Raw genomic sequence first — 144,179 nt, 5'->3', positions numbered from 1 at the left:
GGCCAATAACACTGATGAACAGCAACGTTAAAATTTACTCAAAGGCCTTGGCAACCCATCTGAATCAAATAGTTGGGAAAATTGTTCATCCTAGTCAGCACGGCTTTATCCCCGGAAGGGGTAATACAGAACATATCTGAAGAGTTATAACCCTATTTTATGTAGCGGAGGTTTCAGGGGATCCTATGGCTTTAATACTTATGGACGCTGAAAAAGAATTTGATAGGGTCTTCTGGGATGTTATGAAATGGTTCAGGATCGGGAGCAACTATATCCAGGCAATTCAGGCTTTATATAAAGCACCGGTGGCTTGGATTAGAGTGAATGGGGGGTATACGGCTTCGGTGATAATTAAATGAGGCAAAAGGCAGGGGTGCCCTTGCTCGCCCCTCCTTTTTGCTTTATACATTGATCCCCTGTTAAGGAAGCTGAATGCCACCATTAGTATGAGACCTATGTGTTATCATGTGTGGGAGACCAAAATATTGGCCTACGCGTATGATGTCGCTGTGGTCACCCCTAACCCCCAAGACACAATGGTTGCAATAGAAGAAGAGGCTCAAACTTTTGGAGTGATATCTGGGTATGCACTAAATAGCCAGAAGACGCTGATAGTGAAAAATAGATGGACTAAACTGGAAGATTTTCGGGTGATGGATTCAGCTGTTTATTTGGGCATTGAAATTACTCCTGATCTGGGGAAATTAGTGGATAAAAATATGAAACCAATTATAGGGAAACCCAAAAAAGATTTTGATAGACTGAATATTCTCTATATGTCATTGGTCGGCCACAGCTATGTTGTAAAGATGGTTTTCCTCCCCAAGATACTCTATCTTTTCAGGGCCATTCCGTTACAGTTTGAGAGGCATTGGCTTATGATGCTTGAGCATGTTGTGAATAGGTTTATATGGACTCATGGAAAAACCAGGCGGGCTATAAGATTTATGTCATTGCCTAGGGAGAGAGGAGGGTGGGCAATCCCAGATTTTAAGATGTATTATTGGGCTTCGGCTGTACAATATATGTCTTGCCTATTTGGGAGGGCTGTGGGTTTCTCGTGGGATAATTTAGGCTCTCTCAATGTATATGAACTACTATTTGGTGAGGAAGCGATCAATTATTTTATGAAATTTACCGAATCAAGTTATTATTAAAAGAATTAGATTTAAGACCCTGGTGGCTGCACATAAGATCTGGGCCGCATTTAGAAAGAAAATTGGCCTTGGCAGATTTAATTTTTACACACAGCTATATTAGAAACCCAACTCTCTCGGATATTTTTTCTGATACAACTATGTTAGAATGGGAATTGAAGAGGCTACGGGTTCTGGGGGATTTAATGGGCCCTGATAGGATTTGGATGTTTAGTGATATCCAGCAGGAGCATGGTGTTAATATAAGTAATGTTTTTTAATATTTGCAGTTGCGGAGCTTTTTTAAAGGGAAAACGGGGAGCTGTGTGGCTTTCAGAGAGCTGTAATCATAGATATTATTAGAGTGGGAGAGAACTGTTCTATTAAGAAAATGTATGCTGAACTGTAACTACTTAAGCCGCATGACCAGGATAAATACGGGAAAAAGTGGGCTGACAAACTGGGCATAGATCAGGACTGCTTCTTTGAATCTTTAGAACTGAATTAAAGTATCTTATGTTCAGCAGGATTGCAGGCCCAGCATTTTAAAACGATCTATTTTCCGTACCATACGCCCACAAGGAGAGCGCAGTGGGGTGGACAGGAGGGTATCAGGTGTCCCCGGTGCGATAGCTCAGAAGCTGATCTAATTCACATGTTCTCGACCTGCCTCCTGTTGGTAAATTTAATAAAAGCAATAGAAAAATGTATGGATCAAACTTTGAATATACAAATACTTCTAGATCCAGCTCTAATACTCTCGGGGACCCAATCGAAGGGAAGGCAAAATTTTGCTGATTAGTTTCTGTTTCTTGCTATGGCTGCTGTACGCATTATTATCGCCTCTGCCTGGCTGGATCAATCAGCCCCAACCTTTCAGCAATGGCTTGCTAAATTGTTAGCTATATATAATTTGGAGAAAGGGATCTATGAAAGAAAGGGCAAGAGAGGGAAAGATCTTGGTAGGCGTGTATGGGAACCTCTTTATAGATGGAAGGAAGCCGTGAATTATAGCAGATTTTGACTTAATTTAATTTTATACTGATGTGTAAATTCTAAAAAGGATTTTTGATCCTTTTAGCATAAGGCTGATTTGTTGCTTTACTGGTTTTTAAAGTGTATAGGATCTCATTACAGTGTATTGTATGCTGATTGATAACTTTGAAAAAGGCCCTTGATTTACTGTTTATAAGGATGAACTGCTGCTCTATTGGCCTCAAAAAAAATATTGGATATTATGCATTTGTTTTGTATCTTGATGGAAAATTTGATCCCCGAGTAACATCTGTACGTTTATTATTGTACTGTACCTCCTGGAAAAGAAATAAAACAAAATGTAAAAAAAAAAAAAAAGTGAAAAGAACTCTATTTAGAGGTTACATCATATGGGCAGGGGACAGTCACTGTAAAATGATCTTGTGTATTTGTCACCAAGGTCAGATAGGGTTGAAAACTCTCAGGTAAAGCATAAGAAATGAATGTCGCCACCATCAGTTTCATCTCGTCTGAGGGGGCTCTCTTTCTTACTCTTGCATCAGTCAAAGCAGCCATCATTGCCGATTTCTCAAGTGTTAGGATACTAGCCGGGTCTTGCAACCCAGAAAAATTAAACACTGACCCAAGAGTGCTGATAATAGAGGGCTGACACAGAATATTGAGGACATAATCTAGTGTTAAGCAGTACCGTATGATTACCTTTGGGAATTCAGTCTATTTGCCTGATATACAGTGTCACAAAGAAATGGGTTTGGATGACAATATATCTTCCAAATGACTCAGCCCTACTTCCCAGTGTAAGATGGAAGACGATGCCAAAGGAGAGGTGCATAACGAACGTCTTAAAAAGGCATTTTGCTCAGATTGTAAGGGGTTACAGGGCGTGTAGCTCCACACGCCCCTGCCATAAGTTGCGACAGGTAATGCCCTTGCTTTGTAGATGGGAAGCATCTCCTTGATGGGTTTAACACCCAAGTTTACTAGAGAATCTAAACACTCTCTCACAAACTTTTTTCATCTTCAGCCGGGAATTATGGATATGATCAACCCAAGAACCCTTACCAGAAAAGAAGACACCCAGGTAGCAAAAGGATTTAACCTATCTATGGGAGTGCCCTCTAAATAAAAGGATCTTACATGCTTGGGAGTTTTCCTGCTAGTCATGATGAATGTCTTATATTTTTTTAATCATTCATTTCTAAGAATCCATAAAACATGAAAAGGAATCCATTAATCTCTGCAACCAAACCAAGGTCCTTGACAAAAAGACTGCTTTGTCTGCGCAGAGAAGCACAGGTACCGAGCATTCGGCAACAATTGGCACGTTGGCCTGCAGGGACCGAAGGGTGCTGTCTACCCCGTTTATAAATAGTGAAAATAAAAAGGGGCCAGCACACACCTTTGCCTTCCAGCCTGCCTAATCCCAATAGGAGGTGACAATTCACCATTTGGCCATATCGAACTTTGGCTGGAAGATTCTTATAGAGCCAAGCGAGAAGGCAAACAATATTTGCAGAGACCCCATAAGAGAGCAAAGGGTGCCACAGTATAGAATGGTCAACTAAATCAAATGCACTAGAAAGGTCTGCAAAGCACAGATAAAGTGATCCTAACTTTGGCTCTTGTGTATTTCCCAATCGATTTAGGAAGTGTTCCACTGTCCTTTTCTGAACCCATACTGGGTCTCCGTAAAACAACCCTACCAAGGAGTTTCGCTGATGAATCCAGGAGGGAGATAGGACAGTAGCACTTCAGGTCTGCTCTATCGCCTTTCTTGTATATAGACACAATAATGGACTTTGCCCAAGAAGAAAGTAAAAAAAACCTTTTCCACCGCGTAAAAAACTCAGGTAAGTAAGTATTGACGCACACAGCTCTCCTATACGATTAAAGGAATCAACCTTTGGGTCCGGTTGGGTACTGGAGCTTTCCTTTTTGCACACTTATGCATTGTGTCCAAGATCATCTAATGTAAATATCAAGGGCAAACTGCTCATAGGTAAGGAGCTCCTTTCTGGTTCATCTAAGGCCAGTGAGGAGTACTACGGTACAAGTTGCATTTTAAGGAAAATAATTGACTCCTGGGGGAGGCGCGGTTCCTGGAGTATGACAAATTCGAAGTTTCAAAAATCATCTTGAAGGGGTCAACCCATGCCTTTAAGGAGACAAGTGATGTTAAAACAGTATAAATGCTGTTCGTCAAAAATGTACAGTGTTCCAGAACTGGGTTATGTCATTAGTCTCAGCAGCCTGTACCAGATTTAGCCATGTCCTTGCTCTTAACTCCAATTTCCTGGCTGTTTGGGCCTCATTATTATACTGTTTCTTTAAAAGTCTTGGAACATGATGTTAGGGCAGCCCTCAAATTTTGAAGCCTGCGTGCATGCCTGATTGAACCAGGCCTGTCTTCCAGACAACCCCGTTTTAGCCGGGTGCACCAAGAAAGAATTAAGGGCCTTGGAGATAAGTTTGAAGGCTGAGACCAGGGTATCGCCATCCACAACATTGGCTAAGCATGTGTGAAACACATTTGACACTTGAGACAAAAGTCTCCGTATTATGCATATTGGGTCGATTCCTGAACCTCTAATGCGTACTCCGTTTGGTCTATTGGGCGCAATCTGTGAGATCTTGGTGCAGAGCAGCCGGCTTATAAAATCGCATGTAGCACTAACGGGTTGAGGTCGCTAACTGTGGTTTGTTTAACTCAGATATTAGAGACAGAATGATAAAGTGTTGAACTAATCGGAATACGGTCAATCGTGGAGTGAGCACCCCCACCCACAAAGGCTTGAGTCTGAAGTTTGCCCAGATGAGTAAATTCTCCCAACAATAAATCCTCTCTGTGAAGCAAAACAAACACTTTTCCATACTCGCAGTGTTGAAAAGGTAAGGAGCCCTCTCCAGCCCAATTAGTAAAACCACACACCCGCCTTGCCGAGTAGAAACATCTTTGAATATTAAAATCCCCAACCCATACCATTGGACAAGTGTGCTTACATTGCGATAGAAACACATCAAGGGCAGCTTCCAGAGCTCTTAGAACCTCATAACAAGTCGAACAAAATACATTGTTATAATGATTGATGATAATGACAGCAGTCCCCCCTTAAAAGTCAACCACACAAAAGTGATAATTCGGAGAGGACAAGACAGATCTTCTAATCATAATAGGTAATTAGATGGAGATCAGCATCTTTAAACCACCCTTCGCATGGCCAGTCGGGGACGAGGTTAGTTGTGTGAAAAGGGAGAAAAAGCCAGAGTTAATGGAACAAGGACATTATGGGGCATATCAGCAACAACCGGCAATAATTATCGCTAAGCGCACTTAGCGCTAGGATAATTATCGCCGGCTAGCATGGATTTTTATCGCTGAGATAGTGTGCTATTACCAACGCTTATCTCAAAAGCGATAAAAATCCTAGCGCTAACTGCCAAAACGTGAGATTATCGCTGGAAACCCAGCGATGATCTCACGAAGTTTGGCGTTAGCTTGATGATAGGGCCTCACATACTTAGCCATTATATCCACCTTCCATAGGATAATAGGATATCATGGCTAAGTCATTCGTGAAGCAGGTGTAAGGAAAGTAGCGATAACAGTGGTTATCGCTACTTTTCTTGCCGCTATGCTTCATAGCGTGGGGCTTGAAGATATGAGAAATGTCGCTTAGCGACATTTCTCCAGTCATGTCAGGTCAGGAACGCCCACTTTGCATCTCATTAGAGATGCAAAGCTGGGCGTTAAGAATTTGTGCGCTAATGCAAGGTTTCACGTGATAGCGTGACCTTGCTAATTAGGCGATAAAATGGTCGCAAAAGCGCCGATAATTTTATATCGCCACCTTGTAGATATGCCCCTATATTTGTACTAACCAATAAAGTAAGAAAGACATGATTGCGAAGATTCTTTAAGGATCGGAAACAAAAGAAGAATTTGATCTAATTAAAATTCTGTCTCATTTTTATGAAGTTGACAAACCTTTCAACTTTATGAAGTGTGGCAACTCCGTAAAGCATTACTTAAGGTTAAAAATTCCAGCAAAGCTTTTTTTTTTTCTTTTTAAATCAGGCGATATTTCTTGCTTGAGAATTCTCCCACAAGAAGCAGATTTTATCGTATTTTTGTGTGGGACACTGTAATTCCATCTGGATGCTTTAAAGAAAGACTTTAACCAATTTTGTGAAAATTGAGAAATTTTTGGAAGACGTTCGTCAGCTTCATGCACATCGCTAAATAAACCAGTGATTCAGATATACACATACGCCACAACGCAATTATGTCACTGAGGGCATGCCACAGAACTTCATCACTTCCTAGCTCGACCAATAGCGTCGGAGGTTAGGGTTTCCCAATACAAATATAAAAGTTTCAAAAATCACCTATAACTCGATGATTCAAATGTATTAGTCACTATTACTAAATATTACAGTACAAGAAAAAAAAAATCGTTTCTTCAGTAAAATTTTTAGATGAAACTTTTGTGTGCCAAGCTTATACATCCCAACATTTTTGAAGAGGTAAGGGGGAAATTTAAAAAAATATTCGAGAGTATGTATTTCTCCAATTGACTTACATTGAATTAGAGGCAATTTCAGGCGGGAGACATGCAAAATATAACTTTTTTTTGTTTAAAAAGTCCGGCATCTACCTCCCGAATGGCGGCTATTGGCATGTATGCAAGTTAACAGCGTCTTCATCTCATAAACCTCACCCCCAATTTCACTTTCTAAGAACAAGAAAGCAGTGATTCACTTTACAAAATATAAACACTGCTGCCTAGGGAAGCGGACTAAAATATTTTTTTATAGAAAATCACATTGTTTAACCAACACCTACATATCATTGTTTTATTTCCAACATATTTGTGTTTTCAAACTAAATACTTGCATTCCATACACTATTAATATTTTAAATATCACCCGACTCCAACACACGTTTTTGACCTCACTGGTTCTGTAGAAGTCAATATTGAGCCTTCAAATGCCATCCAGCATGCTAGCCACAGAAAATGCCCAATGGAAATCAGTGAGGGGATTAAAATACGCAAAAGGGAAACATCGAAATTTGGTTTTATGAGCAACTTCATTCATAACATTAATATTTTGGTTATATAGTGAAGACTTGCGCGTGGGATTACGCAAAATATACCACGGTGGAGCCCACTTAAAAATTTCACATTCTGCTAGCAACTCGCGGAGTAACAGGTTCTCAGCTGACACCAGTGGGGAATCGAAGATATTTTATTATTTGGAAAGTCCGTAGAAGCGAAAGCCAGCTTTGAATTTGTCATTACTCCAGGAACCGCGCCTCCCCCCGGGAGTTAATTATTTTCCTTAAAATGCAACTTGTACTGTTAGTTTAAAACATTCCAACTGTGTTCACACTCTGTAAATCGTCAGTAATCCTCGGAGTTTAAATCACTTGCAGATAAGAATAATTGGGGGGAGGAGGGTTAAATGGCCCGTGATGGTTAAAGGGGGGCAGCGGTGCATCCAGAATAAGAAAGGGGCATTGAGAGACGGGTCCCTACGGTGTGCCTTGACCTCTCACCTCTTTCACCGGGCAGGCGCTGCGATGTTGCGTAATTTTACATGTTTTGGCAGAAAATGAAACAGTCTGCGCCAGCAGTGCACTCTTATTTAAACAAAAACAAAACAAGAAAAACTCATTAAAGTGCACCCACACTTTAAGAAATTAATTGCTGAACAGTTATAGCGATAACAAATAGCAAAAAAAAAAAAATGGCAAGTGTCTCTTGTGAAATATTCCCTGTGTAGGGCAAAGGCAGCAATTGTGTTTTGTCTTTGACCTACCTACGGAATATTTCACAAAAGTGATACTGGGGTAATGTTGCGCCTTGGCTGCTACTGAGCTTTGCCAAGTCAGCAATAAAGTAGATATATTCCATTATAAAAGTCTTACTGAGATTTGAGGGGCTTTGGTAGAACATGACGGGGAAGTGTTTCCATTTTCAAAAGTCCTTCCTTCTGAGCCACACTCGTTGGAAGGCCACTCAGGTGGGACAAAGCGATGCACAGCCCAAAAACAAATGACAATTCCATTTCACTGAACCTCTGAGCTTGGGCTTCAGAATTTACTGAAGGGTAGTCAATGGACATCACTCAGAGAAAGGCTGAGGTGGAGTACCACCAGAAACTGTGCTCTTATTCAATTTAAATCACAGTCCCCTCATCCCATTTAGAATTTGGGGGCCACTGGATTTCTGCTGTTGGAGCCTCAGCAAGCTCTGCTGGTGGAAACTCTTGAACCAGTGGCATGTCCACCGCTGGATCACAGAAGGGAAGGACTACTGTCACTGAGTGTTCCTTCCAGGGACAGGTGATGTCCTTGACGCAGCGGGAGGAATCTCTCTATACACCATGGACATTTGTGTCTTTTGCTTTTTAGCAACAATCCACCACTTTGGTGGGTTTGTTGCTGAAATGCAAAAGATATTTCCAAATGAGTCAACAAAACGAGGTGGCTTGCTCGGCATGGAAGTGTGATAAAAGTATATCCGCAGCACCAGCATATTCACTTTTCATCACAGAAAGCCCTGCCTGAGGGCCAGGGTTCTCTAAGCATAGTAACAGTCATTCACCAGGGGGCAGAGGATGTCCAGCTCTAAATAAGCTAGGTCTTGTTTTTTGGGAGAAGGCAGTCCAAGAGGGCATTTCAAGCATATGAGGACACCTTTCTGCCAAACATCCAACAATTTGCACCAAAACACCTTTCTGCCCAATAACAAGATTGTTCAACTTCTGATAAGGCCTCCCTAGCCCTACCGAACTTGCAATGCAATTTTAAGGAAGCCTGCCAGTACAAATATCAATTTTAGTGGCAGATGAACATGGTGGGCATGTAAACTTGGTACACTGTAATGACACATAGTCATTCTTATGTGGTATTTAATTGCCATATATACAAATCACAGAGCTTAAGAAGTAATCGCACACTGCTTGGATAATAAGGTAAAATCAGCAAACCACTTAAACACTGTCATTTGTGCTAAGAGCCTTTTGTGTCACAACCAGCCACAATATGCAGCATCAACCCATGCTTGGTGATAATAATTTTTAACATACAGGGTAAACCCCAGAATACATATTAAAATGGGGGATGCTAAAGACAGTGAGCTAAACAGAAGACTGAAGAAAGTGAACAGTAGAAGAGTCATACCAATGTCTATGAAAAGACAAAATCGGACTTAGGGCCTACAAAGCATACAGAACAAATAGTGACACAAAATATGAGGAGTGATCTGTGGATATGGTGTAGAAAATATATGGATGGCTGCTAGAAATTGGGTTGTTGGATGATTGGTGTGTGAGCCCTGGTCAAGCAACAGTCACAATCCCTTGCAGTATGAACCACAAATAGTCTCAGAATTAACCTGTGCGTTATCCTGCGTAGCTTGGCACACAAATCAGGCAGGCATAACTTATAGGCAACGTGTAAAGTATTTATTGCAGCGCACAAACAGTAATAAAGTGAAAAGACAACACAAGAAAAATCCCAAACCAATTTAGAAAAATAGAGTACATTTTAATACATTGTTTGAAACCAAAATGACTAAAATTTGATCACTAGAACCAAAGCTAATTTTTTTTAAAGTTATTACTAAAAACGAGTGCCTAAAATTTCAAAGTGCCAAACGCGGACATCTAGTCGCGTGAGACCAGGTCAAAGTCAAAAGTTAAGGCTGACCACAATGAAGCCCTGTTCAGATACAAGAAGTGGATTGGGCCAGGTCCAAGGTAGAAGTTTAGTGGGGCAAGGCTGCAGGAGTGTCTGAGTAGGGAGCTTCATCATAGGGCGGCTTTAGGTTGAAGCCGTAGAGAAGATTTTTACCTTCGGACTTAGTTGCCGAAATGGAAGTTGAAAATCTCCAGCAAGAGGAGGCAGAGGGCTGTCGATGAAGACAGTTTCAGGAGGTCAGATATCCCTTTGGCAAAGGACCGCTGAAATGGATTTGCCACTGCGGCGAAGAACATAGTGGGAGAAGCTGAGATCAATCCAACCGGTGATGCACCTCGGGCAGATAGGCAAGTAAGTTGGTCCCAGTCCCCTGATGGTTCTCAGAGCACTTTTATCCAAATGTTGTCCATGTTTTCAGTTTTGGAAATTGATCACCTTTAGCAGCACATCCAAGGGTCAAGGAACACTTCTTAGGGGTTCAGGACTCACTTAGGCTGGGTCTAGGTGTGGATTCAAGATGCTGGGAGCCTTTTATGCCACTGTGGTTCAAAACAGGCCAGCAAACTAGCCCTTGGGGTCACTTCTGGTAGTCCTGGTTGCAGGTGAAGATGCAGGGCTAAACATCAGGGCTGACCTCTGAGAGTTCAAGCGATGCTACAGGCAGTAAAGCAGTCCTTCCAGGCACAGCAGCAGTGCACAGCTAGTCACAGCAGCAGATAGTCCTCTCAGAGTCCTTCCACAGGTCCAATAGTAAACTGAAGAGTGGGTCTGAAGGTCCTATTTTTATCCTCTGGTGCCCTTCTCCTGGAAGGTGGGGGAACCTTCTGGAAAGGTGCTTTGAAGTGCATGGAATTTCCTGACTCCCCTGCCCTGGCTCCAAGCTGTCTGCAGTGACAATACAGGGTTGTTAAGCCCTTTATATGGAGACAGGACATAGCCTATTCAGGTGCAAGTGGGACTGTGCTAAGCTCTACCCCCATCCTGCCAGTCGATGGCCCATTGAGGTCCACCTAATTCCTCTATTGTTTGACTGTCTAGAAGGAATTCACAAAGTCCAACTGTCAGCTACACCCAGTCATGTGACCCAAAATGGCTGCACGCACAAAGGGCTAACTGTAGGAAAAAAACAACTTTCTAAAAGTGTTTTTTTCAAAATTGTAATGAAAAATCCAACTTTAAAATTAGGGATGGTGTCTCATTACAATTTCACAGATACTAAACATGACATACATACCAGCTCCCATTGGTAATGACAGCTTATTAAATGTAATAAGGAATATCCAATTTTATCCTATGGGATGGGCAGGCCTCGCAGTAGTGAAAAACTAAATTGGGAAATTTTCACTACGAGACATACATAACTTTTTACAAAGTACTCTGCCCTATAGTCTACGTAGGGTCTACCCTAAGGGTGATATATGTAATAAAAGGGGAGTTTAAGGGTTGACAAGGGGGTTTAAATGCCAAGTTGAGATAGCAGTGCAACACTGCCTTCAGACTTCAATGGCAGGTCTTGGACATGTTTTGGAGGACTACGTAAGCTGTTGGCACAATAAGTGCTGCAGGCCAACGGGTAGTATTTAATTTACAGGCCCTGGTTGTTTGGTATACTACTGTACAAGTGACTTATAGGTAAATTAAATGCCAGTGAGGCGTTTGCCAATCAAACCATTTATAGAGTGAGCCCAAGCACTTTAGCACCGGTTAGCTGTGGTAAAGTGCATGGAGTCCTAAAGGCAACAAAAATTAATTCATCATAAATATGAGGAGTAGAAGCAAAAAGTTTGGGGGTGACACTGCAGAGAGGGCCAGGTCCAACAATGACGATCAGGCAAAGCATTGTTCCAGTCTTGGTAACGGTACAAGGGTTTCCTAATGCAAATTTGTCAGCAAAAGTAAAAAGAAAATTGTAAACCAAACATTTGATGAACTAAACACTTTAGCAATAATTGTTGATAAAAGCAGTATTTGTGAAATATGCAATTAATGTTGTGTAACTAAAAATATAAAATGACAGTCAACCTACAGAACATTTTTATCACCTTTCTCCCTGAAAGTGAGAACCAAGTTCAAGGATATCCACTGGGCAACAATTTTCCAACCCCCCAAATTGAATATGATATATTTTAAGGGATTTTGTCATCAGAGGCTTCAGTTTGTTAAGGTTGGCAAGTGCAGTCTTACACTATTTTGTGGCCTGTGATTCTATATACTACAGGATTAGCTATTTTTTACAGCGCACCTTTGAAAGTAGTTGTATGTCTATCTCACCTCTCAGCTGATATCCAGAATGCATCCGGAGGCCTCTAATGCGTGCGCAAAGTGTGCAGCGCCAGATGCCGACTTCTGTCACTTAGCTTGGAACTGCAGACTCATGCAGGCCTACTGGGATGGGGTCTTCCATCATCTAACACTTATGACCGGGCAGCCCCTGTCGCCCACACCTCTCCTGGTGCTACTAGGCTATGTTAAGCCTCTCAAAAATGGTATTAGGCGGTTCACTGCCATGGCACTACTGTTGGCTAGACATCAGGTCTCTCTTCATTGGGGCAGAGCTCACTTCCCAACCATTAAGGAGTGGTTGCGTGATCTACTATACAGCAATACAAGAAGCAACAGCTATGCTGTACTGCTGCCACCAACCAACAGGCCCCTGGACATATGACAACCACTCAAGGACTACTTGCTGATACACCCTTTGGTTGAGAATTCGGAATGATCAAATGGTTTCTTTGTAACGTCTGGAAGGCCGAGCTATCTGGTCCTCCTCTTTTCTGCTTTCCCTTTTCTTTATTGCCCCCCTCCCCTCGCCTGCCTGACTGATAATGCTGGACGATCTCCGCGGATCTGATGCTGTGCATGTTTTGGACTCTTGCCTCAACTACACCGTTATTTGAATGAATGCATCATATATGCACTGAGATTTACTATTGATTATGTGTATTGTATTGCTCCGCAGTTGCAGTTTAATTTTTGATATATGCAATGTTTTTGCTTTTGTGGCCAATTGGACTGTATTCGAACACCACACCGTCTAAGATCTGTATGTAATGTTGGCTGTCTTTGTAAGCAATAATGAAAATAAATTGGGGAAAACAAAGAAAGTAGTTTCATGTTGAGTGGATGTGCCGGCTTTCATTACCCAGACAGTGAATAGAAGTAATGCGGGAAATATTTTGCTTGAGCAATTGTTAGGTACCGAAACAAGGAATGACAGGGACACTAACAAAAAAGACACAGAGTATTCCTTAAACTGAAAGACTTTTTTAGCATAGGAAAATTGGTACTTCAAAAATAATCTTCAGAAATGCATCCAATAACTCTCACTCAAGGGTTTTTCACCTAATTGCATATGATTCTCCAACAACCATCTTGGTTTAGCAGATTATGGTCAAAACTAAAATTCACCACATGCATACGTACCATATCTGGTAAAGATGTTTGTTTAGAATTTTAAAGACATGTTTTTAGATTTCAAATTACACTATTCAAGTTTTATTTCCCAAAAATCAGAAATTTTCTTAGTTTCTCTGTGTAATGCACCAACTTTGATTCCTTATTTTGTAAGCAGATTTTGCTAAATGATGCCACATACAATAAATTCCCTTTTCAATTATCATAGATTCAAGTTGTCTACAAGTTAGATAAATAACAGTTGAGTGAATACCTACTTTGTATTGCATAAAAGGATCGCTTGTCAGGGTAATATTGATTACAAAGTCAATGAGACAGAGAAGTCTGCTGAGTGTCAGCCTTCCTGATCCTAATAAATGGGGTGTGATGCCCAAAGTTCAGCATGTAAAAAAATCATCAAACTTTTTTCAATTCTTTTTTTTTAGAAAAGAGAATTTACGTGAAGAAATTTAATATAGCTAATTTTCAGAAATCAATTTATTTTTCCTCCAACTCACTTTGCTATACATTCATTTTAAGGCTAGAATTAGTGCCATAAGGTCTCAACACTAGATTAAAGGTATGCAAACAGCTGTTTGATTGACTTATTGGCTATTGATTTGAATATGGTTAATCAACAGGCAGCTTTATTATAATTAGACTAATCAGGCACCGGCAATAAAAAAATTAACAGAGGTGCAACTAAAACAAGCCATCAAGATTGGGAGCGTCAGCACAAGAATATTGTAATTCAAGTACTTCATTGATAATATCCTTTTATTATGTGGTGTCTTTTTAATTATCTAATAAGTGATCAGTAATCAGTGAAAAAAGGAAACATCAATTTTGCACATCCTCTGTTGTCTACATTGCAAGACTCTCGTTTAGAATTTGTCAGAGCGGTCAAACTTGGCAGTGCAGATTAGGGAAAGCAATCAATAGCCTGATGTTCAGATAGAAAAGTCTATTGATTGTTTTTCAGAAACAAACTACACTTTGGGTGTTTGTTTCATATAATAAGAAAATGGTATTGCCAACTTGCACAGAGATGTGGGGGATAATACAATAAGTGAACCAATCAAAATACAGGTACTCCAAAGACTAGATAAGAATAAAAGAGAAAACCACACAGCACCACAATTTGAAGTAGAGGATGTTATGTTATGTTATGTTATATAGATTTATAAAACACACTGTTACCCGAGGGTGTCCTGGCGCTGCCCACTGTTTACCTGAAAAGAGAAACCCCACCCCCAGGAGCCTTGTCGGATACTAGGCTGAGAACAGCCAGGTCTTCAAATTTTTTCGAAAAGTTAAAAGTTCTGTGCAAAGAGCCTTAATTTGGGCTCGTTTTTTAATTGGGAGCCAGTGAAGGTCAATAAGACCTTTCCTGATAGATGCAGATCTAGGAGTGCCTGTAAGCAGCCTAGCTGCCGCATTCTGAACCATCTGGAGTCTGTTCAGATGTTTATTGTTAATCGTCAAATACAGACTGTTGCAATAATCCAGACGGGATAGTATTAGTGCAGAAACTACAGTTCTAAAGCTTTCATCCACAAGGAGAGGTTTGATTTTTTTCAATGTTCTTAGGATGAAAAAGCATGTTGATACCACTCTGCTGACCTGGTCCCCAAAAGAAAGGGTATAATCCACAATCACACCCAAGTTTTTTACCTTGAGTGCGGGTGCCGGCAGGAGGCCCATCTCACTGGGCCACCAGGCCGGGGTCCAGAGGTTAGGATTGTTCCCAAAAATTATCACCTCTGTCTTGCCTGAGTTCAGCTTTAGGCATAGCAGACATCCATCCTGTAATGGCCGCCATGCAGTCCTGACAACTAGTGGCCATTTCCGCTTCTTTCCCTCTCTGTAGAGATAACACAATCTGTGTATCATCCGCATAGGAGGTAAGAAGTAGGCCGAAGGAACGTATAAGGGCAGCCAGAGGTTTCACATAAATATTAAAAAGCGTGGGGCTAAGGGAAGATCCCTGTGGGACTCCACAGGGAAGAACAAATGGTTTAGATCTATCCCCATCCACATCCACCGTTTGAGTTCTGTCTGTCAGGAATGATTTCAATAGGTTCCAGTCAGAGCCTTGGACCCCGACCTTCGACAGGCGATCCAACAACAACTCGTGGTGGACGGTATCGAAGGCCGCTGACAAGTCTAGCATGATAAGAATTGCTGAGCCACCCTGGTCAACAGTTTCACGTACCTCTTCCGTAGCTTTTATCAGAGCTGACTCCGTGCTGTGCCCGGCACGGAACCCATATTGAGAGGATGGCGACACAACACTGCGGGTTCCACTGACACATTTCCTTTTAGACAGAAAGGAGGAGTTGCTCAAATAAGACCAGCATGCTGCTGGTCTCATTTTGAGTGGTGCTGCTGGCATATATGCAAAGGGCCTTATCATAAAAGTGCCCGGGGGTGCAACAGGCATGCGCGCCCACTTTGTGCACCCCTGGGGCAATTTGGAATTACAGAAACGGCTGCAGATGATTGTGCGGTCCTTTCTGTAATACACATAGCGCTAGTGCACATGTAGCACCAGTGCTCTCTCATGAAGGCGTTCCCTCATTTGTATGGGGGCATGCCCCCATGCAAATGAGGGAATCTCTTTATCCCTGTGCCCACACCGAATTATGGATACGGGCGCAAAGGCAAGGAAGTTGTCAGGAGCCCCACTAAAAGTGCACCACAAAAGGTGGTGCAATGTCAGTGGGCCCCTGATGACAGGCCTCTGGAGGGGGGCAACTAGGCCCCATGGACCCCGCATACATCCCTTGTAGGTGGGTGCAGTCCCTCACTGCACCCACCCACAAGGAGCTCTCTAATCCCTCTTAAATGTAAAAGCGGTCTGTCGCCTCCACAGTAAAATACGCAGTGGCCTTGAAGCAACCGCTCTGTTTTAATTTGAATGTACAGCCTCCAATCCAGCATGATTTAGCGGCCGCCCTGGGGGCAGCGCATTCACTGTATTAGGGCACAATTTCATGTTTGTATATGGTGCATCTATCTAAAGGTGCGCCATGGCGCAAACTGGTAAAGTGCATTGTACATGTAATATGGCCCCAGGTCTCCTGGAAAACTGGAGATCTGGGGGTCCAGGAATTCATTCCTTGAAAATGGAGGGGGGAGATCTTAGCACCACAAACATGGTCAGCACTGCAAAAAGGCTTCTAAAGTGAGCTGCTACCATAAGAGGAGGCCAGAGTGCCCAAAAAAGGCCTACAAAATACAATCCTTTGGGGAGGAAAGAGCAAAAACGCAAAATTTCATTTTACCTGGATCTTTGAAAAACCCAGTAGTGGCTGCTACTGGACGGGGGTGGTGGGCGGGGTGGGGGCAGAGGAGTAGGGGGAGGATGAAAAAAGTTTAAAAAAACCAAAACTCTTACCTGTGACAGCCGGCCGGCCGGCTGCCGCCTCGTCTCCTTTCCTGCTGCTTCCTGTCTCCGGTCTGCAGCAGAATGCAGAAAGCAGCAGGAAGAACCCTCCCAGCTTCCCAATAGCCAATCACAATGCTTCAATGCAGTGTTGTGATTGGTCTGAGCACCGTGGATTGGAGCTCAGCCAGGGAATGGGGGCCTGGTCATGTTCTCCACGTAGGCTGTAATGCAGCCTGCATGGAGAAGATGCAAAGTGGGCATGAATGTTTGGCCAGCTCGAGAGGGCTGACCAAACAGTCAATTTCACTTAGGAGTGGGTAAACCACTCCTCTCCTGCTCCTCTGTAGTCAGAGCAGCTCTTCTCCACCCCAAAACCTGCTGCAGCGAAAGGAAACATAAAATGATAATAGGGCAAGCTATTATAATTTTTTATTTTATTTACTTCACTGCTGTGAAGCAGTGGGGCGATGCTCCTCTGCCTTAGCGGAGGAGCCACCACTGGAAAGACTTTGCAGCATAGCTGCCCTGGGACCACTGATATAAATTACACTGTTCAGCATAAAATGGGTTCATACTCCCATACTACCAAAGCAGAAGTGGAGGAAGCTCCTTCTCCCACATTACAGCAAAGACCTGGAACAGCCTCCCCAAGCACCTCCGGACCATCACCTCCCTTCAAGAATTCCGAATGGCCCTCAAGACCTGGCTGTTCGAATAAGCCTCAGGGACCAGCAAGCGCCTGGATACTCTATTGGGTGATTAGCCATGCTTTATAAATCCTGATTGATTGATTGATCATTGGATAACCCTAACATCTGCTTCATACACTGATACAAAACTTCAAAATATGACAAAGAGAGGATAGAACACAACTATTGATTTCACAAAAGGAACAACAAATGCACAAATGCACAGTTCTATTAATGACTAGCAGAATTAATAAAAAAATAATAAACTAGTTTCACTTGATCAAGAGACAAAGTGTCTGTGGTTGCTCTCAGCCGGCCATTGCCTACAGGTTAACCACTGTGGACGGACTAGACTGAGCATCTAATTTGGCAGTCTGCATCCTTGAGTTGTTGTGCATCACTTGGGAGTTGATTCACAGATCATTTAAAAGTACAGAAAGTAGTACTACCGGAGTATTCTTTTACATGCTCTTAACTCCTGGTCAATGCCTTACTCCCTGCTGCATAAAGTCCAATGAGGAAAAGAACAATTGATGAACAGAAGGCACAACAATGTCATACATTTACCCCAGTACTAGGATCTGGGCCTAACTCCATCGTTTTTTTGCTCACCATGCCATTCCAGTTTGAACCCAGCCATATGCAAACCAGTCTTGACCCTGTGCCCAATGGGAACAGTCCAGCCCGAACTGCCAGGCCAGGTCCTCCCTGGACTGGAACCAAGCATCCTAGGACCGGTTTCGGGGTTTCACCCCTCACCAGCCAGAATAGCTTGACTCCAGTGGCATGGAGAGCACGGGACCCACGTCTGGGCATATCCATCCCACTCAAGACTGATTTGCATATAGCTGTGTCGGAACTGGGGGGGCGAAGTGAGCTAAAGAACGATGATGGATTCAACCCAGATCTGTGACTGGGGGTGAGTGTCTGAAAAGGTTTCAGCGTTCCGTTCATCATCTCCTTGCGTTTGCTTTGTTCACCCTAAGTTGGCAGGGTATGCCCAGACATGGGTCCCTTGCTCACTTTGCCACTGGATTCAAGTTATCCTGGCTGATGAGGGCTGTAAGGCCGAAACCATTCCCAGGATGCTTGTTTCCGGTCCAGGGAAGACATGGCATGGCAGTTCGGGCTGGACTGTTCCCATGAGGCACAGGGCTAAGACTGATTTGCATATAGCTGTGTCTGAACTGGGGTGGCGAAGTGAGCTAAAGCACGATGATGGATTCAACGCAGATCTGTGACTGGGGTTGAGTGTCTGAAAGGTTGCAGCACTCCGTCCATCATCTCCTTGGGCCCGATTCACAGAACTAACTTAAGACAAAATCCTAAACTTACTACTATTTTGGTATTCACAGAAGGCACTTACTCATTTTGGTATTCACAGAAGGCACTTACTCATTTTGGTATTCACAGAAGTTAGGAGTCCTAACTTTAGGACTCCTAAATGCCTTCTGTGAATACCGAAAGTCTTAAAATTAGGATTTTTCGCAGTTTAGTAGTAGTATAGTTAGGACTCCTAACTTTAGGACTCCTAAATGCCTTCTGTGAATACCGAAAGTCTTAAAATTAGGATTTTTCTCAATTTAGTAGTCCTAAATTTAGACTTAGGACTACTAAATTGAGAAAAATCCTAATTTTAAGACTTTCGGTATTCACAGAAGGCATTTAGGAGTCCTAAAGTTAGGAGTCCTAACTATACTACTACTAAACTGAGAAAAATCCTAATTTTAAGGCTTTCGGTAGTCACAGAAGGCATTTAGGAGTCCTAAAGTTAGGAGTCCTAAATTTAGGACTACTAAATTGAGAAAAACCTAATTTTAAGAATTTCGGTATTCACAGAAGGCATTTAGGAGTCCTAAAGTTAGGAGTCCTAACTATACTACTACTAAACTGAGAAAAATCCTAATTTTAAGACTTTCGGTATTCACAGAAGGCATTTAGGAGTCCTAAAGTTAGGACTCCTAACTTCTGTGAATACCAAAATGAGTAAGTGCCTTCTGTGAATACCAAAATGAGTAAGTGCCTTCTGTGAATACCAAAATGGTAGTAAGTTTAGGATTTTGTCTTAAGTTAGTTCTGTGAATCGGGCCCCTTGTGTTTGCTAAAGTGCAAAGAGGACATAGTCCTTTCTGGCTGTAATAATTGTTTGCAAATTTTCCCTGCATATTCCCATTTTTGGGGCCAATTCACAAAGGCATATACAAGTATGTAAAAGAGTACTACCGGAGTACTGCTGTACATACACTAAAATGCCTTTGTAAATAGACCCCAACATCTGTTTACATGCATTAGAATGCAAGGCTGTGTGTTTAGAAGACACAGGAGCTATTAAAATTATATTTACCACTACAGGTGTAACGCTCATTCTGCAGAGGGTGCAAAGTTAAAGATCATATCCAGCTAGTTATCAGGCATTCACATGGGTTTTCAGTGGAGTTGTAAGTAAAAGTCCATTCTTCATCCATTTTACATTGAGCTGCCTTGGTTGGCTATGCAACATACATCTCACGTTCACTATGTCCACTGCAATCAGATATCTTTGCACCATCACGTATCTTCTCAAGAATCTCTACTGTAAAACTCTTCACCTGATACCTTTGATACCCTCGATCTTGATGAAATCTCACCAGGATCCTCAAACTTCCAAAATCTTCAAAATCTCACCAATTTTACAAATAGTTTAACCAGGACCACCAATAACCTCGGAACATGCATGGCGTTCTCATGAAGTATTCTGTGCGCTGGTTCTGCTCAGAGTCCCGCATTCTATCCACCATCCCCTCAGCACATGGATCAAAATCCTCCTGATGCAGCATGATAGTGAATTACAAATAGAAGCAAATTACATAAGAAAAGGAATATAAAGAATAAATATAGAAATAAATGAATAAACAGAACAAAAAAAGAAAAAGAGAGACAAGACATATGAAGAAGGAAGAAAATAATAAAAGGATCAATGAGATGGGAGAAATACAGGGGAATAGGAAGAATAAGGAAGAAGATGGAGGGTAGGAAAAAAGAAGAAAAATAGTGGCCTACATTTTTTCTCAGTAAGGCACCTGTCAACAGTGTATCAACAGACTCTGATTCCCTGTTTGGTAAGGGAGGGCCACGTTCACCAAGAGCACAGCGCAGACAAGTCATGAAGTTCCTCTGCTCATGTATAAGAATAAATGTAATATTACTAGCGGCGGCTTTTTCGCTAAGGCGGAGGTGCGTCGCCTCACAGGAAAAATAAAAGGATAATACCATGTTATTATCATTTTATTTTTCAGTACTGGCTCTGTAGGTGCGGGTGGGGCTGGGCTGCCTACAGAGTAGAGGGAGGAGTGGTGGGTACTTTCTAAGTGCACATGTCTGTTTGGCCAGCCGTCTTGGGCCAGTCAAACAGACATGCGCACTTAGCATGTTCTCCACCCTGCTGTATTGAAAAGCCAGGTAGAGAACATGCACAGGCTCCCACTACCTGTCTGAGCACTGATCCAGGCCGCTCAGACCAACCACGACGCTGCTATCATTCTGGTAACAGCAGTGTCGTGATTGGCTTAGGGGATTTTGGGAGCCTGTGTGCTTCCTGCGTCGACTGAAGAGGACAAAGGAGAGGCGGTGGTCAGGAGGTAAGTGAAATTTTCTTTTTCTTTTCCTGTTATTTATTTATTTAGTAAACCCCACCCCCTTGCACCACCACTATTGCCCCGTAGCAGCCGCTACTGGATATTGCACTCCTCCAGTTGCATCTGCTGCTTTTATCTGATTGTACCAGAAAGTGAAAGAAGTCCACGACTATATGTACTATAGGATTATCCACCATAGCATAGCAAAGTAGGTACGATTTTTCTTAACAATACATAACATTAAAAGGGACAAATATAAAGAACTGGCAGCCTGGGGCTCTAAAGACGAATACGGTCACGGTTTCTGTAGACAAAATGAACAAAAATCCTGGCCATGCCCTGCACATCAGTATTGCCCGACAACCGTAAAAATTGCTTTAAAAGACAGAATTAAGGCTATTACTAAAGCTACAGAAAACGATGCACAATATCTATCCGGTAAATCGCAAATCCTTGCACTATACGTTATAACACATCCAGAAGATGGAAAGCCAGAAATATAATATAATATTAAAAAAAGAAAGTCCTGCGCGCGAGCCAGGGAACACATCTCCCCAAGAACGACGTAATGTGCACTTGGAAGTCAACTGCCAGAGAAGAAGAGGGTTGTGCATGTGTTAATGAAGTGAGTCCAATAATAAAAATGTGCTAACCTAGAACATGCACAGTCCCATAAGCAAAGCCCTGTAAACAAATCACTCTTTAAATAGTTGTCAACCTCTTAAAACCAACACTGGGGCTCAGCAGGATTTGTAAACAGGATTTATGTGCGCTCTGCTCTAAAACATAAATTAAAGGAATTTACTATGCGTGTATATCTCTCTTGTGTGCAAAATAACCTCATCTATAGAGCAGTTTCTTTGCTGGGTACCGCATTTTCTCATCACGACTGTGAAGGTGTTTTTCATTCCAAATTCCATTGAGCTAGGACATCTTTGCAAATAATTCAAAATTAATGTTTCTTTATACCAAATTATGTGATGCTGTCATGTATTTTCATTGATTCACCTGAAAAGAGCCCCATCATGTTTTTCAGCCACTTCCTGTTATGGATTTTTCTTGTCATACAGTAGGAGGCACCGAGTCTTTTCAGGAATAAACTGTTCTTCTATGTGTATCAGTTCCATACTACGGACACAACTGGAGATGTACCTGTTGTCTTGCATGTGTGTGCTACAAGTAATTTATGTGGAAAGAGATGACCAAATTATACGGCAGGGTTGACTAAATTACTAATTTATGAGGGGTAATGTGCCACATTTTGTAATAGCATCCGTTCTTTATTTTGTCATTTTTACACGTTAACACAGTCTGGCCAAAGGCTTCACCTCATTAGCAGTAATTTAACACCTAAAATTAGCAGTAAGCAACTGAAAGCTGGCCAGTCAACCCTGGTCAATAGCACAGTAACACACATCAATGCATTTTTAATAACTTTTGATCTGTTTGAGCTAGAAACAAATTTTTTTTATTTAAATCGGCAATTATGCAGCAAATGATGAATTATGTGGCAAATGCATCAAATTCATAAAGTGCAAAAAATACTGCAGCGGCAGAATCGCATAATTCCTGTGACCCTGCACAAGATGACTACTGTCAAGTAGATTGCAAGTCAGTACATATAGGGTGCATGAAGACAAGAGCGCTGGTGCTTTTTTTGTTTATCCTTATACCTCTAAATATTTTCTCACACCAATGTTTCTTTTACTCAGTTCCATGCACCATAATGGCAGTTTAGCCTGTCTTCAATATGCATTTTAAAAGTGCCATTTAGGTTCAACCATGAATATTTCTGTGTTCCACCCACCTGGGAGTCACCTTTGATGCTTGGAAATCTAGATTTAGAAGCAGGTTCACTACGATCTCCATCCTTCCCATTCAGAATGTCTTAGTTTCTTTACTGTAAGGAAATGCCTCTTTTTGCATGCCCCCCCCCCCCCCCCAATTTTAGACTGGTGCTGTTGTATTTTTGAGTCTGAAAGTACACTGAGTCCTGCCAAACAGGCTTTAGTGCCCGTGCTCTGACACTTAAAAATTGTATGTCTAATTGGTTAACCCACAAATGGCATGTTAGCTTACTTATAAGTCCCCAGGATATAGTACAAGGGATTCCTGGAGCCTGTAAATTTAATGTCCCTCATGGACTGCAATCTTTATTGTGCCACCACAAGTGTGACAAATAAAAACATGACACCCAGTCCACCTTTGCAGACTAGCAGAGCAGTTTTAAATTGCTAATGCCCAAACATCCCTTTTCAATATTTAGAAGTCACACCTAAGGCAGGTCTGCTGAGGTCTGAAGGCCGGATGCATTTTGTTAAAATGATGGACAGGGATTTTAATAACTTTAGATGTTCTGACATTAAACAACCTGAATAGTTGTTTTTATTGTGGAAAGGCTTGTAGTCCCGTTGGCGAGTATAGGGTTACATGCTGACAACTCAGCAGCGCTAGCTTCCAAATGGGACTAATAAATATGGTACTTCAAAGTATCAAAAGAATTGTTGCATTGAACCTGACTTGTTGCTCAAGTCAAATTTAATACAACGTTTGCACAAATGGGAACTTTAGAAAGTTACCATTTGTTGCCCAAATTTTCCAGTAGCCGTTTACAGTTGCACACAAGTTGTTGTCCTCAAGACAGCCTCCTGCCCTCCTGGAGAGAGGTGTGACTCTTCTCAGGAAGAGGAACTAAGGATCTGCAGAGAGTAGAGGTGTGACCTCCTCCTGGCAGGATGGCCAGTAAGGTTTGAGTCCAAAATGCGAGCTTCAAAGAGGAAGCTGCCTTTGAAGTGCAAATAGTAGTCACACATGGAAAGGGCTGCTCTTTTGCTTCAACAGACAGGCTGGAATCTCAGGCAGAGATCAAGAAGCCGTGTCAATCTGGTTTTTCCAAGGGCGTATTACACCACGTAGACACACCTCTGGGTAGGGCTAGGGAGCCCCACATACCAAGAGAAAGGTTCTGTCATGTTTGGAGTGAGCAGAATAGCGCATTCTGGGCTAGTTACATGCCACACTTTGCAGGAAATCATCATCAGGTCAGACGGGATCTAGAAGTCCATTGGTCAGTAAGTCGCCGCATCCTCCTAGGCTCCTAATGGGCATAAAAATGGCAACCCTGGCACCCAGCCCTCAGATCACACCTGAACTGGAGAGAGGGCCGAAGAATTATTGCCCTACCATTCCCTGGACTCAGCAAAGAGAGGCTGCACCAAAGGCTGGTCTGCGTCTGCTATATCTTGGGCTAGCAAAGACGTGATTGTGGCTGTCGTGTCTCGCTCGAGTCAAAATCATTTGTGAGCCCCAGACAGAGAAGGTGACTCCAAGAGTCAGTTGGCTGGCTTCCTGTTACAGCCACAGGGCCATAAAAGCTGAGAGGCCTGCTCCTTTAAGAGCCCAGTGCCAAGAAGCCTGACCTCCGTTGGACCTCGAGGTGCCGCCTGAAAGACCGAGTCCCGACTCTCAAAGGTTACTTGCGAGTCTGCTGGACCTGGAAGAGTCATCAAAGTGCAATTGGGTCACCCAGCACAGAAGTTATTGCAAGTTGAAGTGAACCCATGGTTTTGCTGTAACAAGAGACCGGTAGACCACTGGTAACTGGTTTTGTGCTGGACTTCACGAAACTTCGTGGGAAATCGGCCACAGAGGGCAAAGTCAGCCAACCATGTTTGTGGACATGGTTGACATGAGACCATGACAGTTTGTAATTAATAATGAAGAATATATGACAAATAAAAATATATTTGATAAATTGCTTTATCCATCACTGTTGGCATTTCTAAGTACTGTATAACTGTGTTTCTGATACCCCAAATATAGACCAAAGAAAGATTGAAGACTGAGTCACCCTTGCCAGGGTCCAAACTTGTGACCTGTACATGACTGCATATTACAGAGGTGAATGTTCAATTCACTCAGCCATCCTGGCAGTTGATTGGGACCAAAGGAACCTTCTGTTGCCTTTCTGTCTGGCTGGATAATATGATCATAGAACTTTGTGGTCATGGAGAAATGCAGAAAGTCCCCAGATTGAACATCAATTCCAATTACCTTGGCCAGAGCAAACTGATATACTTTGGAATCATAATATTTGAACGGCAAGAGACTAAGAGAGTGAATGTTTGGTTTTTGTATCTTGCTGGAAGTCCCTGGGAGGAGGTCTCAGAGCCAAAACCTGTGAACAGTTCCTCTCAAAAGAACGCAAGCATCCTATTTGATCAGACATTGCCATTTCAACCACAAATTTAGAAAATCTGGGGGCATATCAGCAACACCCGGCCATAATTATCGCTCAGCGCTCTTAGCGTGAGGGTAATTATTGCCGGGTAATGAGGATATTTATCGCTGAGATAGCGTGCTATTAGCAACGCTTATCTCCTCAGCGATAAAAATCCTCACGCTAACTGCCTAACGTGAGATTATCACTGGAAACCCAGCGATAATCTCACGCAATGTGGCGTTAGCTTGCTGATAGGGGCTCACAAACTTAGCCATGATATCCACCCTCCATAGTATATCATCGCTAAGTCAGTCCTGCAGCGGGTGTAAGGAAAGTAGCGATAACAGGGGTTATCGCTACTTTTCCTGACGCTATGCTTCATAGTGTGGGGCTTGATGATAGGAGAAATGTCGCTTAGCGACATTTCTCCTGTCATGTTAGGTCAGGAACACCCACTTTGCATCTCATTAGAGATGCAAAACTGGGCGCAAAGAATCCCCACGCTAAAGCAAGGTTTCACGCGTTAGCGTGGCCTTGCTATTTAGGCGATAAAATTATCGCCGCTTTTCATGCACTGTACATGCACATGATCTCACATGATCTCTGCACTCCAACACCTTTCTGCTTCTTGAAGTAGTTCGCTTTAAGGGGCATATTATTAAGCCAGGCGATAAAATCATCGCCGCTTTAGCGGCAGAAAACTGCCGCTAAAACGGCGATAATGGGCTTGATAATATGCTCTATGGAATTCCAATTAAAGCCCATGTTAGATGTGAAGGACATCTAACATGGGCTTCAATTGGCGGCAGTTTTCTGCCGCTAAAGCGGCGATGATTTTATCGCCTGGCTTGATAATATGCCCCTAAGTGTGCTAGATGCGTAAACAGAGGCTTCCGAGCTCTGGGGCCAACTCTGGAACATTTCCCTTCTGGGACATCAAAGCATCACTTATTTTATCTAGTTCTGATTTTCCTGTTTCTAGTGACAAGATACTTTACTGAATGTGCATCCAGTAACAGAAAAAAACAAATAATAGTAATTATAAAATTAAGAATAGCTACATCAATAAAAATAATAATATATGACCATGTTCTTGGCGATGAAACAGCAGGTCTTCTGGCAGGATGCTGAGATGAGGGGTTGTATAATGTTCTCCTTGTAAAGTTTAGAATCATGTCTAGTAGTCCTTAGGTGCATGCATTTTCAGCCTAATAGAAGGCTATCACACCAGTATGTCAGACTGAGATTTCTTGAAATTTAAGCATGTAGCATTTTTATGTAATGTTTACCCGTGCGATATTGGCGCCTGCACGAGAGACATTTTGTGCTAGATCAAATATGTCAGTCTCTTGCATAAGTTTTTTTCCCCTTGAATTATGCCCTTACATGAGAAAGCCATATGCGATATCAATAATCTAAACTGCAGAATACAAAAGGGTTGTCCATGGAATGTGTCCAGTAATTGCATTCATGATGCAGTGGCTGATTAGTAATAAAAGCTTACCTTTTTGTAGGGGGGTTAAAGAAAAACTTAGAGGTTTCTGACTGCAGCAGCGAATGTCAGAGTCTGGGAGACAGAGATTAGAACGGGTAAGAGGCCTAGATGCAGAAATGTAGGGAAGGTAAATGATCTCAGTTTTGAGGGAGTTCAAGATAAGCGACTGTGATGCCATTAACTGTCACATGGCCATGAGACAGTCACATTTGGGGACTAAAATGGGGTGTCAACGTTGCGAGAGAGAAAAAGATTTGGTTAGAATCAGCATAGAAAAGATACAATAACTCAAATGAGGAGATGATGTCACCAAAATAGGTGGTGTAGAGTGAGAAAGGAAGAGAGGAAGAGGGACAAAGCCTGATCCTTGTGGGGCTCTAATTGGGAATTGGGTTGGCGCAAATATTTTTGGTCCGAAGGGACAGAATTAGATCCACCCGTTGAGGGGAGAGGTGAACCATTTGTGTGACAGGCTAGTAATGCCTAGTAAGTATATAAAGAAAAGGAGAATAGAAAGTTCCGGTATATCGAAAGCAATAAATAGGATCAAAAGTCTGAGAATGGAAGACAATGATGATTTTTGCAGGTTTACTGAATGAAGAATCACAATTTTATTAAAGACAAGGAGGCTCGCATTATGCATAAGCTTTTATTCACTCCTTCTGAGCAGCAACCTTTAAATACTTCCAAAACAGAACACATTTTTAATATATCATAATGTAATTTAGAACTTTTCAGTCCCATAAATACTCCTTGTCCTCCATTTTCCTCCTCTATTGTTTGTCTTGTTCTGTTAATCTTGCTCTCCTATAATTCTTCTGCATCATGTCTTTATCCATACTTAATTATCTGCAAAATAAAGCAAAACATATATCTGTGCCATCACACTTATATTAACCAAAGTAAACCTAATCCAAACGAACTAATTTGTTAAATTATCCATATCATAAATAAGTTAAAGTCTATTATTTCCCTATGACATAACTTCCTCCCAGGGAAGAGTGGGTGCGATAATGCTAGCTTCCTTGTCTTTAATAAAATTGTGATTCTTTATTCAGTTAACCTAAAAGAATCATCATTTTATTGAAAGACAGAAGGCTAGCATTAGGCATGTTCAAAGTCCTTTAAGACAATTTGAAACATGTTCTATAGCCTTGAAATAAAATCTCCTGAATGTCTCAGCAGTAAAACAATCTCCATCTTTCATGATGTCCTCCAGATGTCCTCTCATCAGACAAACCTTACTTGCAATTGCACCTCTCACAGAATGAGTTGGACATATCCACACCTGCCTCCTTTGTGGCAGCTTTCACCCAACTAGCAATTGTTACATATGTAACAGATTTAAATGGTTTTACATACAGTATTAATAATTGATCTACCCCAGCACAACTCTTATCCAACATTCTTGACTCATATTCCTTCAAACTCACAATACACAGTTTTAGTCAATTGTCAAATCTAGGGTACAAAATAGAGCCTGACATAGTTTTTGTCCACTTACAAATTTAGAAAACCAATCCATCTGGCTGAAAAAATCTATGTGACAACTCCAATGCACGAATACCTGAATCTCTCCTGAATGAAATGAGGCATAATAACGTGGCCAACTTCCAAGTTAACTCTCCCATCTACAGATATTATTGCTTGGCCAATTCACAAACAACTGTTGTACTAAATCCACATTCCAAAATGTTTGATATTTTACATTAAGTGGTCTCTTTAACTGAATCCATTATTGCATATTAGAGGACTCCTACCCACTGACAGCCCTTGATCTAATGAATGACCAGCTGCTACAGCAGGTCTGTAGCAGTTAACAGTCCATTATGAAATCCCCTTCTTGTTTCTTTTCAAAATCTTTCTTTTGGCAGTAACACACAGCCATAAAAGCACAGTACAATCATGTAAAACATCTTTAATACAGATAAAAAGCCACAGTTAATCATTACTTAAAAAGAAATAAATACACAATAAAATACTCAGAGAAAAAACATGTGCTAAGTGCCAGGAAAACACTGTAGCAAACTATCAAAAAGCCATTTGTTTTCTCTAACTGAGAGCACATTTTGAAAAGGAACAACTATAGCAGTAGAGAGTGGGGGAATTTAGTGCTTGCAGGTACAACAAATGCACAGCTTCTAATGACACAGGCTCTCATTAATGGGACTAATAACGTTTTGGAGTAGGCCCTATAATATTTACAGAAAAAAGTGAAATAAATCAAGCTCTGGGGAAAGAATTCGTCGCAAGGACAAATTAACATATTAGTGCATTTAAAGTGACCGAGTAAAAAGCTAAGTGGCCACTCTACTGTTGCCAGCCTAAATCTACTAAACAGGACTCTGTCACATGTGGTGTCCATCCAGGACAAGCTAACATAAATGTAACAGGAAGTTATGGCTGCTTCATATACCTCTCTAAGCAGTCTATTCCTGGTTATGAATGCATTCTTGTTTCAGGATAGATCAGCTTTGGAAATACAGGAAGGGGAAGAAAAAAGCTCAGGTCTCCCCAGATCGATCATTTCCTGTTTGATATAGGTCAGGCATATAATAGCATGGCCTCTATCACAGACAAGGCACTCCTGGATGCCCTTCCTGTTCAGGCCTGCATGCTGGTTCACCCAGATGGCACACCAGAGTATCAGAGGGCTCAATTTAATAGAGTCCTCACCTAACCCAATGCTAAGCTCCTGATGAAAAATGTATGAGGCACATGATTGAGGAACACCAAGGAGACGACGCAGGCCCTGTTCTCTTCGATCTGGAGGGCAGAGATGTTACAGTAGTCCCATATGCCAGCCCCATAAGTGAAGATGAGAGGACATTTGCTCCTAAAAACGTCCAGCAAGGGGGCCATGGGCTTTCTGCCAATGCATTAAGCTAAGCTATAGATGAAACCAACAGCAACTGTAAACCTTTGTACTGTTTTGTTCTTACAGGGGCCTCAATTGCCCTTGGCATCAAGAACCACCCCCACATACAAAAACTCCAGGGTAGAGGCAACCTGGTAGTCTTGGAGATAAACACTTGTTTGTTTCATAGATTTGGACCAACCGGACATGATGAAAGTTTAAAAATGATTGGTATTTAAGCCCAGGAACCCCATGTAGCTCACAAATTTCTGGAAGAGAGTGTTTAAACTCATGTGTGTTTTATCCATTAGGACAGCATCATCCATGTAAAGTAACGCAGGGACTTTTTTACCACCCATTATCGGTACATCTGCTACACAGGTGGACAGAGTCTCCTCAAGGCCGCTGATATACAACAGGAAAATTTGGGGGGCCAGTACACACCCCTGATGGACCCTTCCCCAGCAGACAGCTGGGGGTGTGTTCACCAGCAGGGACTTACCAAACAGATGCTGATAAGTCAGGAAAGTGCACACAGGAATTGAACTAGCCAGGGCTCCACCCCGAGCTTGCTCAGCATGCCCCATAGCTTAGACCTAACCACACTGTTGAAGGCACTAGATAGGTCTATTGACCATTAGACATGGATAGGCCAGGTAAAATTAAACAATTATGTATAATGTAAAAGTGATTAGTATACAGGTTTTTCAGCATCAACCCTTGATCCACATTCGTCCAGACTTGGCGAAGCCCCTGGGACTTAACATCCCCTTCTCAAATAATCCCGCTAGAAAATTTGCTACCTCTACTCCATCTGCCCCCACAGGATTGAAGTCCCTTCCACGCACCAACGTAACCAGACCTTTCATGCTCCTCTATACCCCATTCTTGTTGCTGATACTCATGACTCATTGAGTAAGTCTAAAACTGTACTCTAAAGCCCCTTGAATCTACCGAATCACCTGATATCTTTCCAACTAGAAGGTTTAGAGAACCTGACTCCACCAAAGGATGTTCCTTGTTCTCTTTGCACACCAAATGACCTTGGCAAGACATTACCAAATACAGCTGTTCCATAGCCATTTCCATCACTGTTGGAAACCAAGCTTGAGTTTTCCAAAAAGAAGTTACCAGTATCAACTGACATCTCTGTCTCATCACCTGTACCAATACTGTTTGAATAATAGAGAACGGGGGGAAAACATATCCTCTTATTGCCCTCCAATTCTGCATAAATGCATCGACTGCCATTGATCCCAGATCAGGTCTACAACTGATATCATTTGGCAATTGATAATTCAACCTGGAAGCAAGCCGATCTACTATCAAAGGCCCAATAAAAATCAAAAACCTCTGAAAGATGTCTTCTCTTAACTTCCAATTGCTGAAATCTGCCATATTCCTTAAATTCCAATCCTCTATCACATTTTGAGCCACAGACAAATACTCCACTTTCAAATCTATTTTGTGTTCCAAACAAAATTCCCACATTTCTTTTGCTAACTCCGACAATCTCTTGGACCTGCTTGCTCCCAGTCTGTTTATATATGCTACTGCAGTCAGACTGTCCATCTTTAACAACATTGAACTTCCCTTCAAATTAGTCTTGAAACATTGGAGTACAAACAAACCTGCTTGCTTCTCTAAATAATTTATATGCTCCTCTTTCTCCACCAGAGTCCAAACGCCACCCGTCGCCTGACCTAGGCATGATGCTCCCCATCCTAGATTGCTCGCATCCATCTCAAGTAAAACATCTGGCTTTATTCTAAAAATAGCCTGACCATTCCATGCTTTCAAATTTCCCTTCCACCATATCAATGCCTCTCTCTCATCTTTGCTCAGCGACACTGTCCCCATACCATAAGCCTCTCACTAGACCATAAGTATTTAAATTCTGAAGGGCCTTGTAATGTAAAGGCCTAGAAATACTGCCTGAATCGATGATGACAACAGGCCAATTACCCAAGCTAACTCTGTCAAACGCACTTACCCCTCATCGACATTGAGTTCACCTCTTGTCTGATTTTGCTCAACTTCTTCTCTGGTAAGTGTAATTGACTCACAGCTGTGTCTACCTCAAAGCCTTGAAACCCTAGGGACCATGTTTGAGTCAACACAAATTTGTCCAAATGTATTACTAAACCCATATTCTGTAAAAACTCTTTGCCAAATCCTCTAAACTCATCTGCATTCTTATTCATTATCAATATATCATCCACGCACATGATCATTCTTAGTCCTAATTCTCTTAAGAAACCTACAAACTGCCTTAGCACCTTTGTGAAACACTAAGGAGCTAAAGACAATCCGAATGAAAGACTTTGGAACTGATACAAATGTCCTTTGCATCTGAACTGCAAGTATCCTTGACTCTCCCTTACTATTGGAACCTTGAAATATGTATCCTTGAGATGTAATTTGACCATGCAATTTAAATCCTGAGGTAAATCCCTCAATAAATGTATTCTTTACATTTCGAAATGTTGATATTGCTGGAGCAGGTAGTACAACATTTTGTATACCTCCCCCATTCAGCATGAAAATACTAATTAAATAATTCATTAACTGTAATATTCTTAAATGAGTTTGCATGTTTATTAATCAACATTATTAATATTGGAATTACATGTGGGATTTGCATACTGCATGGCTAAATAACCTTTGTTGACTAAAATCCGTATGCCTACTAACAAGTAGTATATGTAGTAATTAGAATACTGCATGATATATGTTGCTTTTGGTGTCTTAGTAATGTTGCCCAAGAAGAGGACCGAAAGGGTGAATATAATTGCTTTAAATGTTGCTATACGCTAGATAAATACAAGCACATAGAGGGATTAGTAAGGGGTTAACATTAGATTTATTATTTCTATGTATTAATTACATTTTTGTGTTTGTTTCGCTTAAGTTGGCGTTCGGGCCTAAAACAAAGATGGCTGCCGACGTGACACGACGAAATGGCCACTGTCTCACGAGGCATGGAGCGAAGTGCGCCGATGCGACAAAGTCTTCTAGACCTCGACATGAACCCTAAATGTGGTGTACCCAAGCAAGGTCACTGTGGGATGATGGCCAAGACGAAAGACAATAGACTTTCATAGCAAACTAGTACGGACTGACTTTCGTTGAACTCATGACATCACTCCTTGAACTGTACCAAATATTGCAAACTTCAGCATCGAACGATCTCAACCAACCAATCACAACCGTATTAAAATAACAAAATGTTTCTTCTTGCTTTTATTTTATTATAAAAATACGCGGTAGAATAGAGAGGCTCTCGTTCTTTCTCGCTCGCTCGCTAATGCCGATTTTAAATGCTGCCGATGACAACGACGACGGTGACGCTACGCAAACTTTACTGCTTAGGGTGACTGCTGCGTTTTCCTGAATCTTAGACGATCCAGATGCTGCCCAAATACTGATGACTGCGAACTTTCCTAAATTCTATGGGCACTGACAGATGCTTGCACATCTCTGGTCTTTGCTGATCCATTGAGACTGTAGCGTGCTGAGCAAAGAACTTTGAACTTTGACAACTGACTGCGACATGAACCAATGACTTAGAGGACTCCAAATAGCCAGATTAGGTAAATATGATGTTCTGCGATATATATGAAATTTGATATAAATTTCCAAATGCAAACATAACTCTTTCAGAAATTTAGATAAAAGATATTGATTAACAAGAAATGAGTTTGTGGTTTATTGAGGAAGGTAAGATCTAAATCTTGAATGTGTTTTAGCTGGTTCTAAATCACCATCAACCAATCCAACTAAATGATTCATCGATCATTGCAGGAGGAGTGCCATGATGATTAAGATTGAGATCTGTAGGTGGAAGGGGTATTGATGTATATTGTTGTAAAATAGCTTTCTTTCTCTATAGGTTATAAGGTGTTCCCCTCACATGTCGAGCGCTTGAACCGCTCATCCCTCCCGATTGGGTTCAGACCGTGGAATCGTTAGTGTGAGTATTGGTGTTATGGGCCCCACCAATGACTGTATGAGTGAATGAGTTAGTGTGACGTCTGGTCTGCTGAAGGGAGGATACCGCTACGGGTTTGTTTTCCCCGTTAATAGGGTTTTTGCGCTCCATCAATATCTAACAAACTGGATTAAATTCCTTAAATGTATCACAGGTGTCCATCCTTTGTTTTTTTTCCCCACTAGAAACAAAGTACTTACACACTTCCTTTCTTTCTCTCCCATTTTTAATAGTTCATTATTTTCCAATATTTGGGATACCTCCTCTTGTACAACTCGTTCCAGATCTTCCTGAAATACTAATTCGCTTGGCTCTCTCAATTGATATGGTTCTGAAAAGAACTCTATTTGGTAACCTTCTATTGTTTGCAATTCCCATGTAACTTTTGTTATTATTTTTCATTGTTGCTTGAAATACCTCAACCCCCCTCCCACACTTTTTGGGATAGAACCAGAAATAGTACTCATACTCACCTTGGCCTTGACCTTGATTTGGATTTTTTCCTCTTCCTTTGCTATTACGAGCTCTTCCTGTGCCTCTCTGTAAGTAAAATTGGGAACCAACTTGGTTTTCCCTATAATTCCTTGGTATGTTGTTTTCTGGTAATGGGCTCTGAAATTCGCTTGGCCAGAAGGGTGCCCTCTCCTACCAGTCCTGCCATAAGAACTACTGCACACAAACACCCTGTGCATAGAGTATTGTGCCTTATCCAAGCCCCCTGAAACTTTTAACAGGTTTGGTTAAAGATTTAACCACTCCACCACAAAATAATAACCCTTTTGCGTCATCACTTGACTCCTGTCTAGCCAAATCACCCAACTCTGGGTTGATGCGCATAATCACCATTATGCACCTCTCTGCCAATAGGCCTGCATTTGCATTGCCTAAAAAACAAATGTCATGCTGACACCACCCCCTCAACAACACAAGAACTAAAGCCAAGTTCTTTTAGAAAGGCTTCTTCTACAGCATCAAAAGGTTTTGCTAAGGTGCCAAGTAAATCCAGCGCCTTGTCTTGGCACTATTTCAGTGGTTTCTCTAGCTCCTTCCTTGGGTCTTTTCCCATTTTAAACATTTGCGTTATAAGCTTGAGGTCCAAGTTTGGTGTCAGTGTCACCTTCTCATCTATTATGGGGTAAGAACACTTCACCGGCAAATTATTCCTTTCTTCCTTTTCTAAGCTCTTACACAGCCTGGCCCTAATATATTCTGAGTCATGATCCAACAGCCACCAGTCTTTGCCCCTGGGATGCCAAATCTCCTTGGATTTGAAAAACGTTTCCCCCAAGGGATCCACCACCATTCATATATCTAAAGTGTTATGTTTACTGCTGAACTCACTCTCCTCGCCCAATCCATATTTATATTCTAAATCTAAAATATACTCATCTAGATCTTCAATAGATAGAGCTCCTGACGGCCCCAACTCCTCTTTGGGGCTCAGTCCGCTCACAGTGCTAAACTGACCACTCTGTGTGCCATTTTGGACAATTGCTCTCTTTGAGCCTCTTTGGACTCCCTTGTTGCTCGATGAATCATTTGTATGCCTCCTTTGTCTAAGAAACTTTCCGCCAGGACCTTTATTAAGGTACTCATCATTTGATATTGAAAAGCATTCCTTCTCATCCAAATTTCTAAATAATTTCTATTTTTTGCCAAAAACTTTTATAACAGCTGTCTGCATTTCTTCACTTACAGTCCTGCTTATAGCATCCTCCTGATTGGAGCTCTCCATAGCATTCTCAGTCATGTCAACTTTATTCGCTTCTATCAAATTATTTGATATTATTTACTCATTTTCCTTAATAATGTATTATGTAAATACTTTTCCCAATTTTTAAAATAATTTCCATCATTTCTACACCTTCCCTCAAAAAAATACTCCATTATAAAAAAAATATGCTTCACCAACTGTCCCCGGCAACGAACGCACTTCCCAGGTGCTTCGTTGTCAAGGAAACATACTTTGCATGCCTATTTCCCATAGAAATAAGAAGCGAAGTTTAATGTGCCCAAACACCTTTAGAAAAATTCGAAAGGCAGTATCTGAAAAACATTAGACGCATTGATGTGCTGATGAATTTATGGAGCTTCAGTATCGCACGAGGAGATCGCGTGAAATCGCAGCTGACTCCACTCGTGCTCAAGGAATAATCAACTGCTCTCAGCACTGGGGGACAAAATCAGTCTCTGCATCTGAGCACTAGGCAATCGACCTGCGCGCTTGTTATTTTGTAATTAGTAAGTAAATAACGCTTACTATTTAAAATATTACTAAACACTGTAAACATCCAATGTTGTCATTCTAAACATTATAACTCGAATTACATCTCTGTCGACCACCACTCTATCAATGCCCTGCTGTTGAGGCTTGCCTTGCTCCTTGAACTCAGGACTAACAGAGGGTCGGTTGGCTGACCTCGTGTTCTGAGCTGCAGGAAAATAACACGGAAAAAATAGACACTTATATTAAACATTCAAAAGAAATGTTTATCTAATTAAATCATACCCATAAATTTGGTATTAAGAAAATAATTAACAGTCATCTTAACAAATCATCATCCATAACAAAACTCACATACAAACACTCTATATGCTTATCTGCAGCAGCAAACAAAACAGGAGGAAAATGGAGGACTGGGTGTATTTATGGGACTGAAAGTGCTGAATTACATTGTGATCTTTTTTAAAGTTCTGCTTTGGAAACTTGTAAAGGTTGCTGCTCAGAAGGAGGGAATAAAAGTTATGCATAATGTTAGTCTCCTGTCTTGACATAAAATTGGTTGTGATGTGCAGTGAGGATAAAGTTTGATACATGGGAAAATTCTGTTTGCATATAGTGCATGGTAGGTGAGTCTAATGAAAGAAGGTTAACTATGTTGTTTGAGGAGAGATTGAGTTTAAGGTGATGAAGACCGATCATTTTTTTATCTTGCAGAAAAAGGGAAGTTGAGATACTTAGTGACAGTTGGAGAGAGTCAAGATATGCATTTGGTTGTCTTAGGAGAGGAAGAACATCTGTGTATTTGAAATAAAGGGTATTTGCCAGAAACTAGGAAATATTTGGCAGAGAACTCAGACAGTATCAAGCATTGCACCTCAGGGCTAGACGCTTGGTAGTTTGAGGGATAAAAGGGTCAGATGATATAGAGGATGGGTCAGTGGCTCAGATTACTGAAAATATTTCAGAAGGGTATGTGTGGCAAGGTTTGAAAATATGTATGGATAAAATTGGAGTGGGATGAGTGTGTAGGAGGGTATGGTGCAATAAGTAGTGGTGGAAAGGTAGGTAGAGTAGTCAGGATGTCGCTAAATGTTGTGATTTTCAAGAGTGTGTGGCAAAATAATTGGGTGATGTGGACGGATAATTGATTGGTGAGTTTTGAGGGAGATAGTAGGCAGATGATGGTCAGTACAACTCATTGAGACTGATGCTTGAGTGAAGGGATGTAGAACGGAGGCATTTAAATAGCATCCGAGATGATTTCATATGACAGTTAATTTTGACATCACATTGGGGATCTGGAGTGCTATATAAAGGAAATGTCAATACATTGCAACTCTTTGTTGCTTTCACCCTCATATTTATTTACTTCCCAGATATTGGTGGAGGTCAGTACATTCCACATCTAAGTAATACCAGGGACCAACAGATAAGACATAGGGCCATATTATCAAGGAACTGATCTGATGTGAACCTGGGCTTCTATGGGAATTCACAAGGGCATATTATCAAGCCCATTATCGCCGCTTTAGCGGCAGTTTCCTGCCGCTAAAGCGGCGATAATGTTATCGCCGTTCCTTGATAATATGGCCCCTAATATTCCATGGACTATCTTCATACCAGAAAGAGTTTCAAAGATGGAACCACCTTTATGTAAATTCAGAAGGAACAAACGGAGTTAAACAAGTTTAGAGGTTCCAGACCACTTAAACGGAGTGATAAGTGTTATGGGGTTAAACATTCTTAATGACAGATTTACGAAGAGCTCACACAACACAGCACAGCAACTAAAGTTGCTGTGCTACATTGCGTAAACAGGAGAGAGACACACTAGGACGTACCTACTGAGAAGTGGCGCAGTTCTGCTCTTTCCCTGCACTGGTGCTTGCAGTAGAGTACAGAGCTGTCTGCATTATGGCCAGCATAGTTTTTGTGTAGGATGAGGGTCCCTTTCCCTATAAAATGTATTTCTCAAGTCATTTCCCTCTTTGAATGTGTGTTGTAGAATGCAGCACACATGCACAGAGGAAACAATTAGGAGAAATGAAAACATTTCTCCGAGTTATGCCTGCCTCAGAGGGGCGCAGGATTTTGGCACAAATCGATGTCCACAGTTCTTCATGGGTAAGGATTTGATACACAACCCATGGGTGGTTGCATGGAAACGATCATGCACCACCCATGGATGCCCTTTTGAAGCGAAGTGACATAAGACAGTGAACTACGCTGAGCTGTGTTGCTTTCGATTACAATCCAAAGCAATTCAAGATTTGTGTTGGATTGTACATCCCAGCAGGAGACTTTGCAAACCTGAAGCAAAGTCTTTGTAACTCTGGGCCCACGAGTGTAGTCTAGAGGCTTTTCATGGAAAGAGAAATGGATCTAGCACAGACCTCATCAGGATTAGCATCCAAGTGTTGTACCTGCTCTCTGAATTACTATAAAAGTGGACACATGCGTGCGTGCACCTGTTGTAAATCGTCTTACTGTCGGTACGGGGCGCTGTCCCTTCACAGACTGACACACAGGGTGAGCCGGAGAGCCAACTGCTGCTGTCTCTCCTATTGCTTATCAGCATCGGTCTAAATACTGTATTGATTTACAATTAATCTTTTATGCTGTTTTTGCAGAGGCCTTGGGATAAGGCTGTCATCTCTGTGTGTCAAAACTCACGAGCGTCCTTGTCTTCCCGGTGAAGCAAGGAGGAATAAACACACTTTTTCCAGGATACAGAACAGATGACACTGTCATAAAAAAGAGACACGTCAGTAGATGATAGCTACCGGCTGCACACCTGTGTATCTTCACAGAGATAATGAACCTGCAAAACTCTGCATGACTCCAAAGTACTCGCCTCCGTCTCAGAAGATCAGCACAGCTTTCTAAGTTATTACTGTGTTTACATTATAACCAGTCATAGTTTTAGGAAGTTGTGTGAATTCCGACAAGAAGTCTCAGCGCCTAAGAGATGGCTGATGCCACAAGGGGCCAGATCGTGCACGGTGGGAGAGGACTGGGCAATTTTGCACTGGACCTGGGGAATTTTCCACCAATCTTGAAACAACATTTACACTAACATATATATATATATATCTATATATCTATATATATATATCTATATATATATATATAAATATATATATATATATATATATTACCTACTGGCGGTCGCCAGTAGGTAGTTATAGTTAGGACCACGTTTCCATGGGAAATCCGCAACATTCTATTTTGAATAACTTTGGCGCCGGTCGACGAATCCTCGCGCATTTTTCAAAATAGGTGGGGCGCTACGCTCCGCTCCTACCCTGAAAGTCTCGGGGGGATTCGTCAAGCGGGGGCTGAGATAAAAGGGGGGTCCCAAAACGCGTTTTTCCCATGCATTTTTCCATAGGACCTTTAGACAGGGCTACAGCCCGAACGGCTGAACAGAATTACTAGAAATTTGGCAGAGAGGTAGTCCTCAGGTCAAGGAAGTGCCTTTTGTAGGTTTGGTGTAAATCTGTTCAGTAGATTCTGAGAAAATAGCCTTTAAATCAATATATATATCTGAGCCAGCTTACGGTGCGCTTACGGTACGCTTACCGTACGCGTACGGTGGCGTGCGCGAGCGCGATTCTGATTGGCTCTTAGATCTTAGTAAACATTCGAATCGGCCGAAACCAGGAAGCTGCGGCCGCCATTTTCTCTCTCGCACTGAGAGTGATTTCTAAAATATAAAGCCCAAAAACATGTAAAGGGGCTGTTTAGACAGCTCCCACACACATAGCCATGTTGAGGGAGTCCCCAAAGATCCCCCAAGGCCAAAAACGGAATTTTTATTTTTTCGGTAATTTCGCCGATTACGCTTACCGTACGCGTACGGTAAAAAATTTAAAAAAAATAATAATTATCCACACTCTCTCCACCCCGTGTGCAATTGGTGCCCGCAGTGCACCAATTGTGCATGGCTTATTAGCGATGAGATAAACTAAAATATTTAAAAAAAAATAATAAAAAAAAAAATTATCCACACTCTCTCCACCCCGTGTGCAAATTGTGCCCGAAGGGCACCATTTGTGCATGGCTTATAAAATATACCAAAAATTAAAATATTACCTTTCAAAACGAAGTGCATCATATGTCCTCCATGTGCGCACGGTGCGCGAAGCGCATCGTGCGTACATGGCCCATCTAGCGTAACGTGGGCATGCGGTGCGCGTAGCGCACCGCGTGCCCACCGTGCGTGCACGGCACTAACTGCGTAAAGTGGGCGCGCGGTGCGCGAAGCGCACCGCGTGCTCACTGTGCGCGCACGGTGCGCGAAGCGCACCGTGCGCGCACGGAACGAACTGCGTTAAGTGGGCGCGCACGACACGAATGGCGTAAAGTAACTTAGCATTTAAAAAACCGTACAAATTCACTGAAAAAACCATAGGTTTCACACACGTTATAGTTAGGAATTAGCATTTAAAAAACCTTGCAAATTCACTGAAAAAACCATAGGTTTCACACATGTTATAGTTAGCGGAAATTTTACTGATAAAAAAACAATGAAATTCCCCCGTTATAGTTAGTGCAGGCAACTATAACTCACGCGACCGCAATCTTCTGCTGATGACATATGTGTCTTTATGAAAAAAAAATATTTGTAATATATGTATAGCTAAAAATGTATGGAAGAAGACATGGGCAAATAAGTGTCTAAATACAGTATTAGCATCAGCAGAGGATTGCGGTCGCGTGAGTTATAGTTGCCTGCACTAACTATAACGGGGGAATTTCATTGGTTTTTTATCAGTAAAATTTCCGCTAACTATAACATGTGTGAAACCTATGGTTTTTTCAGTGAATTTGCAAGGTTTTTTAAATGCTAATTCCTAACTATAACGTGTGTGAAACCTATGGTTTTTTCAGTGAATATATATATAGATACACCAATGACCATCTTAAGAAAGATTTGGCGAGTAATCCACAAATTACCTTCAAAAGAGGACGATCATTGAGAGATGTACTCAGTCATAACTACATCACAGAACGGGATATAAACATATCCAAGGGTACACCTGGTTTTAGATGCTGTCGCAAATGCAAAGCATGTAAAAATAGCAGTGATTGTAATAGACTATCAGTACCTAACTCTAAGAGGGAGTTTGTAATTAAGAAAAAATTGACATGCAATACCACGTACTGTGTCTATGTTTTGATTTGTCCCTGCAATAAGTGGTACATTGGAAGCACGAACCATGAGGCGAAAAAAAGAGTTTTGGAGCACTATCGTGCTATACGAAACAATAACAAACAATACCCCATAGCGCGTCACTTCTATGAAAAACATATGCAAGATAACACACAAGCCCGCATGGTGGTAATAGATACAGTGGATTTGGGTGTGAGGGGCGGCAACAGAGAATTGTCGCTAAGAAAATTGGAATCTCGTTACATTATTGATTTAGAGAGTCTTGCCCTTAAGGGGTTGAATTTGAGCGAAGAATTGGCAATTCATTTGCACAATTAAGTGTATATAACTTGTCTGCATTTTCTGTCTGATGATTTTAAATTAGATTTTGTTTTATTACAGGCACTTCTCTTAGATGTGGGTATATTGAAGGAACATTGGAGTATTGAAGAATGTCAAGGATTTGTGAACAGGTTTTCTTGTGTACCTATAGTAAATTCAGTATGTTTTTGCACAAGTACTAAACCCACTTGGGTTGTAGTTGTTTGATGAATTATGGAAAAGATACTGGGATGGCAGTCATTTCTGCCAGATATATTTCTTAGTCAAATTGTCTGATGTTGACATTACAATACTTGAATTCAGTTACTGCCATTCGATAGTCGCATCGAATATGGATTTCATAGTGCAATACTGTTTGTGCCAGTCCACTTGGACCAGAAAGATGATGGGGTCTTTTTGGATGACTTATATGCTATTCAGGTATCAGACCCCTATGTTATTTGTCCACTTGGACCGCAATTATGTTCAGTTATGAAATGACTTACATGCATTATTAGTCAACGTAATAAAATGACCATGTTATCTGCATTTGTATTTTACTTCAGAGTCCATACAATATAACTAGTATGGATATCTGTTCAAACGGAGTCACGTTGATTTGTGATTTCGTAGTGTAATATTGTTTATACCCAGTCATATGTGTAATTTGTCCACTTGGACTATAATGATGATAAGCATTGACATGGTCTATGAGTGTTGGGTATTGAATTCCTGTTTACGCGACATTTCAAAATGGCCACAACATTTGTACTAGTATTCTACTGTGGATGTATGAGGAGTCCGTTTTTCATTTTCATTTTTTACCTGTGTTGCATTTGAACATGGCGAATTGTTGATTTTACGAGCGTGATAAAGCCGTAATGGTGAAACGTGTCGTTCTACTTGCCTGATTAAAGGATCTACTTTCAAACGGAGTGTCTGAGTGTTTCCTTGGTACTTAGGGGACTTTTTGGAGTTTATGTGAGGAGTTCCGGTATCCTTTCTCGGACCGCCCGCGACAGCCCTTGATTCCTTACCGGAGTTGGTGGAGTGAATATATAGATATATATGTAGATATATGTATAGATAGATATAGATATAGATATATATATATATATATATATATATATCAAAGAAACTTCCCTGATGTGCAGTCTCGCACAACGAAAGGAACGGACAACTTCAGTCGCCAGTGCTCAGAAATGGTGTTTATTCAAAAAGTTACGTGCCTAGTCCATATATATATATATATATATTTTTTTTCCCCAATTTTTATTTGAGTAGGTAAAAAGCAGGACTTACAGTTCATATAGCAAAGCGACATCCATCAAAGCAAGCAAAGAGAGGAATAATAGTTTGACATATTTCCTACCAAAAACATCACTAATAGCAGCAAATATATATTCTGTGCGAACAATACAATACGATTGATTAAAAGAAAGTTCATCATAACAAGTACCAAATATAAAGTGCCATTTTTCAACCTTACATCATATCCTAATATTTTACCTTACAGCATTTATTTTTGATGACAAAATACTAATATTAATAAATAACAGCTTCTCAAATCTCCTCTCGAATAACAGCTGTACCTTCAAAAATGCAATAATAAAAATCAACAGAAAGTGCATCATGATAAAAGTGCATTTACAAAGTGCAGTTTTCCAACTATACATCCTGGAGCACTATTTTTTCATTTATTACTTTTTGATAGAAAGTACAAATAACAGACTTACTAGATTCCAATCACTTCCTAACTCATCTCTAGTAACAAGCGCATAATAGAAAATGTAAAATACTCTACTGCTAATCCCAAGAGATGTACCTAATACAAAGTGCAAAGTGTTAAGTGCAATTTTAACCAGTAAGCATATCTTATTATTTCCCACTTTCATTCTAAAACAAAATACAGATTGCTAACATCATTGCAGTAAAGCCCCTGATTTATAGAAGTTTTGCTCTGGTTTTGCTTGACTTTGAGCAAAATGTTTTGGGGGATTTATTTTCCGGCCTAAAACTTATTTTGAGGTGGAAAGTTGCCTCAAAGTAACGCAAAGTAGCTCAAAACTCTTCTTTGCATACTCTGCATCAAAAGGGCATTCTATGGGAGCTTTCCAGTGCTACCATCCATGGTTCTTGATGCAAAATCCTATCTACTAACAATCGTAAAAAAGGTTTTATTTCCCTAAATTTTCCCACTTTGCCTGTGTGCTGCACTGTAAGCTTAGAGGGTAGGAACCCCTCTCAATGAACGTTCCCAACTAATATGTCAGGATGATTTCCATGGGGAACCTGTAACAGAGTCAATAAAAAAACGTATCAAGCAAACAGTGCAGTGCCCCCGTGAATGAAATAATACACATATGAACATCTAAAAGTCCGATTGGCCGCACTCTGCTCGTCCTACCAGCGTGTTACCCCAAAGCATTGTGGTCCATGAAGTAGCGTCGGTGAGTACGCCTATGCCAAAGTTTAAAGTGAAAATGAGTGTTGCGTTAGCCATCCCTGGACACGTGTTTCGAGGTAGTTGCCTCTCGTCAGCAGGGAGTAGGTATGTGTGTGGGGTTGCTGTGTAGGCTGCCATAAAAAGTATTCTCAGGTAAAGTACCACTCAAGGTGCGGAGGTGCGTAGCCATGGGCTCGTCAGCCCCACCGGCTCAAGGGAGCCTGAATATATACAAAAGTCCGATTGGCCGCACTCTGCTCGTCCTACCAGCGTGTTACCGCAAAGCATAGTGGTCCATGAAGTAGGTGAAGTAGCGTCGGCGAGTACGCCTATGCCAAAGTATAAAGTGAAAATGAGTGTCGCGTTAGCCATCCCTGGACAGGTGTTTCGAGGTAGTTGCCTCTCGTCAGCAGGGAGTAGGTATGTGGGTGGGGTTGCTGTGTAGGCTGCCATAAAAAGTATTCTCAGGTAAAGTACCACTCAAGGTGCGCAGGTGCGTAGCCATGGGCTCGTGAGCCCCACCGGCTCATGGGAGCCTGAATATAAACAAAAGTCCGATTGGGCGCACTCTGCTCGTTCCTACCAGCGTGTTACCCCAAAGCATTGTGGTCCATGAAGTAGTGTCGGCGAGTACGCCTATGACAAAGTTTAAAGAGAAAATGAGTGTCGCGTTAGCCATACCTGGACACGTGTTTCGAGGTAGTTGCCTCTCGTCAGCAGGGAGTAGGTATGTGTGTGGGGTTGCTGTGTAGGCTGCCATAAAAAGTATTCTCAGGTAAAGTACCACTCAAGGTGCGCAGGTGCGTAGCCATGGGCTCGTCAGCCCCACCGGCTCAAGGGAGCCTGAAAATAAACAAAAGTCCGATTGGCCGCACTCTGCTCGTCCTACCAGCGTGTTACTCGAAAGCATTGTTGTCCATGAAGTAGCGTCGCGAGTACGCCTATGCCAAAGTTTAAAGTGAAAATGAGTGTCGCGTTAGCCATCCCTGGACACGTGTTTCGAGGTAGTTGCCTCTCGTCAGCAGGGAGTAGGTATGTGTGTGGTGTTGCTGTGTCGGCTGCCATAAAAAGTATTCTCAGGTAAAGTACCACTCAAGGTGCGCAGGTGCGTAGCCATGGGCTCGTCAGCCCCACCGGCTCAAGGGAGCCTGAATATAAACAAAAGTCCGATTGGCCGCACTCTGCTCGTCCTACCAGCGTGTTACCCCAAAGCATTGTGGTCCATGAAGTAGCGTCGGCGAGTACGCCTATGCCAAAGTTTAAAGTGAAAATGAGTGTCGCGTTAGCCATCCCTGGACACGTGTTTCGAGGTAGTTGCCTCTCGTCAGCAGGGAGTAGGTATGTGTGTGGGGTTGCTGTGTAGGCTGCCATAAAAAGTATTCTCATGTAAAGTACCACTCAAGGTGCGCAGGTGCGTAGCCATGGGCTCGTCAGCCCCACCGGCTCAAGGGAGCCTGACTATAAACAAAAGTCCGATTTGCCGCACTCTGCTCGTCCTACCAGCATGTTACCCCAAAGCATTGTGGTCCATGAAGTAGCGTCGGCGAGTACGCCTATGCCAAAGTTTAAAGTGAAAATGAGTGTCGCGTTAGCCATCCCTGGACACGTGTTTCGAGGTAGTTGCCTCTCGTCAGCAGGGAGTAGGTATGTGTGTGGGGTTGCTGTGTAGGCTGACATAAAAAGTATTCTCAGGTAAAGTACCACTCAAGGTGCGCAGGTGCGTAGCCATGGGCTCGTCAGCCCCACCGGCTCAAGGGAGCCTGAATATAAACAAAAGTCTGATTGGCCGCACTCTGCTCGTCCTACCAGCATGTTACCCCAAAGCATTGTGGTCCATGAAGTAGCGTCGGCGAGTACGCCTATGTCAAAGTTTAAAGTGAAAATAAGTGTCGCGTTAGCCATCCCTGGACATGTGTTTCGAGGTAGTTACCTCTCGTCAGCAGGGAGTAGGTATGTGTGTGGGGTTGCTATGTAGGCTGCCATAAAAAGTATTCTCAGGTAAAGTACCACTCAATGTGCGCAGGTGCGTAGCCATGGGCTCGTCAGCCCCACCGGCTCAATGGAGCCTGAATATAAACAAAAGTCCGATTGGCCGCACTCTGCTCGTCCTACCAGTGTGTTACCCCAAAGCATTGTGGTCCATGAAGTAGCATCGGCGAGTACGCCTATGCCAAAGTTTAAAGTGAAAATGAGTGTCGCGTTAGCCATCCCTGGACACGTGTTTCGAGGTAGTTGCCTCTCGTCAGCAGGGAGTAGGTATGTGTGTGGGGTTGCTGTGTAGGCTGCCTTAAAAAGTATTCTCAGGTAAAGTACCACTCAAGGTGCGGAGGTGCGTAGCCATGGGCTCGTCAGCCCCACCGGCTTAAGGGAGCCTGAATATAAACAAAAGTCCGATTGGCCGCACTCTGCTCGTCCTACCAGCGTGTTACCGCAAAGCATTGTGGTCCATGAAGTAGGTGAAGTAGCGTCGGTGAGTACGCCTATGCCAAAGTATAAAGTGAAAATGAGTGTCGCATTAGCCATCCCTGGACACGTGTTTCGAGGTAGTTGCCTCTCATCAGCAGGGAGTAGGTATGTGTGTGGGGTTGCTGTGTAGGCTGCCATAAAAAGTATTCTCAGGTAAAGTACCACTCAAGGTGCGCAGGTGCGTAGCCATGGGCTCGTGAGCCCCACCGGCTCATGGGAGCCTGAATATAAACAAAAGTCCGATTGGGCACACTCTGCTCGTCCTACCAGCGTGTTACCCCAAAGCATTGTGGTCCATGAAGTAGTGTCGGCGAGTACGCCTATGCCAAAGTTTAAAGAGAAAATGAGTGTCACGTTAGCCATCCCTGGACACGTGTTTCGAGGTAGTTGCCTCTCGTCAGCAGGGAGTAGGTATGTGTGTGGGGTTGCTGTGTAGGCTGCCATAAAAAGTATTCTCAGGTAAAGTACCACTCAAGGTGCGCAGGTGCGTAGCCATGGGCTCGTCAGCCCCACCGGCTCAAGTGAGCCTGAAAATAAACAAAAGTCCGTTTGGCCGCACTCTGCTCGTCCTACCAGCGTGTTACTCGAAAGCATTGTTGTCCATGAAGTAGCGTCGGCGAGTACGCCTATGCCAAAGTTTAAAGTGAAAATGAGTGTTGCGTTAGCCATCCCTGGACACGTGTTTCGAGGTAGTTGCCTCTCGTCAGCAGGGAGTAGGTATGTGTGTGGTGTTGCTGTGTCGGCTGCCATAAAAAGTATTCTCAGGTAAAGTACCACTCAAGGTGCGCAGGTGCGTAGCCATGGGCTCGTCAGCCCCACCGGCTCAAGGGAGCCTGAATATAAACAAAAGTCCGATTGGCCGCACTCTGCTCGTCCTACCAGCGTGTTACCCCAAAGCATTGTGGTCCATGAAGTAGCGTCGGCGAGTACGCCTATGCCAAAGTTTAAAGTGAAAATGAGTGTCGCGTTAGCCATCCCTGGACACGTGTTTCGAGGTAGTAGCCTCTCATCAGCAGGGAGTAGGTATGTGTGTGGGGTTGCTGTGTAGGCTGCCATAAAAAGTATTCTCAGGTAAAGTACCACTCAAGGTGCGCAGGTGCGTAGCCATGGGCTCGTCAGCCCCACCGGCTCAAGGGAGCCTGAATATAAACAAAGTCCGATTGGCCGCACTCTGCTCGTCCTACCAGCGTGTTACCCCAAAGTACTGTGGTCCATGAAGTAGCGTCGGCGAGTACGCCTATGCCAAAGTTTAAAGTGAAAATGAGTGTTGTGTTAGCCATCCCTGGACACGTGTTTCGAGGTAGTTGCCTCTCGTCAGCAGGGAGTAGGTATGTGTGTGGGGTTGCTGTGTAGGCTGCCATAAAAAGTATTCTCAGGTCAAGCACCACTCAAGGTGGGCAGGTGAGTAGCCATGGGCTCGTCAGCCCCACCGGTTCAAGGGAGCCTGAATATAAACAAAAGTCCGATTGGCCGCACTCTGCTCGTCCTACCAGCTTGTTACCCGAAAGCATTGTGGTCCATGAAGTAGCGTCGGCGAGTACGCCTATGCCAAAGTTTAAAGTGAAAATGAGTGTTGCGTTAGCCATCCCTGGACACGTGTTTCGAGGTAGTTGCCCCTCGTCAGCAGGGAGTAGGTATGTGTGTGGGGTTGCTGTGCAGGCTGCCATAAAAAGTATTCTCAGGTAAAGTACCACTCAAAGTGCGCAGGTGCGTAGCCATGGGCTCGTCAGCCCCACTGGCTCAAGGGAGCCTGAATATAAACAAAAGTCCGATTGACCGCACTCTGCTCGTCCTACCAGCGTGTTACCCCAAAGCATTGTGGTCCATGAAGTAGCGTCGGCGAGTACGCCTATGCCAAAGTTTAAAGTGAAAATGAGTGTCACGCTAGCCATCCCTGGACACGTGTTTTGAGGTAGTTGCCTCTCGTCAGCAGGGAGTAGGTATGTGTGTGGGGTTGCTGTGTAGGCTGCCATAAAAAGTATTCTCTGGTAAAGTACCACTCAAAGTGCGCAGGTGCGTAGCCATGGGCTCGTCAGCCCCTCCGGCTCAATGGAGCCTGAATATAAACAAAAGTCTGATTGGCCGCACTCTGCTAGTCCTACCAGCGTGTTACCCCAAAGCATTGAGGTCCATGAAGTAGCGTCGGCGAGTACGCCTATGCCAAAGTTTAAAGTGAAAATGAGTGTCGTGTTAGCCATCCCTGGACACGTATTTCGAGGTAGTTGCCTCTCGTCAGCAGGGAGTAGGTATGTGTGTGGGGTTGCTGTGTAGGCTGCCATAAAAAGTATTCTCAGGTAAAGTACCACTCAAGGTGCGCAGGTGCATAGCCATGGGCTCGTCAGCCCCACCGGCTCAAGGGAGCCTGAATATAAACAAAAGTCCGATTGGCCGCACTCTGCTCGTCCTACCAGCGTGTTACCCCAAAGCATTGTGGTCCATGAAGTAGCGTCGGCGAGTACGCCTATGCCAAAGTTTAAAGTGAAAATGAGTGTTGCGTTAGCCATCCCTGGACACGTGTTTCGAGGTAGTTGCCTCTCGTCAGCAGGGAGTAGGTATGTGTGTGGGGTTGCTGTGTAGGCTGCCTTAAAAAGTATTCTCAGGTAAAGTACCACTCAAGGTGCGCAGGTGCGTAGCCATGGGCTCGTCAGCCCCACCGGCTCAAGGGAGCCTGAATATAAACAAAAGTCCGATTGGCTGCACTCTGCTCGTCCTACCAGCGTGTTACCCCAAAGCATTGTGGTCCATGAAGTAGCGTCGGCGAGTACGCCTATGCCAAATTTTAAAGTGAAAATGGTTGTCGCGTTAGCCATCCCTGGCCACGTGTTTCGAGGTAGTTGCCTCTCGTAAGCAGGGAGTAGGTATGTGTTTGGGTTGCTGTGTAGGCTGCCAAAAAAAGTATTCTCAGGTAAAGTACCACTCAAGGTGCGCAGGTGCGTAGCCATGGGTTTCGTCAGCCCCACCGGCTCAAGGTAGCCTGAATATAAACAAAAGTCCGATTGGCCGCACTCTGCTCGTCCTACCAGCGTGTTACCCCAAAGCATTGTGGTCCATGAAGTAGCGTCGGCGAGTACGCCTATGCCAAAGTTTAAAGTGAAAATGAGTGTCGCGTTAGCCATCCCTGGACACGTGTTTCGAGGTAGTTGCCTCTCGTCAGCAGGGAGTAGGTATGTGTGTGGGGTTGCTGTGTAGGCTGCCATAAAAAGTATTCTCTGGTAAAGTACCACTCAAGGTGCGCAGGTGCGTAGCCATGGGCTCGTCAGCCCCACCGGCTCAAGGGAGCCTAAATATAAACAAAAGTCCGATTGACCGCACTCTGCTCGTCCTACCAGCGTGTTACCCCAAAGCATTGTGGTCCATGAAGTAGCGTCGGTGAGTACGCCTATGCCAAAGTTTAAAGTGAAAATGAGTGTTGCGTTAGCCATCCCTGGACACGTGTTTCGAGGTAGTTGCCTCTCGTCAGCAGGGAGTAGGTATGTGTGTGGGGTTGCTGTGTAGGCTGCCATAAAAAGTATTCTCAGGTAAAGTACCACTCAAGGTGCGGAGGTGCGTAGCCATGGGCTCGTCAGCCCCACCGGCTCAAGGGAGCCTGAATATAAACAAAAGTCCGATTGGCCGCACTCTGCTCGTCCTACCAGCGTGTTACCGCAAAGCATTGTGGTCCATGAAGTAGGTGAAGTAGCGTCGGCGAGTACGCCTATGCCAAAGTATAAAGTGAAAATGAGTGTCGCGTTAGCCATCCCTGGACAGGTGTTTCGAGGTAGTTGCCTCTCGTCAGCAGGGAGTAGGTATGTGGGTGGGGTTGCTGTGTAGGCTGCCATAAAAAGTATTCTCAGGTAAAGTACCACTCAAGGTGCGCAGGTGCGTAGCCATGGGCTCGTGAGCCCCACCGGCTCATGGGAGCCTGAATATAAACAAAAGTCCGATTGGGCGCACTCTGCTCGTTCCTACCAGCGTGTTACCCCAAAGCATTGTGGTCCATGAAGTAGTGTCGGCGAGTACGCCTATGACAAAGTTTAAAGAGAAAATGAGTGTCGCATTAGCCATACCTGGACACGTGTTTCGAGGTAGTTGCCTCTCGTCAGCAGGGAGTAGGTATGTGTGTGGGGTTGCTGTGTAGGCTGCCATAAAAAGTATTCTCAGGTAAAGTACCACTCAAGGTGCGCAGGTGCGTAGCCATGGGCTCGTCAGCCCCACCGGCTCAAGGGAGCCTGAAAATAAACAAAAGTCCGATTGGCCGCACTCTGCTCGTCCTACCAGCGTGTTACTCGAAAGCATTGTTGTCCATGAAGTAGCTTCGCGAATACGCCTATGCCAAAGTTTAAAGTGAAAATGAGTGTCGCGTTAGCCATCCCTGGACACGTGTTTCGAGGTAGTTGCCTCTCGTCAGCAGGGAGTAGGTATGTGTGTGGTGTTGCTGTGTCGGCTGCCATAAAAAGTATTCTCAGGTAAAGTACCACTCAAGGTGCGCAGGTGCGTAGCCATGGGCTCGTCAGCCCCACCGGCTCAAGGGAGCCTGAATATAAACAAAAGTCCGATTGGCCGCACTCTGCTCGTCCTACCAGCGTGTTACCCCAAAGCATTGTGGTCCATGAAGTAGCGTCGGCGAGTACGCCTATGCCAAAGTTTAAAGTGAAAATGAGTGTCGCGTTAGCCATCCCTGGACACGTGTTTCGAGGTAGTTGCCTCTCGTCAGCAGGGAGTAGGTATGTGTGTGGGGTTGCTGTGTAGGCTGCCATAAAAAGTATTCTCATGTAAAGTACCACTCAAGGTGCGCAGGTGCGTAGCCATGGGCTCGTCAGCCCCACCGGCTCAAGGGAGCCTGACTATAAACAAAAGTCCGATTTGCCGCACTCTGCTTGTCCTACCAGCATGTTACCCCAAAGCATTGTGGTCCATGAAGTAGCGTCGGCGAGTACGCCTATGCCAAAGTTTAAAGTGAAAATGAGTGTCGCGTTAGCCATCCCTGGACACGTGTTTCGAGGTAGTTGCCTCTCGTCAGCAGGGAGTAGGTATGTGTGTGGGGTTGCTGTGTAGGCTGACATAAAAAGTATTCTCAGGTAAAGTACCACTCAAGGTGCGCAGGTGCGTAGCCATGGGCTCGTCAGCCCCACCGGCTCAAGGGATCCTGAATATAAACAAAAGTCTGATTGGCCGCACTCTGCTCGTCCTACCAGCATGTTACCCCAAAGCATTGTGGTCCATGAAGTAGCGTCGGCGAGTACGCCTATGTCAAAGTTTAAAGTGAAAATGAGTGTCGCGTTAGCCATCCCTGGACATGTGTTTCGAGGTAGTTGCCTCTCGTCAGCAGGGAGTAGGTATGTGTGTGGGGTTGCTATGTAGGCTGCCATAAAAAGTATTCTCAGGTAAAGTACCACTCAATGTGCGCAGGTGCGTAGCCATGGGCTCGTCAGCCCCACCGGCTCAATGGAGCCTGAATATAAACAAAAGTCCGATTGGCCGCACTCTGCTCGTCCTACCAGTGTGTTACCCCAAAGCATTGTGGTCCATGAAGTAGCATCGGCGAGTACGCCTATGCCAAAGTTTAAAGTGAAAATGAGTGTCGCGTTAGCCATCCCTGGACACGTGTTTCGAGGTAGTTGCCTCTCGTCAGCAGGGAGTAGGTATGTGTGTGGGGTTGCTGTGTAGGCTGCCTTAAAAAGTATTCTCAGGTAAAGTACCACTCAAGGTGCGGAGGTGCGTAGCCATGGGCTCGTCAGCCCCACCGGCTTAAGGGAGCCTGAATATAAACAAAAGTCCGATTGGCCGCACTCTGCTCGTCCTACCAGCGTGTTACCGCAAAGCATTGTGGTCCATGAAGTAGGTGAAGTAGCGTCGGTGAGTACGCCTATGCCAAAGTATAAAGTGAAAATGAGTGTCGCATTAGCCATCCCTGGACACGTGTTTCGAGGTAGTTGCCTCTCATCAGCAGGGAGTAGGTATGTGTGTGGGGTTGCTGTGTAGGCTGCCATAAAAAGTATTCTCAGGTAAAGTACCACTCAAGGTGCGCAGGTGCGTAGCCATGGGCTCGTGAGCCCCACCGGCTCATGGGAGCCTGAATATAAACAAAAGTCCGATTGGGCACACTCTGCTCGTCCTACCAGCGTGTTACCCCAAAGCATTGTGGTCCATGAAGTAGTGTCGGCGAGTACGCCTATGCCAAAGTTTAAAGAGAAAATGAGTGTCACGTTAGCCATCCCTGGACACGTGTTTCGAGGTAGTTGCCTCTCGTCAGCAGGGAGTAGGTATGTGTGTGGGGTTGCTGTGTAGGCTGCCATAAAAAGTATTCTCAGGTAAAGTACCACTCAAGGTGCGCAGGTGCGTAGCCATGGGCTCGTCAGCCCCACCGGCTCAAGTGAGCCTGAAAATAAACAAAAGTCCGTTTGGCCACACTCTGCTCGTCCTACCAGCGTGTTACTCGAAAGCATTGTTGTCCATGAAGTAGCGTCGGCGAGTACGCCTATGCCAAAGTTTAAAGTGAAAATGAGTGTTGCGTTAGCCATCCCTGGACACGTGTTTCGAGGTAGTTGCCTCTCGTCAGCAGGGAGTAGGTATGTGTGTGGTGTTGCTGTGTCGGCTGCCATAAAAAGTATTCTCAGGTAAAGTACCACTCAAGGTGCGCAGGTGCGTAGCCATGGGCTCGTCAGCCCCACCGGCTCAAGGGAGCCTGAATATAAACAAAAGTCCGATTGGCCGCACTCTGCTCGTCCTACCAGCGTGTTACCCCAAAGCATTGTGGTCCATGAAGTAGCGTCGGCGAGTACGCCTATGCCAAAGTTTAAAGTGAAAATGAGTGTCGCGTTAGCCATCCCTGGACACGTGTTTCGAGGTAGTAGCCTCTCATCAGCAGGGAGTAGGTATGTGTGTGGGGTTGCTGTGTAGGCTGCCATAAAAAGTATTCTCAGGTAAAGTACCACTCAAGGTGCGCAGGTGCGTAGCCATGGGCTCGTCAGCCCCACCGGCTCAAGGGAGCCTGAATATAAACAAAGTCCGATTGGCCGCACTCTGCTCGTCCTACCAGCGTGTTACCCCAAAGTACTGTGGTCCATGAAGTAGCGTCGGCGAGTACGCCTATGCCAAAGTTTAAAGTGAAAATGAGTGTTGTGTTAGCCATCCCTGGACACGTGTTTCGAGGTAGTTGCCTCTCGTCAGCAGGGAGTAGGTATGTGTGTGGGGTTGCTGTGTAGGCTGCCATAAAAAGTATTCTCAGGTCAAGCACCACTCAAGGTGGGCAGGTGAGTAGCCATGGGCTCGTCAGCCCCACCGGTTCAAGGGAGCCTGAATATAAACAAAAGTCCGATTGGCCGCACTCTGCTCGTCCTACCAGCTTGTTACCCGAAAGCATTGTGGTCCATGAAGTAGCGTCGGCGAGTACGCCTATGCCAAAGTTTAAAGTGAAAATGAGTGTTGCGTTAGCCATCCCTGGACACGTGTTTCGAGGTAGTTGCCCCTCGTCAGCAGGGAGTAGGTATGTGTGTGGGGTTGCTGTGCAGGCTGCCATAAAAAGTATTCTCAGGTAAAGTACCACTCAAAGTGCGCAGGTGCGTAGCCATGGGCTCGTCAGCCCCACTGGCTCAAGGGAGCCTGAATATAAACAAAAGTCCGATTGACCGCACTCTGCTCGTCCTACCAGCGTGTTACCCCAAAGCATTGTGGTCCATGAAGTAGCGTCGGCGAGTACGCCTATGCCAAAGTTTAAAGTGAAAATGAGTGTCACGCTAGCCATCCCTGGACACGTGTTTTGAGGTAGTTGCCTCTCGTCAGCAGGGAGTAGGTATGTGTGTGGGGTTGCTGTGTAGGCTGCCATAAAAAGTATTCTCTGGTAAAGTACCACTCAAAGTGCGCAGGTGCGTAGCCATGGGCTCGTCAGCCCCTCCGGCTCAATGGAGCCTGAATATAAACAAAAGTCTGATTGGCCGCACTCTGCTAGTCCTACCAGCGTGTTACCCCAAAGCATTGAGGTCCATGAAGTAGCGTCGGCGAGTACGCCTATGCCAAAGTTTAAAGTGAAAATGAGTGTCGTGTTAGCCATCCCTGGACACGTATTTCGAGGTAGTTGCCTCTCGTCAGCAGGGAGTAGGTATGTGTGTGGGGTTGCTGTGTAGGCTGCCATAAAAAGTATTCTCAGGTAAAGTACCACTCAAGGTGCGCAGGTGCATAGCCATGGGCTCGTCAGCCCCACCGGCTCAAGGGAGCCTGAATATAAACAAAAGTCCGATTGGCCGCTGTTAGAGTCGGGGATCTCTGGTTGGCGCAAGGTTGCCCTTGTGTCAAGCAGGAACCCTCTCCTCCACGTCAGGGCGCAGGATAACCCCTCGCGAATGACCCTTGCTCACCCTCTAGGTGCGTGGCGTGAGCAGCCAAGGCGATTCCTCAGGCGTTGTTGGTTAAGCACTTACAATCATACACACAGTAAATACATCAATCCCCCCAGAAACGGACACCAGACTTGGATATATATAAAAATACGATTCTTTATGTAAAAATAAGGTATATATATCTCGGCAGACTTATCACAAGACCAATAACGTTTTCGCTATGCCACCAGGTTATACAGCAGGCAAATGTTCTTGGTTCGTCGTTTCAAATGGATAGTTCGTAGTCTCTTTACTTGTAGCTCCAGTACTCACAGAGATCGGCTCCTGCGAACGGGGAAATAAGGCGTTGCGGGCCCCGAGCCCTATACTGGACTTCTTCCGTGATTAGGAGAGTCGGCACAGGTCGGTGCGACTCTCAGCTTGGGACGTGTTCTTGGGTCCTCAATCAGCAGGTGTGGGCAAGTAGGCAGGCGCGGCCCGCGACCCTTTAGCACGGCGGTGCAGGAGGGTCTCCACAGCGGGGGCGGCGCGGCCTGAGATGTCCGGGGATAGCGAAGCGGGGTCGCAGGGCACGGTTAGTGCAGCTGGGTGACCCGGCGTAGATCACAGTCGTCGGACGGCTTCCGGCAGGAGGGGTGATAGCGCGTTCAGCGCACTCCAATGGCAGGCGGTGACAGGGATGCAGGCGGCCTGGCCCGGGGACAGAGAGCGGCTCGGGACGGAGCGGGGCTCTCACGGGTTTGAGGCAGGCGAGCTTCTGAGTGTCACGGCCCTAGGAGGGGCGGTGAGGGGCGCAGTCTCTTTTCCAGCGGGATGCCCACACGGCTCGAATTGGAGGACGAGCAAGAAGCACAGAGAACCCACTGTTCCTGGGGTTCAGTTCAGGGGGCAAGCTCAGATCAAGCCCTTGGAGAATGTTCAAGCACAAAGTAGCAAAGTCTTTTCAGTAAGTCTCTTCCTCTCCTCTCTCAGCAAGGCAAGCAGCAGGCCAGCTCCTCCGGCGTCTTCTTCTCCTTCTAGTCGGGCAGAGGTTCTTTGTGGTAAACAGGATTCTGATTTCTTAGGAGCCAGGCTCCTACTTTTATACACCAATTCTTTTGTTCTTTAGCGCCAGGGGGCCTAGGCCTGGCTCAGTCCAGTTCTGGAGCACTTTGTTATGGTGACTCTGCTCTTTCCTTTCAGCAGCAGGGCAGAGACATCAGCCGCCCCACAGGGGGTGGCGCCGGCTTTGTGGTGGCAGAGCACAGGTCTATTCAAGAGTCAAGGTGTACTCCTCCCACCCATCCAGGTGTAATCTCTCTACCCACCACCTGGCAGCCAACCTGTCTCTGGGGATTCCCCAACCCTGCTCCTTACTGTTGCTGGGCAGAACACACACACATACAGCAGAGGCGGACTGAGATGGTCAGGTCAGTAAATACTAACTTTCTAAAAGTAGTATTTACAAACCCAGGATATTAAAATAAACTTGACTACAAGAAGTATTTTATCATCCTGAGTTCAGGCATACTAAACTTGACACTTCTACCATGCTCTCTGAGTCCACTGGGGTCACAGCGTTGGCGTGATCCCGGCAGCCCATTCTGGCCTATGGAGAGCAGGTAGCCTTCAATAGTGAAAAACGACAAGGGCTGTAATTCACTACTAAGACATGCCACCCACATCAGGGCATGTCCTACCTTATGCCTACAATGCACCCTGCCCTTGGGCCTACCAGAGGGGTGGCTGATATGTAGGTAAGGGAAGGTTTAGGGACTGGCAAGTGGGGGCACTTGCGCAGTCAGCGCGACGGTCCCGGACCGCGCACAGGGTCTGCGGTGGCAGACCCTAGACACATTTTACAAGGCCGCTTCCGTGGGTGGCGCAACCAGCGCTGCAAGCCCACCAGCAGCATTGGCAGTCACAAGCCCTGGCACCCCTGGTGCACTTTACTGGGGACTGACAGTGAATCCAATAAACCAATCATGGACATCAATTACAGGTACACTTTACTTAGGGAGCACTTGCACTGCGGCACGGATTAGCCGTGGCGCAGTGCCCTGAGCGGACAACACCAGCAAAACAATCGAGGCACACCATCAAAAAGTGGAAGGGAAACTCACGCCAAGGTGCCAGGTCTAACACGTGTCCCCTCCAGCTGAAATGTGGGGAGAACTACCCTTGCCCAGGGGGTTCCTCGTCACTAAGGCGGAAATACCTGGACAGACCGTCAGCGTTGGCGTGATCTGTACCAGGACGGTGTTCCACCGTAAAGTCCATACCCTGTAGGGAGATGGACCACCTCAACAGCTTCGGGTTTTCACCCCTCATTTGCATCAACCATCTGAGGGGCCTGTGGTCCGTCTGAACCCGGAAGTGAGACCCAAACAAGTAGGGTCTTAGCTTCTTCAGCGCCCAGACCACAGCAAATGCTTCTCGCTCAATTGCACTCCACCTACTTTCCCGGGGAAGTAACCTCCTACTGATGAAGGCTACGGGTTGGTCCCAGCCCTCCTCAGTCATCTGTGAGAGAACAGCCCCTACACCATGCTCTGAAGCGTCTGTCTGGACTAGGAATTCCTTGGAGAAGTCAGGGGCCAAGAGCACGGGCGCCGTGCACATGGCAGTCTTCAGGGTGTCGAAAGCTTTCTGACAGGTGTCAGTCCAAATCACGTTCCTGGGCTGCTTCTTCGAAGTCAGCTCTGTCAAGGGGGCAACGATCGTTCCATAGCCCTTGACAAACCTCCTGTAGTACCCAGTGAGCCCCAGGAAGGCCCTCACTGCGGTCTGCGTCTTGGGGGGTTCCCAAGCCAGGATGGTTTCAATTTTGGGTTGCAAGGGTGCCACCTTGCCGCTCCCCACTTGGTGTCCCAAGTACACCACGGAACCCTGCCCGATCTGGCACTTGCTTGCCTTGATCGTGAGGCCTGCTCGGCGCAGCGCCATCAACACTTCCCAGAGGTGGCGCAGGTGTTCAGGCCAGGTGGCACTGAACACTGCGATGTCATCCAGGTAGGCGGCACTGAACGCATCCAGCCCAACCAGTACCTGGTTGACCAACCTCTGAAAGGTGGCAGGGGCATTCTTCATCCCAAATGGCATGACTCGGAACTGGAAGTGCCCATCTGGTGTAGAGAATGCTGACCTCTCTTTGGCCCCATCGGTCAAGGCGATCTGCCAGTACCCAGACGTTAAATCAAACGTGCTGAGGAACCGGGCAGCCCCCAGCCGATCAATGAGCTCATCAGCTCTGGGGATGGGGTGCGCGTCAGTCTTCGTGACTGAATTGAGTCCTCTGTAGTCCACACAGAACCGGAGTTCAGGTGTGGCTCCCGGCGCAGCAGCTTTGGGGACCAAGACCACAGGGCTGGACCAAGGACTGCTGGAGGACTCAACCACCCCTAGCGCAAGCATTTTGGAGACCTCCTCCTTAATGCAAGCTCTGACCCTGTCAGTTACCCTGTAAGCCTTGTGCTTCACAGGTAAGCTGTCTCCTGTGTCCACATCATGGACGCACCAATCTGTGACACCAGGAACCAGGGAGAATCGGTCGGAAAACTGTCCCAGCAAGTGGCGGCAATCCTCCTGTTGTTCGGGCGTCAGGGTGGGTGAGAGGTTAACTCCATCCACTGACCCATCTTTCTCAGAGGCCACTAAGAGGTCAGGAAGAGGCTCGGTCTCCTCTTCCATTCCATCATCAGTGGCCAGCAGCATGCCCACTTCGGTCCTCTCTAAGTGGGGCTTAAGGCGGTTAACATGTAGGACCCTCAAAGGGTTCCTGGGAGTCTGCATGTCCACCAAGTAGGTGATAGGACTTTTGCGCTCCACAACCTCAAATGGACCTGTCCACTTATCCTGAAGTGCACACGGCTCCACTGGGGCCAAGACCCACACCTTTTGTCCAGGTTGAAGCTCTACCAGAGTGGCATTCCGGTCGTACCACCGCTTCATCTCCTCCTGGCTGGCTTCCAGATTTGCCTCAGCAAGTTGCCTGAAACGCCGAGTCTGGTTTCGGAAGGCCAGCATGTAACTATATACATTCTGGGGAGGTTTCCTGGGAGATTGCTCCCAGCCTTCCTTTACCAAACTCAGAGGTCCTCTTACCGGGTGACCATACAGAAGCTCAAAGGGGCTGAACCCTAGAGACTTCTGTGGCACCTCTCGGTAAGCGAAGAGCAGGCATGGCAAGAGGACGTCCCACTTACGCCTCATTGGACCGTCCAGGCCCATGATCATGCCTTTGAGGGTTCGGTTGAATCTCTCAACCAACCCATTTCCTTGGGGATGGTAAGGAGTGGTGAACTTGTACGTTACCCCACACTCCTTCCACAGGGATTTCATATATGTGGATATGAAATTGGTCCCCCTGTCGCTCACCACCTCTAGAGGGAACCCCACTCGGGAGAAAATCCCCATCAGTGCCCGTCCCACCACGGGGGCCGTCACTGTCCTCAGAGGGATGGCTTCAGGGTACCGGGTGGCATGGTCCACCAAGACCAGGATGAACCTGTTGCCCAGGGCTGTCTTGGGGTCCAGAGGCCCCACAATATCAATACCCACTCGTTGGAATGGCGTACCGACCACAGGGAAAGGTTGCAGAGGAGCCTTATGCTTCCCTCCGCTCTTACCACTTGCCTGGCAAGTCTGACAGGTTCTGCAGTAGGAATCTGAATTCTTATGCATTTGGGGCCAGTAAAAGTGGGTGACAAGCCTGTCATAGGTCTTGTCCATCCCCAAATGTCCTGCTAACGGCACATCATGAGCCAGCCCCAGTAGGAAGGTTCTGAACTTCTGGGGTACCACCAGCACACGGGCTGACCCAGGTTCAGCAGCCTTAGGCTCGGAATACAGGAGGTCACTCTCCCAGTACACGTAGTGTGTTTTGGCCTTAACACCATTGGCCTGGTCTGCAGCCTGTTGCCGCATACCCACGAGAGAAGGGCATTCTTTCTGCTCCCTGCAGAATTCCTCCCTGGAGGGACCTCCTTCTTGCTGCCAATGGGTCAGCTCAGGCAGATCTCCCAGTTCGGCAATCTGTTCCCCGGTAGGCTCCAGAGTATCCCCCTCAGGGTCTACTTCCTCCTGGGCCGTGGGAACTTCGGGGGCCGGTTTCCCGCGCCTCCTGCGCCTTCTCCCTAAGGCCGGTTCCTGGACCTCTCCCTCAGGCTCCAGGACCCTCTCAACACCCCTACTGGCTGCCATGGACCGGGTGGTCACGCACGCCCAGTCGGGTAGACCCACCATCCTCAGATGCGTGGTCTTCTCCACCTTTTCCCAAGGGGAACTCTCCAGGTCGTTCCCTAGCAGACAGTCTACAGGCATGTCAGTTCTCACAGCGACTTGTAGAGTACCAGAGACCTCCCCCCACTCAAAGGGAACTTGAGCCATTGGACAACGACTCTCTACGTTGTCAGCATTGACAACCCTACAGTAGGCATTGGGTACAATTTGCTCTTGAGACACCAGGTGTTGCCTCACCGAGGTCACGCTGGCTCCTGTATCTCTAAGAGCCTCAACCTTCTTTCCATTGAGGGTCACCACCTGCCCATATTTCTTAGTGTTAGAGGGCAGGTAGGTTACAGGGACCATCTCACTGTCTCCTAGCGAGACTAGGGTCATCTGCCCGGGACCCCCACCCTCCTGGACTGCTACTTCCTCCCCAAAGTTAACACTAGCTACTTGCCGGGGGGGAGCACCAGTGGGTGCGGTCTTACCAAACAGGCGACACTTAGGATCAGATGCAATGTGACCCGGGTCACCACACTTATAACAATTGAAGGGCCCCTTTGGAACAGGTCTACCTGTCGGGGCCCCGTTCTGCTGCGGGGTTGGGGGAGGCTGAGAACCCTTCTGCTGGTTCCCTTGGGAATTACTTTGGGGGCCTTTTTGGAACCCCTTCTGTTTACCCTTGTCCCCCCCACTCTTCTGCTGGGGACCCTGCCCACCTTTGGCGGAGTCTCCCACTTGACCCTTGTGGACCCTGGTGCTGAGCCAGCGGTCCGCCTCCTCAGCAAGCTTCCTCGGGTTGGACAGCTTGCTATCAATCAGGTGCTGGCGTAGCTCAGGAAAACATTGACTGGACAAGTGCTCCCATGCAATTAAATCAAGCAGCCCTTGATAATCATTCACTTTGCTACCCTTCACCCAACCATCCAGCGCTCTGCAGAAAAAGGTCACATACTCCACATACGTACTCTCAGGGATCTTCTTCGTCTCCCTGAACCGCTGTCTATATAGCTCCGGAGTTAACCCATACCTGGTCATTAAAGCTTCCTTCATATGGGGGTATGAGGTTTGGAGATCTAAGGGTAAATCTAACAGTGTGTCACGCCCTTCAGCAAGGAACCTTCCCCACAACCCCGCTCCCCAGTCTTTCTCAGGGACCCGGTGTGAGGACATGGCCACCTCGTAGGCTCTAAACCACTGCCCTATGTCATCCTTTCTAAAATACTCCTTTACTACATCTTTGGGGATGTACACCTTGGACTCTACCTGCGCTGGTGGAGTGCTGCCACCAGAAGGAGCGGTGTCCAAACTTTTTGCCTTCAGCTCCAACTCCTTCAATCTGATATCATGATCCATTTGGCGTTGTTGTGCCTCCAGGGCCAACTTCTGCTTTTCCATTTCCATTTGTCCGGCCAACTTTGCCATCTCCATTGCATGCGCCCTGTCTGCTGCCCTGTCTGCCAGCTCCTCTGGCGACCGGACTCTGCTGGGCTCCTCAAGGTTGTCGGGTGGAACGATGTCCCCCGCATTCCGTAGGTCTCGTGACTCCTTCCAGGCTCTCAACGCCTTGGTGTACTGGGGCTTCCTCTTGCATCCAGCATGGGGGACTCTGAATTTTACACTGTAGCCTTTCAATTGCTCCATCGTGTAGCCTTCCAGTCTCTCCCAATCCACCTCATCTATTCCAGAAATCACAGAGAGTGCTCTTCCAGCGGAGTGCGAGCCAGGCATGGTTGCAGTAATGGCAGATGTCTCAACAAAGTTCAACAATTACAAACCTGTGGCTGCGTTATTTGGTCTGCTCTCACTATCTGGCGATTAATAATTCACTGTATGCCAATTACAAGTGCAAATCCGCAATCCCAACCGCTGCCAACAATGTTAGAGTCGGGGATCTCTGGTTGGCGCAAGGTTGCCCTTGTGTCAAGCAGGAACCCTCTCCTCCACGTCAGGGCGCAGGATAACCCCTCGCGAATGACCCTTGCTCACCCTCTAGGTGCGTGGCGTGAGCAGCCAAGGCGATTCCTCAGGCGTTGTTGGTTAAGCACTTACAATCATACACACAGTAAATACATCAATCCCCCCAGAAACGGACACCAGACTTGGATATATATAAAAATACGATTCTTTATGTAAAAATAAGGTATATATATCTCGGCAGACTTATCACAAGACCAATAACGTTTTCGCTATGCCACCAGGTTATACAGCAGGCAAATGTTCTTGGTTCGTCGTTTCAAATGGATAGTTCGTAGTCTCTTTACTTGTAGCTCCAGTACTCACAGAGATCGGCTCCTGCGAACGGGGAAATAAGGCGTTGCGGGCCCCGAGCCCGATACTGGACTTCTTCCGTGATTAGGAGAGTCGGCACAGGTCGGTGCGACTCTCAGCTTGGGACGTGTTCTTGGGTCCTCAATCAGCAGGTGTGGGCAAGTAGGCAGGCGCGGCCCGCGACCCTTTAGCACGGCGGTGCAGGAGGGTCTCCACAGCGGGGGCGGCGCGGCCTGAGATGTCCGGGGATAGCGAAGCGGGGTCGCAGGGCACGGTTAGTGCAGCTGGGTGACCCGGCGTAGATCACAGTCGTCGGACGGCTTCCGGCAGGAGGGGTGATAGCGCGTTCAGCGCACTCCAATGGCAGGCGGTGACAGGGATGCAGGCGGCCTGGCCCGGGGACAGAGAGCGGCTCGGGACGGAGCGGGGCTCTCACGGGTTTGAGGCAGGCGAGCTTCTGAGTGTCACGGCCCTAGGAGGGGCGGTGAGGGGCGCAGTCTCTTTTCCAGCGGGATGCCCACACGGCTCGAATTGGAGGACGAGCAAGAAGCACAGAGAACCCACTGTTCCTGGGGTTCAGTTCAGGGGGCAAGCTCAGATCAAGCCCTTGGAGAATGTTCAAGCACAAAGTAGCAAAGTCTTTTCAGTAAGTCTCTTCCTCTCCTCTCTCAGCAAGGCAAGCAGCAGGCCAGCTCCTCCGGCGTCTTCTTCTCCTTCTAGTCAGGCAGAGGTTCTTTGTGGTAAACAGGATTCTGATTTCTTAGGAGCCAGGCTCCTACTTTTATACACCAATTCTTTTGTTCTTTAGCGCCAGGGGGCCTAGGCCTGGCTCAGTCCAGTTCTGGAGCACTTTGTTATGGTGACTCTGCTCTTTCCTTTCAGCAGCAGGGCAGAGACATCAGCCGCCCCACAGGGGGTGGCGCCGGCTTTGTGGTGGCAGAGCACAGGTCTATTCAAGAGTCAAGGTGTACTCCTCCCACCCATCCAGGTGTAATCTCTCTACCCACCACCTGGCAGCCAACCTGTCTCTGGGGATTCCCCAACCCTGCTCCTTACTGTTGCTGGGCAGAACACACACACATACAGCAGAGGCGGACTGAGATGGTCAGGTCAGTAAATACTAACTTTCTAAAAGTAGTATTTACAAACCCAGGATATTAAAATAAACTTGACTACAAGAAGTATTTTATCATCCTGAGTTCAGGCATACTAAACTTGACACTTCTACCATGCTCTCTGAGTCCACTGGGGTCACAGCGTTGGCGTGATCCCGGCAGCCCATTCTGGCCTATGGAGAGCAGGTAGCCTTCAATAGTGAAAAACGACAAGGGCTGTAATTCACTACTAAGACATGCCACCCACATCAGGGCATGTCCTACCTTATGCCTACAATGCACCCTGCCCTTGGGCCTACCAGAGGGGTGGCTGATATGTAGGTAAGGGAAGGTTTAGGGACTGGCAAGTGGGGGCACTTGCGCAGTCAGCGCGACGGTCCCGGACCGCGCACAGGGTCTGCGGTGGCAGACCCTAGACACATTTTACAAGGCCGCTTCCGTGGGTGGCGCAACCAGCGCTGCAAGCCCACCAGCAGCATTGGCAGTCACAAGCCCTGGCACCCCTGGTGCACTTTACTGGGGACTGACAGTGAATCCAATAAACCAATCATGGACATCAATTACAGGTACACTTTACTTAGGGAGCACTTGCACTGCGGCACGGATTAGCCGTGGCGCAGTGCCCTGAGCGGACAACACCAGCAAAACAATCGAGGCACACCATCAAAAAGTGGAAGGGAAACTCACGCCAAGGTGCCAGGTCTAACAGCCGCACTCTGCTCGTCCTACCAGCGTGTTACCCCAAAGCATTGTGGTCCATGAAGTAGCGTCGGCGAGTACGCCTATGCCAAAGTTTAAAGTGAAAATGAGTGTTGCGTTAGCCATCCCTGGACACGTGTTTCGAGGTAGTTGCCTCTCGTCAGCAGGGAGTAGGTATGTGTGTGGGGTTGCTGTGTAGGCTGCCTTAAAAAGTATTCTCAGGTAAAGTACCACTCAAGGTGCGCAGGTGCGTAGCCATGGGCTCGTCAGCCCCACCGGCTCAAGGGAGCCTGAATATAAACAAAAGTCCGATTGGCTGCACTCTGCTCGTCCTACCAGCGTGTTACCCCAAAGCATTGTGGTCCATGAAGTAGCGTCGGCGAGTACGCCTATGCCAAATTTTAAAGTGAAAATGGTTGTCGCGTTAGCCATCCCTGGCCACGTGTTTCGAGGTAGTTGCCTCTCGTAAGCAGGGAGTAGGTATGTGTTTGGGTTGCTGTGTAGGCTGCCAAAAAAAGTATTCTCAGGTAAAGTACCACTCAAGGTGCGCAGGTGCGTAGCCATGGGTTTCGTCAGCCCCACCGGCTCAAGGTAGCCTGAATATAAACAAAAGTCCGATTGGCCGCACTCTGCTCGTCCTACCAGCGTGTTACCCCAAAGCATTGTGGTCCATGAAGTAGCGTCGGCGAGTACGCCTATGCCAAAGTTTAAAGTGAAAATGAGTGTCGCGTTAGCCATCCCTGGACACGTGTTTCGAGGTAGTTGCCTCTCGTCAGCAGGGAGTAGGTATGTGTGTGGGGTTGCTGTGTAGGCTGCCATAAAAAGTATTCTCTGGTAAAGTACCACTCAAGGTGCGCAGGTGCGTAGCCATGGGCTCGTCAGCCCCACCGGCTCAAGGGAGCCTAAATATAAACAAAAGTCCGATTGACCGCACTCTGCTCGTCCTACCAGCGTGTTACCCCAAAGCATTGTGGTCCATGAAGTAGCGTCGGCGAGTACGCCTATGCCAAATTTTAAAGTGAAAATGAGTGTCGCGCTAGCCATCCCTGGACACGTGTTTCGAGGTAGTTGCCTCTCGTCAGCAGGGAGTAGGTATGTGTGTGGGGTTGCTGTGTAGGCTGCCATAAAAAGTATTCTCTGGTAAAGTACCACTCAAAGTGCGCAGGTGCGTAGCCATGGGCTCGTCAGCCCCACCGGCTCAAGGGAGCCTGAATATAAACAAAAGTCCGATTGGCCGCACTCTGCTCGTCCTACCAGCGTGTTACCCCAAAGCATTGAGGTCCATGAAGTAGCGTCGGCGAGTACGCCTATGCCAAAGTTTAAAGTGAAAATGAGTGTCGCATTAGCCATCCCTGGCCACGTGTTTCGAGGTAGTTGCATCTCATCAGCAGGGAGTAGTTATGTGTGTGAAGTTGCTGTGTAGGCTGCCAGAAAAAGTATTCTCAGGTAAAGTACCACTCAAGGTGCGCAGGTGCGTAGCCATGGGCTCGTCAGCCCCACCGGCTCAAGGGAGCCTGAATATAAACAAAAGTCCGATTGGCCGCACTCTGCTCGTCCTACCAGCGTGTTACCCCAAAGCATTGTGGTCCATGAAGTAGCGTCGGCGAGTACGCCTATGCCAAAGTTTGAAGTGAAAATGAGTATCGCATTAGCCATCCCTGGACACTTATTTCGAGGTAGTTCCCTCTCGTCAGCAGGGAGTAGGTATGTGTGTGGGGTTGCTGTGTAGGCTGCCATAAAAAGTATTCTCAGGTAAAGTACCACTCAAGGTGCGCAGGTGCGTAGCCATGGGCTCGTCAGCCCCACCGGCTCAAGGGAGCCTGAATATAAACAAAAGTCAGATTGGCCGCACTCTGCTCGTCCTACCAGCGTGTTACCCCAAAGCATTGTGGTCCATGAAGTTATGTCGGCGAGTACACCTATGCCAAAGTTTAAAGTGAAAATGAGTGTCGCGTTAGCCATATCTGGACACGTGTTTCGAGGTAGTTGCCTCTCGTCAGCAGGGAGTAGGTATGTGTGTGGGGTTGCTGTGTAGGGTGCCATAAAAAGTATTCTCAGCTAAAGTACCACTCAAGGTGCGCAGGTGCGTAGCCATGGGCTCGTCAGCCCCACCGGCTCAAGGGAGCCTGAATATAAACAAAAGTCCAATTGGCCGCACTCTGCTTGTCGTACCAGCGTGTTACCCCAATGCATTGTGGTCCATGAAGTAGCGTCGGCGAGTACGCCTATGCCAAAGTTTAAAGTGAAAATGAGTGTCGCATTAGCCATCCCTGGACACGTGTTTCGAGGTAGTTGCCTCTCATCAGTAGGGAGTAGGTATGTGTGTGGGGTTGCTGTGTAGGCTGCCATAAAAAGTCTTCTCAGGTAAAGTACCACTCAAGGTGCGCAGGTGCGTAGCCATGGGCTCGTCAGCCCCACCGGCTCAAGGGAGCCTGAATATAAACAAAAGTCCGATTGGCCGCACTCTGCTCGTCCTACCAGCGTGTTACCCCAAAGCATTGTGGTCCATGAAGTAGCGTCGGCGAGTACGCCTATGCCAAAGTTTGAAGTGAAAATGAGTATCGCATTAGCCATCCCTGGACACTTATTTCGAGGTAGTTCCCTCTCGTCAGCAGGGAGTAGGTATGTGTGTGGGGTTGCTGTGTAGGCTGCCATAAAAAGTATTCTCAGGTAAAGTACCACTCAAGGTGTGCAGGTGCGTAGACATGGGCTCGTCAGCCCCACCGGCTCAAGGGAGCCTGAATATAAACAAAATTCCGATTGGCCGCACTCTGCTCGTCCTACCAGCGGACGAGCAGAGTGCGGCCAATCGGACTTTTGTTTGTGTTCAGGCTCCCTTGAGCCGGTGGGGCTGACGAGCCCATGGATCAGCACCTGCGCGCCATGAGTGGTACTTTACCTGAGAATACTTTTTTGGGAGTCTACGTGGCAACCTCACACATATACCTACTCCCTGCTGACGAGAGGCAACTACCTCGAAATACGTGTCCAGGGATGGCTAATGCGACACTTACTTTCACTGAAAACTTTGGCACAGGCGTATTCGCGGACGCTACTTCATAGACCACAATGCCTTGGGGTAACACTCTGGTAGGACGAGCAGAGTGCGGCCAATCGGACTTTTGTTTGTGTTCAGGCTCCCTTGAGCCGGTGGGGCTGACGAGCCCATGGATCAGCACCTGCGCGCCATGAGTGGTACTTTACCTGAGAATACTTTTTTGGCAGTCTACGCGGCAACCCCGCACATATACCTACTCTCTGCTGACGAGAGGCAACTACCTCGAAACACGTGTCCACGCGACACTTACTTTCAATGAAAACTTTGGCACAGGCGTATTCGCTACTTCATAGACCACAATGCCTTGGGGTAACACGCTGGTAGGACGAGCAGAGTGCGGCCAATCGGACTTTTGTTTGTATTCAGTCTCCCTTGAGCCAGTGGGGCTGACGAGCCCATGGATCAGCACCTGCGCGCCATGAGTGATACTTTACCTGAGAATACTTTTTTGGCAGTCTACGCGGCAACCCCACACATATGCCTACTCTCTGCTGACGAGAGGCAACTACCTCGAAACACGTGTCCAGGGATGGCTAATGCGACACTTACTTTCACTGAAAACTTTGGCACAGGCGTATTCGCTACTTCATAGACCACAATGCCTTGGGGTAACACACTGGTAGGACGAGCAGAGTGCGGCCAATCGGACTATTGTTTGTATTCAGGCTCCCTTGAGCCGGTGTGGCTGACGAGCCCATGGATCAGCACCTGCGCGCCATGAGTGGTACTTTACCTGAGAATACTTTTTTGGCAGTCTACGCGGCAACCCCACACATATACCTACTCCCTGCTGACGAGAGGCAACTACCTCGAAACACATGTCCAGGGATGGCTAACGCGACACTTACTTTCACTGAAAACTTTGGCACAGGCGTATTCGCCGACGCTACTTCATAGACCACAATGTCTTGGGTTAACACGCTGGTAGGATGAGCAGAGTGCGGCCAATTGGACTTTTGTTTGTATTCAGGCTCCCTTGAGCCGGTGGGGCTGACGAGCCCATGGATCAGCACCTGCGCGCCATGAGTGGTACTTTACCTGAGAATACTTTTTTGGCAGTCTACGCGGCAACCCCACACATATACCTACTCCCTGCTGACGAGAGGCAACTACCTCGAAACACGTGTCCACAGATGGCTAACGCAACACTTACTTTCACTGAAAACTTTGGCACAGGCGTATTCGCGGACGCTACTTCATAGACCACAATGCCTTGGGGTAACACGCTGGTAGGACGAGCAGAGTGCGGCAAATCGGACTTTCGTTTGTATTGAGGCTCCCTTGAGCCGGTGGGGCTGACGAGCCCATGGATCAGCACCTGCGCGCCATGAGTGGTACTTTACCTGAGAATACTTTTTTGGCAGTCTATGCGTCAACCCCACACATATACCTACTCCCTGCTGACGAGAGGCAACTACCTCGAAACACGTCACCAGGGATGGCTAACGCGACACTTACTTCCACTGAAAACTTTGGCAGAGGCGTATTCGCCGACGCTACTTCATAGACCACAATGCCTTGGGGTAACACGCTGGTAGGACGAGCAGAGTGCGGCCAATCGGACTTTTGTTTGTATTCAGGCTCCCTTGAGCCGGTGAGGCTGACGAGCCCATGGCTACGCACCTGCGCACCTTGAGTGGTACTTTACCTGAGAATACTTTTTATGGCAGCCTACACAGCAACCCCACACACATACCTACTCCCTGCTGACGAGAGGCAACTACCTCGAAACACGTGTCCACGGATGGCTAACGCGACACTTAATTTCACTGAAAACTTTGGCACAGGCGTATTCGCCGACGCTACTTCATAGACCACAATGCCTTGGGGTAACACGCTGGTAGGACGAGCAGAATGCGGCCAATCGGACTTTTGTTTGTATTCAGGCTCCCTTGAGCCGGTGGGGTTGACGAGCCCATGGATCAGCACTTGCGCGCCATGAGTGGTACTTTACCTGAGAATACTTTTTTGGCAGTCTACGTGGCAACCCCACACATATACCTACTCCCTGCTGATGAGAGGCAACTACCTCGAAACACGTGTCCAGGGATGGCTAACGCGACATCAGTCAGTCATCGACGCGAGGGAACGTCGCGGAGCAGTTGGTGCCCTTTCCGCCTTACCTGCAGCCTCTCAGCTGTTCGCCTGGGCTCCTTTCGCCGCCACATCACAGCGCGGCCCCACAGCGGGGAACTACCGCTCCCAGGTGCCCCAGCGGCTGGTGACGCTAAGCACGCGCCCGGAGGCGCTTAAAACTCTGTTGCTCCCTCGGTGGAGCGGGGAAGCCAGTCATCGACGCGAGGGAACGTCGCGGAGCAGTTGGTGCCCTTTCCGCCTTACCTGCAGCCTCTCAGCTGTTCGCCTGGGCTCCTTTCGCCGCCACATCACAGCGCGGCCCCACAGCGGGGAACTACCGCTCCCAGGTGCCCCAGCGGCTGGTGACGCTAAGCACGCGCCCGGAGGCGCTTAAAACTCTGTTGCTCCCTCGGTGGAGCGGGGAAGCCAGTCATCGACGCGAGGGAACGTCGCGGAGCAGTTGGTGCCCTTTCCGCCTTACCTGCAGCCTCTCAGCTGTTCGCCTGGGCTCCTTTCGCCGCCACATCACAGCGCGGCCCCACAGCGGGGAACTACCGCTCCCAGGAGCCCCAGCGGCTGGTGACGCTAAGCACGCGCCCGGAGGTGCTTAAAACTCTGTTGCTCCCTCGGTGGAGCGGGGAAGCCAGTCATCGACGCGAGGGAACGTCGCGGAGCAGTTGGTGGCCTTTCCGCCTTACCTGCAGCCTCTCAGCTGTTCGCCTGGGCTCCTTTCGCCGCCACATCACAGCGCGGCCCCACAGCGGGAAACTACCGCTCCCAGGTGCCCCAGCGGCTGGTGACGCTAAGCACGCGCCCGGAGGCGCTTAAAACTCTGTTGCTCCCTCCGCGTCGCGGGACGCGCGCGGGCGGACGCCGGGCTAAGCCCGGGCAAAGGGCGGGCCCTCTGTGGCCCTCAGAGGACCGAGAGAGGCCGGGACGGGCCCCCCCACTAAACTGTAAGACTTTATAGGATTGATTTTTAATGTTTGTTGAATAAGTCTCATTAGGCATTATTATATATGTTGGCGCAGCCACATCTGTGAAAGTTTAATCTATGTTTTAGGCCCTCCCAGGGTCATAACAAAATATGGCTAAAGCGAGTGCAGGAGGTAAATTAGCGACTATTTCAACGCTGGATAACTACCTAGTTAAAGTCGTCACTAAAATCAACAGCGATAGACGTAAATCACTGGGTCAGGGTTCAAACTCATTGATTACTGGTCCCTTGTTAAATGATACAGATATTGCACTCTCTACCGCATCCCACGCTACAAACTGTGTAAATGAAAAGAATGATTTAGCACACCTGGATGATCACTTCCCTAGCGAACAGGAACCACATGAAGTGAATAGAGATGTAGCAACTGACGTTAATGAGATTGTAGAAGACTCTCCGGACCGGCCATCCCAGAGAGCGTTAAGATCCCGTAAACGGACCCATCTTAAACAGGGTTCCACACGAAGTAATCATAAAAAGACGGGTCCTGTCCCAATAATTCAGGCCACTAAGGAACCAGTCACCACTAACCATCTTATGGCCAAGCTAGATCCCGATCAACTTGATTCCTTGTTAGGCCTCGTAGAGTCTAAAATCTTGAAAATTGTTGAACCCCTAGTTACCAAAATTGGCGAACTATCTGTTGAGATTGAAGGCCTACGTAATCTTTTGGCAAACAAGACAATTTCCTCTGAGAATCCGACTAAAGTCGCAGAGGGCCTATCAGTCCCTGTTGATATTACGAGGTCCCTAAAGGATACTCTAAACAGCATAGCCCCTTTGGTAGCTGTTCCACCAGTAAATGAGAAGAATACTTTACCTTCTGGCAGCTGCTTAAGCAATAATAATGCAATAGCAAGTACCTATTTGGGAGGTGCAAAACCAGATCTTCCCCCTGACTGCGCCCCTTTTGTTATTGTGCTAAAAAATGTTCCCCCATTGAAGGACGTTACTCAGAACTCTTCTTTTGAAACCCATGAATCTCTTAAAAATAAATCAGTCTCGTGGCTAAATAAGAATTATGGTTTTCCAGCACATCTATCTCATCTGATTTTAACCGCGAGACGAGTTTCCTGGGTTGGCCGATCACGCAAGACTGTAAAGGGGGATTGTGTAATAATAAACTTTAGTAATCCCCATATAGTGCATAACATCTTGTCAAAAGCCACCCTGCTCCCTCACACTGGCGAGGGTATTACCCTGCATTCACTGGGCTATTTCTATAAAGAACAGAAAAATTTACCCCAAAGTGCTCCATGGGAGTTTAGAGCAAGTCATCCTGAAAGCCAGTTTTCTCAAGGTTTTGCCATCTCAAATCGCTTTCAGGCCCTGAGTAATTTAGACTCTAATGATTGACTGTACCCTGATGGAGGCACTTTAAGTCTTAGCTTGGAAAATGTATCCGTTGTGGAGGGAGAGGTTATGGCATCAGGTGATTCTGTATCAGCCACATGTGGAGAGACCACACAAAACGATACGTCCGCATTGGGGAATGTCAATGATGATAGAGTGGATGCGACTGTCAGTGCTTCTCAAATGCCTCTTGGCACAAGTGTCCTTAGTTGGAATATAGCTGGACTAAATAATAAAATCCACGACCCTATCTGGAGGGACACTCTATTAGGCCATGAAATCATCGGCTTACAAGAAACTTGGGACACTGAAAATACCTTTATTCTGGACGGATTTTGTGCTTTTTGGTCACCAGCAGTGGCCTCCAATAGGGGAAGGGCTAAAGGTGGTCTTTTGACCCTTATTGCACTAACCATTGATGGCAAATACAGTATAGTGGAAACGGGTTCGCCTTACTGTTTAGCAGTTGAAATTCATTCTAATTTAAATGGGATCTGGCTTATAGTAAATTTTTATAACTCATTTATTCAGAATATGCCTAATGAACATTTACGCAGTCTATTTGATTTTTTACAAATGTATAATGAACTTTGTAAAAATCCATATTCGGTTATTGTGCTTGGTGATTTTAATGTTCATCCATGTTTTAAAAATTGTTTTATATGGGACAGTTTAGGTCCACAAGATCAAGGTAATTTACACTTTGAACACACACCACAGGGGACTTTTTTAGATGAGCTTCTAGTGGGGAATCATTTGGTTTATCCCGTAAATGACATAAATGAAACCCCGACCTTTAAAGGAAGTGGAATAGGATCCACTATTGACTACATTTTTGTTACATCCAACTTAGCTGGTAATGTAAGTCACTATAAGGTTAATTGGTCTACTCTTAGTGACCACAATCCCGTCCAGTTAATTCTTACTGATGATCTCAAAAAAGGAATAGCGGATAAACCTATTGTCAGTATACTGGACATAAGGCCAACAGACCAAATGCGACGCCTGAAATGGTGCCAGTTGGTCCCAGAGGACTTCACCAAAAATTTGTGGGAGACGGTCGGGAATGAAATACTTCTATGTTCACAGGACGGGATTTGTAGTGATGCGGTCTTGACAGCTTATGAAAAAATCTGCTGTCAGGTGAACAGTGATCTTAAAAAAGTATGCAAGGACAAACCCAAAGTTGGGGAGAAATGGTTTGATCACAGCTGCTCATCCTCCCAACGGAAGCTTATGTTAGCTCTTAAAGCGGTCCCACCTGACAGAGCGGAAATTGCCATTTGCAGGAAGGCCTACAAAATGGCTCAGAAAAAACGTAAAACCGAAATTAGGGAAAATGCATGGAATGACCTCCTGTCTACTGATGTCATTAATAATAGTGCGAAATTTTGGTCCATTGTAAATAAACCTTTTTTTAATGGTAAAAGTCACACCGAGCTTGAATGCGGCATCCAAGAGGATGTTTGGTATGCTCATTTTAAACAGGTGTATGATGGAGATGGTTTAAGGGCGGGGCCCTCATTTAACTTTGACAATTATACGTTGACCTTCACAGAATTAGAGGTGAAAAATGCTATTTTACAGATGACAAGTAATAAGGCGCCGGGACCCGATGGAGTCCCGGCTGACCTTTTCAAATCAGATATTAAACTTTGGTCTAAAATTCTTTTTAATGTTTTTATAAATGCTTGCCAAAAGGGCCTCCCATCAACATGGGCAAAATCAGTCATCGTCCCTATTTTTAAAAAAGGGGACAGAGGCGACCCGAGCTGTTATCGACCAATTTCTCTCATAGACTCCTCAGTGAAAGTCTTGGGGAGGGTTGTTCTTGCCCAACTAAACGGTTGGCTAGAGGAATCTGGAAAACTCTCTATGGTCCAGTATGGTTTTAGGAAAGGGATGGGTACCATAGACCAATGTTTAAACCTACAACTTTTAATTGGTAAATACACGGTGGCCAAAAAAGGAACCCTGTTGGTTGCCTTTATGGATTTGTCCTCGGCCTTTGACCGTGTAAATAGATCAAAACTATGGCCTATGCTCCTAGAACTTGGTGTTGATAAAGAGATTGTTCATTTTTTGGCGGACCTACATAGAGAGCTAATAGCCACAGTTCGTTATGATCAAAAGGGAAATTGTACCAAAGATATACCCATTTCTTATGGGGTCAGGCAGGGGTGCATTTTGGCACCTCTCCTTTTTACTTTATATATAAATGATTTGGACAACACCCTTGTCGCCTCATGTAAAGATATCCCCCGAGCAGGGAAATATTCGGTCCCTGCCCTTTTATATGCTGACGATGCTGCCTTAATTGCCAGAACGGGAGTGGGCCTTCAGCGACTGTTAAATTCCTTCGCTGATTTTATGAAGGATTTGGACCTATCTGTTAATTTTGTTAAATCTCACGTCATGGTCATTGGCCCGAAATCTGCCAAATCTAAAACCTTTTTATGTGGGGGTCATCAATTATCGAGGGTCTCTTCTTTTCCTTATTTGGGTGTCCTCTTTGATGATCGAGATTCTGGGGTAACCCAAATACAGGCAAAAAAGATTGTGTTTTCAAGAGCTACAGTAGGAGTCCTGGGTTTTGCGAGAAAACTGGGAGCCAGACCATTGAAGGCTCTTATTCAAGTGTACAAGGCTAAGTGTCTCTCTATAGCCTTGTACGGAGCTGAGGTCTGGGGCATTAACAACGCTAAGAGCATTGAGACTGTTGAGGACAGATTTCTAAAAAATCTCCTCTCAGTACCGATTTGTACTGCTAATTATATTGTCCATCAGGAGCTAGGCATTGGTTATCTTGAAGACAGCATTGCCCTGGCCCCGATGCTGAAATGGATTAGCATCTGGCTTAACCCGGATTTACACTTGAACCACATCATTTTGAGAGATTGTCTCTCGCTCGATCATGGTTTGTATATACCATGGTTGAAATACATTTGGACCCTGGCTAAAAAACTCGGGAGACCAGAGCTGTATTTTTCTCCCGAGACCTTGGTAAAAGGCGACATCATCTGGTGCAAAGAAAGTTATAGTTGCATATCCACTTTGGCAAGGGAAGAGAAGGAGTTGGTCAAGGGTTCCGTTAGGAGCCACCAGCTCTGTAAAACAACACCACTTATGGAACCTTATCTTGAATATGTAACAAACCCAAATCATCGTTTTCTTTTAACCAAATTTAGATTGAACCAACTATACTCACTGATCGGAGCTAAGAAAGACTGGAAAAGGGCATTGGACCCTGGCCCTTGCTCCTGTGATAACTTTTCCCCCCAGGACATTATACACCTTTTTTTCTTCTGTGAGCACTTTATTGACACCAGGAAACGTTTTTTAATCCCAATTTTAAAAGATAAAGGCTTTGTTCAAGTGAGACCTGCTTTTTTGTATTTACAGCTTTTAAATAATGTCTGGGAAACTTTTAACATTGCAAGCTTTTTAACTGTGGTAATTCGTACCTTGAGGAAATGAACTGTACCCTTTTTAATGTTGGTAATTTATTAATAATGAAATCTCTGTTTTTAACATGTATTTATTGTAGTATGCTTTTATGGTTTGCACTAAAACCGAATAAAGACTTTATGACTGACTGACTGGCTAACGCGACAGTTACTTTCACTGAAAACTTTGGCACAGGCGTATTCGCCAACGCTACTTCATAGACCACAATGCCTTGGGGTAACACGCTGGTAGGACGAGCAGAGTGCGGCCAATCGGACTTTTGTTTTCACATAAGAACATCCATATAAGTGTCTCCCAACCTGGCCCAGAAAAATAAACAAGTGCAGATTGTGCACTATTGTGGGACGTATAGAATCACTAGGTGCACCACAGGGCCATAATATAAATGTATGTTGTTGGTTTCAGATGGGGGTGTGCCGCCCACACATGAATCGCTGTTCTGGGTCAGGTTGGGGGACACTTATATGGATGTTCATATGTGTGTTATTTCATTCACATGGGCACTGCACTGTTTGCTTGATACGTGTTTTTATTGACTTTGTTACGGGTTCCCCACGGAAATCATTCCTACCCTCTACCCTTGAATCAAGGAGGTAGGGTTAGTACCCATGGGATCTTTTATATGCGAGTCCTGATGAAAGCTGGGGTATTATTTCATGCTGGATGAAACATGTCGACATTCTTTTGCAGACCAGAGGGGTAGGTGACTCATAATAGCCTCCCATACCACCATCCACTGGTCTTCCAATTGACCTTTTTACTCTGGACAGTGAATCCATGACTAAAGTAGAATTGAGGAATTCCCGTGTCTAATTTTAACCACTATTTCTGCACCTTTATTCACTAATTATCCCATTTTTGCTTTATTTTTCATGTTGTATTGTCTTCTCCCTCCCTATTGCTCCACCTCCAGCGTTGGCTTGCGCGCAGGTGTTTTAGCAGCCCTATGATGAAGCATGACACAGTTCACTGTGTGTGAGGGCAGTTTTATAACACTTGAGTGTTTCCCTCCCCTTTCCTTATCGGAGTGATTTTGAATACTTAGTCCCTCTTCTTTTTGTGTGCTAAACGTTGTTAGTGGAGTTCGAAGTGGGACTTTATCTCCTCTTACCCCTTATTCTTTGAGTGTGGTGAGTGTCATTGACAGCACTGGGAGGGACACTGTGTGGCGCAAGCTGCAGTGACCTTCTCGCAAGGGCTCTGTCACTTATTTTTTATTCGCAAATTAATGACTGCCAACAGCTTTGGTTGCTGTGCTGAGTTGTGTGACATCTTTGTAAATCTGTGCCAAAATATCATTTTTGATATGATAAATCAGAATGGCCTTTATCTAGTGATTGCCCAGATTGGTGTTCTATTACCATAAACGACTGTAAAATTGCAATGCACTTGTGCAGTTTATGTGATCTGATTTGAGAGATAACCTGTATGTCACAAGTTTAAATCCGGCCAGTGAAATGCCTCAATTAAGAGCACCATGGGCAGTTACAATATGTGCTGTAATGCCTGCTAACATGTTTCGAAATTAAGAATTTTCAAACAAACACAGTTACCCTGAAGTTTTCACCCCGTAAGATTCTGTGTGTCAAATTTGCTGATATTTGGTGGGGAAAAAAGGCACGATATATACTGGACCAAAGCACAATAATTAGTGGGCCAAAGCAATTTTGGTGCAATGGTAATTATAAAGTCTGCCTCAGTGTTGGATTATATTGGTTGCGATATTTATCATAGACGACACTTGGCCAATCAGAATCTGGGCTGAAGTCAGAATTTTGTGCCTTTGAGTTCGTACAGTTACTTTCAATTATATGCTCGACTCTTACAAATATTGTTTAGAAAAGGCAACCAATGTGAGATTAAGTGACAAATAAGAACATTGAAGGTATTGCCAGTGGAAGATGGTCATTTTCAATGCTGTCCTATTTTACTGCTGTCCCAATTGTTTACTGACTGGTCTTATTTTGCATTGGCTACTCCTGAATGGACCACATAAGGGGCAAATGGATATGACATTCACTCCAGAGCCGGGATCACGAGATTTGTGGGTTGGAATTCCCTTGTGGAATTCTACACAGTACAAATGTACTTGGGCTGATGTTCACATAACAACCCTCCACAGATGCAAATACACTGGCCCAGATTTCAGAGCTTTGGAAAGGAGCTGCTGTGCTGGTTCTTGCATTGTGGCTGCCCAAATTGTTTAGCTCAGGCATGATGAAAAAAGTTGGTTCAAATTTACAAAGCCCCGCAAGGGCTGATTTGCATGGCGTGGGTTTGTGTTGCGTTACAATGCGTCCGGTAGGTAATACATTGGTGGAGGATTGGTGTTACTATGCATTCACCCATGTATTTCAATGAAAACTTGGGGTTGTGTCAACATGGTGGGCCTACCAGAGAGAGGCATAACAAGGAGGAATAGCTTCATTTCTTCCTCTTTACATGTGTGATGCTTTCTGCCACATGTATAGAAAGATGAATCTGTCTATAAGGATTACTTTTGTGCAGGAAGGTATTCCTGCCCATTATGCAGGCACCCTTGCGCCAGGCTGCCTGAAGTGCGCTGGCACAGTGAGAGAGCAGAAGGGCGCCGCATCAAGATAGCTATGATACATTTCTGCTCTCTACCATTCACCCGACAAAGCACAAGTTACTTTGCTGCATTGCATTGCATGAAAGGTCAGCAAATCGGGGCCTATGTTTTCATCCTGTAGGCAGCAGTTTACCCAGGAAACTAAACACTGCCAGCAATAAACATGGTATATTTTACTTAAAGTGGGACACAGTAAATAGTAAGTTGAACATTTTGGGTTTCAAAAAATAAAATACAACAGTAATATGGCATGGGCCCTGAATTTCCTTTTCTTCTGATTTTTTACATGTCCTTGGCCTTCAATAAATGATGGTCCTCTTGGGCGCTAAAGAGCCTGCGCGCTAGATGGCTGCACTCTCTGGAGGCTCCTGCAGTCTGGGGACAACATCCACCATCATCCTGCCTTATCCAGACTGCTTTGGTGGTGCTGTGGAGATTTGTGCCCCCGGGTGCATCTCCCGACATTTCTGCATTGATTCAGGGCCCCTGGGATGGCTTAATATGTGCCCTTTCCTATTGCAGCCTGCTGCCACGCTCATAATGGAATGCTAAGCAGGAAATTGGGCAACCCTATAGACCCCTGGAGGCTTGGGTACAATAAACTCAATGTCGGGTAAAAGTGCCAACAAGGGACTTTTTCAATGTAGAGAATCTCAAGTAATCGTTCATAAAAAAAAAAAAATTGTTTAAAGCACTTGTCATTGGCTTTTACATTTATTTCAAAATTAACTATCTGACTTTTGAGCAGGAAAATTAAATAATAACAAACGGGTGTATACTTTTTCAAAATACAAATTTATGTAGAAAACGTGTGTCATTTAAAAGGGTATGAAATACAATTCATATACAGACAAAAGCGTTAAAGATTCTTCACTAAAATTATTCAGTCTCATGGGCACTTTTGCCATAACCCATTTCAAATATTGATACACGGGCAAATCATCATTGATTACATGATGAATAATTCCTGAGATAATGATTATAAGGAAATTGGGTTTAGTTGTCAACGTTTAGATCTTCGCTGTGAAAACATCAATAAGACCTTCTTCAGGACATTTAGTTTTTGTGTGGACTGGAGACCCTGAATGACTCAGAACATGATAATATGTTCGAGTACATGGAGCATCAATGCAGAAACAATAAAATAATCATGTTCTGAGGATCAGCTGTAACACAGTGGCACCCTTCTTTTAGTAAGCGCACACTGGACCATTGTTATGGCGGTTTAAAGCACGTCCAGAGCCAGAAATTGCTGCACCAGAGCAACCCATGCGTTCGTAAAGAGTTGTTGGGATCAGCCTGATACCATTGCTTCCCGCGCTGATAATGGTGGCCACCTGAGAACAAGTGCAGCCCCACAGCATTCTCCCTGGGAGCTTTGGGAGCTTGTATCTGTGGATATTTGCTTGCTGATTGATTCCACGTGAGATCGGGAAGTGAAGAGAGGCCCCTCACGAGAGCAGAGAAGCTGGCTGCCAGGAATGGCGCAGCCCCTGAAGGTGTGGAATGCACAGTGGTGTAGCAAGTGGGGGGCGGTCTGACCCAGGCGGCACGGGTTTTGCAGGCGGCGGTTGGTGGCCTCTCCCCCGCTCTTTCCTGGAGCCATCATGGGGCAGCTGCCGGAGGATTCACCAGCAAACTGCCCTGCTCTTAGATGAGGCTGCCACGGGTGGCAAACGCAGGGGCCACCACAGGTGGCCTAAGGCCTAGCTACTCCACTGGGCATGCTGCCAGTGGGAGACTCTGGGGCATGAGGCCAGCCACCGGAACCCGCACCTTTCACCTGGAGGCAATGACCTTGGGGGGTGGGGCTGACCCAGGGGTCCCAGTGATGGCTTCCTTACATCCTGATGACATCGGGCCCTGGAGACTCTGGATTGCTGTTGTCTGCAGTAAGCTTGCCAGCAGCATTCTGTGCAACTTGGACTGCCGGTCAATTAGCCTGCCATGTGGATGACACGAGCCTGATCGTTTGGCCCTCTCCACATCAACATTGATGTAGGGGCAGCGCATGCCCCCCCTAATCGCTACTGGGGTGCCACGGGGAGGCACATAGGTGACAGTCGGAAGGACCAGGAGGTCGAGGGACTACATTCTAATGGACAGGAGTACTGTGCTTGCTCGTGTCTCCAGATTCTGAACTGGAATTACCATACTCCTCACTTTATAAGGCTTCAGTCTTCCTGTTTGTCCTGTGTTCTGCCTATGCGCTGCACACCATGTGCCCCCCTTACAGACATCTTTTTTGGTTAACCGAGACCGCTGCCTCATTTTCACTTTGATCTGGATGAGGCAGCACTGGTTGTCTCCGGAAACACTCATCTTCACGAGGATGACCCCTGCTGCCTCTATGGATGTACCCCTGACTGCAAATGTTTGTATTGCTATTTCCATCCCTTTTTTCTTATTTTTTCCTTTTTGAGTCGTTCTTGCTTGTTGGTGTGTTAAGGACCAGCCATGTTTTGTTATTTAGTTCAGTCTTATTGGGGAGTACGACTGGGAGGGAATATAATCCTGGTGGATTTGGGCCATCAGTGTGGGAGTTGGGGAGTTATGGGGTGGTTCATTTCTCTACATTGTGCCAATCACTCTGTAATGGTCACTGTGTAGTATTGCTATCTTGATTCCACTTGTCACCTGCCACATCCACTCCCTCTACCCATTTTAGAATGCCCAATGTGACCAGTGCTGATGTCATTCCTTCCCAAGCACCTTACAAATGCATCATGTGGAACATTAGAGGGCTGGGGAACCAACACAAGCAACGGCACATACAGTCCTATCTTGACAGACATGGCATTCACATTGCTCTTTTACAAGAGACTCATTTGAGTGCTGCCACTGGTACATCCTTCATGGACAGGTGGGCTTCCCATGACTATTTTCCACATACTCCTGTTATGCATGGGGACAGTCATGCTCATACGCAATGGGGTCCCATACATACTGCAGGGATTCCTATGCGATGTGCAAGGGCGCTACATGATCATGTGGGAGAAGTTGCACTCCCATGTTATCACAGTTGTGAATTGCTATGAGCCCATGCAGATGACCTTGCTTTCTTTGTCTCTGGGGTCGAGTTGCATCCAATGGCCCAATTTTGTTATTGTGGGTCGGCGACTTTAACACAGTTCTTTGTGCAGATGTTAATCACTCACATATCCCGCCCACCTACCTCAGCATCCCTGCCCGTCATCTCCAAGATATCATGGAGGAGCATGACATCCTTGACACTCGGACAGCACTCCACCCAATGGTTGGAGAAGGCACTTTCCACTGAGAAGTACATGGGAACTAGTCTGGACTTTATTACTGGCTGATCTCCAAGGGAGTGGGGTCTTGGATGCAGGAGGTTCCTCATATTGCACACACACATATTCTCACCACTCTCCAGTTCTTCTTGTCCTCTCCATTCCTACCCAGACTCTCCTTGGTGCAAACTGTCGCCTGTCCCTGTGCTCTCGTCTGGATCATACGTTTTGGGAGGAACTTCTGCAAGAAATATCTTGTGCGGATTCGGTGCCACTAATCAGTACAATCTGGGAGGTGTTGAAGGCCACTGTTAGGGGTCAGTGCCTTGCAAAAAGTGGGGTGGTTTTGCACTCCCTCCATAATCATCTAGCCTGCCTGGATGCTGAACTTAATCAGCTTGAAGCCCAATTAGGTGAGACTGAAGATCCCAGGTTAAGTCAGCAGGTCAAGACAGTATTGTCTGAATTTCATGAAGCTGCCAACAGAGAATGCCTCTTCCATGGCAAGGATGCAACAGTCAGGGCATATGGAGAGGAACTCACTCCGCTAATAATACACTGGGAGTTCCGGGCGAACTGGGGCAACTGCATATGGATACTCTGGGGATCCTCCAAACCTTATCCTCTTTCTATAGCTCCCTTCAAATTTCCAAAAAGGAAGACCCATTGATGCTAACCCATATCTAGAGGACGTGGCCTATGAAGGACTGAGCGATGCCCAGAGGCTCAGGACTTTATTGTTGATGAGATAAGAAATGCGATACAGCAGTTGCAGGATCATAAGTCCCCGGGTCCTGACGGGCTGCCAGCTGACTTCTTTAACACTTAAGTGGATGCTGGCTTCCATCTCTCAGGAGGTGAAAAAGGAGATTCAACTCCTCCTGTCTATGCGTGAAGCCCTGATCTTCCCACTACTGAAACCAGTCAAACCTCCTGATCACTGATCACTGCGAGACCTACAGGTCTCTCTCTCTTATTAATTGCAATTTTAAAATCTTAGGTAAAGCACTTTCTATTTGCTTACCCCTCCTCATGACATTCTTGATCCACCCAAACAGGCTTTCTCCCTGGTCGATCCACCTCCTACAAATTGTGAACCCTGTTCACAGTACTGCAAGACATCTACCCAGACTTGGCCATGGTGACAGTCATTTTAGATTCTACCAAGGTCTTTGACTCTATTGAATAGCACTTCTTAATGGCCGTGCTATGTCATAGGGGGCTCACTCATCCTTTTCTATCCTGGATTGTGCTCCCTTACTTAAACCTGGTTGCTAGAGTTTGTTTTAATGGGTCTGTCTCCTCTCTTTCTGTCATTAAGAGGCACGCACCATGGCTTTCTACTACTGCCCTTACTTTTTGCCATTGCAGTGGAGCCACTCGCTGCTAAGCTGCGACAACACCACTGTAAGTATGCACTCAGTTACCCTGCCACACTTCTCCTGATACATCTGCATGCAGACGATGTGACGCTCTTCTTGCCGGATCCTCATCGTAGTCTAAATGCGGTCGCCCGAGAATTTCTCTGGTTCCTTGGGTTATCAGGTGTGCAGATAAACTTTGAAAATTCACAACTTTTTCCTTTTACACCAGCCACCAGGCCTTTCATCCTGGACTTTCCTTTACAGTGATATCAGTCAGACTTCAAACATTTGGGGATCGTGATATTACCTGATCGGGAAGAAGTGGTATGATCTTAATATGGCACCGTGCTGTTCGTGCTCACTCACCATATTACTCACTGGATTTCTCTTCCTTTGTTGCTGGAGGATCTAATAAAAATGGTGATGTTGCCCAAATCCTTATACCTTTTTCTAAAGATACCTCTCCAACTGAGCTGCTCTTTTGTTCAAATGCTAAAAATGCTATTCATACGGTTAGCATAGGCTAGAAAGGAACCTTGTTAGCAGTGGGACACTCCAACCTTACTTTTCTCCATCAGTGGTCCGTGCAGGTAAGTGCAGTGGGGTGGGAAAGGAGGAGGGGAAGTCAACTGACGAAAGAATTGGGAAAATAAATAAATAAATAAATCCTATTCAGTCATCTGTCGACATCCCCCCCGCCTTACCACAACACGCTTATCCGCAAGGACCGCTGCTGCTTTTCTCCAAGAGGGGGGGGTTTGAAGCCCCAGACATGGAATTGTACTATTTATGTACTCAAGCTCACCATGCCATTCATTGGTATAGATCCACTCCATTTCGCTCTCATCTGGAGGTAGAATAAGCATATATAGCCCGATCTCTCCAACCTATTTTGTGAGCTCCTTCTGTGGGGCGCCCTCTATCACTGACTCCACAGTAGCCTGAAACTTAAAAATGTGACACAAACTAGGTTGCAAAATGGGAAGGAAACTTCAATGATTTCACTCCCCTCGCACCCATTTTTTATTTTTTTTTGCAGAGTTTTATATAGCGTGAACTTGACCCGAATCCAATCAGGTATCAGAGCGCTTTACATAGCACCAGTTACGTTACATGAGGACACTCATTTCTTTTTTTTTGTTAGGCACGGGGAGATTAAGTGATTTGTCCGGAATCACAGGATGTTCAGCGTCATTACCGAGACACGAACCCAGTTCCCCAGGTCCGAGGTTGAGCGCCCTAGCCATTAGGCCAACTCCTCTCCCCTCTCCCATTGCTGCCAATCACTCATGAGTCTTCAAGCAGAATTCTACTTCAGAAGAAGTGTGGGTCCAGGAGATGAGGGGATCTCTATTGTGGCGGTGCCTTCCTCTCCCAGGCAGTGGCATCCCCACTAGATATCTTCACATACATTTGTTTGCCTCATAATGTAAAGGTGGCCACACCTGATTTCCCAGCTGAACCTCCCACCTTTAATATCCTTCTTACTATGCTCCAAGTGTATACCTCACGACACCTAGTCTCCCTATTATATCGCACTGTGCAACCTGAATCTCCTAGAATTTAAGGGCTGGTGAGTTGCAGTGGGAATCAGATCTAGGGGTTACCCTCATGGATGAACAGTGGAAATATTTCTGGGTACAAACGGGATGGATAGCACCCAGCAGCAGGCTAAGCATGATACATTATAAAATCCTCCATGGAATACACTATACTCCTGCTCAACTATATCGCTATCAACTTTGACTTTCTCCATCTGGCATGGTCCTGTTGTCCAGTACAGCCCTTCTGGGGAGAAGTGAATTCATCGCTTTCGCCATGATTGGACAGGCTTTAATACTGACCCCCATTCTGGCACTTTCGGGACACACAGACAAGCTTGATGCTGGTTGCAAGAAATATGTGGCTCTGTCTGTTCTATTAGCTCAATGAAGGATTGCCTGTTGATGGGGGCGTGGGAGGGTACCAAAATTCAAGGACTGGCTTACAGATATAATTTATTGTAACAAACAATTGTACTTATACACTGAACTGCGGCCTCCCAGGACTAGAATTCAAGACATTTGGATCCGCTGCGCAACTGTCTTCTGTGGATGGGTCTGCTAATGCTTTGTGGAATGACACCCCTGAGCCAGCTGGGGACCCTGTTTTGTTATCGCCTCATTGTTCTATTAGTCTTGTGCATGGCTTCCACTCCCTGAATGAATCTGGATTGTTATGTTGTGTTCACTGCTTCAGCTTGCAATTGTAGTTATTACTCTGGTATAAATGGGTGGGAAGGGAGGCTTCTCTTCTGATTTATGCGGGTAGAGGGGGTAGGGATGGATGATGGCACTGTACTTTCAATTACTTCACAGCACAACGGTTGTTGATACTATGGGGTATATCCACAAAAACGTGTGATAACTACTGCAAGAGTAGCCTAATGCAACTTTCAATGTCGCAGCAGATCGCGAGAAAATAACCCCGTGCCAAAGTGGAATTCACAACAAGGCGGTTCATGCGATAGTCACCAGATAACCTGCCGAATCACCGCGTGAAAATCAACGCCACGCCGCATAAATGCGATACGCGAATGCAAAAAGAATGCTTTGAGGTCAACCGTGGACAAAAAGTAGCGAAAACCAGCCACAGGCCTGCAAATCCCATGCGTCTGGCGGAACAATGCACCATAAAAATCTCAGAAAAAATACACCAAAGAAAATCCAAAGCACGTAGCAACATGGATGCACCCTGACACAGTGCAGGGGGCCAACTTGAACCCCACAACCCCCACAGACTACCAGCAAGGAACAACGGGGTCGGGGAAGGCCAAGGAGAAGAGGGAGAGGAAGACGGGGTGCAGACCGCAGGGAAACAAGACCAGAGTCACGGAGGTGACAGAACACTACCAGCAACTGACCCACTAGCAGACCACCTGGATGGCAGTCGGAGTGCAGAGGAGGCCAATCCAGGAGGCCAATAGGCGCCAGCATGACGTGACTACCTAAACCAGGCACAAACCCGCTACCAACAGGAAGGCAGCAACGGCGACAGGAGGTGGCAGTCCAGCGCCACCTGAGGAGCTGAAGGAAACCCAGGCCACAGTCATCAGTGTGGAGACGGTGCAAGGAGTAGGGAGTACGGACACAGCTCTGGAGGACCTGACACAACATCAACAGGGAGTGCAACAAACAGGGACTGGGGGATGAGAGAGTGGGCACAATGGCATACATGAACAATAAGGTGTAGCACACTGCACACCCACAATCACCCAGGTCCATGGGCCCGATCCACTTGGCACACTGCAGCACACACACATAGCATGAACAGCACACCCACATTGACGACAACGAGGAACAACGCGCATAGCTGACACTGCAGAACAGATGACACAACTGGCTTCGCACATGCACAGAAACATATTACATCTGACGGACCCCGGAAACTGTCAAATGGAAATGTACGCGTATGACATCACATCCGTCATGTAGACCAAATGTACACTGTCCCGCAGAAGAATCCAGCACCCCCCAAACAGTAACAATGTACATTGCCATACAGTCTGCATGCAAACCTGCACAATGCACCAACATACATGTCAACACAAAGTCAATACGCACCTCCCCTTCACATCACAGGGCACACAACACCTTCAGCAGAGCTCAGAATACAACACATCAGTGATGCCGGAGAGGACCACCACACCGTCGACCCTGATGCCCTACAACAGCACATGGATATCCCACGCAACCCCCCACCAGGAACCGGACAGCCAAGCTACTCAGAGGAGAACACTGAGCCTGCAACAGACCACACAGCAGGAAGCACCCGCAAGCACAGCTGGCCCACAACACTTCACCCACCCACACATCGGACCCCAATGCCATGTTACTACACGCCAAAAGGAGGTGGCCCAACAGGTGTGGGTGGGGGCCGAACCCATGGAATGTGAACCAGGACATATACGTAGGTGTCTATCACCCTTCAGGGGCCACCAACACCCCACTAAGGAGACCCACACTGCCATAGAGACACATGCAGTTGCACATTCACAGTACAGAACCACGGGCAGGGGTGCTCAAATATCAGTCACACACCCATGTTGGCTCTGTGTACGATGGCCCTGGCCACTCCCCTTACGAATTGAGTGGGTGACGACAACGCTACTTGTACAAGCTCCAACCCGCTGCCTGCGGTGACACGTCTGCATCCGGTGTACACAGCACAATGTAATGGTGTAGGGCCCAGGGCCCTCATGCACACAACAAGACCACAGGGACACACGCAGATATCAGGTTGAACTGGCTACCGGCACGTGCGCCCGGCCCCTTTATTGACAGGGCCACATGTACAGTGACGCCTGTGCTGGATGTGTGTGGGGTGAGTGTAAGCCAGCACGCACGGAATGTCTGGTGTTGGCAACCACCTAAACATTAGACACCAGTGCAACGGAAACAGAAAACACATGCATAAAAGAGTAAACTGCTGAGCAACATGGAGGGAGCCGGAGAAAGTCCAGAGGACAGCCAACATGCAAACAGAAGTGTCCATGAGTTGCAGTGCACTGAGGATGGGACACCAGAGATGAGCGTGCCCATGTGAAGAAAAAGTCTCGGATTGTGTCCCTCCAACAGATACCTGATGCAGATGCAGTGGGGTGTGTCATACCTGCATCATCTTCCCCATCAACGTCTCAGGGCCCCCACACTGTTTGAGGTGACAAAGCTGCGCAACATCTCCACAGCTTAAAACTCAATCAGTAACGGACAATGGCTTGTGGTGCACTAAGTCACTGGCACCTGGAGTGCTGAGCAGGGTATCAGGCTGATGATGGCATCCACAACAGTTCTGAGCAACTCCGTAAGTCTGTCAGGACCACCTTGTCGACTGTGGCAGATGTGCTGTTGGAGGGGGTCCTTGCTGTTGTGGCATGTGCCTCCTGCGGTGATGCCATGTCTGGGCCGGTCAGGACTCAATTTGGTGCGTGACGTGGGTGGGACGCTGTTGGGCCCGGAGGTTGCGTACCGTGCAGGGCCACAGAGAAATGGCGTTGATGACCCCAAGGCCAATGCTTCAGGGGCCATCCAATATCTCAGAAGAAGGGGTCCCGGACCTGACCAGCACAGAGTTAGTGGCCCCGGATGCACCTCGGCCGGCACAAGCACCCAGCCACAGGACGGTGACTTGCGGTGCAGTCAGATGGACCATGAGACCTGAGCATGTCACCATCAATCTCCGCGGGGTATGTTACGGAGGTTTTGGGGGGACAGTGGAAGATGTCCTCCAGGGCATGACGCTGAAAGGTTTGACTTTATCCGGAAGCAGCAAATGGAGGAGTGGAACGTGACAGCCTCGTTGCCACCACCAATTCGGTATCAGCTACATGAGGATGAAAACTGCCCCCTAGTCCATAGACTCAGACGCCACCAAGTTCGACCAGAGAGTGTCCATGATTGTTGGGTAACACACTTAGTGGCACCGGGGCTGAGAGGCGATGCTGTCTGCGATGATGCCGGTATGCTGATATGAACTCAGCCATTGCAAAATGAAGAGTCTGTGACCTACTGGACCGCAGTGTAGGCCGGAGGCAGCGGTCAGCAGTGGCCCACAGCCACATGTCATTGGCTGGTGAGGCACAGAGTTAGTGACACAAGGGCAGTTGTCGGTAGTGTTCAATCACCTCCGTAACGATGATCTTGTTCCCTCCGGACTGCAACGCATCATCCTCTTACGCCTCTCCGTGCGTGCAATGACATGTATTCTGCCTTTTGAATAACTGATGTTCAGTTCCAAATCTGTGAAACACTTGTGCTAAGCATAGGCCAAGGGCAGTAGTCCACGTAGGGCCACAGACACGTGTGGTTGTGATGCCATGCAAAGACTTGTTGGAACCACATCGAAGTGAGTATAGTGACTTAAATGGTGTTCACTGCCATGGTGTAATCAAGTTCCAAATATGTGACCTACCTGACTGTGGTGTAGGCTTGAGGCAGCAGTCAACACAGGCCATTCACCAAGTGTTGCCGGCACAGGTTGGATGGCCCCACAGGCCTGCATAGTTCAGGTTCAGTGGCACCACATGTTGGGACACCTACGTGTATGTGACTCGGGTTTCGTCCGGACTGAGCCACATCTTCCTTTTACTCCTCTCTGTGCGACCACTGGTGTGGACTCTGCCATTCGTGATTTGCGCCTAAGTGCTGGATGTGGGACCTACTGGTCCGCAGGGTAGCCCTGGTCCCTCATCCACGTATCAACGGCTGGTGTTGAACAGGATTAGTGGCACCACGTGTCACAGGCTGATGGTGAACAGGGTTAGTGGCACCACGTGTTGCTGGCTGGCATTGAACAGGGTTAGTGGCTCCACGGATCACATGCTGGCATTGAACAGGATTAGTGGCACCATGTATCGCCGGCTGGCGTTGAACCGGGTTAATGGCACCACGTGTCGCAAGTAGTCCATATGGAACTATGCCTCACTGATCAGGTGGAGCCTGGTGCTGTTGCCGCTGGCCTGGATTTGGGGTCACTGCCATTCATGACTCTGGACACAGTTTCACACATGGGACCGACTGGGCCGAGGAGTAGGCCTGAGGTGGCAGTAGAGTACGTCAACGAAAAAGGAGTAAAACGGGCCTGTGTCGTGGAGGCCGTGATGGTCTGAGGAGGCCGCCAAGGTCGCGGGACTCGGGCCTGGAGCTGGCTGCGCAGGGGCGGGCCTGACGGGTTCATGGTCCAGCAGGCGCACAGCGTCGCAGGTAACTCCTCTCTAGAGGACAAAATCGGCCTCATGGCGGGGTGAGAGGCACCGCCCTGGCAGAGACATTGGGCTTGCCAAGGAGTTGTGCATTTCCCTTGTTGCCATCCTGGCTACAGTGGTTGATGATGGACGGTCAGAGGATGAAGGAATCATGCACACTGCCTGTGTATTTGAAGGCGACATTGTTGGAGGTTCCACGGTGTTCTGTTGTTGCCTGCACATTGGAGTGGGACGTGTGCTTTCTGTTGCGCTGATTGTGTGCTGTGTCTCCAGGGGGCACAGATGGGACATGTGTGCTGTGGATTGCCCCCAATACATGCGTGCATCCTGCTATGGCGTATGATCCTTGATTGGTCTCCAGCGTGACCTGCGCTTTGTGTTGGATGTATGGGGACTGGGGTACCAGGGTGATGGTGATGTCCAGGACAGGTGTGAGGGACTTGGATGTGGCTGGCAGTGAGACTCCTCCGACTCTGGCTGGTGTTGGTTGGGGGGGGGTGCCAGAGGCCAACAGGTGCAGCCAAGCCAGCAGCCTGGTGTGGGGTGGTATGTTGGTTGTCTGCTTTGTTGGTGCCGTAGGCCTGTTGGGCGATGATGGTCGGGATGTGTGGGATGGTTGTCCCTTTCAGCCTGTGGTGGATGGTGACATTGTCAGAGGTTGGGTCTGTGAGGCTGGTACACTTCCTGGGGGTCCGCTCTCTTTGTCTGCGCAGCATCTGTGTTGGTCCGGGGGGTGGTGTTCCGGGTGTGGATTGTGTTCCTGGGGTGGTGTGGGTGGGTGTTGTGGCCCTCTTGGGTTTCCGGGCCGCATGATGGGTGGCTCCATGGCATCTGTTGCCCTTCAGATGTGGCCCTGGGCTGTGCTCCCTTTTGTTGTGCAGGCTGCCGTCCGACTTTACACCAGGTCAGAGCAGGTGTAGAGTTTCTGGTGCTAACGTGCCTTATCACCTGTTTTGTGTTTTTATCGCAGTTCTGTGTGGTCATTGAGAATGTTGAGGTGTGATGTTGTCGTGGCTTTTGGTACGGGAACGCCCACTCTGCATCTCATTAGCGATAGTTGCGGTGGGCCTTTGTGTCGATGTTTTTTGTGGCTGCTATCACGGGTAAACTGGTGCTGTGGGCTGTTTACACAGGCTTATGAATGGAGAGGTATTTTTATCATGACTTTGGCTGCGATAAAGTGACGTTGGTTCGGCGATAGTTCCTTGTGAATATGCCCCTATATCTTTTTATCTTGAATGGGCCTCAGGCCCTGTGGAATTTGCCAGAAAGATGGGCATTAGGGTGAATGAACTAGAGTGACAGTGAAGGACAATACAACAAGGAAATTTGCCAGGCACCTTCTTTAGGGAAGTGAACTGTTTATAAAGCATTATTGCCACTCGTGACTTGGAAGTCCTACCGCTTGCGTCTCTTTCCCAAGTAAAGTTCCAGTCTCTGCATACCCTGACAATAGAACGATAGCCACTCCTCCTTGTCCCTCCCATTTTTACTAATTAAATGTATACCTATGTATGCGGAGATCTCTGCCACAACGGTGAAAGGAGAGGCAGCAGTCTCCATGTGTAGGTTTTAGAACAGCAATTTCTAGTATACTTTGCATACTACAAAATGAATTTTGGAAACAAAGCCCCTTTGTTTCCCACAGATATAACAGCAGCGAAGATCACAGTTTGTAAGCAAAAAACATAACCTCCTTCTTCTCTTGGCTCTATTTATTCAAGATGCATGAAGCCATATTTTGTCCACGGAGTGAAAATTACTGGAGAGGTGATATAATACAAACATAAGCTTCAGACAGTTAACTAGCCAAAGACTACCTTTAGAGTATTAGTCTACAATTTTAAAACAATCTTGACAATGAAATGACAGCCAATGAAGTCTTTAGAGAACAGCATAGATGTTTCCATCCTGGGTACTAAGCTTTTTTGAAGTGCCAACCAGGGCCTGTATTACATTGAGGCACTCTGTCCTTATCTGCCCTATGGCACACCTTTAAGCAGGAGCAAATATGACAAGTTACAAAGCGTACTAATACCACGCGTATCATTACAATGCGGGTATTACTAGACGTAGTCATTCTCCACGACCTATCATTAAAAAGCATACTTTTACCACAAATATGCCTTTACCACGCACGCCATTACTATGCAAAGGCATGAGTGGTAAAGGTATACTCTTGGTAAAAGTATCTAAGGTAAGTTACACTACCCTGCCCTACCCTAAACCCTAATTTAGTACCCCTGCACGACCCTCCCAGCCCCAATCCTTTCCCTACCATAAATCCCTAAATCACTACCCCTGCATGACACCCCAACCCCCAATTCTTTCCCTCCCCTAAAACACCACCCCCGCATGACCCTTCTCCCAAACCTCAGTCCTCTACCTACTCTGAAACACTACCCTGCATGACCCCTCAACCCTACCCTAAACCCTAAAACACTACCCTGAAATTCACCCCCTGTCCCCCAGTCATCTCCCTACCTTAAAAAACTACCCTGCACGACCCTCCCCAGACCCCCAGTCCTCTCCTTACTCTAAAACACTACCCTGCAAGATCCCGACCCTACCCTAAACCCTAAAACACAAACCTGCACAACCCTCCCCGACCCCCAGTCTTCTCCCTACCCTAAAACAATACCCTGCATGACCCCCCGACACTACCCTAAACCCTACAACACTACCGCTGCACGGCCCTCCCCAACCCCCAGTCTTCTCCTTCCACTAAAACACTCACCTGCATGACCCCTGACCCTACCCTATACCCTAAAACACTACCCCCTGCATGACCCTCCCCCAACCCCCAGACCTCTCCCTACCCTGAAACACTACCCTGCACGACACCGACCCTACCCTAAACCCAAAAACACTACCCAGCACAATCCCCCGACTCCCAGTCCTCTCCCTACCCTGAAACACTCACCGGCATTACCCTCCCCCGACCCCCAGTCCTCTCCCTACCCTAAAACACTACCCTGCACAACCCCCCGACCCTACCCTAAACCCTAAAACACTACTCTGCAAGACACCCCCCCCCCACCACTGACCTCCTTTTACCATAAAAAAGTAACCCCCACCCCAGGCCCAATCCCCCTTACCTCTCTCTCCTTGTGGTTCCTCTCTCTCCTCGTGGTTACTGGTGCCCTCTGGTCGTCTGAGGGGCGGTGCATGTCATTGTGAGGAAGCGGAAGAGCCTCTGTTTCCTCACAATGACGTGGATTGCCTAAATGTATTTACAAGGTATGTGCTTTTACCACACATACCTTTAGATGCCTGGTAAAAGTACATACGCTGTAAAAAAATGCGTAATGATAACTACGCGTTGTTACAACGCATGCGTGGTAACGCTTGCATTGTAATGGTATGCGGGGAAACAGCCACGTTGTAATGGCTGTTTCCCAAGCAGGAGCACCATGCGCAAACAGAGACAGTGCATCCTATTAAAATGAGCCGTTGCCCCAGGGCAGTGTATTAATTAAAATACAGAGCAGCTCAGTGTTTCTCTGTGCAGCTGGCAACCCCTCCTGCATTTAAAGAGGGGCTAGAGATCCCACTACAGGCAGCTGCAGAGATTGACTGCACCCACCAACAACGGGCTGTCTGGGGGCATCCCTGGGGCCTCCTTTGCCCCCTCCAGACAGCTGCCATCAGGGGTGCACTAACAGTGCACCACCTTTTCATGGCCACTGCACCTGTGCGCGTAACATGGTGCGGTAGTAATGGCAAAGTGATTCCCTCGTTTGCATGTGGCCAAGGCCCCATGCAAATGAGGAAACACCCTCTGAAAATAGAAATAGTGCTGGTCCTACAGGTACACCAGCGCAATCAATTGTACAGTAAGGGCAGCACAATCATCTGCAGCCCCTTCTGTAATACAATAGTGCCCTGAGGGTGCAAAAAGCAGGCACACTATGTATAATGAGACCCCTGAAGTTCATAGTAGTATAAAATAATTGATCCTATATGGCTCTGGCAAAATATCATCGTGAGTCTGAGACAGAAAATGCTTGCTCCAGTGTAGCTGTTTCAAACAACAATTGCAGGCAAAAACAAATCTGGTTTGCTTGATTACTAGCTGCCAGAGATGCAGCAAAAATTATACCAGGGGGCATATTATCAAGCACTGCGTTAAAACTATCACTGGTTTAGCAGCATAAGACTGCCGCTAAAGCGGCGATAATGGGCTTGATAATATGCCGCAGAGAATTCCAATAGAAGCCCATGTTGACACCAGAACATGGGCTTCTATGGGAATTCTCAAGGCATTTTATCAAGCTCATTATCGCCGCTTTAGCGGCAGTTTTCTGCCACTAAAGCGGCGATAATTTTAGTGCCGTGTCTTGATAATATGCCCCATAACGTCTTAACCATCTCAATGTGGATGATAAAGGAGTCACCCTCAAAATGTTGTTGCACCGTTGTTTTTCTCTGTTTCTGAGGGTTAACTATTAACAAGGACTCTGTTGCTAATGATCGCAGTAAAAAGGTAATTGAGTTTATAGGTTTGTGCACCAAACTGTATCAAATGTAATCAAGAAGTTACATGTCACAAATTCATGAAATAACGCAAACCAAGGCATGTATAAATTAAACAATAAAATTAAGGCTTATTCAAAAGAAAATTTCAATATGGCTGCCACATTAGAGAGTGGATAGGGTTTGGAAAAGAGGATTACCGCAGGCTGATAACTAGCAAACAGCAGGAATTTTGGGCTAAGGAAGGAACAGCAAACTGATTAAAAAAAAAAAAACACTATCAGAAAAGTAACTAGGGTGCATGGCAAGCGGCAAAATGAGTGAGATGAAAGGACATTAAGCAAACGTGGGGTGATGGCGAGTTGCACCTCTGTGAAGAAAATACATCATGCAAACAACAGCCAACGATCTGGTAGTCATAAACCAGGAGAGAGGGCCAGAGGAGCAAAAGGGTGCTGGAGAAGTGTGGACAATCTGGAAGGGATTGCCACGGTGAAAGTTGGGCAAGAAACAGGAGAAGGGTACACAGGTCGCACACTTGAAAGTAGAGGAGCACACAGGCGGTTACTGAGGGTTTACCCATAAATAGAACCCCTGCATCATGAAAATGCTTTAAAAAAGCATATTAGAATGCAGGCATGACAAAAGGAGTAATATATTGAAGATTTTGGATAGTTTTAGAGCAACCTTTTGACATTGTGAAGGGAATAGTGACTCACACCGCAATATTTTCTCAACATTCTTCACTCTAGACTTTTCTACATGACTTTTCTGCTGAAGATATTTTTTGACTTGCAATATATTTTGTGCCTTTCAGGTTTGTTCTTATCCATCCACAGATAAATCGTAGGGCTTATTTATGTTTCACTCTTCCACCACACAACGTGACTCAAAGCCACTTTGCGTGGAACTGAGTGTATTCAAAACTCTGGAGTAACGCAGCGCAAATCACTGCGTTGCATTATTCTGCCCTAGCAAGGATTTTTATGGGCGTTGCATGGGCGTTCTCATGCAACTCCCATGGATTTTGATGCATCCCCAGATTTACAAGAACTTGTAGACCTGGAGCTGCATCAAAATCTTACACCTTCCCTATGGAGGCGTATTGAGGAGAAATATGTCTATTTCTGTCTATTTCTCCTCATTTCTTCAGCACACATAGAAACAGGAACATGCCTCTCAGGATTGTATTTGTGCAGGAAGGTGTCTCTTCCTGTACAATAACAATCCTGTGTGGAATGCAGGCACCATTGCACCATGGTGCAAAGGTGGCTGCATTGGTGCACCAGGGCATGGAAAAGGACAGGAATGCACCAGAGTTCATTAAATTTGGCGCATTCCTGCCCTTTCTCTCTGTCACGCAGTGCAGCACAACACAGTGACTTGCTGTAATGCACTGCATCACAAAGCCCATAAATAAGCCCCCATGTTTTTGTTGGTCTGTGGATCACTTACCGGACAGTGAGCTATATTTCCACTTTTGTGCTTTCAGCATAATTGGTGTTTTGAAACTTGAAAGCAAAGCAGTTACCTGTGATAGTTAAATATTAAACAATATAGCCTATAACCATGAACCCTGATGTTCCTGTTGATGGCTGCAAACTGATTCAAAAAAATAGACAGGGCTGCATCTACCTCATCTCAAACATTTTGAATGGATCTCTAAACCTTCAGACACAAAAGACTCAGTTAATGTTTTTCTATTGAAGAGAAAATATGAATTTGTAAACATTAGGGAATTGTTTGCCCTCTATAAATGTGCGTTTGGTTGCTTTAACTTTAAAGGGAATTTGAGTTGCAGTGTGGCTACATTTTCTATGAACATTATAAACAGGTCTATAGTTCTTACAATCTTTATGATTGAAGGTAATTGTTAGAAATCGGGTCTCTAGTTGGCAGACGTATGCACCCTGTCGAAGTAGGGACTGTAATTCTGGTCAGGGTAAGTCAGTCACACACTCTGGGAGCTTGGCACAGAGCAGTAAGGCTTAAGGCTTAACATAAGAGGCAAAGCAGTTGTGCATACATTGTTAAAGTAACACAGTAACACAGTGAAAACACCACAACGAGGTATGAAAATAGTGTCTATTTTACTCTTAAAAACAAGATAAATGCAATAAGAATGCAACTAATCCATACTAAAGCATCTCAAGTTAGGAATATTTCAAGTGTGTGCAATGCTGAAAGAGCCCTTGGACGTATTCTAGAATCACAATCTGATGGTTCTTTTTAGCAGGATGTAAGCATAGAGGGAAGAAAGTTTGCTATCATTGCCAAATCAGTTCAGCAGGAAATTCTTCAGACAAATAGTAATCACCGACAACTACGTAGGGTTAGTTCGTTTATTACAAAGCCAAAAATAACTGGACATAAAGACACCTTAAGATGACAAGATGAAAGTGTAAAAATCCAGTGGAATAAGCATAAAGCTAAACCTACACATACAGTGGAGTCTCTGCTACATAAACAAACCATTAGTTCAAGAGATAGAATGCAAAGGATCGGAAGGCATGAGTCCGAATTTCCCTGCATCGAGGGTTGATGAATATAGAGCATTAATCTGTCCCTATATTAACGCTAAGATGATATCCCTACCTAAGCATCTTCAGGAAAAGGAATAAAAGGTGTTAGTGTGTGGAGTCCTTCTAAGAAGTCTCTCCACCATTGGCGGGTCAAATTGAGACAGAGCTCATTCTAAGGTGCTCTCTCTCCGAAGGCAGGAATAGAATTGGTCGCTTTCCCTACTGCCAACAATCCAACATCAAGGAGAAATTTTCCAGAATCGCTTTCAGATCACGCCATCCACCCTGGGTACTGTCCTAAAGGTAGTTTTTCCAGGCACAACAGTGTTCTTCTCCTCCGATACATTTGACCTTGGTTCCCAAGCCTTCTCCGGTGCAAAACGCAACATCCTTCCTTTATCGATTTAGACCCTGTACAATGTAACTTTTCCCTCCTTGGCTGACTAATAAAAGAAAGACATTGTTCTAGCTAACATGAGCGCTTCTTTCACCTGCAACACAAAACGTGAGAAAGAGAAATTCCATAGCACACATGAAATTCAAACAGTTAATTCTAAAGCGAGAGCTTCCAGGGAAAATGCATTTCAGGCCTAAAAAATTCAGCTAACATAAGAAAACAACATGTGCGTTTTACGAAATTGCATAGAAAGTAAAGGCACCTTTAGTTAAGATTTCTACCTTCATGTAAGTAACAAATAAATGAACACATTAAATTCAAGAATTATTGTCAACTGCACAATACAAATTTCTTCATTTTAATATTTTATGCTAGTTACATTCACTTTCTATGTTAATTCTCCATGTTATTCTTCAATGGCTAAATACATCACGTTTTCATGTTATTACAATTCAAGATTTCAATACTTCATGTTAATATGACAAAGGATTATATGCGGGTGCGCTCTACACGTGTGAATATAATGGACCCTTACAAATAAGATGCGGTTTTCACTTCATCAGTTCCCCCCTCTGATGACGCTGAGTTATCATAAAACACTCTTAAATCCCTGTACAGAAGACCATTCTAAACAGATGTCATAGCTAGCCTCCTCTGTTTGAGTTCCTTCAACCGCTTCAGATTCTCTTAAGGAATGTCCTGCAGTCTTTCCACCCTTCTCTCCCTTTCCCTAAAAGAGTTCTCCATTTGCCTCACCATGTGCCATTTGTACGCCCTTATCTTACCTAGCAAGATGATAATACAGATCATGACAATTATGATTGGCTTCAAGATGTATCCGAGAATTCCCTTACCTAGGTTAGCAAACCAACTTCCAACTGCTCCATATTGATTTCCAATCTTGTTCCAGACTCCCTCAGTTGCCAAGTCATGTATCTCATGATGTATCTCAGTGTTGTTACCTATATATTCTTTCAGATTTTTACTTTTATCAGGAATGTAAGTACAACACTGTTGGACCTTCAGCATCCAACAGACTCAGCCTTCTTTTGCCAATAACACACCTGAAGCAAGATAGTTTTGCATCACCATTACCCTTATCAAAACCATTCCTCCATGTATGAGTAACAATGACTGAGATGTGTTAGCCAATAACTTATCCACAATGGTAGACAACCTTCTAATCTATATGTCATTCAGCACTGCTCTCAAACTAGGTATCATCGCTAGGGGTGGGCGGAATTTGCGTAATCGCGTTACGCAAATCTCCGCGAAACGGTAAAAAATCTCCGCGAACAGGCAGAAATTCCGCGAACACGTGGAATTGCTTGTTCGCGATACTTTTTTCCTGTTCGCGATCACTGTTTGCGTGCTCGGGGTGAAATATCTCGCGAACACGCATATTGAGAACGCGAACAAGCAAAAAATTTCGCAAAGTCGCGGAATGCAGATTTTTGGGCAATTTCGCGTTCTCCGCGGAACGCGAAATTACCCAAATTCCGCAAATTCCGCGAACGGAACGGAATTTACCGCCCAGGCCTAATCATCGCTCCAAATATGTCTCCTACAATTTCACCTGGACTCAGTCCACATTTTTCTCTAGGGTTCCATTTTCCATCCAAACTCTCCAAAGCTTCCACATGATATATCTTTGGAAACACAACTGCCACATAACAAGTACCATACCAATTGTTCGGAAGCCAAACATATGCATTCTTTCCACACACAAAATCTACTCCTGGCACCACTTGCACTGCAAATTGAAGGAACTTCAAAGAAGCATCAATTTAGAAAGATGTGATCACATACGCTCTGTCCCACAAATATAGTGTCATAATGGGTATGTACCTGTTGAATGCAAAACTTGCCTTGTTGTTCCCAATCTAGAGCTATAGGACCAAACATCCTTTAGACTTGTGGGCTAATTCCTGTTTGGTCCATTCAAAATTTCCTTTGCTATTGTTAAGTTTAACAGTTAAACCTCTATGCCTATCCTCTACTTGATTTACAAATATATTTTCTTTGTCTGTTATTGTGCAAGTTAAATTATGTCTATGCGCATAAGCAGTGTCTAGTGTTACAGTGGGTACAAAATACTTTTCCATTCTCTCTTCTTGCATGTAATAATCATATTTTTTCAGGTGTTTATAGGCTGGTGCCTCTGAGAGCACCAAATCATAATTCGAGAAATTGTACTCGTAATGACCCTTTCCATAAAAACTGTTAAGAAGCAAACTACATGTAATGCCATACATCAAAGGAAGGTGATGACATCTAATTCCCTCCTCAACTGAAGAAGCAATTGCATACACACATAGCAATCTCTCACATCCATAGTGTTCACACACTCATACAACAACTTAGCATAATCATTCAATGTCTAATTTTCTTTAGAGATACATGTAGGAAGTGACTAGTCTGCTCTATTAATCCTTTATCAGATCCTAATGTACCCTCTTTTGAGGCAGCAGTGGTAGGTGTGGAGGTGTACTCCCACTCCCTGTTCCTCAATATTGTGCACACTTCAAATGGACTCAGTAATGACTGCAGTTATTACTATGATTACCTCTACAATAAGTGTACCTATAATGTGCCATTTTTAAAAGTGACTCAGATTGAAGCTGTAAGAGGATCAACACACAGTCTCTTTTCTCCACTTCTTATTTTTGTATACCAAAAGTCTTTGGATCTTGAAAATTCTGTAACAGTCTTTGGCACAGTATTTACACAGCTTGGAAGACTTCCCTAGCCGTCCATCTTCTTCCAAATGGAAACGACCCTATATTTATTCTTCTTCCCCTCGGGCCTAGGTTATCTTCTTTCAAGCAACTTATTTACAGTTCCAAAGTTCTATTTACATCCCTTATGAGATCAGAGCCAATCTCCTCTATGACTCATTGTAACACTTCGGCTCTAAATGCTGCAATCTCTTGAGGAGATGGTGGAACTCTGAGGTTCGGGTATTCGATGAATTCGATGTCTTCCAGAATCAGAGTCTATTGACCACTCAACGTTGGTGGATAAGGCATAGTCAATGACAGAATTGCATTAGCCACTATTCCAGGAACTCTCAACAGGATCTCAACAATCAGTATTTGGGAACTCTGACCTCACTCTACCCAGCACTGATAACCGGATAAGTCCACTCAAGAGAGAAAAATCTCCGCCACGGTACTCTTGCTCTCCTTGATCTCCGTACACTTCCTGGGGCTTGTTCGGACTCACTCAGATCAGACTCCAAGGATTCACTTTCTGCTGAAAGTTCTCTTTCAGATTGTATCTGTGGCATCTTTCTTTCTTGACTGTGCACGACCAATATCCACAGCAGTGTCTTCTGCTGAGTCAGACTCTATAATACTTGCAATGTTACCGTCCCCCTCAGAGTCTATATCTGCACCTTGTGTAGCTTGACCCCCCATCAGTTTGATCTAGTGGGTATCCAGCCTCATCAGGAACCTCCACAGCTTGGCTTGCCCACTCCGGTGACCCTTTGATCACAGCTAGAACCACTTCTGGGAGAGGAGCTGTTTTATCAGATGGACCTGTGACTCATCGGGTATGGGAAGTGTGAATCCAGTTCGGCACTCCTCCACAGTTCACAGCTGTATTCGTCACCAATATCACCTGAAATGGTCCACGCCACCGACACTGAAGACAGTTTACATACTTTCGGATGGGCACCCAGTCCCCTGTGCTCAGGTCGTGGCAGAGGTCTTTCGATGTCGGTGCAGTTGTTGCTTCAACCTGATGAGACACAGAACGAACCACATCAGCCAATCCTGTACAGTAGTCAAGGATCAAGTCATTTGTGATGTTTAACAAAGCAGTAGCCAGCACTTTAGGCAAGAGCATCGCCCTCACCATCAAAATCTCGTGCGGGGATAACCCAGTTCTCCTGTCAGGAATGCTGCTCAATCTCATCAAAACCAAGGGCCACACATCAGGCCATTTCAGATATGTTGAAGCAAACGCTTTGGCCAGCCTCGTCTTCAAAGTCCCATTAATTTTCTCCACAAAGTCTGATGCATCTGGCCTGTAACTACAATGCAGTCTTTGATCCACACTTAAGGCGGTACACAACAGCTTCACGATCTCGCTGTTGAAGTGAGTTCCTCTATCCGACTCCAATGTTGTTGGAAATCCAAAATTAGGTTTAAGCTTCCTCAGCAATAACTACTGTGAGACTGTCACACCTTCTAGTTGGATAAGCTTCCACCCACCAAGAAAAGATGCACACTACAACCAGAATGTACTTCAGTCCATTACACACAGTCATCTCAACAAAATCCAATTAAATTTGAATGAAGGGACCTCCTGATCTGCCAATTTGACACAACAACCGTCTTCTTCCCAGCATTCATCTGTTGACACGGGACACACTGATGACACACTATTTCTGCAATCACACGAAACCTTGGATTGAACCAAGTCTGCCTGGACAATCTAACCATTGCATCCTTTCCTATGTGAGCTGCTCCATGAATCTGCCTTGCCATTGGGTTCAACAAACAATCTGATAACATTGCCTTGCCATGCGTAAATACCCATTTGTCGCTTTTTCCTTTCTCACAACCTGCTCAGATCCAACCCGCTTGTTCCTGATCTGTTGGCTACGTTGGCAAACGCCTGACTTCATCCCATGTGTCTGCAACATAGCATTAGGCTGAGTTCAGTTTTCTCTGCACTCTAGCCAACATATTCCACATTAAAAATGCCTGTATGTGTAACACAAAAGCGAACAACGTCATCCGCGTAGGGGTTTCCCGTGGTGACAAAGTCATCTCCCTTCCCATGGGCAGCGCATTCAATGACTGCCACTTCCTTCGGTATTTGCAATGGTTCCAACAATTGTCTCACATATTCCCCGTTCCTAATGGGAGAGCCTCATGACATTAGGAACCCTCTCTGCAACCACAGCTGTCTGAAGTCATAAACTACACCAAAACCATATTGGCTATCGGTATAGATGGTGACTCAGATCTGCTCAGAGACAAGATCTTCACGGGTCAAGGCAATGATTTCAGTTACCTGTGCGGAGTGTACTCCCAGGTAAATAAGCAGCTTCCACCACTCCGGAGATGGTACAGACAGCAAACACTGCTCTGAGATTTCCTTCATTGTTCCTTAGACATGACCCATCAACAAAAAGGACTTGATTGGGATCAGACAATGGCTCTCTGATAATGTCAGGTCTCAGCTTTGTGCAAAGCTCAGTGACATCCAGACAGTCATGGGATTCACAATTTTTCCCATCAGCACTTGGAACAGGTAACAAGGTAGCAGGATTTAACATAGAACAGCTCTTCAGATTGACATTCTCTGAGGCAAACAACTATGCCTGGACGGGAAATTCTGTTCCGCTCACGGAATTTGGGTAATTTCGCGTTCAAAAGGAACGCGGAATTGCCCGAAATTCTGCGTTCCACGGCTTCGCTGAATATTTTGCTTGTTCACCTTCTCAAAATGCATATTCGTGAGATATTTCCCCTCGAGCACGCAAACAGCGTTCACGAACAGGAAAAAAGCATCGCAAACAAGCAATTCCGCATGTTTGAAGAATTTCAGCGTGCTCGCGGAGATTTCTTTCCATTTTGCGGAGCTTTGCATAGCGTGACTACGTAAATTCCGCCCACCCCTAGCAACAACTGTTCACACCTTATCAACCTGTTATTAGAGAAATGCTGTGTTTTGGTTCTCGTCATCAGGAGCTCAACTGAATGAGGTACATATGGAGTAAGTGGATGACCCATCACATTGCTCTCACATCGTTCAATACTAACACCTGTTGCAGCAATGGTTTTGAGACTTCCGGGCAACGCGGAAGCTACAGGATCTAATGTAGCTGAGAAATGGGCTACTGGTCTACTGACACTTCCATGCATCTGGGTTAGTATAGAAAGAGCATAGCCTTCACTGTTGTGGCAGAATAGCTAAAATGCTTTGTTGTAATCAGGCAATCCTAAAGCTGGAGTGCAACACAGGCACACACTCAGTTCCAGGAAAGCAAGCAAGCAGTCGTTATCCCAAGGTACTGGATCACTCACATCCTTGTGGGTCAGAATCTAAAAAGGCTTTGCCATCAAAGAGAAATTCGGAATCCATTGTCGGCAGTAGCCAACCATTCCCAAAAATACCCTGACCTCTTTCTAGGTAGTAAGCGGATTCATTATTATGATCGCCTCCACTCGTTCTGGTGGCACCTTTCTCTTGCCTCTCTCAATTCGATGACCCAAATACTGCACTTTGGTCCAACAATACTGAAGTTTGCACAGAGACACCTTATGCCCATTGTCAGGAAGATGGTTCAGTAAGGAAATAGTATCAGCCCCACAAGCCTCCTGTGTTTCAGATGCAAAGAGGAGGTCGTCTATGTACTGGACTAACACTGATTTTCGGGGCAGAATCAAGCTTTCAAGGTTTTTCTTCAAGTCCTGATTGAAGATGTATGGACTCTCAGTATACCCTTGAGGGATATGACTCCACGTTAAGACCCAATTCTGCAGATGGAAAGCAAATACAAATTGGCTTTCCTCATGTAGTGGAATGGAGAAAAATGTCTGACAGAGGTCAATCACCCTGAACCATTCAGCCTCACAAGGAATATGAAATAGGATCACAGATGGATTCAGTACCACAGGACAACATGCAATCATGATGTTATTCATGTTTCTAAGGTCCTGAACTATGTGATGCTTTCCGCTTGGTTTCTGCAATCCCATGAAGGGCGAATTACATGGGATTCCTATGATCTCCTTCAGTATGTCCTGTGCAATCTTAGACTCAATCAAGGGTTTAATCCCTGCCACTGTTTCCAGGGTCAGGTTGTAATGAGATTTTTCTGGAGATTCTGCATTGGGCTTGATCTGTATGTAGACTGGCTCAAACCCTCGAATCAGCCCGATTTCCAGAGACGTCCCACACCCCAGGAGAGATAGTATCTCTCAAATCAAGCGGCATGTCTTTCACTATCAGCAAAGGAAACATGGCTGTGTAATGATTCGGATTTGCCAATTTGAAGGCAGTGTCCTCATCATTAGTCTGCAACTCTATTCTTGTCGGTGTGCAATACCCATGTGGACAATGCAGACTCTGCCACCTGATCACACCAATGAAAGAAATCAACCTAGACTTACACACCCCTTGGCAATCATGATGACATACAAACTACAACACTAAACAGGTCGTATACCTGATAACCTGTCCATGCAATCTCAGATATTCAGGCATGACGAATCGAAAAATAAGTTCAAGAATATGTGAACACAGGAGTAACATCAGACGCAATACCACCAAAATGGTGGAACATTACATCACCGCTGGACACTCCATAAAAATCTTAAATGGGTCATTCTGGAACATGTCATAGTGGAGACAAGGAATCTGGAAAGAATTTTATTTGAGAAGGTACAGCATTGGATTTATAAATGATGCATGTAGAAAAAAGGACTGAATGATGACATCACCTGGTGGAATGTGCCGCAATATATTTATTGCAGCTCACCATCCAGTAGCTTACACTAATGAATACAGACTGCTGTTTGACACTGGGTGTGTACATAGGTGTATGTTTTCACCATATTATTCACATCATTGCATCATCATTTTTTATCTTTCTCCTTAGTACGGGGCTTTTTCCTTTTATGTTATGTTATACACTTTTGTTGTTGCCTTGCATTGCTCTCCATAGATCATCAAGACAAATATACGGGGAGATGAAATTACATTTCCCCCCCCTCCCCCCACATGTGACCCTTTCTCTGCCATTTGGTGAGCTTGGGAGTCCTTTGCCAGACTTTTTCCTTTAGGAACCAAGGGAAATTTGGGAGAAGGTCTACATTTCCCAGCACTTCTGTACACCAGCACTCCACCTTTAGGGACCATGTGACTTTGGTCACAGGACTGCCTCCCTCAACACACTGAAAAAACCATAGGTTTCAGGGATGTTATAGTTAGTTGGACATTTCACTCGTACAAAACCAGAGAAATTCCGCAGTTATAGTTAGTTCAGCTAACTATAGCTCGCGCCCCCGCAATGCACTGCTGATGACGTCACATATTACATCATTCATGACATGGTCAGTGACATCACTAATGACATCACTGATGGCATCATCCGGTGACTGTGTGTTTCTATAAAGTTTAAATATGTTTTATATATATGCCAAGGTGTATTAAAGAATGAGTGGGTGTATAAGTGAGTGAATAAATGTCTCTTACTCAATACATGGGTTAGTGATTAAACTGTGTGAATGTTTGTATCAGTCTGTCTGTTGTTGTGTAAGCTGCTGCATGGGTTGGTCAGTAGATACATGAGTGTCTATATGGGTTATTGATTGGTTGACTGAGTATTTGTATGGCTGCCTGAGTGTGTGTGTGGGTGGATGGGAGGTGTGTGACTCTGTGCATAGATATGTGAGTGGTTGATTCGCTGAGTGTATGGGTTCAAGAGTGCATGTGGAAACAGCTATATGGGTGGGTGAGTGTGTGTATGGGTGTGTTATATTATTAATATATATGTTGGGCATACCCCTGGGACCTGGCCTACCCGGGGGCTTAACTGCGCTTCGTTTTCTTTTTTTTCTCGGCCAGATTTGCTACCCCAGCACAAATTCGGACGATATTTTAAAAAACAAAACAGTTTTTGGGGGCCTGGAGGTCCTTGTGGGACCCCCTGAACAGGCTTAGGGGGTCAGGGTGTTTCTACCCTGCCCCCTTGTCTTCATTTTTCACTTTGATTCACCCTTTTTCTTGTGACTTGGTTCTACCGAGTTGCAAGATGGCTGCCAACACTTCCTGGTTTGGATTGTTGGCAGCCAATCAGAGTGATGCTCGTGCCGTGGAGGGTTCGCGAACCCTCCTCGGTGCTCAGATAACGATATTTTTCTTTTTCCTAATATCACAAGCACTACTGAACGGATTTACACCATTTAAGAAAAAGGGCTCTTTGTGAACCAAGACCTACCTTTTTGCCAGATTTGGTGTAATTCCGTTCAGCAGTTCGGGCTGTAGCTTTGTCTAAAGTTTCCTACAGAAATTTACATGAGGAAAATGCATTTTGGGACCCCCCTTTTTGTCAGTCCCCGCTTGACAAATCACCCCGAAACTTTCAAGACAGGAGCTGACCGGAGCGCCCCACTAGTTTTGAAAATTTCGCGAAGATTCGTCAAACAACACCAAAGTTATTGGGAAGACAAAAAACGCTTTTTGAATAGAAACGAGGTCCTAGCTATAACTACCTACTGTATATATATATATATATATATATATATATATATATATATATATATATATATATATATATATATATATATATATATATATATATATATATATATATATATATATATATATAGCTGAAAAAACCATAGGTTTCACACATGTTATAGTTAGCGGAAATTTTACTGATAAAAAACCAATGAAATTCCCCCGTTATAGTTAGTGCAGGCAACTATAACTCACGCGACCGCAATCCTCTACTGATGCTAATACTGTATTTAGACACTTATTTGCCCATGTCTTCTTCCATACATTTTTAGCTATACATATATTACAAATATTTTTTTTTCATAAAGACACATATGTCATCAGCAGAAGATTGCGGTCGCGTGAGTTATAGTTGCCTGCACTAACTATAACGGGGGAATTTCATTGGTTTTTTATCAGTAAAATTTCCGCTAACTATAACATGTGTGAAACCTATGGTTTTTTCAGTGAATTTGCAAGGTTTTTTAAATGCTAATTCCTAACTATAACGTGTGTGAAACCTATGGTTTTTTCAGTGAATTTGTACGGTTTTTTAAATGCTAAGTTACTTTACGCCATTCGTGGCGTGCGCGCCCACTTAACGCAGTTCGTTCCGAGCGCGCACGGTGCGCTTCGCGCACCGTGCGCGCACAGTGAGCACGCGGTGCGCTTCGCGCACCGCGCGCCCACTTTACGCAGTTAGTGCCGTGCACGCACGGTGGGCACGCGGTGCGCTACGCACACCGCGTGCCCACGTTACGCTAGATGGGCCATGTACGCACGATGCGCTTCGCGCACCGTGCGCACATGGAGGACATATGATGCACTTCGTTTTGAAAGGTAATATTTTAATTTTTCGTATATGTTATTAGCCATGCACAAATGGAGCCCTTCGGGCACCATTTGCACACGGGGTGGAGAGAGTGTGGATAATTTTTTTTTTTATTATTTTTTTTTTTAATATTTTAGTTTAACTCATCTTTAATAAGCCATGCACAATTGGTGCCCTTCGGCCACCAATTGCACACGGGGTGGGGAGAGTGTGGATCATTTTTTTTTTTTTATAATTTTTTACCGTACGCGTACGGTAAGCGTAATCGGCGAAATTAGCGAAAAAATAAAAATTCCGTTTTTGGCCTTGGGGGATCTTTGGGGACTCCCTCAACATTGCTATGTGTGTGGGAGCTGTCTAAACAGCCCCTTTTATATGTTTTTGTGCTTTATATTTTAAACATCACTCTCAGTGCGAGAGAGAAAATGGCGGCCGACGCTTCCTGGTTTCGGCCGATTCGAATGTTTACTAAGATCTAAGAGCCAATCAGAATCGCGCTCGCGCACGCCACCGTACGCGTACGGTAAGCGTACGGTAAGCGCACCGTAAGCTGGCTCAGATATATATATTGATTTAAAGGCTATTTTCTCAGAATCTGCTGAACAGATTTACACCAAACCTACAAAAGGCACTTCCTTGACCTGAGGACTACCTCTCTGCCAAATTTCTAGTAATTCTGTTCAGCCGTTCGGGCTGTAGCCCTGTCTAAAGGTCCTATGGAAAAATGCATGGGAAAAACGCGCTTTGGGACCCCCCTTTTATCTCAGCCCCCGCTTGACGAATCCTCCCGAGACTTTCAGGGTAGGAGCGGAGCGTAGCGCCCCACCTATTTTGAAAACTTCGCGAGGATTCGTCGACCGGCGCCAAAGTTATTCAAAATAGAATGTTGCGGATTTCCTATGGAAACGTGGTCCTAACTATAACTACCTACTGGCGACCGCCAGTAGGTAATATATATATATATATCCAAACAAAGGGACCCAAAGATCCGGGGCACACTAGCAGCGGGTGCTCTGCATACGGGCCGGATCCAGGCCCCAAAATCAATTATAAATCCAAAGATGCGGCACTCGGGAAAGAGATTTTCAAAGGATTATTTATTTTGCAACACAGCTCCACCAACGCGTTTCAGCCATCAAGGCCTTGATCACGGTCAGTAAGTCTTTTCTCTATTGCACCATTTATACACCCACTTGGCCTCAATGTTGCATTGCGGGAAATGTAGTGCAGTGAAAAACAAAAATGTATTTTTATCCAAAAGGAAACTCAATTACGACTGTTAAATAACAGGAAAAGGCACTTCAAGCTAAGTTATGGTATAGTACCAGACATTTCATATATTAATGGTTGTAAATTCATTTGCTAGTAAAGAAACATAGTAACATTGGTTTCATGATGTCTCAAAAGTCTTGATTTCATCCTCATGTGACTGTATAGTACAATTGTCATGCAGGCGGCATAATAGATATAGAATGAAAAAGTTTCAGAGTACTGTGTTTTCATGGACGGAAGTAAGAGGAAAAACACAAACAAGAGAAGAAGACGAGAAAAGTGGGAGAGAAAGTGGGTCCCAATTAGGTTCATTGGAGGTCAAAAAGTTCATCATGTAACAGGACGTTATTCTAAGTGTACATAAAGTTCTTCGTCATTGTTCATGCCTCTCGGGTTCTTAGTTTTGAGTTTGATTATACAGCGTGATTCAAGCTGACGTAGCTTCTTGATTCTATTGCCACCTCGTTCGTTTGCTTGGATGGTGTCAATCCCATAGTAGCACATTGATCTCCAGTTCCCCTTCTGGCATAGTATCATGTGTTTAGCAGTTGCATAGGAGATGTCTTTGTTTTTAACTGCTCGAATGTGCTCAAGAATACGCTTTTTTAGTGGGCAGATGGTGCTCCCCACATATTTCTGTCCACACGTGCACTCAATGACGTAGATCACAAATTTGGTATTACAGGTTATTCTTGTCCTTATGGTTACAACATTTCCGTTAGGCTCTGTGATGGTTCTTATGTTTTTGCCAATCTTACATGCCTTGCATGAATTGCATTTAGTAAATCCATTTTGTTTTTCTGTTAGCCAGGTGGTTTCTTCTCTTTGTGTGAAATGGCTTTTGACGAGCATATCCCTCAGAGATTTGGTTTTTCTGTATGAAACAGTTGGTTTAGTACCTACTAGTTTCCCTATATCTGGGTCTTTCATAATTAGGTGCCAGTGTTTTCTGATTTTGCCCATGATGGTACTACTCTCTTTGCTGTAGGTAGTAATAAATCTCGGGATTTGTTTTCCGTCTTCAGGTATTTGTGTCATTTTAGGTATTAAGGTCTCTGCTCGGGTTTTGTTATCGATTCTCTTTTTATTTTTCTTGAGAGTGAGTTCTGAATAGCCTCTCTGCTTGAGTCTTTCCATAGATTCGTAAATTTTGCTTTCAGCATCTTCCGGTTTTGAGCAGTTCCGTTTTAGTCGCATGAATTCCCCGTAGGGAATACTATCCAAAAGGGGTTTGGGGTGGAAGCTGGTTCCATGCAGGATACTGTTTGTTGCTGTTTCCTTTCTGTAAAGTGTTGAATGGATCTGATCGTTCTCAATGTAGATCAAAGTGTCCAGGAATGGGATTTCTGATCTGCTCATGTTGTATGTAAAGGATAGGCCAGTTTCGTTATTGTTAAGTTTGTCAAAGTATTTTTTGAAATCATCATCTGTGCCATTGCAAATTAAAAACAGGTCATCAATGTAACGAACCCATAGTATGATCTTCTCCAGTTCATCCTGGTTGTCTAGGTTCCACGCTATGGTTTTCTCCCACCATCCCATGGTGATGTTAGCGTAGTTTACAGAAAAGGAAATGCCCATAGCTGTTCCGCACATTTGTTTGAACAGTTCTTTATTGAAACAGAAAATATTATTAGTGAGACACATCTCGATCATGCTAAGAACCATTTGTGTATGTTTCATTTCTGTGATTTTTCTTTGTCTCAAAAAATAATTGCATGCTTCCAGGCCCACCTCATGTCGTATGGATGTGTATAATGACACCACATCTATGGTGATTAACAGAAACTGGTTGTTCCAAGATATACCATTCAAGACACGTAAGAAATCTCCGGTGTCCCTAATATAGGAGCTCATGCTACGGGCTATTGGGGCGAGAAAATAATCCACATATTCTGATATGTTCTCGTACATAGAGTCACATGAGGATACGATCGGCCTGCCTGGTGGATGATTTAAAGTTTTATGGATTTTAGGCAAGAAGTATATAGTTGGGATAGTCGGAAATTCATTAGTCATGAATTTCAATTCCTCTTCACTAATTAGATTTTCGTTATGCCATTTGGTTAGTTTTTCACTCAAGTCCTTTATCATTGCATGCATTGGATTAGTAGTAATCCTGTTTATAGTTCGAGGTATTGTTCAACTGTCTATACGCTTCATCCAGGTAGTCTTCGATATTTAGAAGTACCGTGTTGCCGCCTTTATCCGCCGGTTTTATTATCAGATTTTTATTTTGCATCAGATTTTTGATTGCTTCTCGTTCTTTTTTGCTCATATTTTCTCTGTGCGTAACCTTTCTGGTATTTGTGATTTTATCCAGTTCTTCAATTACTGCCTCGCTAAATTGGTCGAAGCGATTCCCAGGTGGTAAAACAGGGCAATACTTTGATTTCTTCTTTAGCCCACTGTCTGGTCTTTTGTCTGTTTCTATTGACAGATGTTCAAGAAGTTGTTCCTCAGTCATCTCATCGTCGTTTAGATCATATAGGAGATCAAAGATATTCTTTAAATCGGTTGCTTGGTCAATACTAAGCACAGGTTCCAGATTTAGGGAGGATTCGTCGTTAAGTCCTTGTGCACTTATCATCTCTTTAGAAGCTTTGTTTGCATGGATTTTAGCAAGTTTCAGTTTGCGGATATATTTATACAAGTCTATCCTCACTTGAGTATGATCAAAATGGCTTTCTGGGCAAAAGGATAGTCCTTTATTTAATGCGGATTCCTCCTCAGGTGTGAGTACATATTTAGAAAGGTTAACGATCAGATTGACATTGTGTGTTTTCATTTTCGATTCCGTAATGGATATTGCCTTTTTCCGCTTTGCACGTCGGGTTTTTCTGGTACTTGTGAGGGGTGTTCTCCCCTTCCTCGTCCGCGATTCTGATTTCTTCCGCGGCCTCTTCCTCGTGCCAGAGTCTGATCCACGTGCATCAGCCGCATTTCCTCTAAAAAATTTGTTTTTGGTCCAGGTGCTGTTCCAATATTACATTCCCCTTCACTGAGGTCTGACTCCCCTTCAGTTGTGCTGTCTGTGGATCTTGGGATTTGTGCAGGATAATTTTTCTTCAGGGTTTCAAACCTTTTTGCAAAAGTTAGGATTCTTCCATAACGATAGTCCTGTTCGTCCCGTATAAATTTTCGTTTTTTCCGTTCCTGAATTTCGTTTTCATATTTTTCCAGTCTAGATTCCATGTATTTATGTAGTTTCGTAACTTCCTCCAAGTTTGAGTGTGCTTGTATTAATGTCTCTATTTCTTCAAGATGTTTTGTTATTTCTAGCAAATCGATATTTGCGTGCTTAATCGGGATGCGCATCATGTTCAGGGAACATTGGGCGTTATTTTCTGCCCATTCTTCTAGCAGTTCAATTTTGGTATCAGGATGTGTTGGCATTGTGAAGATACGGAGTCCCCTTGGGACTCGTTTGACTTCAATATAGTTTTCAAGTGCAAGTATCTCCCAGCTCTTATTGATTTCCCTCTTGTATAGTCTCTCCATTATGTTAAATTGTTGTTTGATCGTGAGATCAGCCGGTGATGTCGTTACTCTGGCAGTAAGGTCCTCTGTGTGTTCCGTATGTTCCGTCACTTTGAATAATGTTGCCGCTGTAATTGCTCGTTTTCCTTTACGAGCCTCCATTTTTCTATTCCTGTTTTATTTAGTCGAAAAAGACACTGGAGCTGTGCGTGAAAATTATTGCATGTATTTGTTATGGTCTCTTTCCCTATCCGTCTGAGAGGAGGCTCCCGCTGTATCGGTATACAGACCGGGTCGTGTGCATCCTACATCAAACAAACGATCGCTTCGAGACATGCGCTTTATGTGAGGCAGATGTCACTCACCTTGATGAAGACTCTCGTGCGGGCGGCGTCCTCCGACTCCGTCCTACGGCGCTTGCTTACAAGGCGAGTTACTTTCTTCCAACGTGGAGGCGCGCACTCTCGGGTGCTCCCAGGTCAAAAATCTCCAAACAAAGGGACCCAAAGTTCCGGGGCACACTAGCATTAGTGAAGAGGAATTGAAATTCATGACTAATGAATTTCCGACTATCCCAACTATATACTTCTTGCCTAAAATCCATAAAACTTTAAATCATCCACCAGGCAGGCCGATCATATCCTCATGTGACTCTATGTACGAGAACATATCAGAATATGTGGATTATTTTCTCGCCCCAATAGCCCGTAGCATGAGCTCCTATATTAGGGACACCGGAGATTTCTTACGTGTCTTGAATGGTATATCTTGGAACAACCAGTTTCTATTAATCACCATAGATGTGGTGTCATTATACACATCCATACGACATGAGGTGGGCCTGGAAGCATGCAAATATTTTTTGAGACAAAGAAAAATCACAGAAATGAAACATACACAAATGCTTCTTAGCATGATCGAGATGTGTCTCACTAATAATATTTTCTGTTTCAATAAAGAACTGTTCAAACAAATGTGCGGAACAGCTATGGGCATTTCTTTTTCTGTAAACTACGCTAACATCACCATGGGATGGTGGGAGAAAACCATAGCGTGGAACCTAGACAACCAGGATGAACTGGAGAAGATCATACTATGGGTTCGTTACATTGATGACCTGTTTTTAATTTGGAATGGCACAGATGATGATTACAAAAAACTACTTTGACAAACTTAACAATAACGAAACTGGCCTATCCTTTACATACAACATGAGCAGATCAGAAATCCCATTCCTGGACACTTTGATCTACATTGAGAACGATCAGATCCATTCGACACTTTACAGAAAGGAAACAGCAACAAACAGTATCCTGCATGGAACCAGCTTCCACCCCAAACCCCTTTTGGATAGTATTCCCTACGGGGAATTCATGCGACTAAAACGGAACTGCTCAAAACCGGAAGATGCTGAAAGCAAAATTTACGAATCTATGGAAAGACTCAAGCAGAGAGGCTATTCAGAACTCACTCTCAAGAAAAATAAAAAGAGAATCGATAACAAAACCCGAGCAGAGACCTTAATACCTAAAATGACATCAATACCTGAAGACGGAAAACAAATCCCGAGATTTATTACTACCTACAGCAAAGAGAGTAGTACCATCATGGGCAAAATCAGAAAACACTGGCACCTAATTATGAAAGACCCAGATATAGGCAAACTAGTAGGTACTAAACCAACTGTTTCATACAGAAAAACCAAATCTCTGAGGGATATGCTCGTCAAAAGCCATTTCACACAAAGAGAAGAAACCACCTGGCTAACAGAAAAACAAAATGGATTTACTAAATGCAATTCATGCAAGGCATGTAAGATTGGCAAAAACATAAGAACCATCACAGAGCCTAACGGAAATGTTGTAACCATAAGGACAAGAATAACCTGTAATACCAAATTTGTGATCTACGTCATTGAGTGCCCGTGTGGACAGAAATATGTGGGGAGCACCATCTGCCCACTAAAAAAGCGTATTCTTGAGCACATTCGAGCAGTTAAAAACAAAGACATCTCCTATGCAACTGCTAAACACATGATACTATGCCAGAAGGGGAACTGGAGATCAATGTGCTACTATGGGATTGACACCATCCAAGCAAACGAACGAGGTGGCAATAGAATCAAGAAGCTACGTCAGCTTGAATCACGCTATATAATCAAACTCAAAACTAAGAACCCGAGAGGCATGAACAATGACGAAGAACTTTATGTACACTTAGAATAACGTCCTGTTACATGATGAACTTTTTGACCTCCGATGAACCTAATTGGGACCCACTTTCTCTCCCACTTTTCTCGTCTTCTTCTCTTGTTTGTGTTTTTCCTCTTACTTCCGTCCATGAAAACACAGTACTCTGAAACTTTTTCATTCTATATCTATTATGCCACCTGCATGACAATTGTACTATACAGTTACATGAGGATGGAATCAAGACTTTTGAGACATCATGAAACCAATGTTACTATGTTTCTTTACTAGCAAATGAATTTACAACCATTAATATATGAAATGTCTGGTACTATACCATAACTTAGCTTAAAGTGCCTTTTCCTGTTATTTAACAGTCGTAATTGAGTTTCCTTTTGGATAAAAATACATTTTTGTTTTTCACTGCACTACATTTCCCACAATGCAACATTGAGGCCAAGTGGGTGTATAAATGGTGCAATAGAGAAAGGACTTACTGACCGTGATCAAGGCCTTGATGGCTGAAACGCGTTGGTGGAGCTGTGTTGCAAAATAAATAATCCTTTGAAAATCTCTTTCCCGAGTGCCGCATCTTTGGATTTATATATATATATATATATATATATATATATATATATATATATATATATATATATATATATATATATATATATATATATATATATATATATATATGTATATATGTAGATATATATATATATACAGTAGGTAGTTATAGCTAGGACCTCGTTTCTATTCAAAAGCGTTTTTTGTCTTCCCAATAACTTTGGTGTTGTTTGACGAATCTTCGCGAAATTTTCAAAATATATATATCTTGTCTGTCATCAGGGAGCATACTCACGTGTCGTGTCTGCATGCCCCATTTGGCACACAATGATCTAAGTGTGCACACGCATGGGACAATTACATGATTCACCCCTTAACAATTTTTTTTTGTGTTTTCTAATTCAGAGAACATTAGAGGGAAAAGGTCCTGTATGGTCTGTATGACTGCATGACTCATGTTTAGCGTACTGTGTAAACCAGCATTAGGAGTTAATATCCTGAGCCCCCACTGGTCAATAGCGCGCTTATAATTCCCCTGATTGATTGATTGGATATTTAACACAATCTGTAAAAAATCTACAGATTTAGTCATCCTGAAGAAAGCCTGCTGACCCTGAGACGCACTTGTAACAGGCTGAAACATGTCGACCTTACTGAGCTACAGATGTTAGGGATCATTGCACTGATAGAACATCACACTGTTGTTATACCAGCTTAAGGACTTATTAATAAACAAGAATTATGATCCTAAAAACTTTTTACCTGGCACTTAGGTTTTATGAAGAGCTCCGCTTACAAGCCGTAGTGGGTGAGGATCCGATGATGAAGCATGCCACTGGTGGTACTAGTGGGTGAGGATCCTTCTAATATATCCAAGTGATGCAAAGGTCTCACCGATTCACCTGGATGCAGAACCCTTTCCACTTTGATATATATTGATACTAGACCTGGGTGAAATTGCGGAACTCTGTGAAGTGAGCAAAAAATTCCACCACGCTACTCGGAGTTCCGCCAGCGGTGCAGTGTGTTAGGTTGTGCCATTCATGCAGATTTTTAGTGCCGGGTGTTGTCCTCTGCTGGAAAAAAGTGCGAACGGCACCATGCACAGTGCAAAAGGGTGCTGCTTCTTTCCTGCGCTCGAATACATGGTCTACTCGAGCGGCAGCTTACACGACACGATCGGATGGCTTCTCAGCGGGAGCGGTCACAACCATCCGCGACCGCCCGTGTTGAGAAATCTCTTGGAGGTGGTCTAGCGTTGGATTTTCCTCACGTGCGCTCGCCAATATAATGTTGATGACCCCGAGCAAGGAAAAAACTCTGCTGCGCCTCGTGGAGCAGAGTTTTTGGGAGCTTTGTGTGCTCCATGGAGTGTGGAAAACCATGCAAGCTCCGCGAACGGAGCTGAGTTCACCACCCAGGCCTAATTGAGACCCTTTAATTTGACCTCTTAAAATGTTAGAAGTTCATCAGTTGTGATGCTTTCTCTCTTTTGTGTACTGATATCAACCATAATAGAATTGAAAGAAGAACCAGATAAAGGTTCCAATTAAAATGAGAAGAAAGGTACTTACTCTCAAGATTATATTTGCAAGCAGTAAATCAAGGAGCATTTGTCTCAGAGGATGAGAAAAGACATCCGCCTGCTAAAATGGACAAATATCCCACTAACAAGCTCTGGACAGCTAAAGCATAATATTCTATTCGATTGATACAATCTTAATGTTTCCCTGCAGGTGATGACCAATCAATGACCAATGTTCTTGATGTCGTTCAACTTCTCATGGATTAATACAACACCAACTCTTTTTTCCCTCCATGACCTTCATGATATCACACAGAGTTGTATCACCTCCTTGGCTTTTTCATCCACTGCAGATGTGGAAGTTTCAGTACAAACCAACCAATCACAACCCTATGATCTCCAAAATGTAAGCTAGCAAAGAATAACATTTTAAATGAGCACATGTTGACTTTGGTATCTAAAACAGAATGTATTATACACAGCAAGCTGAAATACAATGTGCATTTCAAAATGGAATGGGGCACTCAAGCTACATTTAAATGCATATTGGCCAACTAAAGTTAACCATATATATAGGGCTCACTGTGCTAAATCTAAATATGAACAACGTGAACTAATAAGTGACATCATGGGAGTACATGATGAAATAATTAATACATTATGTGTGATTCATGTAAGCTAGAGTTAATGCGGGTTACAGAGTAAAATATTCTCCCTGTTGTTTTCTCAAAAAAAAGGTTAAGGTGGCCCATTCAGCTCTGGTGCGAAGAGCATCGTGTAAACACTCATCTTTAAACTGGCGCTTTAAAGCTGACTTTTCTTATCCGCCGAAAAATGTTTTTTCATTTTTCCTGACACTGAATTCTGCCAATGTCTGCGTTGCATATACTCAAAGAAATCTTGGAAAAAGCGGAGAAATGCGAGCACAACGATATTCTTACTTAAAAAGTAAATTGAACTTATGTTTTTTAATTAAAAGTTAGGGATCGGCATGCGTGTTTATTTTGTTTTCCTAACAACTAGATCTTTCCTGACTCTGACTTGCTGGAGTTTATCTTTAAATAGGCAATAAATCTCGCCTAACTTTCATTTACATTTTGCAAACTGCTGGAGCACACGGCTTGGTGTAATTAGTTTTTAATGTCTCTGCAGCCTCTTCCAGAGAAAGAAAAATGCCTTTTGCCCTTGGGTCTCCTTGATCGTGTGCAGTAATACATTAAGCCTCCAATGGTTCCACAATAGCAGCGCCTAGGGGCACGCGTTACGGTAAGTGGATCAGAGAAGAGGTGAAATAATTAAGCTATGGTCTTGTTAACTCCATAATTTTGTTAGCTGTGTTTATTTTTAGGTCTGGAGCTATGTTTTTTCTCTTTTACGAGACCTTGGAGGAAAATGGCTGCCAAGAGCCTGCAAGGATGTCTGGGAAGGCATGTTAACGGAGTGCCACCATGACATCACCGCGGTGAACTAAACCAGCTTTACTGTAAGGAGTGTGCATGCAGGAAAAATACATGTGTGCAGGAGAGTCTGATGACGAGGTGGTTTAATACAGTGGTGCGAGGCCTTCCCTGTTGGTTTGCTTGTTCAAGCACAGTTAGGATATGATTTCCCTCTGTCCTTGTAAGGAGTATTGGAATGCAGACAGGAACTATCACTTCTTTCCACACTACTGCATGCTTTTATCTACAAAGAATGTCTGCTTATTTTAGAGTCCAATGTTTATTATAAGCTGGAGCTGGGATTACCAATACCAAGGATGCCTCCTCTTCCCATCACTTGATCTCACTCTTGCAGCTTCTTTTTAATTCCTGCTGTCTCCTTATAAGTAGGCACCTTTAATGTCAATAAGAACGAACTTCAGACCATGCAAAATTCAGCAATGAGGGTGGTCCTAACTATATGACTAAAGACTGTACCGAATATTAAACGCTCAAAATAACCTACATTGGCTTTTTATGCCAGCTCACACAAAGTTTAAGACACTAACTTAGACACTTAAAATTCTGTGTGGTACTGATTTCATTATATGAAGCTGGATTTTTGTGTGCAGTGTTCTGGTGAGATGTTTGCGAAATGTCTACAAGAACCACCTAAAACCACCAGGGAAAAGGAAGGATGGAGGTCCTATCCAGCCATGGCATGCTTGTTGTGGAATTCCCAACATGCCTGAATAGGATGCATTCAGTTTTTCTGTTTTGTTGAAAACTCTTTTTAGTGCTAAATGTCTCCAATTCAGTCCAATTCAATTTCCCTTGTCTCTTTTTTCCTACATTTCTGCTCCTCTTCATTCTTCCTTTTGCACTCTTGCGCTGTGTCCAAGTCTGGTGATGAAAATAAGCACTGGTCCACAAACAAGAGTTGTCGTGCCCATCACATGCTATCAAAGGCACAATGAAGCACTCTTCACGGTGTCCAATAAAACATCCCATGTAGTAATATAGAGTCCAGGCAACTCCAGGCCAAATCTAGAAAGGGTTTCCAGCCCTACATCAAGTCCCAGTCATTGCCAGCTGTACACCGGTCCTGATATCAACACGCTTGCTGAATATTATTAGGACACTTAATGATTCCTTTAAGTTGGTTTGTAATTAATGGGCGGATGGTTTTGCAAAACCACGAATGTTAAAATCACAAAAGAGAGCTGAGAAAGAGAGGCTGTAAAATGTGTTGCCCCCGTTCAGATTTGTTGCGTGGTAAATACCTCTGACAAAACCAATAAATAGTAATGTTCCTGAATTACTAAATCCTGCTCTCCTTCAGAATTTTACATTTTCTAGGACATGATCAAGGATAAGCTATTGAAAGTGGTAAGAGAACCTGGGTACCCATTGACTTGTTGCACTCCAGAAGGATGTATGTTCTAATTAACATCCAGTAGGGAACTCTATTAGGCCTTTTTATTGACACTAGAGTAGTAGGGCATTAATAGATAGTATCTGTGGAGAGTGATGTGCTAGTCACAGATGTCTAAGGACTGCAAGTTGCTATTTAATATATAAAGAACTTCCACCGTTTGGGCAAATGAATTTCTGTGGGTAGTGAAGAAGAGCAGTCAAAGCTTCTTCTAAGAGCTGAATTAGAAAATCAGATACAGCAAAACACAATAAATAATATGAAGTATAATAAAGGTACAGTGAGAATTGTTACTTTTTTGAAAAAATTAACAGACCTCTACTTAGAGGTATGGAAAACGGAATTTAAAATAAGGATGAAGAAAAAATGCAGGTCCAAGTTCCTTTTGGGACCCAGTCCACCACTATTATATGAGCACCATGGTACGGCTCTGCAATGCACATGAAATTGAGGCCAATGATAAATGGTATTCTCTGATCCAGCAATAAAACACATTGAGGGGTCTCCAGGTACACTTCTGTGTCTAGTCTCTTGCTATACTTTGCTCCACAGTGAAAAGTCAAAGGTGCTGGAAAGAAAATATACAAAATAGCAGTAATTATATCTGATCCCTACACTAGCTTTTACTAGTAGCCTTGGGTACACAGGATGTAACTCTGTATGCTCATTCCAGGGGACTGGGAACTGCTGAATGAATCATTTCCCACACTTTGAAGAACACAGACAGATCAAAAACCTGCCACCCATTGGTGATGGCCATTGCCAAAAAGGGAGGATGAGCAACATCAAAGAGTCCATGTTTTTTGTAATTGTCCACTGAACTGTACCACAAGCTGTCTGGTAACTGGTATTGGGGAAATTTAGCACAATTCAGGGAGACATGACGTGACCTCTATCTGGTTCTCCAAAAACACAGACGGCCTCATTTAGGCTTCCTGTCAAAATGTAATATAATATCTAATACTCATTATGTTGTTCTTAACAGTCATTAGACTCGCAATTGGGCACTCTTATCTCCTTCTCTCCTTAAGATGCTATGCGAACTCTGCAAACATCTTTACTTTGGGCTTTTATGGTTACGTTCAGTGGTAGAGCAATCTTCAAGGTGCGGCCACTCTCGCTGTCATGCTAGTAGAAGGAGGTCACATTTATGTATCTAGAAAAACCCCTGTCTGTGCCATCACTGTTCCACTGGATACGTGGTATTCAAACATTGAACATTCAAGAGACCTCATAAGGAGCTGTCGGAAGCAAACTAGATTATAGATTAGATTATAGAAACCCAGAGTAAGTAAGCCTGACCAAAAATAAGCAGTTCAACATGTTTTTGGCCTGAGGAAACATCCACCGATATATCAGGAAAGGTAACAGTCTCTTGTGTCTCTGAGTTCTTTATTATTTTAAACCTATTATTTTCAACAGGAATATATGGCTAACTCTACCAGTGTAACACCATCTCCTTTCTTCTTACAAGACTTTGGACATCCTCCCATCAAATGGAGAATTTCAATGAGAGCGGTCAGGGCGTATTAAAGAGGGGTGGGCGGAATTTGCGAAATTAACTTTCGCAAATGATCGTGAAAATGTTTAAAATTATCTCAAACAAGCGGAAGTATCGAGAAGATGCGGAAGTTTTTTTCCGGCATGTTCGCGAGATTTTCTGCATGGTTGCGGGTCGCCAACTTACCCAAATGGTTGCTTGCGGGCGCGGCCATCTTGTTTTGAGTTGTCTCGCGGTGCATGATCTCGAGAAGAAAGACGTGATCGCGCGACGCATGACGTCACTGCGGGCGTGAACTGTCGCGAGACAGCGCAAATGGCTAAAAACAATACAACATCTCATGGAGAACGCGACCGGATCAAGAAAACTTGTCGGCGAACGCAGGGATTCAGGTAAGGCGATCGCGCGCGCGCGCGCGAGAATGTATTATTTTACAGCGCGAGCAAGAAACAAATTATCTCCAAGCTGCGGAAACCGGAATTTTTGACATTTTCGCGCTCTCCGCGGAACGCGAAAATGTGAAATTATCGCAATTTCCGCAAACAGAACGAAACTTTCGCCCAGGCCTAGTATTAAGGTGCCCTCAATGGTCAAAACTGTGGACCAGATGGGAAAAAATAATATATTATACTACTATCTATAGGTCGGAGGTGAAAATGCATTTTACAGACTTACCCACCATGAGCCTCAAGCTGGTAAAGACACAGTTGAAGAACTTAATGAATTTCAAATTGCCATCAAATACCTTACAAAGTATTTTGGGGGTGAAAAGAATTTAGTTGTTTTCATATATCATTTTTTACTGGCGCTTAAAGATCGAATTAACCTACGGAAGCATTTGTCACTGTTCTCAACATTTTTTCCAAAGGATCGTCACTTTAAACAATGCATGTACCAACTCATAAGAGAGCAATGATTTTTTCATAAAGTTTTACCTTTTACCTTTGCAGCATATTTATATAACAGTGTATCACCCGGAGAGATTGTGGGGCCGATTACGATGTCGGGCGGGTGCAACTCTGTCTCGTAAACGGGACCGACCGACCTCCGGTCGGTGGTCCGGACCGCCTGATTTGGATGCAACCGAACACTGATCAGTCGCATTCTGACATTTCCCTATGGGAGTATGGGTTACGGGAAAAAAACGCCCATAGTACATGCGCTCTAGGGAAATGGGAGGTGGTGTTAATCTCTGCACCCCGTGGCAGGCATCTCAAAGTGCCTTTCCCGGAGGGCAGGAATTAAAAGGGGGACATCATGGGAGCCCTCTCGGACCCCAACCGGAGGCCGTGCAAACAAGGGGGCCCTGCTAGGGGCACCCGGACACGTTTTCTGATAGGGTTTCCATGTCGGAAAGGCTGGCATGGCCCTGCGGGAAATCGTACATCGTAGCCCCAAGGGCAGAAAGACCTCCCTTTGGGATTACGGGCCGGCCTCTGACCGGCTGGCCAGCCAAAATGACTGGCCAGTTTCAAATCCGACCAGCTGATTCATAATCTGCAGGTCGGAATTGAAACCAATGATGGTGGTAAGAAAGTCTCTGACCAAAGGCTTTGCGACCACCATCGTAATAAGCCCCAAAGTGATTTGCATAGAATCACAGGATGTTGTGCGGTGCTGACGAGACTCGAACCGGGATCCCAGCTCTTCTGTCAGCAGCTCTGTCTGCTGCACCACACCCTCTCCACTCCTTTGTTATCTGTCAGGGAGCTCTTTCCTTCTCTCATACGATGATTTATGAAAACAGCTCTTTATTGATTACATATTACATAAGCGAAACCGATTCATTACCAATGCTTATTCTATGACCAACAGCTTTTTATGTTTTCCCATAGCCCATACACACGCACGTGCGTGCACAAACAAACGTACAGGCACAAGTGAGAACGTGATAGGGTACCTTAAACTGGACAAATCTGCACTGCCCATCATGCCTCTTAAAAAACGGAACAGGAAGCCATATTTTACAAACATGGCGGCGGTTAGCGTCATGATCGGGCATAAACCAAGAATTCAAATATGAGACCTTTGGCCTCCCTTGTGCACTCCAAAGTCAAAGCAACATTTTAAAAGGGGCGAGGGGTCCACCCAACAAAAATATGATAGCTTAAGTTGCTTGCTGAGTTAAAGTTGTGATTTGGAAACTTTGAGTCAAAAGCATTCCATGTACACATTTCGGTGTTTTTATTGGGTTAATTCAAGCATGCGCTTGTTCTCCAGAAGTAGCTGAAGAGGAATGGCAGCTTGCGGCCTACCTTGATCATCTTAAATACACAAGGTGAAAACTGGCGAGTGTATGAAGATCTTGTGCCCTCCAGCTGGCAAAATCCAAAGGAATTAAAGAATGTCACCTTATTTGAGAACTCATGTTCGACAGAGCCCTGGACCCGAACGGAGAGAAGAAACACGCATCCCTGTGTATGTATACGTATACTTAATTTAAAAAAAAAAACTTTTTCAACATAATTTTTAAGTGTTGCAAATGGACGTTGGCAGCGGGATGAATGTTTCCCGAGCCTCTCTTTGTGCCAGGTAACTAATGTGCCACTGTTTACTGATGCATCCAAACTTTTAGACAGGGCCAAATTCAAATAGTCGCATATGGGGTGTGCTTGGGCACATGATGTTCAGGGCCGGGTGGGCAGCCGTAAATACAGGAAAAAAAAGTTTGTTTTTTTGGAGATGAAGGCAAGCACTGGGAGAGTTCCTATAAAAGTACAGTATTATGTTCGCATTAAAAATCCATGTTTCACTTTTCATGTCGTAAACCCAGTCCAGATGTTTTTTAAGCACAGAGAGCCCACAGTCTTCATTATCCTATTTCACAGAGCGCGCTGGGCCTGCCCGTGAAAATGGCATGGCTTAGCCATGGCTTTAAATGCCTGGGAGGGGGGATGTTGTCATTGCTGGACTGGGATCCTAGGAACAAAAACAGGTATTTATAAAGCTGGTACCACTGGATGTATTTGCGTCCATGCACAAAAATATCTGAGGTAGCCCTGTCAGAGTAATTGATGAGCACTAGGAGAAAGACCATGTATATTGTGTATATTATTTAGACTTTGTTAGATTTTTTTTGTAGGGGTGGAAAGCAATAGCCCAGTTCCAGACACATGGAAAACAAGTATCTAGGAATGCAATAGGTTTTACTTTGCACGAGGCTTTTTCCAAAATGCCACCATTGGCAAAGATGTAGCTGTCCTGGGAAATGCAAGAGTGCTGACTGATCATGTACACTAGCACAAAGGTAACATGTGTTCACTTGCACTGGTTTCGCTCTTCTCTGACCCTGCTTGAACTTTAATATTTTCAACATTGTTTACATGTGTGCCATGGCACCATCATGCTGTTGCTTCTCATAATATGCCAGTAGTTTCCACCTTTAAGCCAAGGTCAACATTATGGCAAGGTAGACACCATCATGCCATGCAGTCACACAACTGTCATGAATTAGCACCACAGTGCAGGGTGCAGCATTATGACAGGTGTGGATACAATGCATGCCTACAATAGGTCAAGAATTATTATCATTGTTTATAAAATTACCACAGTATGGCAAGAATTGCCATATACTGTTAGCATCACCTCTGTGCAAGTGGCTGCCAATGATGCGTTAAGGACTTTCACCGTACTGCCAGGACCATCATTATGCCATGGGTGGGTACCACTGTGCCAAGGAAGGGCACACATGTCTCTGATCAGCAGTGTGACAGAGACAGGTACAATCACAGCATGTTTGGATTTATCACCATTATGCCACGGCCACCATTTTTCATGGATGGAACCATCCCATGGATCCCCAGAAGATGCCAAAAATACCACTATTAGGTGAGGGCTAGCATTTTACCAGAAGTCAGCAATTATCATCAGCACGTAGATGCCCACAAGTTGCCACAGACTATCATCATTTTGCCATGAGCAACATTTACCCTGGTGGGCAATGGGCATCATCCCAGGAATGCTCAAAAGTAATGAAGAATCCATCCGTTGGATGTTTTAGCATTTTAATGCATGTCGGTATCTTGTCACTCTTCATAAAACTATGTAAAAAAATATCATGTATATGAAATGGCAATATTTGGAGAGTCTCAAAATTGAAGTGTCATGTAAAATAACTGGTATCACGTAGCAACATTTGGGAACTCCCATTCATCACTCACATACCTCTTTTATATAACTGATACTACTGGACAGTCTTTAAAGACATACAAATGTGGCCTATCCTGGTACTGGCACCATATGCCCAGTATCTGGGCAGCATGCCACTGAATGGGTTTTTGTACACTGTTTGCCATACCACTACTTGGGATTTAGTGGTATATCTCAGTTCCAGTATATGTGGACTGCTATATTACTTTAGCTGGGGACCCGGGGGAGATGTTATCCATATGGCTGAAGGGATCTCAGCAGGAGCCAAATGAGTGACTGCAAAGCAGCTCACGTGTGCCACCCCCAGCAATGGACATCATCTCCCTGGAGGCTGTTGAAGTAGGGTCTGCTCTTAAGACAGTTTCACCTCCTGGTGCGAGTCTTCCCCACAGCTTCTTCTCTTTTGGCTGTGTGCAAGTGTGTAGACAGGTGTCCTCCTCTGGCCTATCTGTATGCTGGATTAGGCGAGGGGGACACGTGTGAGTGCCTGGAGGAAGAGATGACAAGTTGATGTGCCTGGGTAGAAGGGGTGGAAGGGGTAACAATGAAGAGCCTTGAGCAACCAGGGGAAGGGTCAAATGGTACTGCATTGGACGGCCTGTGTATAGAGATGGGGATTGGTAGGTTGTGGGTGCTGTCGGGATGGGGTACATAGTTCCCACCGATAGACACGCTGCAGGGAGATCTCATTTTTGTACCATTTGTTATACAGATGGAAGGCTTCTTCCATATGGATTACTAAAAGGAAAATGGTTTTCTAGGCAGCATATCTTGGGTTTTTTATTTTGTTAAATGTTTTTTTAAGAGTCTTATATAGCGCAAACTAGACCCGAAGATATCAGGTATCAGAGCACTTTACATGAGCACCAGTTTTGTTACAGATGGACATATTCATTTTTGTTGGATACAGGAGATTTAGGGGCATATCATCAAGGCCCCGCGATAAAATTATCGCCGCTTTAGCGTCCGTTTTCAGGCGAAAAGTGGCGATAATTTTATCGCCCTATCAGCAAAGATACGCCTTTGTGCCCGTTTTCTCAACGCCCATATTTGCATTGCTAATGAGATGCAAAGTAGGCGTTCCTCCCCAAAAGAACGTGAGAAATGTCGCTAACAGACATTTCTCCTATCAGCAAGCTGCCCGCTAACCTGCGTAGCGATAAGAAAAGTAGTGCTAACCGCGGTTATCGCTACTTTCCTTACGCCTGCTTTCAGTTTGACTGAGCCATTATATCCAATGGAAGGTGGATATAATGGCTAAGTCTGCCTTGCCCTATCATCAAGCTATCGCCAAACGTTGTGCGATTATCGCTGGATTTACAGCGATAATCGCACATTTGGCAGCTTGCGCTTGGAATTTTATCGCTTTGGAGATAAGCGTTGCTGATAGCGCGCTATCTCAGCGACAAAATCCAGCAATAGCCGGCGATAATTAGCTTAGTGATGATTATCGCCGGCCCTTGTTAATATGCCCCTAAGTGATTTCCCCAAAATCACAGGATTTTGAGCGTTGTTCCTGAGACTCAAACCCAGTTCCCCGGCTTCGAGCACGACCGCTCTAGCCGTAAGGTTACATCCTCTCCCCATTTATTAAATGTATTTATTAAAACAAATATGTAAGGCTTAACCTCGCAGTAACACCTAAAAAATAATGACATAGTACATTTTCACCACTTTATATGTCTTATCTAGATATTTCTTGAAGGCACAAAATAACTCTTTAAGGCACACTGCTTTAGAAATCTCAGCTGAACTAACAGCCCACAGTTAATTTACTTGTTATTCCCAGCATATCACTATTGGTGATATGCCTGTGAGGAGTTAATGTTTTAAGACCCATTAGAATGTCCACTGGCTTTGTGCAAATATTTAATATGTGACATTACATTGCCTGCATTGCAATAAATAGATGTAGTCAATGTTCTGCTTTTGCTTCTTTCTGAACTTAAGTGACACTTCCTTCCATTTTAGATCTCTCCCCCCAACCCCCGAGCAGATAAACTGCTATTTTATAGTACATTACATTCTACAAAACATAACGTTTTTTTACAGGGCATCTTAATTGGTGGTGTCTAATGTGAGCCACATGTGGCTCTCAGCCAATGGACATGAGGTGTCCCTATCTCATCTGCAGAATCTCGGAAAATCTGGTGTGACTCTTAGATGCTGTAGGAAGGAGCTTCAGAAGGTCGATCCTTGGTATTGTATTAGCCTTTCCCCAAATTATTTCAGTTAGGCCATGTTGATGTTGAAAGGGATGGGCCCATAAATCTAGACCTACTCTAGAATCACAATCCAATGCTTTTTTAGCAGCATCTAAGAATAGAGGGGAGAAAAATGTGTTATCATTGCCAAACCAGTTCAACAGGAAATTCTTTAGCCACATAGTAACCACAGACAATTAGATAAGGTAAGTTAGTTTATTACAAAGCCAAAAATAAGTGTGCATAAAGACACCTCAAGATGAGAGTGTAAAAATGCATCGGAATTTGCATGAAGCCAAACCTATGCATCCAGTGGAATTGATGCAGCGTAAACAAAACAATTAATTCAAGAAATAGAATGTAAAGGATCAGAAACCATGAGTCCAAAATTCCCTGCATGGAGGGTTGATAAATATAAAGCATTAATCTCTCCCTACACTGACGCTAAGATGACATCCCTCCTTAAGCATCTTCCGGGAAAAAGTTAAAGGTGTCAGCATGTGGAGTCTTCCTAAGAAGTCTCTCCTCCATTGATGGGTCGATAGTATAAAGCTATTGTGACAGGGCTTGTTCTAAGGTGCTCTCTCTCCAAAGGCAGGAAGAGAAGTGGGCACTTTTCCTACTCCCAACAATCCAATATCGAGGAGAAATTTCCCAGAATCCCTTTCATATCAATCCATCTGCTCTGGGTACCGTCCTAAAGGTAGTTTTCCATGCAACAACGGTGTTCTTCTCCTCCGATACATTTGACCTTGGTTCCCAAGCCTTCTCCTGTGCGAAACGCAATGTCCTTCCTCTATTGATTTAGACCCTGTACCATATAACTTTTAATCTCCTAGCCTGACTAGTAGAACAAAGACATTATTCTACCTAACAAGAACGCTTCTATCACCTGCAACACAATATGTGAGAAAGAGAAATTCCACAGCACACTTGAAATTCACTGTTAATTCTAAAACAAGAGTTTACAGAGAAGTTACAGAGAAATTACATTTCAGGCCTACAAATTCAGATAGCATAAGAAAACAACATGTGAGCTTTACAAAATTGCATACAAAAATAAGGCACATTAAGTTAAATTTCTACCTATATGTACACAACAAAATTAATAAACACTAAATTAATTAATGATTGTCAATTGCGCAACACAAATTTCATGTTAATATTTTCTGCTAGTTACATTCACTTTCTACGTTAATTCTTCATGTTATTCTTCAATGTCCTAAACACATCATGTTATTACATTTCAAGATTCTAACACTTCACCTTAATACAACAAAGGATTATATGTAGGCCTGGGCGGTGAACTCCGCTCCGTTCACGGAGTTTGCGGAGTTTTCTTCACTCCGCGGAGTTCGCGGCACGCAGAAAACTCTGCTTTGCGATGTGCAACGGAGTTTTTTTCCCGTTCGCAATCGCGAACGGTAAGTTCGCGAGCACGAGCTGCAGCTGGGGTAGAATTTCTACCCCAGCTGCAGGAATACCAGCACAAACTGCAGTTCGCACTGCACTACGCCACTCGCCTAACTTCGCAGAGTTTTTGGGTAACATCGTGGTGCTCCGCATAGCAAAACTCCGTGAACTACGCCGGGTGCTCTGTACACGTGTGATTATAATGCACCCCTACAAATAAGACATGATTTCTGCTACATCAGTTCCCCCCTCTGATGATGTTGAGTCATCATAAAACACTCTTAAATCCCTGTAGAGTAGACCGATCTAAACAGATGTCGTAGCTAGTCTCCTCTGTCTGAACTCTTCTAACTGCTTTAGATTCTCACTGTTATGCAGTCTTTTCCACCCTTCTCTCCCTTCCCATTAAAGAGTTTTCCATTTGCCTCACCTTGTGATGATAATACAGATCACGCCTATTATGATTGGCTTCAAGATGTATACAAGAATTCCCTTGCCAAGGTTAGCAAACCAACTTCCAACTGCTCCAAATCACTTTCCAATCTAGTCCCAGGCTCCCTTGGTTGCCAAGTTATGTTTCTCATGGTGTATCTCAGTTGTGTTACTTATATATCCCTTCATAGCTTTACTCTTATCAGGAATGTAAGTACAACACTGTTGGGCCTTCAGCATCCAACAGACTCTGCCTCCTTTTGCCAATAACACATCTAAAGCAAGACGGTTTTGAGTCTCCATCACCCTTATTGAACCTGTGTTTGAGATCAAATGATGCTAGGTGTTCTTTGAGAAGCATATAGGAACATTTTATGTCTTCCAAAAACCCATCTTTAGAAAAAGCTCTTAACATTGCCTTCAATATGAAGAGATCAAAAACCTTCGAACTCTTTCATGTGTTTGCTCTCGCTTGGCAGGAGCACATGTGAATTTCCCGCCAACTGGGAACAAACACTAAGTCCGCTCCCACCTGGCAAGAGATTTGAAAATCCTCCCACCCGCTGGGAGCAGACTTTTGATCTGTTTCTCCACCCACACTGAAGTGGGAAGGAAACAGATCGAAATATTGCTCCTGCCCGGAGGAAGCAGCATTAGAAGCTGCTTCCTGCAGGCAGGAGCAATGCAGGCCCCCGCCGTATGCGAGGCGTTGACTGGGGCTGCAAGAACCTTGGATTCCCCCCGCAGCCCACAAAAAGACTGTGGTGGGTTCCCTGGGTGGGCACCAGGGCACCCACCTTTAACTGTGCAGGGCCCTCAGGCCATTTCTAGGGGAATTTGTCAGTGGGGGTCTGTGTGCCCCCTCCCCCTAAAAATAATGTTGGACCTTGGGAGAGGGGACCCCCAGTGCCGAAATCGGCCATGGTAGGGGGGCCACGTGCAACTCCTCCCGGTCCCCTATATTTAAGAGAGTGGTCCTGGGGGATGGGGTCTCCAGGGTGTATGAAGGATCGAGGAGGGGATGACCACACAGATGGGGTGTCCGGGACAAATAGTGGCTCAGGGAGGGGGGGGGCCCCAATCCTCCTTTATTTTTAGAAATGACCTTGGGGTGGGGTTTCCAGGGCCTAACAAGGCTTGGAGAGGGGGGCTTTACAAAATCTTAGAAATTCACTGAAAAAGAAACAAATGTTAAAGTAACACCATAGTTAGATGAATATACATTAATGTTTTGAATTACAAAAAACACAGAAATTCACAAGTAACATTTAGCAGAGCTATGTAGTGTTTATGACCTCATAAATGACATCACTCATGACATGTTCTATGGCATAATTTATGACATCATCTAAGCTTCTTTTGTGCACCTTGCTCTATAAACGGGTATAGCATTAGAGCTCCGAAAGTAAGTACAAAATAGCTGAGAAGAATATGATGCAACTCCCATAGGTGTAACAACTATGGGTTATATACTGCATTGACTCGATACCATACATTTCATGGGTAGCGTGGTTCACATTAAAATCAACAATAGATAAACGGGGAATCCTTAGTGCATATAGTGTCAATCTGTATACAACTGTTCAGAGAAAACCAAGTTCCAAAAAATAAATGAATTGCTGTTCCAAAACGAATGACCTACTATGAACAGCTTTTATCTGTATCAATCCCCTGACAGTCACCAAACCTACATTGAGAAATGAAGTTGATATGAGTACAGAAGCGGGTACTGTAAGCAGTATTCATTCTAAGAGGAGAGTTTACCCTGTACCACACAGTTTGCAGACAGTGAAACTCTCATGAGAACTATACTACAGAGTATTAAATAGTATCTACTATGAACAGCGTACACTCTATGCATCACTTGGAGAGAAAAAAACGGTATTCGCTGAAAATAAGCAATGTCTGAAGGTGCTAAAGATTATATTACCTGCAGGCTTCCTTCAAACTGTGGTGAAACATCCCATCTTCTGAAGAAAAATAAATACATGTATATATTTTAATACCTGATGCACTCAGTCTTCTAATATGTTACATATACGTTGTCATGCTGAGATGATTCTGTCTACTAACTCAAGGCTGCTTACAATGCTTAGTATGTTGTAATTAGAATCTTTGCCCTGTTGCAAACATATTCTGCCGAGCTTAAAGCTTGTGTGGAATATGCTGGACACAAGATGTCAACTGTCACCTGCACACAGGATCACTCTTCAATGCAAACATTTATAGCTTGTTCAATACCTCTCCTCTACACCCCTATGATGCATTAGGAGAACATGCGTTTTATAAACACTTGCACCCATCAGCTCAACAAGGGTACAAAAACAGTAGCTAGTAGAGCTATACAGTCAAAGTAGGTCTCTGGGCATTTACAAGTTTCACAAGACTAGTCAGATGCTTTTCAGACAGTCTAAGCATGTGTCCTTTCATACAATAAATTTACACCCATCAATAAAGACACATTGTACCAGTACAAGATCATGAAATAGTCACTTATATGGTGTATCAACATTGCAAAACAAAACAGCGAACAAAGGAAGTCCAGCAATAGGCAATTATGGTATCTACTGGAGTGTTCTATAACTCCAGTCACAAAGGAGGTAATGTCCCTACCCACAAAAAATTCATAGATAGGACTAAGCCTTAGCCAGGCACAAACACTACACATAAAATTGTTTGTTTCCATACTCATACAATGATTTCTTTTGAGAGTTATTGTTGTTTAGGTGCTATATTATCTCAAAGTACATATAACTGAACCTATCATAATGGGCACCTAACAGGTCAAGAACACCCAACCTTCCATTTAGTAGTTTAAAAAAAATTGTGGTTACAAATTTATAGAAATCATAATGGTCGGGTCCGTGGGTGTCCTGCAGGAGTTTTGCAACAACACAACTTCAAATAATAGAACAAGGTAATTGCCAGAAGGGGCGTTTTTTCCAGGCGGCCGCCACTCTTCCATGGGCGTGAAAAACTCCCACGAATCCTGCGGGAGTTCACTCTCTGATTGGCTGTCTGCAACATAAAGAGAAATGATGCTGCCACCATTACAGGACACGGGAACTCGGTCTTCATGTCTTGAAAATGATAACTTCACTGCTTATGACCTCATATTACATCCCTCATGACATATTCTATGACATCATTGATAACATAACCGATGGCATCTAAAATAACATCACCGGGCTTGGCGGGGACACAAGTTATAGTTACTTCAGTTAACTATAACTGGTGAAGTTCAGTGTTTTTTTATTAAAAATGTTGCATTAAAACTGAAACGTTTACCTAACTGTAGAGTCACTTTAACCTTATTTCAGTGAACTTCTAAGGTTCTTTTTAATTGTAATGTATGATATTATTGCCATACCTAACTATAACGTCACACTAACCATTGTTTTTTCCAGTGAATGTATATGCATGTACTTATTCTCCATTTCGCCTTTTTATCTCACTCAGTTGTTTTTGCTTTTCTTCCATTTTTTCCTCTCCTCAATTTTTTTATTTTTTTACTGTCACATCTCTATCTCGCGTGTTCTGTTCCTTCCCCTGCAGCCCTGCCTTATCCTGCAAGCTTAGTTAAACAACTTTAGACCCACTTTCCTTTAACGTGTTATTGGGTTTCCAAATGGACATGTTGATGGGGGCCTCGGGGAAGGGGGCAGGAGGAATGCTTCTTGGCCATGGGCCCCAGACACCTCACTCTGGTGACATGATCTTGACTGAATGCACTCACTCTCAGAGACCGAGCTAATTTGTCGATAGCCCTATCAGTAGTGTATGCTAACATGCACCTTAATGAATCACTGCATCTTCTAATAGAGTTAAAAGGCCACCACAATTTGCAGCAGATCTTAAACTTCACATAACCCAACTCATGAATACCAAGTTCCAAAGATAGTTGCCATAATTGCCAAAATATATTGGGACCAAGACTCTTTTCTGGGAGTAAATATCCTTGTGTTATTAGTATGAGAAAAATAACAGAAAATGTGAATGGTCACAAATTTCTGACTTTCACAATGCATGCCATGACTATCTCTTGAGACACCCCTAACCTGCAGCCATTATCTTGTCAGAAATGAGGGGGTGGACCTTAGTCAGCACAGTGTGGTAAACACATATAGCCCTTTCTTTCATTTTCATTCCAAGATATTTGGGAGCATATTATCAAGGGCAGTATCGCCGCTTTAGCAGCACTTTTTGCTGCTAAAGAAGCGATATTCTTATCGCCCTATTAACAAGGCGTCGCTAACATGCATTAGCGCATGTTAGCTGCCGTTTTTGTAACGCTTCTCATGTTAGCGATACACATCACTAATGAGATGCAAAATAGATGTTCCTGCGAAAAACAACGTGTAAAAAGTCACAAACACGACACCGTGTCAACAACGCTGCCCCTGAACAGCGAAGCGATAACAAAACGCGTGCTAAGCCCCCATCATAGCATGATTCTAATGCCTGAAAAAAACCTGACTTAGCGCTACTGCCTATGGGAGGTGGATTGTGTGGTTAGGTACACACTCCTCTATTAACAAGCATTTCATTAGGGCTGTGAAACCATCTCAGGATTTCACACGCTAATGATGATTATCGCACTCTATCGCTGGCTTGTACATCGCCTGTTAGCAAAGCGTTGCTAATACGCCGCTAACACGGTGATGTAATTCAGCGATGGAGGGCGCTATTTGTGATATTTATTGCGTGTTCTTGATAATTTGCCCCCAGGTACCTAGTTTGCCATGTGTTCTCCCTCGGTTTACCTCCCAGTGTATATGAAGGGAAGCCAGTGGTCGGTGTTTCCGAGGAAGGGAGGAGGCATCTGGTGATGGGCACACCCTAGGGAAAGTCTCAGGTGGGACATGCATGTGGGTATTAAATCCAACTTAAAGCCAAGCAAGCTCATTTTGTCTCGACTCTGTCCCTCCCCTACACAGAACAGCAATGCATGAATATCCTCCCTCTCACCACTCACCTTCATGCACACCTGTGGAAAATTCTGACTGGGTTGGCAGATCATTCCAAAGGAATAAGTATATTTTTTCACACAGTTACCATGAAAAAGAATATCTGTGATGCATGTAAATGCTTTCACACCTATATGCAACCAAGAGGTGTAAAAAGGCTTTGAGTATCAAGCACATTAAGCTTGTGGGAAAAACCATACCAAGAAGATTCTCACACACAGTGTTTCTTAAAATGAACAAGTGTTACACTTTAACATGTTTTTATTGACAGCTTATTTTTTGCAATATAACAGTCATTTGTGAGACTCTCATCACATTCTTAGAATGATACAGTATAGTGACAAGGTGATCATATGGGATGTACATCGTGATCAGTAAATAACAGATTGTGGCAGCAATATCAGCATCTCTTGCGTAGGTTACAACATTGCATAGGAGTAGCAGATCATGAGTTTAAAAAGTAAGAAACTATAAACAAAGTAACAAGTCAGGATCTCTTCATTTCCTGAAAGGTGGGCCATGGTGATGGGAAACTCTTCCCATTCCCCTGTTATGCGGGGTGGGCCTCTGTTAATGTAACGACACGTGTGAGCAGGAAAGCATGGTAGTAGATGACACAGGAGAATGATCCGCATCCTGCACACCACAGGTGGTGAGAAGCAAATTTGCCAAATTTAGTGAGAATAGGTTGGGTGTCTGGTTTTGGCCAGGAGGTGGGGTGAGCCCCCCTTGGGCTGTCTATCGGGAGCAAGGCGTGGCAGTATTACATGTGTGGGAAGTGATGTGCAATTAGAAGCGATGCTGGGGTGGGCATGTTATTATGTGGTGAGGCAGTGCATATACATGTTGGTGGTGTAACTCCATCCCTGCTGTCTTATGTGTTGTACAAGGCAGAAATATCATTTACTTGGGACTATTTTGTATGCATAAAATGCATAAAGATAAAAATATAATGATGTCAGGAACACCTACAGAAAATCCTCATAGGATGGGATTTGTTAAAATAGAGAGTTTGTGCTACATGAAAGATACACAAATAAAACAACTTGCAACTAAAGCAAGGTTTACCAAAACAAGAAAGGAAGACTCAGTATTAAATACTTTACAGAGTAACGTTTTGGCCATTTTATGAGACATGGAGAATCTATGGCCAAACATAATAACATTCAGTTGGGCTAGAGCTCGGATGTGCAGACACCAGTGACAAGAAAACAGGGGTGAAGTTCCAAAGCCTTTTCTATGATTAGGTGGAGGTACTTCATGTACAATAAGCCAAACAGACGATATCCCTCACACACCAAAAGCTACATCCAATCACCAATGCAACCTGCAATCTGCAATGGGATGTTATGTTTGTGGTATTTGTAAGTCTACTTTTATTATGTCCTTGCAGCACTACTGGTTGTCAAGCGTTTTTTCCTATCTTTCCATCAAAGAATGGAAGTCTCAGTCCATACGTTTCAGGTATGGAGCTCTTGTTATTGATTGCGCTGTGGGGTATCACTTTACTGTTAAAACATTGAGCCAGAGGGCTTTACCACTTGAGTGTACATCTCTTAGCTCACTAGCTGAATCTCCTTCTGTTTCATCTCCCCTCCTCTGAGTTGAATGTGTGTTGTCTTGTTCTTTTGGTGCAATTTCAAACCTAGTCAAGGCACATATATCCACCTGATAGACACATTTTATCTACCAGGCCAATTCCTGTGCCTAATGTATAACTCTAGATTTTTCTTTAACTCTACTTTGACCCTTGATCTGACCAAATGGTCGGGTTTACCATCGAGTTCTAAATATTGTGGTTCAAAAACATCATAAAAACAACATAGACAACAAAAAATATTGTGAAGTTAAGAGTACAGAAGTATAGACTTACTATACTTTATTTCTCACCTAAGCCATTCATGTAGTATATTGTCAAGATACTAAGATGTAGAGTTAAATATAGCAAACCTATACTTACCTATACATACTTTCCTTCATGATATATTTGTAGTAGCTAATTTTGCTACGATAAAAAATATAGTTGTGTGAGAGGTATTCTGAAATACAGTCTATGGCCTATTTGAATCCAATTGCAGACTTTGCTTCCATCACGGCACAGAGATGGTTGAATGTATTTGAATGCCTTTCTTTTAAGACAATGTCTACAGTTATCATTAAAGAGGTCACTGTTTATACTAAGGTCCACTCTACTAAAAACTTACAAAACTCAGCATAACTTAGAGTTTTTACCAAAAGCGTGTACCTCTGTCTACCCACCACCATCCTGGTCATTTAGACAGGCCAGCCTGGAAGCAAATTTATTTCACATATAGGTAGTTTGCCGAAGATTTTCAGAAACGTTATTGTTAAACATAGTTATATGTCAGACTTTGGTGCTTTCAGAAATGGAAACCAGACAAACTCACAGAAGAAGAGGGGAAACAGCACCATACGACCCACAACTCCTTCACCGGAGTCCAAAATTAAGTTATAAGAAATGCTGCTTAATATTCTACAGGATTCCACACAAGTCAACATCTTTGTTTTCCCCATAAGTGAATACGCGCTCTATGTTCCCAAGAGCAAGACGTGCGCATAAAAGGGAACAGTCTTGATTTGAAGCAGCTTTAACCGGTGCATCGGCAGCTAATTTCGCTCAATAGCCCCTTGTGGGTTGCATTAGCGAAGTCAGAGCAGCAACCAAGTGGTAAGTAGGCAGCGGTAATGTTCTTTCAAAGCCTGGGGGAACACGAAGTGGCTCGAAAGGCAATGAATATTTGGTCTCCTGGCCAGAGGGTGGGGTGGGGGCCACTTGAGAACCTGCAATGAAGGGCCTGTGTATAAGGTGTGCATTGAAATCTGAGAACCTACCTTATTACAGCCGAACAAAATGCGACTACAAGATTTATAGCCATTTAATATTACAAAAGTTCAACTTCTCTTAGACGCACCAGATCTCGCCCATAAAGGCCTGTATTTTTTTTATGTGGTGTGTCCAATCGGCGTGGGTCACGTATAATATGGTAGGAACTATATGGCTTTTAAAAAATGTTCTTGTAAATTTTTTATGGCGGCCAATTATACAAAATTATAAAATCTTGGTGTGTATGTTATAGGATGAAAGGAGATATGCAGCTCTCAGTAGTGACAGCTTCTCTGCCATTCATGCGTGGACAGCTGTGTTCAAAGCGAACATGTGCCTCTTGGTGAGTTAACCCATGTGAAAGCACGTGTTTTTTCATTATAATAGCGATGCATAGGGCGTAATTTAATAACTATACCAAAAACATTCGTGCGTAATTATCAAGCGAAACATCCGAAATTAAAACAGCCAAAACATCATCTTCAAGTTAAAAGTTCACTGAATGAGAGACCCTCAGCTCACAATGTGAGTTTTCCAACATCTCAGCCTTTAGGAAGCAGTGTCTTTCCGTAGGAAAATATTTTTCCGAGCAAGCAGGAATTTTATGATATCAAATCTTATGCATTTTACACATTTCATATATTTAATTAAAACAACCTAAAAAATAAAGAGTCAGATAAACTGAAACATGTTAATTACTGCGCTGCAAAGTACCTAACCCTTTGGAATTTCTGTAAATTGCGTTGAAATCGAAATCTCCGATTTTACAAAAGGTCAGTCTCTTTAAGTCTGAGGAAAAAGGGGCAGATGTATCAAGCGTTTTCCCATTCGCAAACGGCCCGATTCACAGAATCGGCCCGTTTGCGAACGGGAAAAAGCCTTTTGGGATGTATCATCATTCTCTAAATGTAATGCAGAAGCACTTTTTAAATTGCGACCCTGCTTTAAGGAATCGCAATATACCACCAACTTCAAGTTGGTGGTAAATTGCGAATCCATAGATAAATGCAAAATTTTGCATTTTTCTTAGTGCCATGTGGCGCACACATGTGCACACCTGCATATTTCAGGTGTGCAACAGGGTGTCCTTTTGGCCCCTTCCACCCTTGAAATTGCATGCGCAATTTGCGAGTACCTATTGGGTACTCCCAAATTTCGCATGCAATTCCCATTCATTCCTAGGGGCCTCTAGGCCCATAGGAATGAATGTGAAGGCATTCCTCAATAGCGAATCACAATTTGCGACTTGCTATTAAGGAATATGTAGGAATCGCAAAATATTTGCAGAAACCGACATACATTGCATTTTGCAAGTCTATAGTAGTGAATCGGTAAAATTTGCTATTATAGACTCGCAAAATGTACTCTTGATATATGTGGCCCAAAATCCTTTAAAAGAATATTCAGGCAGCCAATTCGAACTGCTGCTTTCGGAAATGTTAAAAAAATCCGCCAATTCACCAAAGACAAAATGGCGCTCAGGAACTTGTGACACGTCCATTCAGTTCTGTTTCTTTTAATTGCAGCATTTTTCATTGAGGTGAATTTAAGCGGACACTTAAACTGGGGTTGGGGGTATATGCTAAACTTCAGCACCCCGGAATACAGTGTGTTTTGGGGTGAAACCCAGGAATGGAGAGGGTGTCACACATGACGTGATCAAATTGCAAGCATGAATCAGAAGAACACAGGTAGGTTTCCTGACAATGTTAAATTATTAGAGAAGCCTACAAATTCTCTAGTTTCATTCTAGAAAGAAAACCCACAGTTGCGCAAGGCGACGTTGTAGCTAAAGCTCTTCTGCAGGTTAAACGTGTTATGTTATATGTTACGTTAGTGACACGTGTGCATTCAGCTTTTGTTATGGAATGACGCTCAACTGAAGGACCCATTGTTTAAAAGTATATGTAGGTGTTGATTGTGTCGATTAGCAGAGCATTTGCTTAATTTTCAATTTCTAGATGGTTTGTGGTAATGTGAAAGTAAAATGACTTTTATATGTATGGGTGGGGCAAAGCACTTTTCCATTTTTTCTCAAATATGGGCCGCCAATAGGCTATTGCTCGGTCCCAACATGGGGTCTTGCATATAACCATCACAGTCCAGGCGGGGACCATATGATCAAATATACTGAGGATAAGGCTATGCTATGTTTATGCAAATTTTGTGTGTTTCTAGAAGGCATATGTACGAAAGCATTTTTGCAGTCCAGAACAGCCCCATTCACAGAATCTGGCCATTACCACACCATAAAAATGCTTTTTCATATGTACACACCACAAAGCATGAGTCAGTAACGTTACCGAATTACAATTTATGTTTTGCAATTCACTACTCGGAAGGGGCGTGTTTAGGGCGTCTCTTCCTAAGTGCCAAATTACATTGGTACAGCCACGGTCGGTAGTAGGAGTAACTGCAGGGCGGTGACGTGGGGAGGGGGAGGGGCAGGGTGGGGGGTAGTAAACTATGGATTACGGAGGTTTACAGGTAAGTTAACATATAAATTAATAAAACGAATTTCGTTGCATGCACTGCATCGCATTTGGGGATGCATTTTGCAAGTCTATAGTAGCGAATCGGTAAAATTTGCTATTATAGACCCGCAAAATGTACTCTTGATATATGTGGCCCAAAATCCTTTAAAAGAATATTCAGGCAGCCAATTCGAACTGCTGCTGTCGGAAATGTTTAAAAAATCAGCCAATTCACCAAAGGAAAAATGGCGCTCAGGAACTTGTGACACGTCCATTCAGTTCTGTTTCTTTCAATTGCAGCATTTTTCATTGAGGTGAATTTAAGCGGACACTTATACTGGGGTTGGGGGTATATGCTAAACTTCAGCACCCCGGAATACAGTGTGTTTTGGGGTGAAACCCAGGCATGGAGAGGGTGTCACACATGACGTGATCACATTGCAAGCGTGAATCAGAAGAACACAGGTAGGTTTCCTGACAATGTTCAATTATTAGAGAAGCCTACAAATTCTCTAGTTTCATTCTAGAAAGAAAACCCACAGTTGCGCAGGGCTGACGTTGTAGCTAAAGCTCTTCTGCAGGTTAAACGTGCTATGTTATATGTTACGTTAGTGACACGTGTGCATTCAGCTTTTGTTATGGAATGACGCTCAACTGAAGGACCCATTGTTTAAAAGTATATGTAGGTGTTGATTGTGTCGATTAGCAGAGTATTTGCTTAATTTTCAATTTCTAGATGGCTTGTGGTAATGTGAAAGTAAAATGACTTTTATATGTATGGGTGGGGCAAAGCACTTTTCCATTTTTTCTCAAATATGGGCCGCCAATAGGCTATTGCTCGGTCACAACATGGTGTCTTGCATATAACCATCACAGCCCAGGCGGGGACCATATGATCAAATATACTGAGGATGAGGCTATGCTATGTTTATGCAAATTTTGTGTGTTTCTAGAAGGCATATTGAAAATCGCAAATTGAGAACTTCCTCCCATTCATTCCTATGGGCCTCTAGGCCCATAGGAATGAATGGGGAGGTATTCCTTAAGTGCGACTCGCAATTAAGAAATATTTAGAAATCGCTATTTTGTAAGCGATTTCTACATGCATAGGCTTTTGCGATTCCTTATTAGCTAATCATTATTTTTCGCTAATAAGGAATCGCAAATGGCATTTTTGATGCATGTGCTAGTTAGAGTCTTCGTGATAGTCAAAACTGCTTCACAAACTGATGGTGGAAGACAGAACATGTGTCAGATGCAGAAGATGGATCATTAAAAAGAAGGATGAATGCGTTCTTCCTGAAGCTATCATTGAGAACTACTGTGCCCAGTGCTTGTCTCTACTGACTATCTCTACGTGTAGGCAATTGGCACACATGTATGAGTCATCTTTGACTATCTCTGACTTTAGTAGTGTTGGTCAAATACGACTGTGGGAATTGCCCAGAATAACTGCATTCTCATTAAATGCATGATATAATCACTTGGCAGAATTGTCAAGGGAAAGGGACATGGGGCTCTAAAGGTGTGTTTACAAGTGGCACAAACGTAATACTTGTCATAAAGTCACAGAAGCAAATAACTAGGCAAAAGTGAGGTCTAAGGTTTACTCCGAATTGTGTAGAGAGCAGTGCAGTGCGTCCATGACATGTTGGGCACAGAGGCTGAACTTGAAAATGGACAGTGTCAATGGCATGATTAAGGATTACACAATCTGTTTTACTTGCCTGTGGCAGGGTTATGGCACACAGAGAAAATAATAGCTGTGGTGGAGCCAGATGCTGTAAGTAAGCAGGGAGAAATTGAGCTGGTGTAAAGGTAGTTTCATGGATCTCAATAATTTTAACAGATGAAACTGCAATAGGTTGTTACAAATAGAGCCAAAGGCAAAGATGGGTATTGTGTAAGGCTGATTAGTAGAACCACAACAAGACAGCTTCTGAAAGAAGACATTAGCGAATTGATAAAGAAGCTACTGGAGGCTGCTTTCACCATTTTAGAGTGTGATGTATTGTCACTGTAAGCTTAAATATTCAATTTTACCCCAAGCCCATCCCCTGCCAGGACAATTACACCTTTGTTAAGTTTTTTCACTTTTTTTGGATTTGGGTTTCTTCCCCCTGCCCTTCCTTCAAAGTTGTCATCATGACCTGCACTGGTCAAGCGTGGAGTACGTTTAAGATTCTGCGTTGCAGTCTGGATCAGTGAAAAATCAGTTAGCTGGTATTATTTTACGTGCAAGGTTTCTTGGCAAAAGGTGTAAGTAGGTTTATTTAAGTAAATTTGAATAGGTTGGATAAGCTGTGTTTTCCAGATAAATATTTATAGGGTTAGGGAGGTGGTGGTGTAGGCTTATATCTCACTCTTTGTTCAGCGGAGTTGATGGGTGACCAGTATACATCCTATTAATTACCAGTAATCTTCATTACTCCTGGTCCTGTTGTCCTCGTCCCATTCATTACAAATGAAGATGACTCATCACCCAGACAGATAAAAGAACACAAGGAATGCTGATCGCCCACCCCACCCCCTCCCACTGGGAGTACTTAACCAGTATTTACCCAGCATTCGTTCTGAACTTCCAAGTCCTTCAAATGAAAGCCAGCCATTTGGGAGAGAGGGGCGTAATTAATGGGACGAGGGCAACAGGACCAGAAGTAATGAAGATTACCCTTAAGTAATAGGGCATTACCCCCAGGTCCTTAAGTTCTCATCCCATTCATTACAAATGAAGACTACCCAAGCCAGATACCCGGTCATCATATACAAAATGACAACACTAAGGACACCACAACTTACAGCAGCATCCAAAGTGATTTATTCAAAACAGTTCAGGAGAAAACAGTTAGAAGCACACAGCCTGCAACACTCCCAACGTACAATTAACATCATCCCAAGACATTCTGGAGAACAAAGGTATTCGAGGACGCCCAATTGGCCGCCTAACAGACCTCAGCAATGGACATCCCCGCAACTCAGCCCAGAAAGCTGCCATTCCCCTAGTCGAGTGTCCCTGCACCCCTGCAGGAGGAGGAGCCCAAACCAGTGAATAAGCTAACTCAATCACCTGATTGAACTACCTAATGATGGACAGCGAGGAAGATGTATTCCCCTTAAAGGAACACCCAAAAGAAACAAACAATGCCTCAGACTTCTGAAATATGACCCAATATGCTCCAAATAGACCTATAACACCCTCTTCACGTCCAACAGGAACCAATCCAAATCAGTCTCTGAGCCAGAGTCAACCACCAATGCATGTAAAACAAGCTCCTGTGATTTATAAAACTGAGACGTCACCTTGGGGACGAAGGAGGCGTCCAACCTCAGCACCACCCCATTCTCTGAAAACAAAAGGTAGAGCTCCTTGGCCATCAGAGCCCCCATTTCACTAATCTGCCTGGCGGAAATGAGGGCCAGCAACATCTTGTAGGTGACAAACTTAATGACCACCAACTCCAAAGGCTCAAGGGAGCAGACACCAGCACTTTCTATACCAAAGGCAAATTCATAAAGGAAACAGGGGCTTCAGCAAAGGACAGAAAAGAAAGAAGTTGCACAGCAATTGAGCCACCACATCATCCACAAGCCAGATTACCCTAAGGAGCCCTGAAAAGCCTTAATAGCCGCCCATTGGGTCCACAAGGTAGAGACCGCCAAATGCTTCTCAAAACCACGCCACACGAAATGCTACACATCTGTCAACAATCACTCCAGGGAAGAGAGCTGATGGGACCCACACCAATACTGAAAATTCCCCCAACCATTCTCATAGGATTTCAAAGTGGAAGGCCTAATGGACTGCAAGATAGCAACAGCTAGATGTTGTGGAAGCTCTCTGTTTTGCAACCCCCTCCTTTCAAGTTCCAAACCGACAATCAATGCCTTGGGGGAGCCGGAGAAGGGACAGACCATAGAGGAGAGGGGAAGCAAGGAACCATCTAGGGACCCTGAACCACCATCATCTTGAGACTGGCAAACCATGACTGATGGGGCCAAAAGGGCACCACCAACACCACCACTCTGGACTCCCTCCAGAGTCGAGCCAGAAACTTGGGAACAAGAGCTATTCGCAGAAAAGCATACAAAAGGTGGTCCAGCCAAGTAGTCGGCAGAGCATTCACCCCCCAGACCTCCTAGTGAGGGGAATAAGAACAAAACCGGGAAACCGGAGCATTTTGCCAGGAAACAAGTAGATCCAGAAAGGCACACCAAACCTCCACCACACCTTATGAAAAATTAGCTTGTGGGAGGGGGGGAAAACAACAGAGGGCATCCACCACCCCATTGTCCACTCCTCATATATGCACAACCACCAGAGACTGAAGATGCCTCTCCCCCCACTGGAGCAAGGACAGCACTACAGCACTGAGGGACCTGGACCGAATCCCCCCTAAGTGTTAAAATAGACCACATTCAACTGGTTGTCGGACCATACCACCAGGAAGAGCATCTCCCCTCTGGAAGAGACCAATGGGCCTACAGGGACCTGTGCTATGGAGTTGGGCGGACCCCAGACGCTAAAGGGACCTCGCCAAATTCAGTACGGTACCCAGGTCTCACAATATCCCACACCCAGGCATCTGAAGTAGATTCCGCCCATGCCTGGAGGAAGTGCTGGAGGTTACCACCGACCACAAACTCTTGCTCCACAATATAGTGATTAGCGGGGCTTCTGAGGGGGGACTTGGCCATCCTATCCCAACTCCTTCCTGCAGAGAACGTCTCCTGAGGCTGGGGAAACTGCCTCCTGAAGGATGGGCGCAAAGGGGACTAAGACTTAAATTACAGTTTCTCCCCAGCTGCAACCTTCAGGGAGGATGAATGCTTCTTTTACTTGAATCATCTGTGCATCTTGCCCTCCAACTCTTCCCCAAACAACAGAGACTCCTGAAAGGTTAATCAAAGTGCTGAAGCCTTCTGGGTAGAATCCATCAACCAGTTCTTCAGAACCAACTTCATGCGAGCAGTCACATGCTCCTCCAGATAGGGCTGAAGCCTGCACCACATCAAACATCGAAAGACACATTAAAAAAATATTCCACCATGCGCTCAACATGTTCCAGCCAGCCAGAGCAATTAGAGGCATCATCCAAAGATCTATACAGTTCTTTGATATCCATAATCAAGGACTGTGCCACATAGGCACCATAAATACCAATACGAAGAGCCAAATCGGAGTCTAAATACACTTTCTGAAGGGAGGCATCCACCTTCTTATCCACTCCCTCCTTGATGACTTCATCTTCCACCAAGGATGTCCGCCCAGCCAAACTTGCCACAAAAGACTCAATGGGAATGACATCTGGCAACTCCTTGTGCATATCCTGCAAGGGATACAATTTTCCCATAAAGCATGACAACATATCGTGTCTGGATCCTTCTACTCGTGCTTCAGGACCTCGGTAATGTAAGGGTGCACTGGCACTTCCAGAGGTGCAGCACTCTGAAACTGTCACAGGAAGCCACCAGAAGATGTTTCAGGCATTTCCCCATCCGGGAAACCTATGTTAGCCTGTACCTGCCTAATCAAATCAGGCAACATCTCCTTGGTAACTTATTTGCCCTTCTGCTCCTCCAGACCCTGGCTATCCTCCTCCGACCCCGAAGATGATGATGAAGAAGGGACTAGCACTGCCCCTTTCAGTTTACCAGGGTCCCCGTCTCAGCAAGGTTTTCCTTATCAAGCATTTATTCAAGCATCCTCACCTTCCCTGTGACGTGTGGAGCCAGGGGGTGAAGGAGAAAATGAGGAAGAACTGGGTGAGGAACAGGAAGACTCAGCCACATGCTTCCACTTCTGAGAGTGTTCCTCCATTGTGCACTGCACCCCAGAAATACACCAACAGACCTATAGGAAATGCATGACACCAACAGCACAATACTCGGCTAGTGTTTGCACAATAAACAGCTATGCGATACTTACCCCCAGGGCTGGCAGAAATAAGTGCCCCATACCGCACTCCTGCCGAGGAAGCACCTCCAAGTGGAGCCGAGGAGCACACTCAGCTCATGGGGTGCCTTGGCCTCAGCCTTTCATCACAACAGAAATCCAGGCAACGTAGGAGCAATACCAGGCCCCTGCTCTTCTGGGTCGATACACGCACCTCAGGAGCTGCTTGTCATCCATCTGGCCCAGCTCACAGGGAGATGCACCCTCAAACCAGGAAGTATACCAGCCACTCATAGCCGGTGGCCACTACTCGTGTCTCTCAACAAGCCCAGCTGAC

The sequence above is a fragment of the Triturus cristatus genome, chromosome 1_2, assembly GCF_964204655.1.
Source record: "Triturus cristatus chromosome 1_2, aTriCri1.1, whole genome shotgun sequence".
NCBI lineage: Eukaryota > Metazoa > Chordata > Amphibia > Caudata > Salamandridae > Triturus > Triturus cristatus.
Note: the sequence above shows the minus strand (reverse complement) of the source record.